Raw genomic sequence first — 144,179 nt, 5'->3', positions numbered from 1 at the left:
CAGAAATTCTAAAAATGATGGTTGTAGCAGCCAACACTTACTCTGCTGTCAAGTGAGTGCTGCTATTGTACTATTTATAGATGGAGAATCAGAGACAACACAAGGCCTGATGCCTGCTGTGAGACCACACACTAGGACATGGGGGAGCCATGGTTGACACTGGCTTGAATGCTAGGAGAAGTCTTTGCTCTGTCCTATAGGTGTGGGAGTCATTGATGGTTATTGGTTACTCTAAACTGTGCCTAAGAAAACACACCCTAGGCCCATACTAGAGAGAAGGAAGGACTAGAGCATCTCTAGGTCCCTTCTAATGCTGAGATAAGTGCTTCTCTCTTGCTTAGACCCAACATGCAGAGGCAGGACACAGCAACCCCTCATAAAGCTTGTGGTGCTCAGAAAAATGCTAAGGCCTGAATCCCTTCTCCTTCAGGCCAGCTTCCACCACTGGCTTGGCCTCACAGACCCTGTCACCATCTTTATGGATCTTGTAATGATCCTTATTGATTTGAACATGTTGGGAGTTCTCATTTTCACTTGATATTGCCCTTCTAAGTGGTTATCTTAATCTCCCAAAGGAGGCCACGTTTGGCTGCCTACAAGGGAGTGCCTCTTGGGCTTGTGAGCTAGAGGTATCCTGATTCAGGTCAAGATGTTGCCCCAACATCCAAGGCTGGCCCTGATATGCTGTGGTCTATCCCTCAGTGCCATTTTCCAGAACCAGAATTGGGCAATTTTTCATTTGTCCATGTTGCTGGTTGCCTGTGCTAGCCATTGGCTCCTCAGAACTAGTCCTGTGCTCTGACAGGCTACACCAAGATCAACTGGTATGCTGTGGATTAAATCCCTGACACCCAAAAATGTTGACAAACTGTCAGTCATGATTTGAAAATGTCAGAAAACCCACTGGAATAAATAAAAAGGGGGAAATTCTTGACTCAAGTAACTGAAAAGCCAAGGGCAGCCATCTGGGATAAATGAAAGTAATGGGGGTGGTTCTGGTTGTTTTAATGACTAGGGAAACTTCTTTCATTTTGCTGGTGGGAACTGGGGATGGTGAACATCTTACAATGTGTAGAATTTCATGCCCAAAATACCAATCATATATCCATTAAGAAACTAGTTTAGGTATATTTTACTTCAGGTACAACTGGATCCAGGTTCTCATATGCTGTTCTTGGGTATCTCTTGGCTTTCTTGTCCTCCATGTTTGCTCCCTTCTCAGCAGGCTCTCTCTACACCACCCTCAGGTTTGGGATTACTAATACCTTAGCCACTCTTGCAGAAAGAGAGCTTCTTATTCTCAGTGGCCCCAGACAAAATCCTGGGATTGACCCCACAGGTTCATTGTGGGCCCATGCTTATCTCCCTGACTCAGCCATTGTGAACAGAGGGCAGGAATTTGCTAACTGATGGGACCTAAGATAAAGGCTGTCCCTGAACTCTCACCCAGCCAAACCCCATGGATTAAAGATGGAGGCAAGACACCCCTATAGTGCTGCTGGCAAAATTGAAGGAGATTGTGACTGGCCAACCCAAACCAGCAAGTGCCCACTCCACAGGGTTACATCTCTCCCAACCCCCAGGACACTGGCCCTAGAAACAGCCCAGCAAAATCTGAGAAAATGGACCATCAGAGGGCACCATATTCCTGAAGGTGAGATGTAAATACCAGATCTCAAGAAAGTACAATAGGAAATATCAACAGAGTTGGACATAAGTATGGACCAAAATTCTTAGTTTAGAGGAAGTCACATCCTTCAATGCCCTAAAAAGTAGAACCAGATGCAGAAAGGAAGTGTCATGGAGGAAGTTCATCCATCTGTGTACCTTTGCTGGTTCCAGTCTTCATCCATCCATTCACTGGGACATGCATGTCAATGGAGCACTCACAGGTGTCAGGCTGCACCTCCAGCCTGAGGAAGGGTATATAAAGGATGGAGTTTACAACCTGGAGAGGAAGGCCAGCATTGAGGGAGTGACTAGAAACATGTAAATCCCTGTGCCTGAGAACAGGCATTGTTAGCACATGTCAGAGGGATCCAGCACACTCAAGGACGAGATTCAAGCTGCCTCCTGTCTGCAGATTCTTGGCAAGAATGAGCAACGCCAAGATAGCCAGGAGGGAGCTCCCTCCTGCCTGTAAAGGGGGTAAGCACATTTCTGCCAACAGAAATCTGAGGATGTGGCCCATTTTGTCACAGCCATTTCAGGACATTTGCTCTACATATGTGCCCCTACTCTCCATCCCTCCCACTTGTACTCATTTTTTCAATGGCTGTTTCCTAAGATTCCTTGTGCTAGGCACCAGCATCACAGAGAAGAATGGAGGCAAGACAATCCTGCGCAAGATGCCAAGCGTCCCTGGAATTTCTGCCTGGTGGAGCCCTGGTGCGTCAGTCAGAAAATACTGTTTGGTACTATGGAAACAGTGAACAAACTCATGATGCCTGTGTTAATTTGCTAGGGCTGCCATACAGAGTACTGCAGAGGGGTGGCTTACACATTTCCTTACTATTCTGGAGGCTGGAGGCTGGAGGTCTTAGGTGTCAGCAGGGTGGTTTCTCCTATGACCTCTCTCCTTGGCTTGTAGATGGCCACCTTCTCCCTGTGCCTTCACATGGTCTTCTTCTGTGTGTGTGTATGTCCAAATTTCCTCTTTTTATAAGGACACAGTCATATTGGAGTATGGCCCACCCTCACAAACTCATTTTAACTTAATTACCTCTTTAAGGATTCTCTCTTCCATATGAATTTGGGAGGGGGGACACAACTCAGCCTGTAACAGTGCCTATGCTCATGGAGATCATGATGTTATGAAATAGTCAAAATTAAACAATTAGGCAATAGACAAAAAATTATAAGTAAGCTCTGTACAAAGTACAGAGGGATCACAAGGAGAAGTGCATCTAGTTGCAGGGGGAGCAGCATGGCAGGTGTCTTTTAGAGAGAGGGAAGACTGTTCTGGTGGATGGCCAGCATATACAAGTACCCAGAGGTGCAAGAAAGAGCTTAGCTAAGCTGTGGGGAGGGGAGGAGAGAGAGGAGTGAGGCAGGAGAGAGGAGAGGAGTGGGGGGCAGAGGAGGGACTGAGATGAGAATGGGCAGGCAAGCAGAGGTGAGCCTTCTAGGCCAAAGGCAAGATTACCCCCTTTCAAGAGTTGTAAGGAGTGTGGCACAATCATATCTGTGCTTTAAAGCTCCCTCTGTGGGCAAGGTAGTGAGTGGATCATATGAATGTGGGGAAGGCAGGGAAGAAGCTACAGCAAAGTTCCAGGAAAGAGGTGGTGGTGTCCTTGCGTAGGGTGGAGGCAATGACATAGAAAGAAATGGGCAAACCAGAAGGGCCTCTTGAATAAGCCGAGCCATGGTGGAGGCCGAGGAGGAAGGAGGCTGTCCATATATTCCAGAAGGAGACCATTCTGAGGTAACTCTTCTATTTGCAGTTATTTCTTTACAAGACTGTGAAGAAAACCAGTGGAGGTGGCAGGGGTGGGGGATGGTGGGGAGAGAAGGGAGGATGCCTGGGAAGCTTCCCAACTAATGGGCCTATGTATTAGTCAAAGAAACAAAGCCAGCAGGGTATATATAGACATATAAGGGGAGGTTTATTACAGGAATTGGCTCACACAATTATGGAGGCTGAGAAGTCCTGTGATCTGCTGTCTGCAAGTTGGAAAACCAGGAAAGTCTGTGGTGTAATTCAGCCTGAGTCTGAGGGCCTGAGAACTAGGAGCTCCAGTGTCTGAGGGCAAGAGAAGATAAATGTCCAGGTCAAGAAGAAAGAGAATTCACGCTTTCTTTGCCTCTTTGTTCTCTTCAATCTCAACAGATTGGATGACACCCACCCACACTGGTGAGAGTACATCTACTTTACTCATCTACTGATTCAAATGCTAATCTCTTCCAGAAACACTCTCACAGACACACCCAGAAATAAGATTTTATCAGCTATTTGGGCATCCTTTCACCTGGTCGAGGTGACACATGACAATCATCCCAGCTATCATAGTCCATCAGTATCCCCTGGTTAGCAGCCCCAAGGGACCCAAACACCGGGGAGGGCGTTTGCTGAAATGAGAGGCCAGACTCCATCCTGCAGCCTCTGCCTCTCACCTGCGCCTCATCTGGGTCATGCTTTGGCTCAGATGCCGATGGTGATCCGAGGCTTCATTGCTATTCCTGGCCAGGACAGAGGCTCTGACTTCCCACAGCCCCTTCTGAACAAAGCAGCTAGCAAAGCGTACACAGTGGTCGCACTGCTGCGTGCCATGTGACACCTCTCACCAACCCAACCCCAGCCCGTCTGACCAGGAGCTGGGCCCTTCTGGCAATAGCAGGGGCCAAAGTTCTGTCCACAGACAAGCCAAGCAGGTGCTCAATACTTGCAAACCACCAAGAAGTTTCCCTCCGGGGGACACTGAATGCAAGACAGAGGGAGATAGTGGCCGTCAGGGAAGCACACAAGAACAAAGGTGGAGAAAGGTTTGACGCAGCGGTGTGGACACCTGGATCCTAGAATTCTGTGTCCTCGTCCGTGGTGACAGTGAGTGCATATGAAGTACAAGTGCTTGCTCAGCTGGGCCCACACGTAGTGCTTTAGACACATTTTCTCATTTTTGTCCCATCAGCCTTATGTGGCAGAAACTTTTACATGACCATTTCACAGATGGGAAAACTGAGGCAGAGAGCAATCAAACAACTCTGTTGAGGCTGTGGCAAAGCAGTGCTGCTGTGGTTCAAACCCGGGCAGTCTGGCTCCAAAGACCACATTCTAAACCCAGGGAGACCTGGCTGAGTGGCAGTTGGCAGCCTCCCCATCTGACTTCCCATGTACTGTAACAACACACAGGCATTAACTGGAGACCTTCACATGTGTCTCTTTGCTCCCTGAAGCCTGACTCGGGGCTGGAGAATGATGTCCCCAACAGCCACAGTGGGCTTTCAGCTGTCCCTCTGCGGTCTCTGGTGTCAGAGCCCCAAATGACCCATGGGTCATGGGCCCCCACTTGGGTGGCAATGAAAATCCCTCCCCACTGCAGGTGTGCCTCTGTTCAGGCCCACAGGCTGGTGCTTAGTGGCCTGGGAGTGGTATCCTTACAACCAGCCTGAGAGAAACCGCTCCCCATGCCTAAAGAAGTTCAGGCCAGCCACCGCTCTGCTGGGGCTCAGGACTGACACAAGGCTAAGGCACCCACATGGAAGTAGGGCCCTAGGGGAGAGAAGACAGAAGTGAGGAAGCCTGGGGGTCAGGGGCCCAGTTCTAGACCCACATCTGCCCCCACTGGCTTTGTGACTCTGGGTGAGGCTGGGGCCAGGACTCCTCATTGGCTGTTTGTCTTTTGTCGAATTGACCAAACCTCCTAATTGCCAGTTTGTATGTGGATGCCTGCTTCCCTTCGCCTCAGATAAGGAGAGTGGCCAGAGAGATTCGTATATGCTGGAAGAATGCCCTGCTCACAGCATTTCTGCCCTACTGTCAGGCTAGCACAAGGCACAGTTAGCCCATCATCGCCTTGGAGACCAGAGTGAGGCCCTGGAGGTGAGCAGCTGTCTGCAGAGATGGGCCCTCCACCCTCCTCCAAGAAGCCCACCCTGCTTTCTTCCATCAAAGAGCCTGGAGGACTCCTGTTGGCTCCTACTTCATACTTGTACCCTGTCACTCCATCGGATGCCCTGAAGGAGCACTGGGCTCCAGCTGCTCTTCAGAGCACACTCTTCAGAGCACACAGCCCACATGGACACTGGCTGTCCATCTGCATGTCAGTACTCTGTCTAGAAAGCAGGACCACATCCCAAGTCAGTCAGACCAGCTAAGGGGTGACACGGGAGAGAGAAGCAGAGATTGAACCCTCATCCCCTTAGGTCTTGGCTTTCCACGCAGAGGTCTTGTGACCACTTGTGCCATAGAACACTAGGTAGGAGGTTCCCCGAGGCTTCCAGGGAAGGCCTTGCTGAGGGCATAGGTCAGATTCTGGGTCTCCAGGTGCCAAGGGCAAAAGAAGAAGTAGGCCTATTCTAGGCAACACAGCCTCAGTCTGAGGCTGATTTATGAACTAGTGCCCATGGCCACTTTGGCCTTACTGCTGCCAAGCCCTGCAGAAACAGAGAGGATGCCTTCTGCGCATCCCCACCTCCTGGCTGTGTGAGAGCCCGTGCCCACCCTGTGCCTCCAGAAAGCCCCATATCCTATGATAATAAAGTGGGGTGATGTGAGTCTCAACATACGGACCGGTTCTAGGTGGAGTTGCCCTGCTTTCCTTCAGTCTGCTCTGCTCATTTGGCTCTGCAAGGTGCCCCCCTTGTTCTGGAAACTCTCTCTCCCTTTGGCTCTGGCTGTGAAACTCTCTGCCAAGGGTCCCTGGGTTCCCCTGGCTCCTCTCTCCCTGTTGTATTCATCATGGCCTTGTGTGCTTTTGCTATCTGAAGGGCTTCTGTGACTAAGGGGCTCTCACATTTGTCCCCTCTTCTGAGCCTCACTGCAGGATCTGACTGCTGGCGGGACATGTCCTCTCTCCATGGCACAGGCACCCTGCACAACCCAGTCTCAGGTAGTGGGGTCAAGGCAGGGTCCAGGGGCTGCCCTCCACACATCCTTCCTCCTCTTCCTAAAATCCAGCCAATCTCCACGTTCTGCTGGCACTTATGTCTTCTAACCCACAGCCGCCACTCCCACCAGGCATACACAGCATGGTGCGGGGTCAGGGCACTGTGCCTGGTCTCTAAGGATTTTTCGTATCACCCCTGCACAGTCTCTCTCCTGGTCTGTTACAATCACCCTACCAGGTCTCCTTATCCTCTGCTGTGTGTCTCTTTATCTCCACGTCAAGTGTTTTCAGAGAATCCTTGACTGTAGGGCTGTGCTGAGGTGAGGCAGGAGTAGGTGTGCTGGGCCATGTGTGAGTATGCGGAGGTCGATTGAGAGATATTGAGGAGCCAGCCCTGCAGGAAGTGGTGAGCAAGGTGGACACCTAGGGATCCTTCAGGCCCACAGTCTCTGACTCTCCAGCTCCCAAGGTGTGCCACTCTCTGAGGACATGTACCCATGGATGCCCCTGAGACCCACCTATTGACAAGACCCCTGCCCGTCCCACCCTTGTCTCTTTTCCTCAGCAACCAGGGTGGCTGTCCGCTTCTTGAAAGCTAAATAGTCCTCTGGGCCTCACCTTGCATCCTCTAGGTCTACCACTTACTGCAGCCATTGCCATGGCAACCAGCTTTGGTGATGCCACCAGGATGTGCCTCCCATTGGCTACACCTCTGTGTCCAGAAGTTTTTCTGTCACCCCAGTAAGGGAGCCTAGAGGCCACTTAATGCACAGAAAACTAGAGGTGGAAGGGGATATTTGGACAGATGTCCCATGGAAACTCCCTTTCTGGGAGACGCTTCTGAGACATCCCTCCTCCCCTGGCCGGCTGTCCGTGTCTTCCACTCTTCCCTTGAGTTACTGCCCAAAAGAAAGCAGTAACTTTCTTACACCATTGCCCCATCTCAGAACGAAGCCTTGTTTTGTTTACATCTGCCCAACACACACACACACACACACACACACACAGCCCTATCTCCTTTCATCACTCCTGTATTAGATGAAGATTAGCAGAAAGAGGATCATGTAGTGGGAGGAGAGGCAGTGCAACCATGGAGGTTGTAGTCTGTGCCCCTCCCCTGCCCAGGGCCAACCCAGAGCTGCAAAGGATGTGGTTGGAGGTATAGGGAAGGAGACATCGTTAGCAGATCAAGCCTGTACTCACAGCCCATCCTGTGGTCACTTCCTCCCCACCCCGGGTGCCCAAGGATGCCTGGATGCTGGCAGCCCATCTGAGGCCCTGGCAGCCTCAGGGCTGGTGGGCCTGCCTATCCCAGGATATCTTTGTCCCCTCTTCAGAGTTCTAAGCTCTACCTGGAAAAAGAACAAGAAAAGGGCCTTCAAATAGACATGTCCCCATGTCCCTCAGGAAGGCAGCCAGCCCGGTTTCTGTCTCCTCCATCAAATACTTTCAGGGCTCTGAGATTTGGTTTGAAACTTAAACTCTGCATCAAGCTCCCTGGGCTAGATTCTGAGCTTATGTAACTCCCTGGGAATTCCCATGTGTTGGGCTGGCTCTTCCTAGAATCTTATTATGATTCATAACTTGGTTCCGGATGCAGAGTCTCAATGCAGCTCTGAGCTGGTAAGTACGGAGCATCTGCCTTGGACTCAGAGAGTCATGTTATAAAGCACCGACCAGAGCTATTAAGAAGAGGTAGCTCTGGGGGTGTCAGCTGCCCACAGCCGCCCATCCATCCCTGCCACCCCCAATTTCAGTGAATTAAGACTTGAAAACAGCTCTGACCTCCTTGGTGAAAGGCCAACACTCAGGGAACTATAATGATTACGTTCAGGACAAATGCCTATGTCTGGAGACCAGCCTGTATCCAGGCCAGCCAGGTAGCTGGGGGGGGGGGGAAGGTGCAGGTCACAGGGCCTGTCCTTCAAGGTGGGCCTTTCCCCATGATGTACAGCTCCCTCTACCCACAGGACTTGGACATTGAACATACTTCATACTTCCCATCCAGGCCCAGAATCTGCACTCCCAGCCAGAGTGGACAAGCATGGGCATCCCACAGTGGACTTGTGCATGGTCACAGCAGGACTGTCACTTTCTTCCCCACACTTTCCACTTCTGGTCACCATGGGACTGATTGGCATCCAGAAGTCCTCTTGCAATTTTGCTGCATTGTGTGAAGTTGCAATGCAGGCCATGGGCCTGTGGGAGGAGGAGGTCTACTCCCACCCTGAGCCCTAGGCAGCCTGAACCTGGCTGCTTGCAGAAATGCTGCTGTAACCTCCTCAGCTGGCCTCCTCCTCTCCAGTCTTGTGACAAGGCACCATCTTTCCTCCCCAGTTCCCACTCCCCCTCCCTCTTACATACACCTTCTCCCAGAGAGACCCAGGATGTAGATCTGACCACTTCTGGGCAGTTCCCGCACCCAGTGCTCTGCCTGGTGGCAGAATGTGAGTCCAAGGATGACGTGCACCCTGTAAATCACCTGTAGCCTCCAAGACTGAATGCCTGTGCCCCTGGGCTAGGATCTGTGCTCAGCCTTGGCATTTGGCTCAGTGTGATGGCTTGAGGCAGATGTTCTCTAAGCTTAGGAAGCAGCCTTAATGGAAACTCGGCAGCATCTACCAGCCAGTGACTGTGAGCTTGGCACAACCTGTGACCCCATACTGTATGCCTCAGACCATTTAAATGTAGAATTAAATATTTGGAGGCAGCGGCTGAGAGAAGGGGGCTGATGCAGTCAGCAGGCACAGGGACAATGCTGGGGCCTCCTCCGTGGGTGTGGAGTGGGGATTCACACTGCCCACTGCTAACTGCCTGCACTTGGTGAGCTGCCACGCCCTCGCCAGCAAGCCCAAGTGGAGATGACCACTCCCGGGATGACAGGAGCAACTAGCAGCATGGCACAGCCTTCCCATCCTCTCCCGCAGTGCTGATCTCATGCCCACATCCTCACTGTGGGACTTGGGAAGGCTGGAGTCCCCCAAGAGGCCCACATTTCCAGCACCTCCATGTGGCCATTGGCAGCAGAGACGTCCCTACTCAGGGCAAGGTATACTTTGGTTAATCCACCTGTTCATGCTCCACACCCTCAGCTCCAAGGTCTCTAGCTGAATGGAATAATTCTGATTTACAGACCTCCCCTAAGGCTCACAGACGTGGGAGCAATCATCTGAGCCAGGACGCAGGTGGCCTCCCTGCTTCCCACTGGACACCTCCTCCTCCCCTGCAGAGGGTGACAAGCATCTTGGGATGCAGACTCTGGGCCACAGGCCCTGGAGCCTCTGAGGCCCCCAGGCTGCTGATCCCACTTGGCCTCCCAGCATCCCTATCATGCAGGGGCTCCCAACCTGCATGGTCTGGCCTTCAGAGCTCACTTCACAGGTGTTTCCTAGGTTAGAAAGAGTGAGGTTCAAGTGCTGAGTCCCTACTGACAATGAGATCTCAGGTCATAGATTGTTCATCTAGAAAACATGGATACGGCAGATACAGCAGACCTATTCTTAGCTTTAAGGATGAAGTGGAACAATCTTTGCAAAGTGCCTCATGCAGGAGAGGCCTCCCAGGCCCTTCTGATTCTTCTCAGAACAAGGACCATGGAACCCCCAGTTGGGGCTGAACAGAAATTCAGGTCTAGAACAGAAACTCATCAGATGTGAAGAATTAGGCTCACAGGCTCTGGCCGCTGTGTGCACAGAGACCCTGGCCCCTCCTTAGGAGAGAAGATGCCTGATGTCTGCATCTGGGGGTGGCAGCCTGCAGCTTGTATCTACTGCTTGGTCGCCCCGGGACCCGCCCCCAAGACAGCTCAAGGATAAGGCTTTCGTTACTCACCACATCAAGGCAGCAGAAATGAGGCGAAGCTGTCCTGCAAGTGAAAACCATGGCTGGCCCCTACAGGAGCCCCCAAGCTTCGAAAGAGGGCAGGGAGTATGAGGCACAGCTAACAGCAGTGCAAGAGCTGGCTCGCAGCTCACCAGTAAATATTGCAAATTTCCTTGTCTCCTGCCTTCAGATGAAGATCTCCTCAACAATGGTTGCATTTTCCAAAACAGTCCAATTATTTTCCCATAACTTTTTGCAGTGCAAAAAATAGTTCACCATTTCTCCTCTTCAGTCAAAATGGATGCTGGTTGCTATGGGTGGTGTGGGCAGCATGCCCACCCCCCACCTCCAAGTGTTTGGCCTCGACTTAATGAGTGGAAGCCTGGCCCCTGACATTCATGTTTCAGTGAACGGTGGTGGCAGACATCACTGAGCTGACTTCCCCAGCAAGGACCTTCCAGGAATGCCAGCCCTACCTCTGGCCTCTCAGGCCCAGATCCAGCCAGAATCACTTTGCCTTGCTTTGGAAAGGGTGACTGACCCTCATATGCAAAGAGCTGCAGAGGCGCCAATGATCCCACCCTTCCTCTGGAAGCTGGTGCCCCTGCAGCCCACCTCCCCTGCCCAGGCTTACCCAGTCCACCCTGCCCCAGAAGTTATCTGTGTCCCCTTTTGTTTCTCTGCCTGCCACCCTCTTCAGCAAGGGAACACCCAGTGCCTGGAATGTAGTTCATGCTTAGTAAAAGCTTGATAGGCTCACTGATTATCAATAGGTTGATCTGAGGCCTTGTAGGGACCTCTGCTGGAATATTTTTCCTCACATCTTCAGCGTTACCTCAACAAGGAAGGCCAGACAAGTCAATGGAAACTGAAAACCCACAGGTTTGGTGCCCACAATGTGGAGGTTCTGGCCATTTGCTCTTTTGAAGTGCATTAGAGGGTTTGGAGGAGGCAGGCTTCGACAGGTCTGTGGCCCTACTCCTTCTCCAGCCCCACCTGTGGGCTGTAAGGGAGGTGTGATCCACAGTGCCCTTGGGACCTGGGACCTGTCTGCTCACTCACTGATTTTGCACCATGCCATACACTGGAATCACATGGAAGCTTCCCAAGGTCCCAACACTGGGTCCTTGCCTGAGCTTCTAAAACAAGGGGTCTGAGGTGGAAGCATCCCAGATGACCTAATGTGCAACTCAGGTTGACACTCACTGCATACATACAGCAGCTCCAGGGACACATTCACAAATGCTCCACACAAATTGTGCCACGTCTGGAGTGAACTCATGGGGCAGGTCTCAGATTCTTTGGGGCAGTTGCATGGTTGCAGCTCCACAATCTGTGAATGCTGGCTGAGCATGTATATATCTCCTAAGGGAAGTTGAGGAAGACTGGATCAAAGAACACTGGCACCGGGTCTCATGCTATAACTTCAGAGAGGCAAATGCAGTTAAAAATGGAGTGGACTGATGCACTGAGGTCCTGCTGCCAAGGGGCTGCTCCACTGAGCTGTGCCTGGTCTATGACCATGTTCTCAACCCAACAGTTTGTGTCTCTAATTGGCCTCATCAGAGTCCCTAACAAATAACCCTCAGGATAGAAAAAAATGTGGCAGTGTGGAGGTTCCTCAAAAAATTAAAAATAGACCTACCCTATGACCCAGCAATAGCACTGCTAGAAATTTACCCAAGAAATACAGGAGTACTGATGCATAGGGGCACTTGTACCCCAATGTTTATAGCAGCACTCTCAACAATAGCCAAATTATGGAAAGAGCCTAAATGTCCATCAACTGATGAATGCATAAATTGTGGTTTATATACACAATGGAGTACTACATGACAATGAGAAAGAATGAAATATGGCCCTTTGTAGCAACGTGGATGGAACTGGAGAGTGTTATGCTAAGTGAAATAAGCCATACAGAGAAAGACAGATACCATATGTGTTCACTCTTATGTGGATCCTGAGAAACTTAACAGAAACCCATGGGTGAGGGAAAGGAAAAAAAAAAGAGGAGAGAGCCAAAGCATAAGAGACTCTTAAAAACTGAGGGTTGATGGGGGGGGGAGGGAGGGGAGGGTGGGTGTTGGGTATTGAGGAGGGCACCTTTTGGGATGAGCACTGGGTGTTGTATGGAAACCAATTTGACAATAAACTTCATATACTGAAAAAAAAAGAAAAAATATGGCAATTGTGTTATTTTTCTAGTTTCAATCTAGTACATATCTGTTTCTAACCCTGATACAAGAACTGCATACAAAGCTATTTCTCCTGATAAATAATATAACCCTAGAGGGAGGCGAGCATTTACTATCCTCCCCTTTTTAGCATTACACATGATCTTAGCTGTCAATGACTGAGCACTGAGCATATTACCAGTGATCTCATTTAATTTTATTAGCTCCCTGCACACAAGCACTCTTGTACTATTTTACTGATGGGAAAGTGGAGGAGCAGGGAGGCCAGGCACCTTCTCAGATGCCTCACAATCAATGGTCAGCTGAGCTGAGAGTCAGACCCTCTGTGTGGCCTCTGGAACCCATGCATTCAGACCCACAATCCTACAGAATGCATCTGTAGTTTGTCCACTCTGAGAGGAAAGGCATCTGCTTTAAGAGTCATCACTGTATGATTTCTGATGGGCATTCTCATGATTAACATTAGTAAGTGAAATTGTATGTCAAGCAAATATGAATACACTGAATTTAAATCTCCCTCTGAACTTTGCTTACATTTAAAAAATGCATTCTTAGGATGCCTGGGTGTCTCGGTTAAGCATCCAACTTCCACTCAAGTCTCATGATCTCACGGTTCACAAGTTTGAGCCCAAACCCGGCTCTCTGCTGTCAGCACAGAGTCTGCTTCGGATCCTCTGTCTCCCTCTTTCTCTGCCCTTCCCCTGTGCTCTCCCTCTCTCTATCTCTCAAAAATAAAAATAAAACATTAAAGGGGTGCCTGTGTGGCTCAGTCTGCTGAATGTCTGGCTTTGGCTCAGGTCATGATCTCGCGGTTTGTGAGTATGAGTCCCGCATCAGGCTCTGTGCTGACAGCTCAGAGCCTGGAGCCTACTTCGGATTCTGTGTCTCCCTCTCTCTCTCTGCCCCTCCCCTGCTCATGCTCTGTCTCTCTTTATTTAATGTTAAATAAACATTAAAAAATTAAAAAAGTAAAAATAAACATAAAAAATGAAAAAATAAAACATTAAAAAAATTAAAAAGGACTCTCACAGAGAGTGTTTTGTGTTCCAGTACATATATGTTACTCCACAATTCACCCAAACTTTTATTTGATCACTGACACATGCATTATTCCTACTGTTAAAAGAACAATCCAGGCACAAGGGAGGGCCCAGGGCAGGAGACACCTCCCTAAGTTCCTCCACAGCTCAGCACCAAATGAGGCCCTCCAGTGGTTGGGGAGATTGCACTAGTCTCCAAGATCACTTTTGATCCCAAAATGCTATATTTGTACCCCTTTCTAAAAAAGAACAGATATGCCTTTCTCCTCCAGCCATTCAAGATGCTGAAAGAAAAGAAGGCTAAGGGGAAGAAGGTGGCCATGGGCCCTGCCGTCATGAAGAAGCAGGAGGCCAAAAAGGTGGTTGGTTAACCCCTTGTATGACAAAAGACCCAAGAATTTTAGCATCGATGGGGGAACTCCAGCCTAAAAGGGACCTGACCTGCCTTGTCACATGGCCCACTACATTCGGCTGTTCGGCCAAGGGCTATTCTGTATAAATGTCTAAAAGTGCCTCTCATGATTAACCAGTTCATCCAGGCCCTGAACCTCCAGACAGTTACTCAACTGCTTCAGCTGGCCCATAGATACAGACCAGAGACAAAGCAAGGGAAGAAGCAGAGATTGTTGGCCCAGGCTGAGAAGAAAGCTGGCAAAGAGGATGTCCCCACTAAGCACCTGTCCTTCAAGCAAGGGTTAATACTGTCACCACTTTGATGGAAAATAGAAAGGCTCAGCTTCCTAGGTAGTGATTACACATGATGTGGATCCCATTGAGTTGGCTGTCTTCCTGCATGCCCTCTGTGGTAATATAGGAGTCCCTACTGCATTATCAAAGGGAAGGCCAGGCTGTGCATCTGGTCCACAGGAAGACCTACACCACTGTCACCTTCACACAGGCTAACTCAGAAGACAAGGGAGTTCTGGCTAAGCTGGTGGAAGCTTAGAACCAATTACAAGGACACACATGATGAGATCTGCCATCACTGGGGAGGCAACGTCCTGGGTCCAAATTGGTGGCTCACATCACCAAGTTAGAAAAGGCATGGGCTAAAGAACTGGCCACCAAACTGGGCTAAGTGGAAGCTGTTGAATTTTCTATACATAAAAGTAATATAAAGTTCTCCTACAGCTAGTGCCAAATATAAAACAACAGAAATGTATTAAAAATGTATTTATCACATTTTCATGGATGTCACCCAGTGAGTTATTTCATTGACGGTTGTCCCAGAACCCTGATAGGCAGAAAGCAACCAGATGTTCTGCACATTTTTGTTGAAGGTACAGGAGTGTTGCTCTCTTACTGCTGCTGTCTGCTTCAGTAGCCCAGGCCAGGGCACTAATTGTGCAACTTAATTCTAATAGATGGTCCAAGTCTGCAGGTGAGAGGAGGGGATGGGCCTGTCTCCAAGCCCAGCAAGACCAGGCGTGGGAAATTGGATGGTACAGAGTATCCAGGGAAGTTCCGTCCCTCTGTCCTTCATCTAGAGGCCCCTTTTGAAAACCAGGTTCCACTGACCTGAAGGGGAAAGGGAAGTAGTCTAGTGTAGGAGCTGAATTCCTCCACATGCCTGGGGTTTCAAAGTACATTGAAATACTTGGGTGAGGACATGGGAAATTTGGATTCCAGGACCCCCTGGGCTTAGGAAGAGCCCTACATTTAGGTTCTCTGTGTTGGGTGGCTTGGAGTTGGGGCCTTGAGACTCAAGGTATCATCTCAGACCAGCAGGCGGTGGCTGGTGGCTGTCCCATGGGGAGAGAGGGGATGGCTGGCAGCAGCCTGGGACAGAGCCAATCTGTGGCACAGGAGGGAGAAGAGAGCAGGATGGGACAGTTCCCCCTTGAGGGCATCATTTGCTTCTCACAGAAGAGTCTCTAAATGTCTTCTTTCCCAAGACAAGTCAAACGTTGTCACATTATTATAATATTAGTTATAGTTAGTTATGAAATTAGACATCAGTTAGTCAAGGAACACATCTCTCTGCTTTCTGACTGCTCATAAGGACAAAATCTTTCTGAATGAGACTGGAGAAGCACATTTGAAAGCAAGTCAGAGACAATGCCTTCTGCAGCTGCGGGCGCATGAGAACCCACAGCCCATGGAGAAGCGGGGCTGGGAAGGGACTCCAGCCCTGCACTTGCGTCAGCTTCCTGGGTCAGCAGTCCTCATTGGGAACGTTTGTGGGACCTGTCTGCTGCTGTTATCAGGCCATCGGGCAGGCCAGAGGTGGATGACTCACTTGCACCTGGCTAATGTGGCAGGTGTTCTCTCTGCCTCCAGTTCCAAGAAGAGAGGGTGTGTCAGAGCACCCACGGTCCTATCTCCCATTGTCTCACACTGATGAGGGAAGACATTCCTGCTCCAGCTTCCTGTGGGGTCTTTCCCCAGTTCAATCTGTCACCAGCAAGATCTGCCCCGGGTGAGCCGCTGGGGGAGGCAGGCCCACGGACCCTGAAACCAGACCCATGTCTACATGGATGGACCTACAAGGACAGCTATGACAGGGCACCTGACACCTGTCCTGGGGGCCTTTGCAGTCCTGGTGGGAAACTGGGAGGTGAAGGTCATGTGGCATGGTATCCCTTCTTTCAGGGAGGATGGAGATGGCATAAGAAGGGCAACACGAGGGGTACCTGGGTTGAGCATCTGACTTTGGCTCAGGTCACAATCTCATGTTTTGTGGGTTCAAGCCCCATGGCAGGCTCTGTGCTGACAGCTCAGAGCCTGGAGCCTGCTTCGGATTCTGTCTCCCTTTCCACCCCTCCCCCACAAGTGCTCTGTCTCTCTCTCTCTTTCTGTCTCTCCCTCTGTCAAAAATAAATAAAAAAGAAGAGCAATATGAGTGACAAGCTGGCCATGTGGGGCTCAGAGAGTGGAGTGTGCTGCTCTGGACACACTGAGTGAAGAAGGCTGGCCAAGGAGAATGAGCCCATCAGGTGTCTTAGCAGCCCTGTGTGCAAATCTGGCCCCTATGCCTTTCACCAGGGCAGTTCCCTCAGTGCTGAGTCTGTCTCTTCTCATCTATAGAATGAAGACAGAAACAATGTGTGTGCTGTGCCCAGCACAGGGTGGATGGCACCAAATATCACCATCCATGGAGTTTCCCTGTGAACACTTATCAAGAGCTGCCAGTGCCACAGGCACAAGCCACCGAGGCTTTCCAGCTGAGGAGAGACATGATCAGGCCAGAATGGACAGGATTCCTTTGAATTTGTAACTGAGGAGGCTTCCAGGGTATCCAGGGATGAGGAAGAGGTTCCTGTCCCCCCAGCAGGATGTCCCCACCACCCCAGGGTTCCCAGCCTCATTTACCCACCCAGACGGTCCCCCTGTGCATCCATGCCTGGGTCCGTGGTCCCACAATGTTTCTGGGGGTAGAGACACATTTATTAATCTTTCTCAGCCCTGCCCCAGTGCCGTCACAGAGTAGGCTCAGTAACCCTGCACTGCTCTAGGAAGGCCAGCCCGGCAGGCAGATGAAAAGGTGCTACAATGGGCCCGCCCCTGAGGATGGGCAGCCTCACAGGGAGAAAACCCATTCAGGTGAAAACAAGGTTTTCTAGAGGAGAGGACACCCATGGGAATCAGGGAGGAGGTGTTCTCCAGACCTCAGAGGTGGCCTACAGTTCCAGTGTCCCAGTGCACACCCTTGTTTTAGGGACCCTGAGAGCCAGGCACCTATAAGACAGCCCTGAGCAGAACCAAGAAATCAGACGGGGATCCTTTGGAAGTGCCCAATGGGACTCACATCTGGGGAAGGAGGCAAAGGCTGGCTTGCTGCATAACTGGGGGTGGAGCTCCTGCCACAGTTTCAGTCCTCTCAGCAAGGCTATGGGAAAAAAGGGGTAAGGGACAGGCTGGCCCAGCCATTGGGACCACCATGGGCTCACAGCCTGGCTGGAACTCTGGTGTCATCCTGACTCTGGTATGGATTGTGACACAGGGCTGGGTGGGGCAGGCTAAAGAGGCTGGGAAGAGGTAGGGTCTGATCCTGCAGGTGGAGGAAATGAGCATAGCATGGGAGCCACTGCAAAAGGCAACTGGCAGCAGGGAAGGTGGAGACAGACAAAAGCCTCAAGCAAAGTGAAGTTAAGGAAGCTCATTAAGAATCATTTTGTTGGTGTTGTGGTGGTGGTGGTGGTGGTGGTTGGTGGTTTTGTGTGTGTTTAAAATTTCTTTTATGTTTATTATTTTTGAGAGAGAGACAGAGTGTGAACAGGGGCGGGGCAGAGAGAGGGAGACTCAGAATCCAAAGCATGCTCCAGGCTCTGAGCTGTCAGCACAGAGACAGACTCTGGGCTCAAGCCAAAGTCCAATGCTCAATCTAGTGAGCCACCCAGGCACCCCTGTTTTTTTGTTTGTTTGTTTGTTTGTTTAAGGAGGAGAAGAGAGATAGCCAGCAAAGGAGTTATATCTCAAATACATAAAGAAATCTCAACACTCAAGAATGAGAAACAAAAAATTCAATTAGAAAATGGTCAAAAGGATAGGTATTAACTCTTCTTTAAATGTCTGATAGAATTCCCCAGGGAAGCCATCTGATTTAGGACTGTTATTTGTTAGGAAATTTTTGATAACTGATTCAATTTCTTCACTAGTTATGGGTCTGTTCAAATTTTCTATTTCTTCTCGCTTGAGTTTTGGTAGGGCATGGGTGTTTAAGAATTTGTTCATTTCTTCCAGGTTGTCCAGTTTGCTGGCATATAATTTTTCATAGTATTCCCTGATAATTGCTTGTATTTCTAAGGGATTGGTTGTAATAAAGCCATTTTCATTCATGATTTATCTATTTGGGTCCTCTCTCTTTTCTTTTTGAGAAGCCTGGTTAGAGGTTTATCATTTTTATTTTTTCCAAAAACCAAATCTTAGTTTCATTGATCTGTTTTACTGTTCTTTTTTGTTTTTGTTTTTGTTTTTGTTTTTTGTTTTAGATCCTGTATTGTTTATTTCTGCTCTGATCTTTATTATTTCTCTTCTGCTGGGTTTGGGTTTCTTTGCTATTCTGCTTCTAGTTCCTTTAGGTGTGCTATTAGATTTTGTATTTGGGATTTTTCTTGTTTCTTGAGATAGGCCTGGATGGCAATGTATTTTCCTCTTAGGACTGTCTTTGCTGCATCCCAAAGGGTTTGTATTGTTGTGTTTTCATTTTCATTTGTTTCCATATATTTTTAAATTTCTTCTTTAATTGCCTGGTAGATGCTGGTGAGGATGTGGAAAAAAGGGAACCCTCTTGCACTGTTGGTGGGAATGCAAACTGGTGCAGCCACTCTGGAAAACAGTGTGGAGCTTCCTCAAAAAATTAAAAATAGAACTACCCTATGACCCAGCAATAGCACTACTAGGAATTTACCCAAAGGATACAGGAGTTCTGATGCATAGGGGCACATGTACCCCAATGTTTATAGCAATGATTTCAACAATAGCCAAATTATGGAAAGAGCCTAAATGTCCATCAACTGATTAATGGATAAAGAACATGTGGCTTATATATACAATGGAATACTACTTGGCAATGAGAAATAATGAAATCTTGCCATTTGCAGCAATGTGGATGGAACTTAAGGGTATTATGCTAAGTGAAATAAGTTAGAGAAAGATAGATACCATATGATTTCACTCATATGTGGATCTTGAGAAACGTAACAGAAGATCATGGGGGAGGTGAAGGGGGAAAAAGTTCCAAACAGAGAGGGAGGGAGGCAAACCATAAGAGACTCTTAAATACAGAGAAGAGGGGCATCTGGGTGGCTCAGACGGTTGAGCGTCCAACTTCAGCTCAGGTCACGATCTCGCGGTCCGTGAGTTCGAGCCCCGCGTCAGGCTCTGGGCTGATGGCTCAGAGCCTGGAGCCTGCTTCCGATTCTGTGTCTCCCTCTCTCTCTGCCCCTCCCCCGTTCATGCTCTGTCTCTCTCTGTCTCAAAAATAAATAAATGTTAAAAAAAATAAAAAAAAATACAGAGAAGAAACTGAGGGTTGATAGGGTGTGGGGGAGAGGGACAGGTGGGTGATAGGCATTGAGGACAGCACTTGTTGGGATGAGCACTTGGTGTTGTATGGAAGCCAATTTGACAATAAATTGTATTTAAAAAAAGAGACAATGGTCAAAAGGCATGAAGAGATATTTCACCAAGGAGGATATATGAATGGCACATAAGCACATGAAAAGATGTTCAGTATCATTAGCCATGGGGAAATGCAAATTAAAACCACAAGATACCACTACATAGCTAATAAATACCTGGCTAAAAGAAAAACTAGTAACAACAGCAAATGCTGGTGAGGATGTGGGGAAACTAAGACTGAGTCTTTCATACATTGCTGGTGGGAATGGAAAATGGTATGACTGCTCTAATAAATGGTAATTTCTTAAAACATTAAACATGCAACTGCCATATGACCTACACGTTACACATTCTTATGCATTTATCCTGGGAAAATACAAACTTATGTTCACACACACAAAACCTGACACTAATGTTCATAGAAGCTTCATTCATAATAGCCCCAAACTGCAAAAGACCCAAATTTTATTCAATGGGTAAGTGGTAACCAGACTGTGATATATCCATTCTATGGAATATCAGTCAACAGTAAAAAGCAAACTATTGATTGCTATAGGCAACAACCTGAATGGATCTCAAGGCATTATGCTGATTGAAAAAAAAAAAGGCAAATTCAAAAGGTCATATAATGTATGATTCCATTTATATAACAGTTACAAAATCATAAAATTATAGAGATGCATAACAGATTGGTGGCTGCAAGGGGGTGGGGGAACGGGAGAGAGACTGGAGTGGCTACAAATGGTAGGGGTGATCCTCATGGGGATGGGTCGGTCTGTATCTTGATGATGGTCATGAGTGTACACATGAGATAAGGTTGCATAGAATTAACTGCACGTGTACACATACACACACACACACACACACACACACCAGTGCCAATAAAAAGCGTGAAATCTGAATAATAGGTTGTACCAATATCAAGTTCCTGACTGTGATATGGTACTACAGTGTTGCAAGATGCCACGACCGGGGGAAGTTTGGTAAGGGGTATATGGAATCTGTCTATATTACTCCTCAAAATTGTATGTGAATCCACAGTTATCTCAAAATAAAAAGTGTTTTAAAACCTGGGGAGGAGTTGGAACTGAGTTTAGAGTAAAAAGGTGAGGAAAGTGGGTGGAGGATAAGAGCCCTGCTGAAAAATTGTGATGTTAAAGATCACACATTATGGGGCACCTGGGTAGCTCAGTTGGTTAAGCATCAGACTCTTGATTTCTGCTCAGGTCATGATCTTACAGCTGTTTTGTGAGTTTGGGCCCTGTATCAGGCTCTGTGCTGACAGTGTGGAGCCTGCTTGGGATTCTGTCTCCCTCTCCCCTGCTTGCTCTCTATATCACTCTCAAAATTAAATAAATAAAATTCTTTTAAAAAGATGACACATTAAATGTAGGCTGGGGCTCTCAACACCCGCATCCCAACTTCACGCTGTCCTCTCCTTCAAGGAGAATGAACATCAGATGAGGAGAGGGGGACAATGGAGGAAGGTGCCAACCAAGGGGCTAGCTGTGCAGCACTGTGCTGGGTGTGATGATGGTTAGGTCCACCATGCTTGCCTGCTCACCAGCTGTCCTACAAGTCTGCTACACTGGCTCAGTCTCCCCAGTGTGGCTGAGAACATGCTTGGGAAAGTCCAGGATTTCCTAAGCCTCTTTGTCAGTGTGATCCAATCAGGGTATGGCTGCTGGGTGGTCAGGACACTCCTCATGCTTAGAAGTGTCCGAGCAGAGCTAGATATGCTGCATGCTGGAATTAATGACAATGACAGTGCTGAGTCAGCCTTCAGGGCATGCATACTACCAGTTTAGCTCTCACTTAAGTCTCCTCTATTCTACTCTATTCTACTCTATTCTCTAGAGTAGAATATTCTCTACTCTATTCTACTGTTCCATGCGTTTCCACCCCTTTATTTGAGTCCTGATGTTTTTGACAATCAAAAGAAATTGCAGACTGGGTCACCTGGAACAGCCCTTCTAACAGAAAGGAGGCTTGCATCCACAGTAAAAGGTAGTTCCCTTTAGTGGACCTGGCTGCTAGCTTAGCTCCTTGGGGGCTCCTGCTGTTAGCACTTTTAATACTGATTAAATTGACTCATTACCTAAGAACTGTTATAGTAGGTGTTAACTGAGGGTGACTTTTCTGCAGGGACAGGGCAGTGTTCATAGTTGTTGCTCTGCCTGTTGATGAACCAGGCTCCAGATCTACAGTCCCAGCACCGCTGACTCAGTTCTGCTCAGCTGGCCATCCATCACTCCAAGATGGCAGCATTCTACTCATAATGTTCAACGTTTTAACAGAAATTTTCTTCAAAATTTAATTTTAAAAAATAAACTGCTAGGGTGCCTGGGTGGCTTAGTCAGTTAAGTATCCAACTCTTGGTTTTGGCTCAGGTCATGATCTCATGGTTTGTGAGTTGAAGCCCCACATCAGGCTCCATGCCTACGGCATTGAGCCTGCTTAGGATTCTGTCTCCCTCTCTCTCTGCCCCTCCCCTGCTTCTTCTCTACCTCTCTCAAGAATAAATTTAAAAAAAAACTGCTAAATGAGACATGCTTAGTATAAATTGAGTCTTCTACCAGTTGAGATCAGTAAAAAGTTAGCAAAGTCAGTTTTCAGGGGGCATCTTTGTTTCTTTTGTTTCTCCAAGTCTATATCTGTGGTCCTTGGCACCAGCTGCATATGAGCATCCCTGGGAAAAAGTACCAGTGTTCAGCCCCACTCTACCAATTATGATCCAGTGGGCCTGGGGTCAGTCCAGGTGCCAGCATCTTCTACAACTTCCAGGGATGTTAACATGCTGCCAAGATTAAAAACCCAGAAGACACTTTGCCTTCATTTCAGGGAACAACTTGGCCATCAGTGGTACCTGCACCTGAGTTGCTAACATACAACAGTCAGGCTCATGAGAATGATGGAGAGGAGTGTGTTCAAATAGATTAGACAGAGCTGCAGCAATTCCACTTCCATTTATGAGTTATAGATTGCCCAAACTAGAATAAGTACTAAAAGGACCAAATACACATGGATATATAAATAAGCTATCACTAAATTTCCTGTTGTAATGGATCTACACCCCTCAGACATTTGCTTGTTTAACGCCCTCGCCCTCCCACTGACAGTTTGCTTGGGTCATTTTCATGATTGCTGATTCCTTCTCCCTCAGTCTCTATTTTTCACAAAGTTTTATTGAGCACCTTTTCTGGACACAGCTCTGGGGACACACAATATGTAAAATGCTATCTGTCCCCTAAAGTGGACTGGGTCCTCTCTCTGGCTCTGAGTGCTGACCCTCTTGTCATCTGGAGTGTCAGGCCATGCAGTTCCTGAACATCTCACTGGACCCTGTCTTGAAAGGGACAGGCCCTTGCTGTCTAAGACCACCGGGGGAGGCCTGTCTTTTGAGGGACTCCCATGTACCATGCAGGACTCTAGCTAGGGTCTCCGAGACACCTGAGACAGGTGGCTTGAGCCAACAAAGATGGCTCTGTGACAGGCAGGAGCTCCCCAAAAGGCTGGCCAAGGACTCAGAAATTTCACCTTTTAAGGAGTGGCTTTAGAGTGCAGCAAAATGTACAAAAAAACCTTGAGATGTTCATACTTTTTGGCCTTTGGGGAAATCTAACAAAAGAAATAATCAGAGATGTGCACAAAAAAACTATGTCAAAGAATATTTGCTGAAGCATTATCCATAATAATGAAAACATGATAAAGAACTTAAATGCTCAACCACAGGAAATTGTTTGACTCATCTGTGATATACAAGAGTATCAGGCAGCTGCCAAACACTGTGTCTGTGGGGCCAGGTTCAAGATATAATAATAGATGAACAGGTAGGTAAACTCTGTGACAGGCTGATAGAAAAAAAATACACTTAGAATAAACTACATGGAAGACAAACATCAAAATACCCTCATCTTGGGGGTCACTTGTGGTTTTCATTTTCTTCTTGATTCTTTTTCCTTATTCTCCATATCTGATTTAGAAACCCTTAATAATTTTAAAAGGTAAAAGGCATCTTCACCTACTATAACAGTGATATGTGTGGCCACTAGCCATGCCTGCTCAGGCTAGCATGGTTAGCTAGCGAGGAATTTTGCACGTGGATAATCTTCAGGCAACCACAGGCAAGTCAGAAATGTTATTTTATTTCTTGCTATAAGGAGTGTTGTTCATCCTCACAGTAGTGGCCAGTCACTCAGCCCCCAGGACCCACCCAGGAGGGTGCAGTCCCTCCCACCCAGCTTGGGGCTTGCCTAAGAAAACTACAACCAATGTCATGCAAGCAGAGATTGAAAAAATCTTGCTTCTTAAGGTTTACCTTCTCTTTCTGCTGGCACATCTGCCCCCTGGTGAAAACCCTGCTAGGGCCACACTGCCCAGCTGACAACTGCACGGGGAACCCCAGGAGCCACCAGGATAATTACCCTGCTGAGTCCAGCCCAAACTGCAGCTTCGAGGGCAGATAAGCCGTGCGTGTTTGTAGCCATTGCTAAACTAAAATAGTTGATACTACTACTACTTCTGTCTCCCACAACTAAAGTAGTTGATCAAATCCCACCACTTTCTAGGATGGGTGTGAGGCTTCACTAGCTGAACCCATGCACAGTGTAGGGGTACAGAAGCCCAGGAGATGGGGCAGGTGCACATGGAACAGCCCCAGCTCTTGTCTCACTGCAAAGGCAGGAGCCAGCCCACATCCCTGGAGGGTGGAGATCTATGTTGTCCCCCTCTCCTCCATGCAGGTCAGCAGCTGTGATGAAAACAGCAGCCCTTGGGAGGGCTGTGTGCCGCAGCTATTTACAGGCGCTGGCTCAGTAAAAACTGCTGCAATTAGAGTAGAAAAGCAAGGCCATGAGGCACAAATAGAAAAAACTGAAATAGGACAAATCTCCAGCTGAATGGTGGCCATGTCCCAGTCCCTGAGGCATTACCCACAATGGTGCCATCAATACTTGCTGGGAACATGCTCAGGCAGCTCAGGGAGGCTGGGAGGCAGCTTCCCAAGGCTTCCAGGCCCCTGGGTCAGGATGGGTGCTGGGGAGGACAGGAGGCTACATGGAAGAGGCAGCTGTGGTTTCCACCATACAGGTCATTCTAAAGAGTGAATATGCTGACAATTGTAAGGTACCTGCCATGGAGTAAGCACTGAATAAGAGAAGTCAACAGCACAGCTTTCATCTACATGGCACATCTCCCGAGGAGACCACCTGTGCATGGCCTGGTTGGTGTGGTCTTGTCCTTGAGGTTGGGGCAGTGGGTGCCACTCTGTGGACCAGGTCCCCTGCTAAGACAGGCTCTGCACCCACTGGTCCCACAGGACCCATCAAGCTATACAAGGGCCACATTGTGGGGCTAGGGCGCCCTCGTTCCCATCCACATTCCCTCTGGGACGTGATCCTTGGCACTTTACCTCAGAGCTCTGCTGTGCTGCCTGCTTCCCTTGTCCCTACTTACCCCCAGCACCTCTCAGAAGGCCTTTTCTGACCAGGATGTATAGAAGTGCCCACCTCCTGGTGCTGAGTGCAGCATCTCAGTAGCCCCAGGCCATGTCCCAGCCAGAGGGAGGGGGACCTCCAGGCCACACTGGATAGATCCACCTGTGGCATCCTCACAGCTACATCAGGATTGTCTGCTCAGTCTCTCCCACCTTCCTATGCTGGCTCTACAGATCCCTGGTGTCCTCACAAATAGTCAATGGCAACTCCTGGCCATTTGGATCCTCCAGCCTGGACATTTCCCCCAGGGCTTTCCTGAGACCCACAAGTGGGATACCAAAATCTTTCTGTACCAGTTGGTCACCTCCATCTACATGTTGGCCTCAGTCATTTACTGAATTTGCAGCCCTTCTACTCCCAGTTCTGGGTCGTCTGGGGCCACCTTTGGCCAGTCCTGAGAAATGCCCTTTTAAGAAAAAGGCAGAGTAACATCAATCAATGACCCCATTTTCTCCTGCCAGGATAGTCACATGCTGCAAGAAGGCAGCTTGTGCACATTTGAAGGCCCTCAATTCTAGGGGTTCTCTGGCAGGTATCTTCTCTGACCACCACCTAAGCTCTCTGGGTAAGTAAGGGAGTGTCTTCAGCTCCCCTCAGCTGATTCTCTCCACTTATCCTCATGCCACCCATCCCGGCCTTACACAAACATGTGAAACTAACCGTCTTCAATGCTCAATTGTCTTCTGGAAGCAGCGTATGTGAGTCAGGTCTTGCGAGAGCAACAGGTGTACACTGGTGGAATGGTTGCTGGACCAGTGACATGGGCCCCCCAACATGCCAGGTTCCCAAAGAGACATAGTGTTCTTGGCATTCAGGGCACATCATCTCCTGTAGTCAGAAGGATAGAAAGTCCCTTGGTGGCTCCTAGGTCACCTGTCAGAGTAGCTCAGGACAGCCTGCTTAAGGGCCCATTTGTCATAAAATGCCAGGGAGAAAGGTCACATGACTGACCATTGCTCTTATTATAAAAATTGGGATCCATTTCTTTTTTTTTTCAACGTTTTTTTTTTTTTTTAATTTATTTTTGGGACAGAGAGAGACAGAGCATGAACGGGGCAGGGGCAGAGAGAGAGGGAGACACAGAATCGGAAACAGGCTCCAGGCTCCGAGCCATCAGCCCAGAGCCTGACGCGGGGCTCGAACTCACGGACCGCGAGATCGTGACCTGGCTGAAGTCGGACGCTTAACCGACTGCGCCACCCAGGCGCCCCTGGGATCCATTTCTAAGAATGCTTTTCCTCCTCCACCATCTTGCCTGCTTGATGCATGTCTGAGTGCTCAGGACCACAGCTGCATGTCTGGGTTACTGCCTCCACTTTCCCTTCTCGACTCAGTTATCTGGGGTCTCACTGGTCTTACTATTTGTCATCTGAAGCAGATGCTGCCATTGTTAATTCTCCCAGTTCAATCAGATGCCTTGGTGTAATCTCTAAAACAACAATGTGGGGCACCTAAGTGTGCAGGGAGGAGGCCATGCGCATGCTTCTCCCTGTGTCCACACCCTGGTCACAGGGCATAGGTCTTGGTTACAGGGCCATGAGTATTTAGCAGTGAGGACCTGCCACACACAGCCTCTGAACCCCCACTGCCAATTAAGATTGAGCTTTAGGCTCGAGTCAGGAAACTGGAGGAAGTGAGTACAAAATTAAGATTTATTATATATTTTTACAGATTAGATATCCCTTCTTTCACTTCTCATGAAGTCTTCATCTGCCATCTTCTGAGACCTCAAATTCAAAGTACAGGCTTCCTTCTCTTGAATTTAGACCTCAGAGCTCCCTCCTGCTGGCGTTGTGGACTGGGAAAGGTCACCTCTCTGTATTATTTTTGTATTATTTTTTTCAGCTTTTTTGCAAATCTAAAATGATCTCAAAATAAAAGATTTGTTTGTTTAAAGAAAATAAAAAGATGTGGCTAGCAGGTTGCTAATCTTAAGTTTGCTTTGTAATTAATTCTTTTTTAAGGACTTCAAGCTGTCGTCAGAGTCACCTGGGACTGAAGCCACTTTCCCAGCTCCATAGAGAGAACTGAGTGGACATAAATGACTGAGACACCCTTGGAGAGGGCAGAAAGCCAGGGAAAATTGGGGGTGGAAGCTAAGAGCAGGAGAGAAGACTGGGAGGTGTCCCAAGTGGACTAGTGGATGGTCTGTTGGTCTGGGCTGATGGTCAATTTGATGAGAAGGGCTCAGAGAGTTTGGACCCCTCTGGGCTCTGAGCATCACCATCTTTAAGGATGACTCTAGCTAACTAAAGGATGCACATGGCATAAGGGTTCTAAGAAGGGCAGGAATTTCCAGAAACTGGAATGTAGGGAGGGGAAGATGGGTCAGTGAGAAAGGCTATGCTGAGAGAGACAAACTTGAGATGGAAGAAAAGGATTTGACAGTTGTGACAAGTAAGTGATGGGTCTGGGTGAACAGGAATTCTCTGGGTTGCTGGAGATCCAGGCAGAGGCTGAGGTCATGGGAGCAGAGCAAGAAAGTCCATCAGCACCGACAGGCTCTGAACGCTTTCTTCTGGAGAAATCCTAGAGGATGTACCAAGGTGGCAACCTGACCACAGAACAGGGAAGTTCATCAGCTGTAGAGTGCACAGCTGGGGAGGTTGAGGCTGGAGCTGGGTCTGCTGCAGCTAGGTACAGGTTGAGCCCAACAGGGCTTCTGTGAGGGCATATTTGTTGACAGCATGTCACCAGCAAAAATTTTAGCTGTTCAGTGGTGTGCAAAATAGATGTCCTGCCCTCCCTCCAGTCTCACCCTGCTCCATCCAGCATGCATATGCCATCCCAAATGCTGTACTGTCTCCCGCTGGGAGGGAGCAAGCACTACTCTAGGAATTACCCATAAAAACACAGAGCAAGCACTACTCTAGGAATTACCCAAAAAAACATACATGCTGAGTGGGTGAAAGTTTGCCATTTTAGGCTATGTCAGTCCGCAGAACTGGAGCCAGATTTCCAAGAGCCTAGCAAGACTGACCAGTCACAGGGTTCAGCCTGGAAGAGACAGGGGAGGATATATGGTTTAGAAAAAGAGATTATGGATAACAAAATATGAGAATAGATCCAGGAGGGCTTGTGGTGAAGCTCCTGCAATGCACAGGGCAGAAGGAACAGGAAGCAAAAGCGGTGACTGGGAGGGTAGCAAGGAGGGGCCAGTGCCAAACATCCTTTAGATGAAGCAGAACCATCACTCCCAAGGCGTCCTAATCCCAGGAACCTGTGAAAATGTTGTATTCTATGACAGAGGATTTAAGATTGCTAACCAGCTGACCTTCAGAGGGGAAAATCTTCTCGGTTTATCTAGGCGGGCCCAGTGTAACCACAAGTACCCTTGAAGGTGGACATGGGAGGCAGAAGAGTGAGTGTCAGAGAAATGCCATGGAAGAAGGATTCGACCTGCCATTGCTGGTTTTGAAGATGGAGGAAGGGGCCATGAGCCAGCAAATGCAAGGGGACTTCTACCAGCTGGAAGAGGCAAGGAAACAGATTGCCCCTAGAGCTTCTGGAAGGAACAGAGACCTGCTGACACCTTGATTTTAGTCCAGTGAGACCTATTTTGGACTTCTGACTGCAAGAACTGCAGAACAATAAATTCGTGTTACCACCACTAAATTTGTGATGATTTACTACTGCAGTCACAGGAAACAGAGACAGTGGCCATCACTGTGTTCATTCACAGGTTCAGCCAGTGACCCTGGAGTTAACTGCAGGCTGATGAGCGCCACTCCTCCAACTCATGCCACGTCCCGTTTGACCTCAGAGAATCTTGGAGTCCCTGAAGGGCCTGGAGGGCTGTGTGGCCTGGCCTGCCTCTTGGGATGGATGGAGGTGGGTTTGTTTGAACACGGTCAGGATGAGGGGTCAGCCAGGCAAAGGCAGATGGCCAGCCAAATCTGGTGCCAAGCATGCAGAGGCAGAGGGCTCCTGACTGGACTCCGGCAGCATCCCTGGAGGCATGGAGAAAGCTGCTGAGAAGTTTCCAGGGAGACGGGCAGGTGGGGCTGGGGAGACAGAGGACAGAACAGAGCCACGGTCCCCACAGAGGAGGTGACCACTGTGTGTGGGTTGAGAAGAGACAGCCACAAGGAGTTTTGGTTTTGGACTGAGTGTAAGAGACCCTGACCAGTGAGGAGTGGGACGTGGATGCGGCATGCAGATGGCATGTGGGGAAATTCCGCAGTGGCCAGAGTTGAATATGGGCAATAGCTGCAGAGGGCCACAGGGACTGGGTTGTGTTTGCTTTCTTTTTGTGGGACAGGGTAAAACTGTGTGTGCTCAGAAACAGGGAGGTGTTGAAGGTGTCATGGAGGGCCGTTCATGGATGGGTAAGCAGCAGAAGGAGGGATGGACCCTGGATGTTTTACTCTGTCACCACACCCATCACACCCCTAGGGCTTTACCTCAGGAGCAGGATTGGACAGGTTCCTTTCAGGGACCCACCAGCCCCCAGGCTGTGGTCCCCACCCTCCAGTCCCCACTTCCCCCAACCTGGTGAAACTTCTTGCCCTTTGGGGCATGGAAACTTCTCTTAAATCATCACACATTCTTCCCCACTCTACTGTTTATGGAATAAATCTCATGTTTTCTGTCCTTCCAGTTCTCAGCCTTCTGGCAATAAAAATGACTCTTTTCTTTAAAAAAAAAAAAAAAGAAAAGAAAAATAAACACCCCTTGCCTTGACGTTCGAGACTGATGCTTCTGCTTTGGGTCTGAAAAGTGCAATGAACAGAGAGTTTCCAGAAAATAAATACAAATGGCCTTCACCATATGAAAAGATGTTCAGCCTCACTTATAACCAGAGAAATGAAAATTCAAAAACCACAGTGAGACAGCACTGCCCATCAGACTGGTGGACATCCACAGATGCCCCACACACTACACTAGCGATCTGCAGGGAGCTGGCACCCTCCTACCGGCTAGTGTGCAGGCAGACAGCAAGCACCAGGGCGGGGAATGAGCTACATGGACACTCTCATGCACCAAGAATGACATATGGAACAGGGCATTCATTGCAGCCTTGTGACATCAAACAACACAAAGCAGCCAAGGATGTACCAGCCAGGGACTAGGTGAACACACATGGCACATTCCTGCCAGGGAGCTCAAGTGGCTGCAAATCAGACAAAGATGTGAGCAAACCTTGGCAAATGTATCCGCACAGTTTGTTAAATGAAGGAAGTGAGATGTAGAACAATAAACAGCGTGTATCTTTTTGTAGAAATGTACATTTTAAAGTAGAAGTGTATATATAAAATGTATATATATGTATGTATATGTATATATACTTATACATATACATATATATTCTTTGTATTTGCTTGTTTTTGCATAAGAAATACTAATAATACTGATGATAAACACAAATCTAATAAAAATGGTGAAGGAATAGAAGGAAATGGGACTGAGACAGCAGAGGTGGGCACGAGATAGTTCTAGGTATACTTTTTTATATGGTGTTTACTTTTACCATATAAATATCTTAGGTCCTCAAAACAATTTTCAACTTAATTGGGAGTCTGAGCTGAACACTGACTGCCTGTTTCTCTGGCTAGTTGATGGGGTTCACTGTGCTCCAGTGTTCACCCCAGCCCAAGACATGTGGGAGGAATGACATGGCTTGTCAGAAAATGAAGAAAGATTTTGCAAGAAAGAATTTAGAGCCCTCCCCAACCAAGGCTAGTGCCTCCATGTCCTTTCCCATTCCACACCCCAGGCCCAGTTGAACCTCTTCCAATCCAGGGAACATGCAAATAGAGGGAGCAAGCAGGACACACAGGGATCTTTGAGGATTTGGCACAAGTACTTCTATCTTTGGTCTCAGAGTTTGTCCCTTGGATATCAATGCTGTCAGAAGGTTTTTCTCCCTCGCCTCTTCTTTTTATGTTCAAAGCCCCAATCCTGACACTTGGTTTCTGATGTGAAAACATCCTACTCTCTAGACTGGTTCCGTGTTTGATGTTGGCCCTTTCAAATGTTCAAGACGTGCTTTGCAGAAATGCAGACTCTGCCAGCTTCCCTCTTGTCCATTTCTCTCTGTTCAGTTCTCAGCTGCTGTGGGACTGAGCACTTATAAAAATAAGGAGGGGGCTCACCCTACACTGTTGCTGAGTTATTAAAGTCATGGCAAATCCAACACATTAACCTGAACTCAGACCTTTAATGTGACTCTTAAATATGCATCACAGCCCTAATAAATGTAAATCAGTCTGGGAATGACTTCTCAGCTGTTTATCTGGAGCATCACTGATTTATATTTTTTTCAATTAACTCATCAAAGGGCCTAGATTTTAATCAAAGACTTCAGAATCTTCTGTGGGGCCAAGTCATATCACTGTCAATGTGAAGGGAAGTCTCCAGTGGCATACCACAGGGCTCTACCCAGTAGAGCATTCCATAATTTAGATGAAGGCATCAAGAAATAAATATCACATCTATCAATTACCCAAAGTCCAGTGGGATAGGTAGATATAACAGATGGCAGAATCAAGGTCACAGTTACCTTAAGAGAAGAAATTAATGCACCAACCTGAATAATTATAAAACCTTGTGTATAGAAACCAGCAACTCATTGTACTTGATCAAAGATCATTTACAGAGTGACTGAAGTTTCTCCAAAAGGATAATATGACATAAGTAAATGCAAAACTGCCTGTATGGGTGGATGCAGAGGGCCATCCCATTGCACTCTGGAGTAGCCATCTGCCCCACTGAGAATCCACCAAGGTGGCTGCCATGCTGTAGGGGCATGTGGGGAACCACCAAAGATGTGCAGCTGTAGAGCCTGGAGAAGGGCTAGTAGTAACACAGCACTGCTCTGAAAGCTCAGGGGTTGTAATGGCCTCTGATTGTTGTGAGGTACTCCCAGGATGAACAGGCAGAATTTGCAAGGGAGGTAAGTTCCTCTTCAATCATAGACACATTTTCCAGGTATTGGGATGATCTATTAATACAAATCTTCAAATTGCATCAAGCAAGCAAATTATAAATGAACTACTCTATATTTTAAAAATCTTAGAAACTTTTGTTTAAATGAAATCTCACCTGGAAGCCTAACATTACAAGCCAGATGAAAGTGGGTTTATTCTTCTTAAAACAGAGGTGGAGCCCATAACCCCATTTTTATGGATGTCCCCCACAACCCAGAACACTTGTAAAGGTCTTCTGTAGAAAATCCCCAAATCCCGGTGATAAAGAGGCCACGAACCATGTGTGCTCTTGACTCCTTTTATTTCTCCCTGGCAAATATAACATTTCTGTAATCTAACATTTTGGCTACAACTGACAAGCTGTCAGTTGTGTTGGGGCGTGATGTTCTAACATACTGCTAGAGGAGCTTGTAAGGATGTGTAGACTTAAAAATATGATCTGGAATTGATATCACAAAGTTAAGTTAAACAGTTCAGCTATCAAATTTTATATTCAGTATACACTATATTCCCAGAGTCCCCCAGGATTTGGTTTGGTGCCAGATCTCTCAGGTTTGCTTATTCCTCATCTCTTCTTAGTATCAGGCACGAGACCATTGTCAAAGAACATCTCTGTATAGCCTCTTCCCAGCCACTAGTGAAGTTCAAATGCAAAATCCCAAATAAACCATCACTTCCTGAAACATCACCGGTCACTTCCTGAAATGCCCAGATATGTTGATACTGCCTGGTGTACAGGGTTTTGTGAGGGTAAGTTCACTCTTTCATCTCATTTAGAAAGCTTCTTCTCATCTCTTACCAAATACAAAAGTCTCATTGGTATGGCATAGACTTCTACCATTCTCCCTTTCTTCCATAGAAATATAAATTTTATCTGAGTACAAGATAGCCTCCCTAAATGCTTTCCCAGGCTGCCCTGCAAAAAGGCCTGGCCATGAGCATGGTAGATATGGAAAGCTGTACACATGCCTTGTTTCTCTCCCTCTTTCGGGAACAGGAGCATGGATATGTAGAAAGACATCTGTGGCCATGAGGGCAGGAGCAAAATCCACAGGCAGCAGAAAAGCAAGAAGCAGAGATCTCTGACTCCATCAAGCTGCCATGGATGGCCTGCTCAAGGTATTGAGTGAGAGAGAAATAAATTTTATCTATTTAAGCCCCTTTAACTTTGAGTTTCTTATTTTAATAGTCTAGACTTTTTTCCTCTTACAGCTATGTTTTAAAGTCTCTGCTAGTCTTCTTTCTAATCTGACATTCTATGAATTGTCATTTCTTCTTGGATCACAACTAAAGCTGGAGCAGATGTTACTGAGTGACTAAAGCTAGTTCTGACTTCTGCTTATGGACATGACAGAAAGACAGGAATTGGATTTACTTTCCAGCTTACATACCTAGAAAATCAAACAGAATATAGAACTTTATAACAGAAACATAGAACAGTGATTGTTGAGAGAAGGGAACAAGATGAAGTGCATTAGTTTGCTGAGGCTGCCATAGCAAAGTACCACAGGCTGGGGGGTGGGACTCACCCAACAGAAATTTATTTTCTCACAGTTCTGGAGCATAGAAGTCTGACATCAAAGTGTGAGCAGCATTAGTTTCTTTTGAGGCCTCTCTCTTTGGCTTGATAAGGCCGTTCTCTCCTTGGGTCCTCACATGGCCTCCCTCTGTGAGTCTGTATCTTAACCTCCTCTTCATATCAGGACACCAACGATACTGTATTACGGCCTACCCTCATGACTTCATTCAACCTTACTTACGTCTTTAAAGGTCCTACACCTAATGCAGTCACATTCTGAGGTACTGGGGGTTTAGGACTTCAACATATGTATGGGAAGTGGGGAGACAACTCAGCCCATAACACAGAGTGTGCCTAATGAATGCCTAGGTCTATCCTAGAGAGTTTCTAGGCTTAGGTACAAGGAAAGGTAACACAAAGAGAGCCAGCTGAGTTGTAGAGACAGAGGCCAAAGTAAGCAGAATTTGTGGGAGAGAGTACCAAAAAGGAGGGGCTGTACAGAGTGAGCAAGCTCTTGAGGTCTACAAAGAAACCCCTCAAGTCTTTACTTGAGTACCAATCCACGTGAAGGAATTATGCAAGCTGGGGAATGAACCACCATGAGGGAGTAGGCAAAGCAATCCCCAGAACTGACTCGGGACCAGTGGCTTGTGCTCCCACCAGTAGTGAGCAGGAAGAAACCTCCTCATACAAGAAGCCATGAGATCACTCAGAAGTGTGTAATCTCAGTAATGTGACCAAATTCGTTCCAGAATAAAGCTGTTTGGATAAAGTGCAAACATGAGCCTCATACAGATTAAACTGATTCCAAGGAATTTAACCACTTCTAGGACAAAGCCAAAACTATATGAAGGAATACAACAAACTCCAGCACTCCAGCAATAATGTAAATTTCACAATATCTGGCATCCAAAAAAGAATCACCAATCATACAAATAAAAGTAGTAAAATATGATTCTCAATGTTTTTAAAAAAGTCATCAGTAGAAATAGACACAGAAAAGTCACAGCTTATAGATTTAGTAGACAAAAACATAAAAAAACTCCTATTATAACTATAGTCCATAAGTTTAAAAAGGTAAAGGAAAGCACGAAAATGATGGAAAGAGAAATGATAGATTTATAAAAGACATAAATTTAATATATAGAGATGAAAAATACAACATCTGGAATGAAAAATATACTTAATCTCCTAACAGATTAGATGATTCATGAGAAATATCAATGAACTTGAAGACCCAGCAGTTGAAATGATCGAAAATGAACATAGAGGTAAGACAGAATACTAAGAGAACATCAGTGAACTGTGGGACAATATCAGTTGGCTTAACACACATGTAATTGAAACCCTAAAATATAAGGAAGGTGGGCAAAAAAGACTTTGAAGACCCTATGAACAAAAACTTTCCAATTTGACAAAAACTGTAAATGCACAGATAAAAGAGGCCCAGTGAGCCCTAAGTAGAAAGAATATGAAAACACACATGCCACCCTCACACACCACACATACATAAATCATAATCAAACTCCAGAAAACCAGTGACAGAGAGAAAAGTTAAAAGCAGTTAGAGGGAAAAAGCACATTATATAGAGACGAACTAAGTTAAGAATGAGGGAGACATCTCATCAAAAACAATACAAGCCATAATACAATGACAACTTTTAAATACTGAATGAAAAAAAATGTCAACCTGGAATTCCACGTTGGAGGAAGTATCTTTCAAAAACAAAAGCAAAAGAAAGACATTGAAACAAACAAATGCTTAAAAAATGTATTGCTGGCATTCTTGGATTACAAGAAATGTTGAAGTTTTTCTGGCAGAAGGAAAACAATACCTGAAGGAAATTCAAATCTAGACAATGGTAATTCAAATTTGGAAATGGTAAATATGTAACATAAAAAACTGTTTTTCTCTTGTTAAAAAACATTTTATAAGATAATCAATTGTTCAAAAAAACGTCAAATGCATTGTGGACTTTATAACATATATGGAAGTAAAATACATGAAAACAATAACACAATGGCTGAAAGGGTAAAATGGAAGCACACTGTAATAAAATGCTTAGAAAATGTGTGAAGTGGTATATTGTGAAATGGAAGCATACTATGACAAGGTGCTAACAAAATATGTGAATTGGTACAATATTTATGTTTTATATCATGATAATTTAATAATTAATGATAATTAAAGATGTATATTGTAAACTCTAAAGAAATTACAAGATATTAAAACAAAGAAATATGCCTCTTAAGCCAAAAAAAAAAAAAAAGAAAAGAAAATGGCAACATAAAAAATACTAAATTACTCCAAAGGAGTCAGGAAGAAAAGGAGAAAAAAGAAACAATGAATGGATGAAACAAAAATAAAATTGCAAGATTGTATATTTAAATTCAATTACATTATTGTAAATGGCCTAAAACACTCCAATATTAACATGCAGAGGTCATCAGATTGGATTGAAAAGTAAGATTCAATTATATGCCATCTAATAAAACACGATTTTAAAAACATAGATATAGTTACATTAAAAGTAAAAGGGAAAAAGATATATTGTGAAAACATGAATGAAAAGAAAGCTGAAGTGGCTACATTAATGTAAAACAAAGCAGGTTCAGAATAAATAATTTTATCAGAGATGAATGGGGTCATTTCTTAATGATAAAGGGGCCAATTCATGAAAACTTATTGATCTTAAGTGTGTATGCACCTAATGACTGAGTTCCAAAGTATATGAACCAAAAAACTGATGGAACAAAAAAGAGACCTACAGGTCCCCTAGTCAGTAAAAGGGAAAATCTACTACTGTAATTTCAAAAATGTTCTTTCAGCAATTGATAGAACAAGTAAGCCAAACTCTATAAAGATACAGAAGAATGTGGTTCATATATACGATGAAATACTACTTGTCAATGAGAAAGAATGAAATCATGCCATTTGCAGCAACGTGGATGGAACTGGAAGGTATTATGCTGAGTGAGGTAAGTCAGTCAGAGGACACGTATCATGATTTCACTCATATGTGGACCTTGAGGAACTTAACAGAAGACCATGGGGGGAGGGAAGGGGAAAAAAACAGTTACAAACAGAGAGGGAGGGAGGCAAACCACAAGAGACTCGTAAATACAGAGAACAGTGCTCACTTCGGCAGCACATATACTAATATTAAATACAGAGAACAAACTGAGGGTTGATGGGATGTGAGAGAGAGGGGAAAGTGGGTGATAGGCATTGAGGAGGGCATTTGTTGGGATGAGCACTGGGTGCTGTATGGAAGCCAATTTGACAATAAATTATATTAAAAAAAAAAAAAAGAAATAGCCCAGTCAGAGAAAAACAAAGGAAAAAGAATGAAAAAGAGTGAAGAAAGCCCATGTAATCTATGACATTCCACCACAAGAGTAAATATTAAGAATAATATGGGTTCCACCAAGTTTTCTTCTCTAATTATGGTGACTTCACCCTTCTTTGTGTTAAGATGAGAAAGTATCTAACTTTTCTTATTTCCTTCTCTGTCACTCCTCTTTTACCAGTGTTGTTATTATGAACTGGAATCTTACATTCAGAATGTGTGATTAATAATGTGTCTTTCACCATATATTTTTCTCATAATATTGTTTTAGATGTTTTTTATATTTTATAGACACTTTAATGACTGTTAACCTATTTGTAATAGGTTGTTGAGTTATTTTATTTCACAACTTGTGAGTTTCTTATGTTGACTAGTTTTGTTTGTTTGTTTACCGAAGTATTTTAAACGTGTTTTTCGCTAGGAATGTGATAAACTCGTTGATATTTACAAATATCTTGTGCATGGCATTTTTAAGGGAGATTATAGTAATTTTATCAAAAGGAAGCTGGCAAGCTTTGTTTTGGCAAGGTTTGTTCTTAAAACTGAAATGATGATCAAGGATCAGTTTCAATACCATTTATACGAAATGTCCAGAATTGGCAAATCTGTAACAGAGAATAGATTAGTGGTTCCCTGGGGCTGTGGGATGGAAGAGATTAGGTGAGGCTATGTGATATTGTATGCAGCTTCTTTGGGGATAATGAAAATATTATAAAATGCATTGTGGTAATGGATGCATGACTTTATCAATATACCAAAAGTCATTGAATTATACACTTTGGGTTGATTCTGTGGTTTACAAATGACATCTCAATAAAGATATACAAAATGAATAAGATTATTTTTTAAAAAAAGAATCATATGGGTCCAGAAGGAGAAGTGAGGGAGAAGGAGAGATAAAGTGTATTTAAATAAATAATAGCTGATAACTTCCCAAACTGGCAGGAGACTTGGACATCAAATTTCAAAGAGCTAACAAATTGTCCTGTTATCTCAATGTAAAAAGACATTCTTCAAGACACTTTATAATGAAACTCTCATAAATAAAAGATTTTCAGAGTTCTGAAAAGCAGTCAGAAGGAAAAAAAAAAAGAGAGATTGCAACCCTACAAAGGAACCCCCATTAGGCTATCAGAAAATTTCTCAACAGAAACCCTATAGGCCAGAAAGAGTGGAATGATATATTCGAAGTTTTGAAAAATAATTGTCAGCCAAGAATACTCTATCCAGCAAGGTTATCCTTCAGATATGAAGAAAAGAAAAATACTCTCCCAGACAAACAAAAATTGAGGGAGTTTATCACCAGTAGACCTGCCTTGCAGGAAATGCTGGAAAGAAAACAATGATCAGTAACATGAAAGAATACAACACATGGGTAAAGGTAAATATATAGTCAGACTTAGAAAACTCTAATTCTGTAATAGGAAGGTATGTTAACCACTTAATTATAGTATAATAGTCAAAAGAAAAAGGTATTAAAAATAATTACAGCTACTGTAATTTGCTAACAAATATATAATATAAAAAGAGAAAAATAGTAACATCAAAAATGGGAAATGTGAAAGTTTTTTGTAGATGATTGAAGTTAAGTTCCTATCAATTTCAAATGTATTGTTTCATCTATTAGATTTACCACCACAAAGCAAAAACCTAGAGTAAGATTTAAAAGGAGGAAACAGAACATATCACCACAGAAAATTACCAATTTACAAATGTAGGCAGAAACAGAAAGAAACAACACAGAGCACAAAACAACCAGAAGACAATTAAGATGACATTAGGGGGTTGCCTGTGGGCGTCCGACTTCGGCTCAGGTCATGATCTCACAGCTCTTGAGGTCAAGCCCTGCGAAAGACTGTGCTCACCGTTCAGAGCCTGGAGCCTGCTTCAGATTCTGTGTGTGTGTGTGTCTCTCTCTGCCCCACCCCACTTGTGTTCTGTCTCTCTCTGTCTCTCAAATATGAATAAATGTTAAAAAAAAAAAAGATGGCATTAGGCAGTCCCTTATATAGCAAGAATAACTCTACATGTAAATGGATGGAATTCACCAATCAAAAGGAAAACGGTAGCTAAATGGATAAAAAATAAAAACAAGACCCAACTATATGTTGCCTACAAGAGACTAATTTCAGCTTTAAGTGCACTAGTAGGCTCAACATGAAGGGATAGAAAAAGATATTCCATGCAAGTGGAAACCAAAAGAGAGCAGGGGTAGCCATACTTATATTAGACAAACTAGACTTCACAAAAATGGTAACAAGAGACAAAGTGGTCATTATGTAAAGATAAAGGGGTCAATTCATGAAGAAGACCGTATCATAAATATCTATGCATCCAACACTGGAATACCTAAATATATTAAGCAAATATTTATAGATCTGCCAGGAGAAATAGACAACAATATAATAATAGTTGGGGACTCTAATACTCCACTTTCAGCAATGGATCCAGACAGAAAATCAACAAGGAAATGTTGGACTTGAACCATATATTAGAACATTCCATCCAACAGCAGTAGGATACACACTCTTCTCAAGTGCACACAGAACCTTCTCTAGGATAAATCACATGTTAGAGAACAGAACAAGTCTTAGCAAATTTAAGAAAATTGAAATCAAGAAAGGATGCTGCATTTTGTCAAATGCTTTTTCTGCATCTATTGACAGGATCATATGGTTCTTATCTTTTCTTTTATTAATGTGATGTATCACATTGATTGATTTGTGAATATTGAACCAGCCCTGCAGCCCAGGAATGAATCCTACTTGATTCATTTGGGAATCAAAGTAATGTTGTCTTCATAGAATGAGTCTGGAAGTTTTCCTTCCCTTTCTATTTTTTTGTAACAGCTTGAGAAGGATAGGTATTAACTCTGCTTTAAATGTCTGGTACCATGTATCCCCTCTGACCACAATGGTAAGAAACTAGAAATCAAAAGTATGAAATCTGGAAGATCTACAAATATGTGGGAACTAAACAACACACTCCTGAAAAATCAATGGGTTGAAGAAGAAATCAAAAGAGAAATTTAAAAAAATCTCAAAACAAATGAAAATGGAAACACAACATACCAAAACCTATGAAATGTCACAAAAGAAGCTCTGAGGGGGATATTCATAGGGATAAATGTATACAGTAAGGAAGTAGAAAGAATTCAAACAAACAAGCTAACTTTACCTCAAGGAACTAGAAAAAGAAGAACAAACAAAGCCCAAAGTTAGCATAAGAAAGAAAATAAAAAAGGTTAGAGTGGAAATGAATGAAATAGAGGCTAGAAAAATATAGAAAAAATCAGTGGAACTATTAGTAGGTTTTTTGATATGATAAACAAAATTGATAAACCTTTGCTTGACTAAGAAAAGAAGAGACAAGACTTAAATAAATAAAATTAGAAATATAAGAGACATTACATCTGATCATTCAGAAATACATAGGATCATAAGACATTACCATAAACAACAAACTGTTCAGCCGAGAAGAAATGGACAAATTCTTAAAAACACAGCCTGCCAATACTGTATCAGGAAGAAACAGAAAATCTGAATAGACCATTAATGAATAAGGAGATTGAATCAGTAATCAAAAACCTTCCAACACAGGAAATCCGAGGACCAGATGGCTTCACTGGTAAACTCTAGCAAACATTTAAAAAAGAACTAACACCAATCCTTCTCAAACTGTTCCCAAAATTGAAGAAGAAAGAAAACTTCCAAATTCATTTTACAAGGGCAGTATTACCCTGATACCAAAACCAGATAAGGACACTACAAGAGAAGAAAATTATAGATCTGATGAATATAGATGTAACATTTTTTTAACATTTATTTATTTTTGAGAGAGAGACAGAGCGCGAATGGGGGAGGGGCAGAGAGAGAGGGAGACACAGAATCTGAAGCAGCCCGGGGCTCCAAGCTGTCAGCACGGAGACCAACGCAGGGCTGGAACTCACAGACCATGAGATCATGACCTGAGCCAAAGTCGCCCGCTTAACCCACTGAGCCACCCAGGCCCCTAGATGTAAAAATTCTTGACAAAATGTTAGCAAACTGAATCCAACAGCACATTAAAAGGATTACATGCCATGACCAAATGCAATTTATCTCTGGGATACAACATATGCAAATTAATAACTGTGGAATACCACATTAATGGAATGAAAGATAAAAATCCTGTGATCACCTAAATGGGATGCAGATAAAGGATTTAGCAAAATACAACATCCTTTCATGATTAAAAACTCTCAACAAATTGGACACAGAAACATACTTCAACATAACAAAGGCCATGTATGACAAACCTACAGTAACATTATATTCAACAGTGAAGTGTTGAAAACTTTTTCCCTAAGATCAGGCGCAAGATAAGGGTGCCCACTCTCACCACTCCTATTCAGAGTAGTCTGGAGGTAGAGCTGGAAGTCCTCCAGAGCAATTAGACAGGGCAGAGATAAAAGACAACTAAACTGGAAAGGAAGAAGTAAAATTGTCATTATTTGTAAATGATATAATCTCATATGTAGAAAATTCTAAATATGCAACCAAAAAAGGAAACTGTTAGAACTAATCAACAAATTCAGTAAAAGTGTAGGAATTAAAATCATTATACAAAATTAGTTGTGTTTCTATGCACTGAAAATGACACTGAAAAAGATATAAAGAAAACTATCCCATTTGCACTAGTTTCAAAAAACCAAAATACTTAGGAATAAATTTAACCAAGAAAGTGAAAGAGAAAGAATTGGATAAAGGGGGTCAAAATGTACAAAGTTCTAGTTATGAGATAAACAATTACTGGGCGTGTAATGTATAGCATGATGAGTACAGTTAACACTGATGTACGGTGTTTTTGAAAGTTAAGAGTGAATCCTAAGGGTTCCCACCACAAGGGGGAGAGAGAAAAGCATTGTGTGTGTGTGTGTGTGTGTGTGTGTGTGTGTGTGTGTGTCTATGAGATGATAGATGTTAACTAAACTTATTGTGGTAATCACTCCACAATATATGAAGGTTAAATCATGATGCTGCTCACCTTAAACTTACACAGTGCTGTATGTCAGTTGTATCTCTGTAAAACTGGGGAAAAAGGGAAATATCTAAATAATGAAAACTACAAGACTTTGATGAAAGAAAGTGAAGATACAAATGAAATTTATCATGTGTTCATGGACTGCAATAATTAATATTGTTAAAATGTCCATACTATCTAAAGCCATCTATAGATTCAATAAAATCCCTACCAAAGTTCCAATGGCATTTTTCATGGAAACAGAAAAAACAATTCTAAAATTTGTGTGGAACCGCAGAAGACTCTAAGTAGCCAAAGCAGTCATGAGAAAGAATACAGCTGAGGCATCACGCTTCCTGACTTCAAACTATACTACAAAGCTATAGTAATTAAAATAGTAAAGTACTGGTACAAAAATAGACACAAAGACCAATGAAACAGAATACAGCGCTCAGAAACAAATCCCTGAATTTACTAACATATGACAAGAAGCCAAGAACATTCAGTGGGGAAAGGATACCTTTTTTGATAAATGGTGTTGAAAAACTGGATAACCACATGCCGAAAAATGAAATTGGACACCTATCTTTCCCCACTCAAAAAATTAACTCAAAACTGATTAAAGATTTAAACATAACACCTGAAACAATAAAACTCCTAGAAGAAAACATAAGGAAGAAGCTCCTTGAAATTGGTTTTGGCTGTTATATTTTAAGATATGACACCAAAAGCAAGGTAGCAACAGCAAAAACCAACCAGTGGGGCCACATCAAACTTTAAAACTTACACACAGCAAAAGAAACGATCAACAAAACGAAAAGTCAGCCTCTGGAATAGGAGAAAATATTTGCAAACCAAATATGGATAATATCCAAAGTATATAAGGAACTCCTACAACTCAATAACAAAAAATCAAAAAATACAATTAAAGATGGGCAATAGAAATAGATATTTTTCCAAAGAAGACCAAATGGCCAACCAACAGGTACATGAAAAAAATGTCAATATCACTAATCAGCAAGGAAATGCAAATCAAAACCACAATGAGATATCCCCTCACACCTGTTAAATGGCTACTTATCAAGAAAACAAGAGATCACAAGTGTTGGTGAAGGTGTGGCCATAAGGGAATCCTTGTACAGAATTGGGAATGTAAATTGGTTTCAGCCATTACAGAAAACATTATGGAGCTTCCTCAAATAGTTAAAAAGAGATCTACCATATGATCCAGCAAAAACAGAACTGTCATATGATCCAGCAATTCTATTTCTGGGTATACATTCACAGGAAATGAAAAGAGAATATTGAAGAGATATCTGCAATCCCATGTTCACTGCAGCATTATTCACAATAATCAAGATATGGAAATAGCTTAAGTACCAGTGGATGAATAGATAAGATGTGGTGTATGCATATATATAATGGGAATGTTATTCAGCCATGAGAAAGAAAGAAATCCTACCATTTGTGACAACATGAATGGACCTTGAGGGCATTATGCTAACTAAGTGAGATAAGTCAGAAAGAGAAAGACAAATAGTGTATGATATCACTTATATGTGGAATCTGAAAAAAGCTGTGACCTTCTAAAAACAGAAGGTAGAATGGTGGTTACCAGGGGCTAGGGACTAGGGGAACTGGGGAGATGTTGGTTTAAGATGCAAACATGCAACTAATAGATGAGTTAAGTCCTGGAGATCTAATGCACAGCATAGAGATTATTGAGAACATTACTGTATTATAAACTTCAAAGTTGCTAGAAGACTAGTCTTAATTGTTCCCACAAAAAAGAAATGATAATTATGTGATGTGACAGAGGTGTTAGGTAACACTACAGTGAGATTTATGTCACAGTGTATAAACATATCAGATCAATACATTGTATACCTTAAACAACTTACACTATGTCAATTATATCTCAATAAAAATACATTTAAAAACTAGGTTAAAAGGGGAAAAAATGATCATTTCAATAAAGAAAGCATTGAACAAAATCCAGCATCCATTCCTGATCAAAACAAAACAAGGCTAAACCAGCATCCTTTAGGCCTTTGGCCTTAGGCCTTTGAGGCCCCACCAAGTCCAAACTGGGCATGCCATTTACAATCTTCAGTAGCATCCTGAGCTTCCTCCATCAGAGTCCTCAAGCAACAGAGCTCTGAGCTCTACCTTCTGGCTGAGTCATCATGCCTCAAACTTCAGCCTGCTATGTGGCCTCAAAGGAGCTACACAGATATCTGGAAGCTGAATAAATGGATAAATTTATAGGCTAAGATTTACAAAACATTCCTTAAAGAAGAATAAAAAATAATTAGAAGACCTGTTTCTTACATGTGCTTATTTAAAATGTATGATCTACCAAATTCAAAAACAAAAAGAGATAGAATAAGATTCATAGTAAAAACACATACACATGTAAACATAGAAGTTAATTTTTTAAGCTGTTGGAAACCTTACAGTTAAAGCAGGGAGATAAGTGTACCAGGAATTAAGGACAAGCTTATTACTCCAATGAGGCACTACATTGAACTTTGAGCTCCCTAGTATCCAAAGCAAAAACAGGAATATATCAGAGGTGACTGTAGAATTCTCACTGGCTCATAAAGGAAGGCAGTGCCTGATGAGCAGCAGAAACAAGCTGCTTACAGAGATAAAAAGTTACTCAGGGAAGAATTGTATGATTGCCATGCCAACAATTGGGAACCTTTCAGATAGTAATACCTACAGATATATGCTTGCTAAATTGATCTGTGCATTCAGCAAGCCCCCCACTAGCATGACAAGAAGAGTTTGAGTTGCACAGCCATGGATACCCATAAGGAATGGGTAGAATGGGTAGAAGACTGTGTGGAATGTTGATTTTAAAATGGGCTCTGGAGGCCGATGGGAGAGACTTGATGTGTGGTCTGTTGACCACAGAAGATCCACTACCTAGACAAGGCAAGGCAGGGTTTGAGGAGCTGCCGTATTCCCCCAAGAGCAGCAGGTAGGATGGCCTCTGAACTGCATACAGTAGGGGTGCATCCCAGCTAGGTCAGGGAGCCACAGGTAGAGGAAGACCAAAGCACAAGAAACTTGTCTCATAGAGGAAGGATGTCAAGGATTAGGTCAGGTCAGTTCTTCTGAAAGTAAATAGGTAAATAACAACCTAGTTAATAGATCTTGTGTACTTACTGTTTAAATAATATATACTGTGCCAACTCTCAATATACTCTCTCTCAACTTCAAATTCGCCCTTCATCACCTACTCATGAAAATTAAGATGGGCCCTTTAAATATTTTTTCTTTGCCAGCTGGCACAATATTAAGTTTTGTCAGTTGAGAGCACTGGGAAAAGGCGTTCTCCTTCCAAGTTCCAGCAGGCTCCTACAGCACTTAGGTGTCTGTGTAATGGAGACACCTCCCTGAGAACAGCCTTCCTGGCCCCTCTAAGGTGGATTTCCAGCAGGTTTCCCATGGTGGCACCACAGAAACCATGCTGTGAGCCCTGCAAGGACTGTGGGCCCAGGGCGCTCCTTCTCAGCCCCAGCAGTAGTGGCTGCTCCTTGTAGCTGCTATTGCTATAGACTCTGGCATTTTCTCTGCTTCTTACTATCCAAATTATCTTTAATTCTATTACAGTTGGTAATTCTTCATATTAAAATTTCCCTATTCATTGTGTAGTTTCTCTCTCCTACTTCTGGCTGATATAGCATCTGTTAGAAACATTTTCTCCAGCTATTAAAAAAAGTCTTGTATGGAGCTCACAAACACCATTTTTAATGCCCACAGATTGACATCATCCATCCAGCTGACAGCTGAGTGGACTGTGTGCCAGACTCTGAAGGACACAGACCCTAACCTGAAGGATTTTGTGATGTAATGAAAAGCTCAAGCACATAAACCAACAATAAACCATCTAGGCACTCTGATGTAGGAATATATTTTGTGGGAGCTCCAAGAAGGGAGTCCTGTCAACATCAGGACCCTGCTGGTCCAGCTATTCTGTCTCTCCCCCAACCCCAGCCAGCACACCTGCTCAATGCCCAGCACTGTATACTTTGACCCCTGCATTGGGGGTCAGCCACCCCCTCTCCACAGGATGAGGAGAGCTCAGGCCCAACTGGCTCCCAGAACCTCTGCAAATCTCTGTCTTTGGTTCAATCTCCCAGGACAGCCCAGGTCCCTAGGAGTAAGCTGAGGGTTGGACAAGGAACATTTGTGTGTGCATGCAGAGGGGATGAGGGGCAAGTTGGGGCTGTTGGGCAAAAGATCCACAGTCCTGTGCATATAGGACCCTTGGTCTGAATAGAAACAGGAAGGCACTGGTGTCCATTTGTGCTCCTGCCAAAGGCACCAAATCATCCTGAGCCTCTCCCTAAATCCTTATACCCACAGCACTGACTGCTCTCACATCTCCCTGCCTTACATATGGTTGATATGTCCTGCCTCTGTCTCCCACCTGGGAAATTCTTCTCCCCTGCTCCACCTCCCTACCCCAGTAAGATATCAAATAAAAAAATTTAAAAAAACAAATACATGCTTAGTAAGGAAAGACTTTATTCCAAGGATTGTTGCAAGAACTGGAGATAGAGACTGTTGCAATAGGGAGAATGTTCTGTTCATGACATCTGTGTAGCTCAGGGTTAGGCAAAAAGGGCAACAACCCCAAGGACCAGGGAACCCATGTGGAAGCCTCTGGAGATAGGTTTGAGCAACTGGACAGATAGTGTTCCATCAGCCAGACAAGGGTACCCAGGAGGAGGAGTGGGAAGTGGACACGAGGAGGCCCATTTGGGACTGCTGAAAAGTTGGTACCTGTGGGCCACATAGGCAGTATTTCCAGCAGATGGTTAGAAATATGGGTCTGGTGCTTGGTTGAGAGATGAAGGCCACAATACAGATATGGCACCACCGACATGTGGCTGAAGTGAGCACACACAGGGGGACTGAGGAGGGGAAGGGGAAGGAAAGCTGAGGATAGAACACTGGTGACATCATCTTTCAAGTGATTAAGGGAGCAGGTCCAGTGCAGGAGTGGAAGAGAAATAGGTGAGAACAGGGCTTAATCTTCCGGACTTTGTCTCAGCATCTTGAGAGAGATGATAGAAACAACTACCTTTTGGAGCATTCTAAGGATCGATGAAACAATTATGGCAACATAATGCACCTGGATAGTGTCTCACACTTCATTACATTAAGTAACACACAGGTCCAAGGCTCAAGAAAAGCAGGGATTTCTGCTCATTCATTACTGTTACTCCTAAAGGCACTATATAGACAATAGAGCCTCAGGAAGATCTGAATGGATGGCTTCTTCCTTATCTGGATGTGGGCCTGGAGTAAACCATTTGGCAAACGGGTCACAGTCCTGTCATCCAAAAGGAGAGATGCTAATCTGTCCATCTTAAGTCATCAGAGAAAACTATCAAGATCAACAATTTATCTAAAGCTAGAGATTATTTTTATGGTTGGTCTGTCATTGCTTTTGCTTATGCACGCCAGGCACTATTTATTCATGTATTTATTTAAAGTTTATTTATTTTGAGGGGGAGGGGCAGAGAGAGAGAGAGAATCCCAAGCTGACAGCACAGAGCTCAACAGTAGGCTTGATCCCATGAACTGAACCGTGAGATAATGACCGGAGTCGAGATCAAGAGTTGGATGCTTAAACAATTAAGCCACTTAGCTAACCCCCACAAGGCACTGTTTAAGGTCATATGTGGCACTGAAGTATAAAGTAATCACACATCTTGTTTTTACCCAAATGATAGATTTCTAAAAGAGATGGAAAATTTTCCTTAAGTCAGTCATCTCTGAGAATATCCTATTATACTTAGGCACACTCTTTAAAACCTCCCAAGTATTTTCTGGACAGTCTCAAATGATTTGCTAGATCTTCACCTCTTTTAAGTTGTCATTACCTACTTTGACACTGGGTAACCCCTACCTTTATTCAGAAATTAGCACAAAACTATTGCTGCTCATTAAGAAGACAGCCATCCTAAGAGCATGACCAAGACACACCGCCACATGCAACTCACAGTGATTATTTAGCAGCACCTGCTGGTGGGAATCATAAACACCCTGGATTTGAAATGGAAATTTTTTTAGTTATGGCAAACTGTATATACTCTCACTAGGAACAATCTAGCACTGAAGGAAGATTTTATTTTTTGTTATTGTTGAATGTGGAGGGGCAAAAAAATGGCCCACGTTTAAATGGATGGTTCTATGATGGAAGGATCTGAAAACTCGATAGACCAATGTACACTGTGAAGTGTGTGCAAACGTGTGAACTGGGGTCCACAAAATGAATGGCAATACAGTGACCTATCCTATTTGTTATTGTGCTATTCTTCGTATCTTTAAAAGAAATATTAGACACATTTTTCCTCTTGGAAAATACAGTTGAGTTTTATTTGCATCTGCTAGTCAAAAACAGAAAAAACATCTATCTTCTAAAGCAGAAATTTTGATGTGGAAATATTGAAAATATTGATCAAACCATGTACCAAGGCTGTCCAATGGGATGAAATGGGTGTGACATAATGTCTGCATTCCAGTGATATTCTCCACTCAATGTCACATTCACTTATTTTTTTTTACAGAACAGCTTTAAAAACATTTTTTAAAAAGAAGCTCTTAGCAAATAGAAATTGATAAGTATTAGAGTGATACAGTGTCATAGGAACTATGAATTCACTAGATTCATGCAAACACAAGTTCTAACCCCTACCATAAAACACCCTTTACTATGACCAAATTAGAGAAAAGGAGATCCTGAGAGGAGCTTTCAAAAATTTCCCATGTACTGATATTCCTGAAATCCCATCAAACTTGTTCGAATCTTGAAGAGTTTTGTTCTTTATGCTTCTTTTTAAAGTTAATATTTTTGTCTATGTGGGGTAACACTGTTAAAACACTGAAATTAACAACTCTGCAATAAGAAACCAGGAATGAACAGAAATAAGTGAGGAATACAGTGTAAGCCCTGGAGAATATTACCTGGCTTTGGCAGGGGGAGATAATCTGCCCTCTTTCTTTAGGTGTCTAACCTAAGGGACATTATAAGTGGTTTTCAGTTTCCAGATGCCCAAAAATAAATTACCCTCAGCTCACTTCTTCCTGGAGACATTCTATTGACAAAGCTGTGTTGGTGTGTAAGACTGTCAGAGCCAAGTCTTGTGGGAAAGACTTAGAAATGCCTGTTGTTGTTGTTGTTGTTGTTGTTGTTGTTGTTTTGTGTTTTATCCTGGAGCAGACGCGTGTTACAGCAGGAGACAAGGAGGGTCAGTAACACCTTTCCACCTGCTTCCTTAGTCAAATAGGCATACAGACATTAGAGCAGTCTGAAAATTACTAAGTGCTTTAAAAGCAACTGAGAGCTCAGAGGGCACCAGAATAAGCAACTGTATGGACCAGTGCACTGAAATGTCTAGGACCAAAAGTTTCTTGTTTTTGTGTTTTACCTGATTGAAGTCAGGTGAGTTGGTAGTAGATATAATTCTGAAAAGACCTGCACACATCAGCACTGCTTGGGGTGGGGTGCGGAGGTGGTGATTCTCCCTAATTCTGGGATTCATTTAACAAGCTCATCTGGCTCTCACATTTAGTCTTTGTCAGCAATAAAGGTGACATTTTGGCCTCCAGCTGCCAGTTTTACTTTTCAATTTCTTTCAGAACTCAGGTGAGGAAAATGGGGGGCTATTTATCAGGCCTCAGAATGTGCTACTTTCCCTCCCTCCCTCCCTTCCTTCTAAACACTTGAAGTACTGCAGAAAGCGTACATATAAATGCACAGCCTGACAAATTTTCACAAAACAGTAGCACCCATGTAACAAACACCAAGATCAAGAAACTTACCAGGACCCTGGAATGTTCCCCCAGGCCCTCTCCCGTCACCATCCTTACCTGGAATAACCGCTATTTGGACTTCTAGCTACACAGATTCAATATAGGTGGGTGTTGTGGCTTGGTGTCTTGTGGGTTTGTTTAGCTGTGCACTTGGCTTTACACTTCTAGACTTGGCAGAATTTAAGATTTAGGGAGCCTGCTGCTTTTAATTTGTGGGTAACAGCTACTTGTAGCTAAGAGAGGCAGGAATTTCAGCAAGGGTCAGAAGTCTCACTTGGGTCTCATGGGGCTAAAATCAAAGAATTAAATCAAAATCAAAGCACAGCTGAGTTCCTCCTGAAGGCTCTAGGAGAGAATCCGTTTCCTTACTTTTCCCAGCTTCTGCAGGTGCCCTGTACTCCTTGGCTGTGACCCCTTCCTCTGTCATCAGAGCCAAGAGTGGCACTTCTCTCTGACCTGTTTCAGTGGTCACATCTCTCTCCGACTACAGCCAGGAAAGGCCCTCAGCTCTAAAGAACTAAGTGATTAGACTAGGCCCACCTAGTCTGGAGAATCCAGGACCATCACCGCAACTCAAGGTTGTACATCTATTGTCTCTTTTGCCAGCTCAGGCTACATATTCCCAGGTTTGGAACATTAGGGCACAGACATCATTGGTGGTGGGGTTGGGGGCGGGGGGGAGAGGGAAACACTGTTCTATTTACCACAGGGAGAGAAGTGAAAGAATGCTTTCCTCTTTAAATGTCTGGTAGGATTCTAGGGTGAAGCTATCTTGGCCTAAACTTCATGAAGATTTTAATTATGGATTATTTCTTATTATGAAATTTCCTATTAATTTTTTATCAGTAAGCTATTTTTAAAATGAATTTATCATTTCTTCTGTATTTTCAAATTTATTGATGACACTTTAATGCCTAACAGGATCTGTAGTGACATCTTCATTTCCATTGCTTTTGCCTTTAACTTTTTAAGAAAAAATATCAGGCTTATTGAGGTATATGGAATATTTCCACCACTCTAAGAGATTTCCTTGTGTGCATTTGAAGTCAATCTTCCTCCCTCAGCAGGCCCAGCAACCACAGCTGATTTCTGTCCCTATGGTTTTGCTTTGACAAAAATGTCACATAAATGTAGTCATATAGCCGTTTGTGTCTGGTTTGACTTAGCAAAGTACTTCTGGATTTATTCATGTATCTACATGTATCAGTGTGCCCCTTTTCATTGTATGATGAACTACAACTTGTTTATACATTTATCAGTTGATGGACATTTGAGTTGTTACAAGTTTGGTAGATTATGGAAAAAACTGCTATAAACATTTAAGTACAGGTCTTTGTATGGACAAATATTTTCATCTATCTTGAATACATTTTTTAGGACTGGAATTGCTGGGTTTTATGGCATGGCAGGTAGAACAATGTCCTCCTAGAGATCTGAATCCCCAGAACCTTTGAATGTTAGGTTGCATGGCAGAAGGAAACTAAGGTTGCTAGCCAGCAGATGGGTAAATGCTGCTAGTGGGCCCCATGTAATCACCAAAGTTTCTTAAGGTGGAAGAGGGAGGAAGAGAAAAAGGTCAGACTGAGGCCATGTGAGGATTCAACTCACCACTGCTGACTCTGAAGATGGGGGAAGCAATCATGAGCCAAGGAATATGGGCAGCTTCTAGAAGCAGGAAAAGGCAGAGGATTCTCCCCTAGGGCCTCCAGAAGGAACAGATCCCTGGCCACACCTTGATTTTAGCCCTGTGAACCCCATGTCAGCCTTCCAGCCTGCAAGAATGTAATACAGTGTTTTTTAAGTCAATAAGTTTGTGGCAATTTGTTAGAGCAGTTGTAGAAAACTAACACATATGGTGAGGGAACAGGAAGCTGGCCGACTTTCCAAAATGACTGAACCATTTTGCATTCCCACCAGCAATGCAGTGTTCTAGTCATTCCACAACTCCCCACCTTCATTTTCATAATGTCAGGTTTGTTGTTTTCAACTCTAGCCATTCCAAGCCTCTTTCCTTTCTTCTTGGTTGTTCTTCCCTTGGTTTTTTAATCTTAATATATCTTTTAAAAATATAAGAAATTTGGATTTTTTTTCTATTTCATTAATTCCTGTTTTCATCTTTATTATTTTGCTTTGGGTTTAATTTACTATTCTTTTCCTAACTTCTTGAGATGAATGTGTACAACATTGGTTTTCAGCCTTTTTTCCCTCCTAATACTAGCATTTAGGATTATAAGTTTTAGCCTTTTTTCTCTTCTAATGCTAGCATGGAGAATTATAAATTTTGAGCCTAAGCATAACTTTAGCTGTTTCTCACAAGTTATGATATAGGTTTTCATTATCATTCAGCTCAAAATATTTTTCAAATTTCCTTTTTGATTTCTTCTCTGACCCATGGGTTACTTAGAAGTTTATTTGCTAGTTTCCAAATATATGGGAATTTTTGTTACTACTGATTTCTATCTTAATTATATGATGATCAGTCTACATGTAACTCCTTCAGAAGGTACTCAGGCTCACTTTGTAGTCAAATGTCCTGGTCAGTTTTCATAAATCTTCCCAGTGGGCCTGAAAGCAGTGTGTGTTCTGTGATTTGGGGTATACTGCTCTATAATTAATTGTTCTCCAGGCCAATGTGGTTGAATGTTTTCTTCAAGGCTCCCATATTTGTACTAATATTGGTCCGCTTGGTCTATCATATACAAAAGGTGTAAAGAAATCTCCCAGAGTATGGATTTGCACACTTCTCCACATATTCTCATCAATTTTTGCTTTAAATATGCTCACAGAGGCTGTAAGGTACATACAAATTTGTTGTTATATATTCTTGTATTTGAAGGTCTATCTCCAACAATACCTTTGCATTAAAGTTTTTTTTTTTTTTTAATATATAGAAAATATAGCTACACATTAGCTTTCGGTTAGAGTCTGCATGATGTACCTTTTCCTATCTTCTGTCTATGAAGACAGAGAAAGTTTCAGGCCTCTCATAAAATGATTATAGCTGATTTTTAAAGACTTTGTCTAAAAAAATTACAGCATGTAATCAATGTGATAACATATTTACTTGGGTCTACATCTATCCCATTTTTAAATGTTTTCTGGTTGTCATACCTGTTTTATTTTCTTTGCTTTCTTTTGAATTATCATTTATTAGACTAGTGTTCCCTCTGCCAGTTTGAAAGTTACACACTTTACTGTGTTTACGTGCACTCTTATGAAGTCTCATGTTACTGGGCTGACTGGGACTCATTCTCCTCCCAGTTAATGGAAGAACCTTAGATGACTTGATTTATCCCACTCCCCCAATTTATATGCCACTCTAGTCTTGTGTTTTAGTTTTCTGTATATTTCCAACTCTTTAAGACATTATCATTGTTTTACAGTCATTATTCATTTAGATTTATCCATTTGGTTACCACTTCCATTACCATATATACCTTTCTGCATCCGTATTTTTTTAAACACTACTTATTTATTCTATTACACAAGAACTGCTCACCTGTTTTCAGTATGGAGGTTCCTCAAAAAATTAAAAATAGAATTACCCTATGACCCAGCAATTGTACTACTAGGTGTTTGCCCAAAGGATACAAAAATACTGATTCGAAGGGGCACATGCACCCCAACGTTTATAGCAGCATTATCAACAATAGCCAAATTATGGAAAGAGCCCAAATGTCCATCGACTGACGAATGGATAAAGAAGATATGGTATAGAATACTACTTGGTGATGAAAAGGAATGAAATCTTGCATTTGCAACAACATGGATGGAACTAGAGAGTATTATGCTATAAAAAATAAGTCAGTCAGAGAAAGACATACATTATTTCACTCATATGTGGAATTTGAGAAACTCAACAGATGAACACAGGGATAGGGAAGGAAAAAATAAGAAAAACAGAGGGAGGCAAACCATAAGAGATTCTTAATACAGAGAACAAACTGAGGGTTGCTGAAAGGGAGTTGGGTGGGAGGGAGGATGTGTTAAATGGGCTCTGGGCATTCAAGAGGGCACTTCTGGGATGAACACTGGATGTCATATTTAAGAGTTCAGGTTCTACTCCGGAAACCAAGACTACACTGTAGTCTTGAATTAAAAAAAAAAACTTTAATTAAAAAAAAAAAAAAAAAAAAAAAAAAAAAAAAGAACTGCTCACCTGGACTGCAGTCTCTCTACTGAGTCACCCTGCCCAAGCCAGTTCCAGCTCCTCCAATACATCTTTTCTGCTAACTCTGGAGGAATATCTGACCATGTGAGGTCAAATCTTTCTATGGCTCCTACTGCCTGTGGGATTGGGTTTATAAACTCTTTCTTGATCTGTCCCCTAATTCTAAAATTTCATCCTCACTCTTTTTCCACATCTCCCCTATACTCTCTACTCATAGTTAGCTATTTTCTAGAGTACACAGATATTATCAAAAACATGCTATTCCTTGTACCTGAATTATGGTTCTCCATTCACGTATCTAAAAAACTGCTTCCAATCCTTCAAGACCCAGTCACTTCCTTGAGTGCTTTCTTGTGTTCTGTGGGTGAGATAAAAGCCCTTCTGAGACTACTCTATGCGTAAATTTGCTCTCTTGTCTTGTTACTGTTCTGGTTGCTCCATTAGGGCATGGCTAGCCTTAACCATGTGTATGCCTATTTCCTAGCCCAATAGGAAAATGGGGCCTAAATTGAGTTCTTCTTCAAAAAGGGGATAATAGTCCCTGTAATGTTTTTTTCCCCCTTTGTGTTTTTCTGAAGCTGAAATCATAGTCTATGTGAAAAAGCTTTAAAGATCAGACAAGTATGTAAAGATTAATGGTTGATAATGAGGTAATTGTTTCACATGCTTTATGGAAAACAAATTACCAAAACATGTCTAGCTTTATTTTGTTCCCAGGGAATTTATTAATTCAAGCTTCATTGGATCATAACTCACTTTGTAACCCTGCACCTGGATAGTGAAGAATAAATCAGGTTTGTAAGAAGAACATGAACATTATAGTATATTTGTTCTCAAAACTTTTGAATCTCAAATGAATGAAATAAATTAAAGATCACATTGTCAGTTGAAGCACATGTGGTAAGTCTTGCTTACAGCAGAGTCAGTAGTAGTAATAAATGATTACCCTTCTGCTAAGTTCAGAGTCTTGGGCAGGTTTCCATAATCTTTTCAACTAGAAAATTGAGTAATTTTTTTTAACATTGCCAACAACCAATCTGGCATTTAAACTTACTTTATTAAAGTTGAGGATAGCTGTTTAATACATAGTTTGATATAATAAAACTACAGATGACCAGCACTCACATCACATAATTGAGTTTCCAGGATGACACTCCCCTCAGCTAACGCTCAGTGCTGTGGCAGTGGATGGGCTCTGTACGACAGGCTACCTGCCCTCAGGGACTCACGGGCTCTCCTGCTCTCACCTTCCAGCTGGGCTCTGTACACCAGGCTACCTGCCCTCATGGACTCAGAGGCTCTCTTGCTCCCACCTTCCAGAACTTGGGCATTACTGATCCTGAGAAGAAAGTTCAGAGCTTTTTCTGTGATACTTATAACTTACTTTACTAATGTTTTAAAAGGCTAAGAGACATTTGTGAATTTCAAATGCAAAACTGGAATTTAAGGTGTTTGTTCTGATAAATTATGCTATGAAATGAAAGGTTTTATTTGCAACTTATACAATTTCATGAAAATATACACTGCTCAGAATCTGACATAGGCTAAGTAAAACATTTTGTTTTCTGAAAAATACTGGTAATATACACCTCTGTCTTAAAATAATTCAAACACATGATTAAATGAACTAATTTTGACAAAATGTTTCTTTAAGATGACAGTTTGCAAAAAGAAAAGTTAAAGTAATTTTAAACCAATTTTAGTAAATACGTAGATATATTTTATTTGTCAAGAGGATATTTTATTTAGGATATTCAAGTACAAAAGTGAAAAATTATATACCTATGACTGTTAAGAAAAAGTTAGAAGGCATCCAATTGTTCTAAGAATACTATGAAGGCACTGAATTCAAATATCTCAATATATGAGTTATCTAAATTTTTATATCTTTAATATTCAGATGCTGACAGATATTTTCTTAAGAAGTATTTTTAATAAGACAATTCAACCTTATGATTTTTTTTTCCCTGGAAGACAGTTTTAAACATATAAAATATCCTAATGAAATAGAGTGGCAACACCCCAGATTCAAAGGTACTCATCACTAGAAAAGGGATTTATACCTGGATGTTATTACTTTCAAACATATCTTGCTCCATCACAACAATACTTCAACCACAATAAGGTATAGTGAAGCATAGAAGGCCATCATGTTACATAATTTCATACAAAAGCGTAGGATCATGTTATCAATTGGATAATGGTACAAAAATTAAAAACTTCTATAAAACTATTAAGAGATTAGAGCTTCAGGTATATAATATATTTTAAAACATATTTCCCAAATTTTACCTTTGGTATGTACAAAAAAGGAGTTCCTCTTGAAATATAAATGCAATCAGATAGCCATACAATGAATGAGTTCTGTATTTTCAATGTCATTGACACTTTGCTCCATGGTACAATGCATGTAAGTGACAATAACCGGGCAGCAGGAAAAATGATCTACATTCATCACAAACCAGCAACTTGAAAACCTCTAACAACAGTGAATATATAAGTGATATCATTCACTGTGGCTTATATATTAACTTTATACTTAAAAGCATTTAAGTGCCATTTGTGGCCATTTGCCAGATATAGAATAAGTGATACAGAAAATAAAAACAGCAAGAAAATCAGAGCATACTTCTAACATTTTAATAACTTTTGCTTGTGATGACCTTCTATGATCTGGAACCTTTGTTTTACATAAAATTGGAGCTGGAAAGAGAAAAAAAACCTTTTGATTGGTACAATAAAAAACTATATAGGAAATAAAAATTACTAAAATCATTAGTTTTACAAAGCTTTTACAGAAAGAGCAAATATACATCTAATATACTATAGGATATTTAGCTATGGGACTTTGGAAAAGAAAAAATAAAAATACCTCATCAAACTCTATTTTCTTGAATATTAATTCTTCTGAGCTCTCAAAAAACTATGGGCTTTGCCCTTACTTTATAAACAAGAACACATACTAATGGTTGTTAAGTGGAGCAGGGTGACAATTTTTACAAAGCAAATGTAAGCTGTCTTTCATACATGGAATAAACTTGGGGAATCCAATTTTAGTAACACTGGATTAAGATGAAAGGATGAGAAGGTAAAAGGTCCCTTAACTGTACAATTCAAAGCATATCTGAAAGCAGTAATAAACTATATTTATAGCTTATCTTTTGAAATTCAATTATTGAATAAAAATAGCTATTAAAAATCATACACATTTTTTTGACAAGTAATTGCATGCCCACTATATAGCAGGCACTGTTATAGGCTCTAGACATGGATGCATCAATGAACAAAACAAAGATCCATGCCCTTGTAAAGTTTATATGGAAGGATCACACATGAGAATTCCTTCCTTCTTTCTTTCTTCTCCCCAAACTATAAAATCCACAGGTCAGCTAAATCCACCAAAACCCTGTGGATTTACTTCTCCATAGTTTAAAAATTGGAAAGTCCCCATGGTCCAATGTTAGGTTTCCCTAATTATTTGAAGTAAGTCACAATATTCTGAAAATGCTGGGTTTGAAATAAGATATGATGATAAAATTAAATCAGAAATGTTGCTCTGTGAGGAACATAAGGAGAGCTGGATGCTGCCAAAACAGAGGCAGCTGGAATAAACTAAGGCAAAGAGTCACAGAGAAGCACTCTCAACAGAACAGGTTAATGATGAATTTCAAGAAGAGTCAACTAGGCAAAATGACAAGGGCATTTTAAGTAGGAGAAATAAAGGACATAAAATATAGAAAAGAAAAAAAAAAACAACTTATTTTCTAAAATGTTGGTAACTTTGATTTTAACACATACCCCAAACCTATAAGCCTTGAGATTATCATCCAAATGCTACTCATGGCCACCCCATTGTACAGGGGCCCTCTCTACCTTCCTCTGCATCTTTACGTCCACCATTGATTTCACAAGCTCTGACATCAAAGCACAGGAGTTCAAATCGATAGCCTGGATCCCTTATTAAAATAAAAATTCTCACAAAATCATTATCAGTAGAATTTATAAAATAAAAAAAGAGAACCTAAGAATTTGGTCTTTTATCAAGTATTACTTTACTTCTATGATTCCCCAACAAAGTATATACATGAAATTCAAAATAAATATAACCAACGGTAGGTAAGTCAGCAGTTATTAGAAATACAGGCTAGGTGACAAAATAAGAGCAACCATTCTTCCCCCCAGGTAGCTGACCCTTTCTACATTATGATACTTTTTTTTCACTCATTCATTTGCTCAGTTTGGCAAATATTTACTGAGCACCTAATATGTACCAGGTGCTATTCTAGATGCTGCAGAAACAGCAGTGAAGAAAAGGGATAGGTCTCTGCTCTCAAGGAGCTGATATTTTAATCACAAGAGGTTGACAAGGAATAAGGAAACTGGTAAGTTCAATGAAGATCAAACAGGGCAATGAGAAAGAAAGTAATGGAGGAATGGGGCCACCAGAGTCAGGGAGTTGGGGATGGCTTACTTCTTACGGTCTTTGTCCTTCTTCAGGTTGCTGCCTGATGCCATGTAGGACTGGTTCTGGTATATCTCTGAAGTAGCTTTCTTTTTTGAGAAAGCGATTATTTCTTCTTCCAAGAGTCTTCTCTTTTCTTCAAGCTTCATTCTCTCTTCTTGGTGAACTCTTTTAAGGTGCTCAAATTTAGCCTGTAGCTGTGAAAGAAAGGTGCAGTTCCCATCAACAACACATTGTGGCAGCACATGCACAGGAATGTTCTCCGGCTTAGCAACAATTTCTAACACTAACCTACACAGCAATCTACAAGTTTTCCTGATGTCTCGAAAGTTCATGCTTTAAGTAAAAATGTACATATGGAACTGCCTTGGTAACTTTAATTATAAATGAGTTCCCATGCAAAAGATGCATGAACAAAAACACATAATAAAAAAAATACAGTCTCATGTAAAATCCTGTTTTTTTTATTCTAATTTTATTTTTTCATTTTTTTTAAACATAATTGATTATCAATTTAGCTAACATACAGTGTATACAGTGTGTTCTTGGCTTCGGGAGTAGATTCCCATGTTTTTAAAACATTTGACCTTTTCTTAGAGTTTTCATTTTCTTGCTCTATATATTTCCCTGCAAAGCCTCTTCAAATAAAACTCTCTAAAATCCATGCTTAATAAAAGTGAGGGACACAAATTACAAAAGCAAGTTATTTTCCAAATAAAGTTACCAAATATAGTGAAACTGTTAAAAGTTCTATTGGTAATCTTGCTTGGAAAGTGTCAATTGTCAATTTAAATCAAGAACCTTAAAAATCTATTACATTTTCCCACAGTCATTCACCTTCTTGAAATCTAAGCTAAATCAAGAAATCCTAAATTGAGTAAGTTTTATTCATAAAAATAATCACTGTAGTTGAGTTTACAGCATAATGGAAAACATAGCCCACATCTAATAAAGTCAAAAAGTAAATTTGTGCTAAATACACTCAATGCAACCATTAAAATCAGTTTGTAAAAGTTTATAACATTATAACATGATATTTCCTTGGTTTGTTTATCTAGAAAAAAGAATCTAGGGACTTTAGTGGATCCTATATCAATCAGCCGCGTGTCTTGCCTGCCAAGAACACACGCACAGCATCCAAAATCTAGATAAAAAAGGTAACTTTTTGAATTCCCTGGTCTAGTTAGATAATGTTTAGTATTTTCAGTTCTGGGTAGCATTCATATAAAAAAGTAGGACTTGGTTTCTAGAAAAGATGGCATATAAGAAACTGAAGAGCTAAACTCTATCCTAATAAAAATTCACTGTTCCAAATATGGAAGAGGTTGTCTTGTGTGCCAGTAAATCCTGACAGGAGATGTATTTAAAAGGAGACAGAACAGGATTGAAACAAATTAAGTAAAATTCTTCTTCCCTAAAATGATTTTATTCCTGAGGATGGCATTTCAGAGAAGCATCAGTTCCTTAGTATTTGCTTATTTCATAGTTCCTGCTTTTACAAAAATTTATGTGTGTGTGTGCATGTGTATTTAAAAAGTGGGGTTCATCTAGTTGTCATTCAAATCAATGGTATACATAGAGTCACAACTGAGTATGTGTGTTTCTCCTATAAATGTGGGAGAGGAGCTGAGTAAAGCCTGGAAAGACAGGATACAGGAGTGGATTTAGATTATGTGTATAGGAGTAGATTTAGATGACATGTACAAAGACATCTCTGATTACTTAAATGTAGGCTGTATACTCTATATGCATAAATATCTTGAAAGGTTATAGACTACTTCATAGATCATTCATGAAGTTGACTAAAAATTGCAGAAATACTACAAAAAGAAAAGTGTTTTTAAAAGGGAGGCAGAGATAGGTATGACTATTATTTACATAATGTGGAATTCATAACTTTTGACAGCAGCAGTCTATTCCATGTACATAAAGCACTCACTTACGGTTCCACTATTTAATTCAAACATATTTCAAATACTCAGAAGCAGTGTTTACAAAAGATATAGCATATTGGTGATACTGTCTTAAGGGCATTGGTGAGAAGTTATCAACAGCACAAAAGGTCTCCTGTTTTCTTGACCCTGACTCTAAAGTATTAATGATACTGGCTTTACAGTATTAAAACTAGCCATGAAGTACCTTGTAACATTAATAAGAGAGGCCCAGAATCTACTGCCTATAATGCTATATAGTTAAAAATTTAGGGAGCACCTGGGTGGCTCAGTCAGTTAAGCATCCAACTTCAGCTCAGGTCATAATCTCATGGCTCTTGAGTTCAAACCCCGTGTGGGGTTCTGTGCTGACAGCTCAGAGCCTGGAGCCTGCTTCGAATTCTGTGTCTCCCTTTCTCTGTACCTCCCCCACTTACACTCTGTCTCTCTCTCAAAACTAAATCAACAGTATGGAGGTTCCTAAAAAAATTAAAAAATAGATATACCCTATGATCCAGCAATAGCACTGCTAGGAATTTACCCAAGGGGTACAGGAGTGCTGATGCATAGAGGCACATGTATCCCAATGTTTATAGCAGCACTTTCAACAACAGCCAAATTATGGAAAGAGCCTAAATGTCCATCAACTGATGAATGGATAAAGAAGATGTGGTTTATATATACAATGGAATTCTACTTGGCAATGAGAAAGAATGAATTCTTGCCATTTGCAGCAATGTGGATGGAACTGGAAGGTATTATGCTGAGTGAAATAAGTCAGAGAAGGACAGATATCCTATGTTTTCACTCATGTGGATCTTGAGAAACTTAACAGAAGTCCATCGGGGAGGGGAAGGGGAAAAAAAAAGTTACAGAGAGGGAGAGAGGCAAACCATAAGACACTTTTAAATACTGAGAACAAACTGAGGGTTGATGGGGGGGGGGGGGGAAAGTGGGTGATAGGCATGGAGGAGGGCACCTGTTGGGATGAACACTGGGTATTGCATGGAAACCAATATGACAATAAATTGTATTAAAAAAATAATAAATAAATAAATAAATAAACATTAAAAAATTAAAAATAAAAGTCTATAAAGGATCTACTGACAAACGGTCTTTCTCTTTTTCTTTCAACCATGTGATTTGAAATTCAACCCTGAATTTTCAATTTCCTTTTAAATAACACACATTTAAACAAGATAATCTTGTGTCAGATTTTAAAAATTAAAAACTCAACTATAGGGGCGCCTGGGTGGCTCAGTCAGCTAAGCATCCAACTCTTGATATCGGCTCAGGTCATGATCTCAGGGGTCATGAGACTGAGCGCCACGTCAATGTGGAGCCTTCTTAAGATTCTCTCTCTCCCTCTACCACTCATGCTCACTCTCTCTGTCTCTGTCTCTCTCTCTCTCTCTGAAAAAAAAAAAAAAAAGAAAAAGAAAGGAACAACTCAACTGTAAACCACTTCTACATCTTTTCTCCTCACTGGAAAAACTAAGAATCATGATATATGAGAATTAAACTCTTAAATAGTTTCACTCTACTTCTATCTTAAAGATGAATCTACTAATGAAAAAAAAGTCAGCATCCTCATTTCCTGCTCATTACAACTCTTTCTTCAATTTTTATACTTAAAAATAACTCAAAACTAGGGAACTATTCTTGGACAAAAGAGACTAAACAAACAGAATACCCGAATGTGATATGAGACCTACAACTGAATTCCAGTTCAAAAATAAAAAACTAAAAAATCTGTAAACAAATAAAAGAAAAAAAACAATAAAAGACCATCTTGGACAACTGGGGAAATGTGACTGTGGACAGGAGATCAGGTGAGATTATGGCATTCCCATTAATTTTCTTAGGTGTAATACTAGTACAATGGTTATGGAAGAAAATGTGCCTAACTTCAGAGATGCACACTGAAGTGCCTAGGGATAAAGTGTCATAATGTCTACAACCAGCTTTCAGATGACCAGGGAAAAATGGACACCCCTCTCTCCCAGATGCATACACACACACACACACATACATATATATGTATATATAAAATAAAGGTGGCAAAACACCCATTGCTAAATCTAGGTGTGGGGAGGGACATAGGTAGGTACCCTTACTTTCACTTTCCTGTTTGAACTTTTTCAAAATAAAAAGTTCAAATTCAAATTATAAACAAGATATATTAGACTATTAATTTTATAAAACTACTTACAAGTATACTTGAAAAAATAAATTTGTAAAATTATAAATAATTCAGAAAATCTTGTATTATCAAGTTCACTTGTATTAACATTTTTGTCTTAGAAATTCCTTTTTGAACTCATCCTTTTTGACTCTCATCTTGAATGTGGCCATTTACTTAAAAGTAGCCATTGTAGTTAGGTCTATAGAAAATAGTTTAACTCAAATAAAACTAGTTGCTTGAAGAACTAGAAGCAAACAAAACTATGGAAATAACTGCAATGTTTGTGTGTGCATGTGCACATGTGTGCCAAGGTTATCCAAAAGTGATTTGACCACCTGACTGGTCTAGAAAGCCTGAGTTCAAACTCAGAAGAGTTACTTAATTGTTTTCATAGTTACCTGTTTCATGGCATCAACCCCAACAGCTCTCAAGAACTCTCAAGAAAGGTTTTATTAAGCCACGGCTAAAACATTTCTGGTTCAAAGTTATTTATTCTATTAGACATTCTTTCCTGCTTTGCTGAAGATTAGTTGACCATAATTTTACTATTAGGTATTTACCCAAAGGATACAAAAATACTGATTCAAAGGGGTACATGTTCATAGCAGTGCTATCAACAACAGCCAAACTATGGAGAGAGCCCAAATGTCCATTGACTGATGAATGGATAAAGAAGCTGTGGTATGTGTATACACACACACACACACACACACACACACAGCCTCAAAAAGAATGAAATCTTGCCATTTGCAACAATGTGGATGGAACTAGAATGCATCTACTAAACAGCGAAATAAGTCAATGAGAGAAAGTCAAAAAGCATACCATATGATTTCACTCATAAGTAGAATTTAAGAAACAAAACAGATGAACATATGGGAAGGAGGGGGAAGAAAAAGAGCCGGAAACAAACAACAAGAAACTCCTAACGACAGAGAACAAACTAAGAGTTGATGGAAGTGGGTGGGAGATGGCTAGATGGGTGATGGGTATTAAGGAGGGGACTTGGTGTGATGAGCACTGGGTGTTGTATTTAAGTAATGAATCACTGAAATCTACTCCTAAACCAATAATTGCACTGTATATTAACTAAAGCATAAATAAATAAATAAATAAATAAATAACAAAGTTAAGATACTTAAAACACCTATTAGTGACCTAGTCCCCTTGGAGAACCATTTGTAATGGAAGACGATTTGCTCAAAAAGCCAAATTTTTATTTGATTTCAGATTTTTAAAAGTCTGTATCCAAAGACTATGTGTTAAAATAGCTACTTTTTAAAGAACAATAAGTACTCTCCAAAAGCATCTCAGCTAAATTCTTGAGATAAATCTCTCAAACAGGACACCTAAAAAACAAATGCAGATCACATCAAACCAGTGTACTTGCCTCTCTTTCAGCTTCTTTCAATATGGCTTCTTTCTCCTTTACTCGCTGCACAAACATCTGCTTCATTTCTTCTTCCTTCCTCTGACGTTCACCATAAAATTCATGTCTTTTGGCTTCATAGGTCTCTTGAAGACTACAAAGTTATTTGTGGTACTCTCATGTTAAAAAACAATGTAGGAAACTTTCAAACAGTCAAACATCTTGGATTAATCCTCATAAGTATACCATACTTTCCAATACCCTCTTATACACAGCAACCCAAAACATGATATTTCCTATAGCAATGAGACATAAAAAGCCACCAGTGACACAGCTAACAGAGAGTACTGGACTTCTGAAATCTCTGCTTTTTATAAGCCCTTTACAAGAAGTATTCTAATTTTACCCCAACTGAATTCCTCTTTCAGTCTTTGTTAATTGGCATCACTGTGTCTGAAAACCTTGAAGTCTTGAAGTCATCCTTGACTCTACCCTTACCTTATCTGATCACCAAAGTCTGGGAGTTCAGTCTGTGCTCCTGACATCATTTCATTCCAATCTTCTGATTTTTACAGATATCCTAGCTCAATTTTGGTCATTTTCTGCTTTCACTATTGCAATATCATAACTGATTTCTGGGCTTTTAGTTCCTCTTTCACTTTCTTCTTTCTTTTCACTCCTAAGATTTTCCAAAAAGTCCCACAAATCTCATCTTTTTTTCCATTGCACTAGTTCTGTTATCTACAGAATAAGGTCCCACCTCCTTTAAATAGCACTCAAGAAACTTCACAAGCTGGCCTAATTCTACCTTTCCAGATTCATTTCTTTTAAAACAAAAAAAACTTTATTTATTTATTTTGAGAGAGAGAGAGAAAGAGACAGAGACAGAAAAAGAGAGAGATGGGGGAAGGGAGAGAGAGAGAAAGGGAGAGAGAATCCCAAGCAGGTTCCCTGCTGTCAGCACAGAGCCAGACGAGGGGATTATGAGATCATGACCTGAGCTGAAATCAAGAGTTGGATGCTTAACCAATGGAGCCACCCCAGATGCCTCTCCAGATTTGTCTCTTAACAAACAAATCTAATGCCCTAAGGTTCCAGTCATAACAGCCTACTCATTGTTCCTAAAACACACCACAAATTTCATGCTTTAGCTTATGTGTCTCCTGTGCTTCCCATGTTATTGCCCACCTCTCAATCCTCATTCTACCCATCTAATCTTCTACTTCTCAAGGTCAAATTCAAATGCAACTTCCTCTCTAAAGCCTCCCCTAGTCTCCCCCATTGGAACTAACTGTGCCTTTGAAGCATTCTCATGGCACTTTGTACCTTTTCCTTGGCATTTATATCCTATCTGCCTCTCTCTTCCAATAGATCATTATCTTTGTAACGTGACTATACAGCAAAGCTCTCTAGACATTTCAGTCTCTTAATAAATGTTCATTTGGTGACAGAAATTGGCAGAAAGTAGAGCCAGATTTAACCAACCAGAGAAAGGACTGTATTGGAACACTATGCCTAGCTGCTCTTTCTTACTTATAGCATTTCAGATGTACTTCTTATACATCAGAAATGCCAAGCCCTTCCATTTCAACTCACTATGAGACTATCCTAAAGATTTAACAGGGAACACAAATGCACCTTCCAGCTGTGTTGCAGTTAGAAATTTCTGCTTACAAAAAAAAAACTTTACATCTAAATAGATATAAAATGTGATAAATTAAGGCATTTTACAATCTTAAATGTTGTAACTGGAGAAATAAATCTTCCAAGTATAGAATTTTAAAAGTTCATGAAGAAATAGAGTAAGAAATGTTGCATAACAGCTATTATGGCTTATTGTGTGTGGTATGCAAAGCAGGTGTTCTGAGGAGGAAAAGATCCTAAACACTTTCTTTAAAAGCAAAATGTACAAACTGCCCTAGATAGCACATAAATGTCCCAGATCTCAAGAACATTTTGCTTTTTACCAGGCTTTTTGCTTTTCTGTGGTTGTTCTCATCTTATTTTTGTTCTTTAAACATTTTTTTAATTTTTATTTATTTTTTTTAATTTACATCTAAGTTAGTTAGCATACAGTGCAACAATGATTTCAGGAGTAGGTTCCTTAATGCTCCTTACCCATTTAGCCCATCCCCTCCTCCCACAACCCCTCCAGCAACCCTCTGTTTGTTCTTCGTTTTTAAGAGCCTCTTATGTTTTTGTCCCCCTCCCTGTTTTTATATTATTTTTGCTTCCATTCTCTTATGTTCATCTGTTTCGTATCTTAAAGTCCTCATACGAGTGAAGTTGTTTGACATTTGTCTTTCTCTGACTAATTTCGCTTAGCATAATACCCTCTAGTTCTATCCACGTAGTTGCGAATGGCAAGATTTCATTCTTTACTCATTCATTACTCCTCATTACTTGCGGAATAATTAATGAATTATTCTTTATTATTTCATTACTCCGCATTACTTCTGGAGTAATACTCCACTGTACATATATACTCATTGTGGTTTTGATTTGTATTTCCCTGATGATGAGTGATGTTGAGCATTTTTTCATGTGTCGGTTGGCCATCTGGATGTCTTCTTTGGAGAAGGGTCTATTCATGTCTTTTGCCCATTTCTTCACGGGATTATTTGTTTTTGGGGTGTTCAGTTTGATAAGTTGTTTATAGATTTTGGATACTAACCCTTTATCTGATATGTCATTTGCAAATATCTTCCCCCATTCCATCAGTTGCCTTTTAGTTTTGCTGATTGTTTCCTTTGCTGTGCAGAAGCTTTTTATTTTGATGAGGTCCCAATAGTTCTTTTTTGCTTTTGTTTCCCTTGCCTCTGGAGTCATGTTGAGTAAGGAGTTGCTGTGGCCAACGTCAAAGAGGTTTTTGCCTGCTTTCTCCTCGAGGATTTTGATGGCTTCCTGTCTAACATTTAGCTCTTCATTCCATTTTGAGTTTATTTTTGTGGATGGTGTAAGAAAGTGGTCCAGGTTCATTTTTCTGCATGTTGCTGTCCAGTTTTCCGAGCACCACTTGCTGAAGAGACTGTCTTTATTCCATTGGATATTTTCCTGCTTTGTCAAAGACTAGTTGGCCATATGTTTGTGGGTCCATTTCTGGGTTCTCTATTCTGTTTCACTGATCTGAGTGTCTGTTCTTGTGCCAATACCATACTGTCTTGATGATTACAGCTTTGTAATACAACTTGAAGTCTGCGATTATGATGCCTCCTGCTTTAGTTTTCTTCTTCAAGATTACTTTGGCTATTTGGGGTCTTTTCTGGTTCCATTCAAATTTTTGGATTGTTTGTTCCAGCTCTGTGAAGACTGCTGGTGTTATTTTGATAGGTATTGCATTGAATATGTAGATTGCTTTGGGTAGTATTGACATTTTAACAATATTTGTTCTTCCTATCCAGGAGCATGGAATATTTTTCCATTTTTTGGTATCTTCTTCAATTCCTTTCATAAGCTTTCCATAGTTTTCAGTGTATAGACTTTTCACCTCTTTGGTTAGATTTCTTCCTGGGTATTTTATGGTTTTTGGTGCAATTGGGACTGATCCCTTGATTTCTCTTTCTGTTGCTTCATTGTTGGTGTATAGGAATGCAACTGATTTCTGTGCATTGATTTTATATCCTGCCACTTTGCTGAATTCATGGATCACTTCTAGCAGTTTTTTGGTGGAATCTTTTGGGTTTTCTGTATACAGTATCATGTCATCTGCGAAGAGTGAAAGTTTGACCTCATCCTGGCCGATTTGGATGCTTCTATTTCTTTGTGTTGTCTGATGGCTGAGGCTAAGACTTCCAATTCTATGTTGAATCACCGTGATGAGTGGATATCCCTGTTGTGTTCCTGACCTTAGGGGAAAAGCTCTCTGTTTTTCCCCATTGAGGATGATATTAGCGTTGGTCTTTCACATATGTCTCTTATGATCTCAAGGTATAATCCTTCTATCCCTACTTTCTTCAGAGTTTTTATCAAGAAAAGATGTTGTATTTTGTCAAAGGCTGTCTCTGCATCTATTGAGAGGATCATGTGGTTCTTGTTCTTTCTTTTATTGATGTGATAAATCACATTGTTTTGTGGATATTGAACCAGCCCTGCATCCCAGGTATAAATCCCACTTGGTTGTGGTGAATAATTTCTTTAATGTATTGTTGGATCCAGTTGGCTAACATCTTGTTGAGGATTTCTGCACCCATGTTCATGAGGGAAATTGGTCTATAGTTCTCCTTTTTAGTGGGGTCTCTGTCTGGTTCTGGAATCAAGGTAATGCTGGCTTCAGAGAATGAGTTTGGAAGTTTTCCTTTCATTTCTATTTTTTGGAACAGCTTCAAGAGAATAGGTGTTAACTCTTCCTTAAATGTTTGGTAGAATTCCCCCGGAGAGCCATCTGGCCCTAGACTCTTGTTTGGGGGGAGTGTTTTTATTACTAATTCAATTTCTTTACTGGTTTGGATCTGTTCAAATTTTTTATTTTTTCCTGTTTCGTTTTGGTAGTTTATATGTTTCTAGGAATTTGTCCATTTCTTCCAGATTGCCCATTTTGTTGGCATATAATTGCCCATAATATTCTCTTACTGTTTTTATTTCTGCTGTGTTGGTTGTGATCTTTCTTCTTTCATTCTTGATTTTATTTATTCGGGTCCTTTCCTTTTTCTTTTTGATCAAACTGGCTAGGGGCTTATCAATTTTGTTAATTCTTTCAAAGAACAAGCTTCTGGTTTCATCGATCTGTTCTACTGATTTTTTGGCTTCAATAGTATTGATTTCTGCTTTAATCTTTATTATTTCCTGTCTTCTTCTGGTTTGGGGCTTTAGTTGCTGTTTTTTTTCCAGCTCTTTAAGGTTTAAGGTTAGGTTGTGTATCTGAGACCTTTCTTCCTTCTTTAGGAAGGTCTGGATTGCTATATACTTCCCCCTTATGACCACCTTTGCTGCATCCCAGAGGTTTTGGGCTGTGGTGTTATCATTTTTATTGGCTTCCATGTACTTTTTAATTTCCTCTTTAACTTCTTGGTTAGCCCATTCATTCTTTAGTAGGATGTTCTTTAGTCTCCAAGTATTTGCTGTCTTTCCAAATTTTTTCTCGTGGTTGATTTTGAGTTTCAGTGTTATGATCTGAAAATATGATCTCAGTCTTTTTGTACTTGTTGAGGGCTCATTTGTGTCCCAGTATGTGATCTATTCTGGAGAACGTTCCATGTGCACTGGAGAAGAATATACATTCTGCTGATTTAGGATGAAATGTTCTGAATATATCTGTTAGGTCCATCTGGTCTAGTGTGTCATTCAAAGTCATTGCTTCCTTGTTGACTTTCTATTTAGATGATCTGTCCATTGCTGTAAGTGAAGTGTTGAAGTCCCCTACTATTATGGTATTATTATCAATGAGTTTCTTTATGTTTGTGATTAATTGATTTTTATATTTGGGTGCTCCCACATTTGCAGCATATATGTTTACAATTGTTAGGTCTTCTTGGTGGATAGACCCCTTAATTATGATATAATTCCCTTCTTCATCTCTTGTTACAGTCTTTATTTTGAAGTCTAGATTGTCTGATATAAGTATGGCTACTCCGGCTTTCTTTTGTTGACATTAGCTAGATGCTACTCCATCCCCTTATTTTCAATCTGAAGGTGTCTTTAGGTCTAAAGTGGGTCTCTTGTAAACAGCATACAGATGGATCTTGTTTTCTTATCCAGTCTGTTACCCTATGTCTTTTGATTGGAACATTTAGTCTATTGACATTTAGAGTGAGTACTGAAAGATACGAGTTTATTGCTATTGTGTTTCTTGTAGAGTTGGAGTTTCTGGTGGTGTTCTCTGGTCCTTTCTAATCTTTGTTGCTTCTGGTATTTTTTTTGTCTTTTCTCCCCTCAGAGAGTCCCCCTTAAAATTTCTTTCAGGGCTGGTTTAGTGATCACAAATTCCTTTAATTGTTGTTTGGGAAACTTTTAATCTTTCCTTCTATTTTGAATGACAGCCTTGCTGGATAAAGAATTTTTGGCTGCATATTTTTCCAATTCAGCACATTGAATATATTCTGCCACTCCTTTCTGGCCTGCCAAGTTTCTGTGGATAGGTCTGCTGCAAACCTGATCTGTCTTCCCTTGTAGGTTAAGGATTTTTTTCCCTTGATGCTTTCATGATCCTCTCCTTTCCTGAGTATTTTGTGAATTTGACTATGATATGCCTTGTTGATGGTCAGTTTTTGTTGAATCTGATGGGAGTCTTCTGTGCTTCCTGGGTTTTGATTTCTGTGTCTTTCCCCAGGTTAGCAAAGTTTTCCACTATGATTTGCTCACATAACCCTTCTACCCCTTTTTCTCTCTATATATATTCTGGGACCCCTATGATTCTGATGTTTTTCCTTTTTAATGAGTCACTGATTTCTCTCATTCTTAAATCGTGCTCATTGCCTTAGTCTCCCTCTTTTTTTCTGCTTCATCATTCTCCATAAGTTTGTCCTCTATATCACTGATTCGCTGTTCTGCCTCATCCATCCTTGCCACCATGGCATTCGAGATTGCAGCTCAGTTATGACATTTTTTTATTTCATCCTGACTAGTTTTTACTTCTTTTATCTCTTCAGGGAGGGATTCTAATCTATTTTTGACCCCAGCTAGTATTTTTACTATCGTGATTCTAAATTCTGGTTCAGACATCTTGCTTTTATCTGTGTTGATTAAGTCTCTGGCTGTTGTTTCTTTCTGCTCTTTCTTATGGGGTGAATTCCTGCTGAGTTCTGTGGCTCAGGTTGTGCAGATTGTTGTGTTAATCCTCCAATCAGTTTTCTAGGGGTGCAGGATGGTTTAGTGTTGATCTGGCTGTATTTCATGGATGTGAGATGCAAAAAGACTTCCATGCTGTTCCGTAATCTTGGCTCCTCCCTGTTTTGGTCTTATTTTAAAGAAGCCTCTAAATCTATCAGGCTACCTTCACCATTGTCAGAAACCTCACTACATTTCACCAGCCCCATATTGGATTTGATAGTCTTTGATGACAAACTTGATTTAAATAATATGTGGAATTTAAGTGAATTTTAAAATGTTTTCAAAAGTTCTCATTATCTGTTCATACATAAGCACTTGAGTTGCTTAGGAGGAAAATAAATCTACCTGGTAAAGAGAAAAGACCTAACATTTGTTGAATAGCTGCTAACAGCAAGGTAATTTTCTGGTAATTCCCGTATCTATCTAATTCCCATACCATCTGTGAAGATCAAGCACTAATACTCTGTTTTACAGATAAGAAAACTAAAGCTCAGAAAGGTAAAGTAATCTGCCCAAAGCAACATAGTTGGTAAGTAGAAAGTTGGAAATTGAACCAGGTCAGATTTTTGGGTTTTTTTAAAGGTAAAAATGTACTACTCCTGCATATTTTCCACCATGTCATATGGTTTTTCAACTTTGACAACCAAAAGCCAATTGTAAGTAAAGAAACCTGCACTATCTTTCAAAAAGTCATAAAGAAACTCTTAGAAAATCTGTAAGGGAATGATTTATTAGTTAGTGTTGTAAAACTAAGACAACCACTGTTTACTATCATGGATTTATTCATTAAATGAAAATGAAAAAATGGTTTTCTTGCTATTTTAATATAAAATTCTTGCTTTTTCTAATATAAAAGTAGCTTGCTGTGAATATTCAACGCAACATATTACTATACTTAAAGTATCACTGTTGAAAACCAAAGAAGAAAAAAAATTCTCAGAAATTCATTTTCATCAAGAAAATCACTGCAGTCCCTTCACTTGGGATTTCTTTGTGTTTCATATACAGTTCTAATAAACCTGCTGAACTTTCTCCATTTCTGCTGTAGACTAAATGCAAAAGTTATTTATTTCTTGAGAATTCCAAAGACACAAATTTTATAACACAAAAAAAATCACGCCAAACACTTAAGCAACTCTAAAATACTACAAAAATCTTCTTTTCAAAACTATAGGTCCCTCAAATCTATAGGTCCCTTCTATTCTCTAATGTTAAAGATGATTAATTTGGGGAATAAGAGTGGTTATGTTAATCTAAAATAACTTGGGGATTTAAGGAGCTTTATAAGCATGTCTGATCTAGCTTAAATAACTAAAGATCAGTTAATTAAGACTAGAGGAGAGTATAATGCCATTTACTGGGACCTCATGATAAGCACCTGAACAATGTTGGGAGATTAGGATGCTAACTATGACTCAGCATAACTGTTCACAATAAAATGTAAGTGGAAAACAAGCTGACGGTATGGCAGTGAAGAATAAAGGTCATCCTAACAGGTTCATAGAACTATTTTTTATTGATAGATATAATAGGGATGGATTTCATATGCCAACCAAATCACAATGACTATTTTTACATACACCCCAAATTAAATGGAAAACATTGCCCAGAAAATAGAATACAACGTCTTGAAGCTGTAAAACCTTCCTAAGACATCAGGCTATACTGAATTATAGAAGCTTTATCAGATAATTCATTCACAAATGAGAAAACACCAAGAGAAGAAACATCTGCCATGCCTGACTCAAGAAATCCAGTAAGAAATTTCTTCTCTCTTAAGGATGGCAGAGGACCCATGCAGGCAGAGGTCTTCCTTACACTGAGATCTAGTTCCCCATCTTTTCTTGCTTGTTCCCTATCCAATCTGAAATCTGGCATAAATTGAAGAACCTCCTTTGCCAATTTTCCATTCTTCTTCTGATTTGTGAGCGGATGTTTCCCAGACTGAAGATATGCTCAAAAAAAAAAAATAAAAAAAAAAAAAAAAAAAGATGTTCTAAGCACTCTTTGATTCCGACTGCCCACCATCTATCTATACCTCCTTTTGGTATTGTTACCTGATTACCTTTTGGAGAGCTACCTCTCCCCACTGGGGATATCGTATGATGGGACAATTAATTAGATTCATGCCCACTCTGGCCAAGACGAGGCAAGACGTCCTAAGGTAGGCCTTTGGACACTCTCTCCTGGGCTATAAATTGTCAAGCAGAGAATTAAAAGTCTGGAAATGGTTTCAATTCATTCACTCCACTTCCAGTATAGAATGAAACTGGTTTCTACCTGTTCTAAGCCTTCCCTTTGAATCTGTAAGTCTTGGCCAATGTAGTCTTCCAACTATTGCCCTTTTTGTTTTAGACGGAGTGGTTTTCATTTTCAAAGAGCTGTAAAGGAAGCAACTGGATTGTATTACACTGCTATACTTCTACAGCAAGAACTTGATCCTCAGCTTCAACACAGCTGACCTCTTCTTTCCTGAAACCCTCTTCATTTGGCTGCCAAGACATGACACTGCTGGCTTTCCTGCCCAAGCCTTCTCAATCTCTTCTATCTGCTTCTCTGGCTGAAAAATATTAGAGTGACTCAAGTCTGTTTCCAAGGTACCTTGCTTTCCAGATATACTTCTCTCTCCAGGCAATCTCATCCACACCCATACATTCAAATAAACATCTAAGTGCTGATAACTCTTAAGTTTATTCCTTTGGCCCAGCCCTCTCCTCTGAGCTCCAGAGAAGTACCCAAAGTGCCTATCAACATTGTTATTTGGATTTTTGAGGGGAAACTCATGTCAGCAGGTCCCAAACCAAGCTTTTGATCTCCATCATGGCCATCACTGCTGCTCCACAAAAAAAGCCAGTTCTTCCAGAGATAACTATCTCAATGAAAGCAACAATCATCTGCCTAGCCAATGAAACCATAATACTAGGAAACCAGAAGTCTTTTTTTTAGCATCTTCTGACATCTCTTGCTTCTTTACCTCATTACACCCAAACAATCACTAAGTTCTTTCAATTTCATCTTCTAGATATCTTGCAAGCACATCTAGTTCTATTTTCATTGCTTTTACTCTCCCACTGGTCTCTCCAAAGTAGCTTTGCACACCCCTTTAATACCTTCTTTGCATTATAGCTAAAAGTGATATTTCAAATGCAAATATGATATAACTCCTTGAATGGTTTTGCCTTTCCCTTGGGACAAAGCCCAAATCCTTACCAGGTCCTCCCCAGTTTGACTCCTATCTACCTCTTCTCTCAATCTTATACCCCCCAACTTGTCTGTTCTCCAGCTACACTGACCTTCCTACAGACTTCAAAATGTTATTCTCTCTGCTTACACAGTCTTTTCATGTCTTTCTCTTATTTCCCCAAATTATTAGCTCAAAACAGTAACTGCCTCAAGAAAGTCTCTAATTTTCCACATTAAATCAGGATACCCCCCCCCCAATATAACATCTCTCCCTTAGTGTGTATTTCACAACTGTGATTGTGGAATTAGTTATTGATTTTGGCCTCCCCTACAAGAATGTAAACTCCATGACAGCCATGTCTACAGGATCTTATTCAGTATTATATCCCCAGCACTTAGCCCAGAGCCTTGCAAAGAGTAAACACCTTTACAATATTTATGATTTTACATAATGTTATTCACTGTTGATTCCCAAATTATTATCTCAGCATTAACTTCTAAGCACTAGATTCATTTATGCAAGGACCTACTGAAACTCTTCACTGTAATATTTAATAAGCAATTTAAATTTAACCTGTCCCAAACCTCTCAATCATCAACCATAACTCCTAAATTGACCCTTTCCCCAGCCTTGCTCATATTAGTAAACATCACCACCATTCAGCCATTTCTCAGGTCAACCACACGGACTAGAGTTATCCTTGATTCCTCTGTCCTCTACATCCCATATCTGAAACATCAATGAGTCCTATTAACTTTACCTTCAAATTAGATGTCCTAAATGTGTTTCTGACTACCTCTACATTACCACCCTAATCCAAGCCTCTCTGGTCTCACCAGGACTACTACAGCAGTCATCCTGACTCTATTTTCCACACAGGGCCAGAATACCCTCCTCCCACCTCTACCCCAGAAACTCTGTAAGGCAGGGTTTCTGTTTAATCCCACAGTGCATACATATCCATTGACTAGCACTGTGTGGGGCAGATGGGAGACAAAGAGTAAATATCTACTAAATGACTGAATGATAGTTTTAACTTAAATGTAGATCCTTTGGCCCATCCCTGGAAATTCTGAACCTGTCTTTCTTAATCTTTCACAGATGCCTGATGACTGACCCACCAGACAACCTGAATCCCTCTTTTCAGAGTATTTCAATGCTGTCCCACTTTCTCTCACTCAGGATCCATGTCTTAGTAATGTACATTGAGACCTCTGAATTTTTTTCATGTTTATTTATGTACTTTGAGAGAGAGAGAGAGAGAGAGAATGTGTATGCAAGTGGGAGAGGGGCAAAGAAAGGGGGAGAGAAAGAATCCTAAGCAGGCTCCATGCTTAGCGAGGAGCCTGATGTGAGGCTTGATCTCACAACACTGAGATCATGATCTGAGCTGAAATCAAGAGTCAAATTTGACTGACTGAACCACCAGCTTGGTGACTGAACCACCCAGGCGCCCCAATGAGACCTCTGAATTGACCCTTAGACTTGAAAGAATAAGAAGTAAAGTCTCATCTGGGAAACAGTGGCAAAGCCAGATCTTCAATAGAGAAAATAATTTTATCAGAACTGACCCATAACCAGAAGCACAGCATGCCTGAAATTGGTGAGGAGGGGTTAAGTACATATAATTCTTAATTTATCATGCTACTAAAGCTAAAACAGTAATCCATAGATAGAAAAAAAATTGAAAATTTAACCTCATCTATTAAATCTTCCCAAAGGTCATATGCAATAGCAGCATTGATTTAACATTCTCCTCCTCCTTCCTTTTGTGTTTACTCTAGTGCAAATAGGAACAGCCAGGGAAATGACAGAAATGCAAATAATGAAATGAAAAAGGAATCCTTAGTCCCATAACAGAGTTTGAAAGAGTGTTTGTCTTAAAGATCTCATGCTTTCCTCCATGCAAAAACTGTTCTGGAATGCTACATCAAATCAAATTTGATGTAGTAGGTTAAGGATTAGAGTTTCATGTTTACATATCTTAATAAGAAAAAAAAAAGTGAGGAATGTGGCAGCATATAAAATTACCCAGCAAGTTTACTATAACATTGAATGCTATAATCACTGAGCAAGAAGGTCATCAGGCTCTAAAATTCTTATAACTATACTGAAATATTTTAAGAAACAAGTCTAATCTCTGACTTCCTGCAAGCACGTTTATTTTTCCTTTACAAGATAGTTCCCTAAGTTTAAGTCATTCCAAACTTTCATCAGGAGGAAAACCAAGTGGTTTTTTTTTTGTTTGTTTTACTATGATGCACATTCTAACTTTCTTTTAGAAGAAAGGATAAATATACTTTCATCTTTTTCAGAAAAATACAAACATAGAACCAAATAATGAGAGTTCTTTCCTTTAGTTATTCATTTCAGCATGTACTGAGATAGTGGGCTTTTGCCCCATGTTCTTTCTTAAACACTTCAAGTCAGATGAGGTCTTAGAGACCCTTCAAAAGCAAGAAGGCCTCAAGTAATCTGAGAAGCACAATAATTAATCATTAGGAAATGATTCTACTTCATGGTTTGCCTGATTTCTGAAAACCACATTCTCCAACATCCTGGATATATAACATAGTATAGTTCTAACTTCCTCTTTGGTTGGCTTCTCAGAGAAATCCCCCCCCTTACCTGAGCGGCTTATTCTCTGGACCCACATCTGTAAAGCCCATTTCCTCCAGTTTGCAACGCCTGTAAAGTTCATAATGCCTAGTATGGGTCTGTTCTCGCAGATCCTCCATGTTTGTACAAATAAGCATTTCTCGGAGCTTTACAAAGTCAGAGTGGTTTTCATTTTCCACTAGTCCGAAAAACAAGAAAATAGCAACACCAATTTTTAATTCCTGGCACACAGTTAGCATTTGTTGAATGAATGAATGTATAAAAACACATTTGAAATAACAGTAAAATGATCAGTTACCTACAACTATTTTATATAAATAACCAAGGAAGAAACTCTTGAAATATATACACTGAATTACAGGCATGTAAATTAGCAGACTGGGAGATTGCTTTAAATTTAGTAGGCAATAGATAAACAGGAAAGAAATACATTACGTTATGTTACCATATGCTCCAGTTATTTCACTAATATTTTGTTAGCAATTTACAAAACCATCCTCAGGACATTTCACAAAGTGCTTAAAAAGAGTCTGTAACATTATTATACTAAAACTTCAAAGTACTCAAGATACCACCTATACATGCTATAATTATCAAATTCTTTTTATACAATGTCACATTTATGATGCTATGTTTGACACGATACAGAATTAATGAATAAATACACTGAGTCCTCCTTACATGGTCCTTCATCTGTTTATAGTGGCTCAAAGACTACAAATAAATGTGTTACTGAAACGAATAGTTTTAAGTACAATTACTATTTGTATATTTTTTTACACATTAAAAATGTTAAGTTTTGTCAATATTTTTATTAATTACAAATTTGTCAATTTAAAAAAGCAGCAGCACTGGGAAATCAGTACTAGTAGAGGTAATCCATTCCCCATTAATTAGCACCACAAGTAAATGAACCAGATAGTACTAATTACTTATTCATTATAATGCTAGATAAATCCTAAAGTTTCTTAATTGCCTGACTCGTTTGTTTTAGAAATAGTAATACTTTGATGAGTGAAAATATGTAAATGTACAAGATGGTTTACTGTGCCTAGAATTACCTAGTAATTAGTTTATGTATCATGTTCAAACACTAGTGTTTACCCTCAAATTCTGTTCAAAGGACCTGACCAGTGCTTTCTACCATCTGAATGTCTTGGCACACCAGACACGAAATGTGTGTGGGATCATGCAGAAAATAGAGAAGCTCTGCCAGCCTCTACAGAGTTGGCTAAAATAAAACACATTCCACACTCCTGATAAACAAATCATAACCCAAAATAAATAATACCTCAGAATATACTGAATGCTACTTTCAGACTGTTAGGTGACATACATATTCCTAGTCATCATTCATCTCATTTACCTTGTACAACACCCCAAGGGTATTGGCGAGCTTTGACCATCTTATTTCCAATTTTTACCTCATCCATACTTCCTACAACAGCAAATGGCAAATGTCCCTGGAAAGGAACCATGATATCAATCATATCTCATATTACTGTGATAAATGCCTAACTAAAACAAGTTTTATAAAAATAACAGATTAGAGAAAATTTACTAAATAATGAAGTTATTAAAATCAAATGACCTGCTATGCCTCCAATTTTAAAACTTGGCAGTGAATATGTGCCAATTGTTCTCTAAGAGTAAATTTTAGGCCCTATAAAGAAAATTATTTATTGAGCATCCCCTACATGCAAGGTATTACGTAATAGGAATACAAAAAAAAATTCTAGTATTAGTATAATTTCCCTCAACATTATCTTGGTTCTAAAAAACAATGTTTAGGAAATTGCACAAGTACATATACTCACACACACACAAAATACATAACTAAAACATATGTCTATATTTAGTGTGTGCACAGATATATGATAATATGAAGCAATATTTAAGTCCAAAACTAATGCTAAATGCAATAAATGCTACATAAACTTAGAAGAGTGAGGGATTATTGTAAGCAAGAAGATACAACCTAAACCAGAGATGGATCAAGGAGAGTAAGAACTAACTTTGGCAAGGGGAAGATTTTGAACAAAGACATAAATAGTTAGATTTAGGAAACGGTGAATAGACTGGTCTATCTGAAACTGAGGATTAATACAGGGGAAAAGTCTAATATAAAACGTATTAAGTGTTTTGTTTAATATTTAATAACTGACAGTGTCTTAATTGGGCCTTTCTGGAAAATTATTCCAAGTGGGCACAAAAAATAAAATTGGATTGGAAGACAATATAACACATAGGTATTGAGATCACTTCATTTACATAGTCAGCTTTTTATATATTTAGAGTATCTGAATGAAAAATCAGAAAAGGAAAAGGAGAAATAGCCTGCAGGGTTACTGAATGTCAATGTGTTAGGCAGTGAACAAGGACTGTCTCCTCACAACAACACATACAATAGGTATTAACCCAATTTTGTAGGTAAGTTAACAGTCTCAGGGAGGTTAATAACTCCCAGAAGAACATATGGTTAAGTCTATATAACTCCAAAACCCATGACCCTTCAAAATATAACCAGATATGTAAGAAATTTAGTAGCTTGGAGAAAGTAACACAAAGAAATTAGCCATATTTGGTTATATTAAATTAAAAGTTATATGAATGTTTAATATGCACATGTAACACCGTAAGGGAGAATGAGCTTAAATACCAGATTAGAAACATATCATTAAAGGTTTTAAGATTCTAAAGCATTCCAAGGGAGAGTATAAAGACTTCACATGTTTTTAAAGACAGGATAGAAAGGCATCTTCCTAAGGCAATTAGGAAGTATAGTGCCACAAAAGGAGAACCCTAGCCTCGCTAATGTATCATTCTATTTAGGTAAAAGTAGAGGAAAGAAAATATGCTCAAAAATATATTCTCTTTATATTTTTCCCAACTCTAGAAAATAAAACATTTTTCTATACTGAACATTTGAAAATTCACCTTGTGTGAAGTCTTTTGAGAAGACGCAAGTGAAAGTGTGTTAGTAGGAATGTCATTTATACATTACTCTTTTCACATGTAAAACAGGATTAACATTCAACTAGGAGCTTACATTCATTGAAGCATTGATTTTAGCAATAGTTTCATCATCTGTTGGGAATTGGTATATCTGGACACCACTGCTAACCAATTCACTCATGAGCTTGATCTTAAACTTCTGTAATTCAGCTTTAGAAATTATATCTGCTTTGGCAATCACTGGTATAATGTTCACCTACCAACAATAAAGAAAAAACAAAATCTCACAATTGAGGATTTATTTTTTTAATTCTATGTTTTTTGCATTCAAAACCACTCAGTCTCGACAAACTTTTAACCTAAATCAGATGAACAAACTATGGTCCAGCTCATTGCCTGTTGATATAAATAAAGATTTACTGGAACACAGTCAGGCTCACTCATTTACATATTATCCATGACCACTTTCATGCTACAATAGCAGAAATGAGCAATTAACTCAGAGACCATATGGTCTGTAAAGCCTAAAATATTATTTACTACTTGGCCCTTCATAGAAAAAGCTTGCCAACTCCTAACCTAGAAAATCTCTGGCTTGTCATTGTCACCATATTCCCCTATACAATCATTCCTACAGATGCTGGCCTTAATAGTAACTCCTTTTAAAATGCAGAGTTCTTATAAGATTAATCTTACACCTGAATTTAGGGTTATAAATTTTACATTTTCTTTTTCAACGTCTCTTATAATTCTATCACATACAAAATGTAAGCAGGAAGCTGAGATCATCTGCTTAATTCACTAAGAATTTTTTATTTCTTAATAATCTAAGCACTAAATAATAAGAGTAATTGATCCCTTGGCAAAACTATGAAGCAGGTGAGTTTCTCCTTCTGCCCCTCATTTCAGCAGGTCCTCTCCCCAATCAATACATCCTATCTGAACCCTGTTGTTAGAGACTCCTACCTAGATGTTGAAGGAAGGAAATTTTATGAATATTAACTGAAAGTTTTCATGACTCAAAGGAATAACACTCTTAGCATTAAAGCCCTATCACTGGCCAAAGAGGAAGAAATCTGGGGTTGTGAAGACGGACTAACTTTACAACATTAGTCCCACAAAAGACTAATGTCTCCACAAATCTAAGGGTTTGTAGGGTTTTTGTTTTTTGGTTATTTAGTTGGTTTTAGAGAAAAACTTCAGGCTAACTAATCATATGTATCAAGAGAGTGAGATATCAATGTAATTTTCAGAATGAAAAGTAAAAGTCATAATTCGTACTCTATTCGTAAATTTCTTGCTCTTCTCCAATTTCACAGTGACTTACTATGTATATTCAGATTTATTAGTCTTAATATGCTCCACAGAAGATAAAGATTTTTTCATCTACCCATGAAAACTTTCCAGCAATTATGGGCAAACAGCTTTCATGCTAAATTAATCAAAGTACATAAAAATTTGATGCCAAGTTCTTGGTTTCAATATTGTATACTTAGATTGTCAATAAATTATGCCAAGTTAATAACTTATAATTGCTTCCACAGTAAATAGCAGAAGCATGCTCTAATGTAAGTGCCTAACGTTAAGCTTTTGATTGCCAAGATACTCATTTCAAAGACATCCATGTTGAATAAACATATTGCCAAGTGTATGACACAGCTACTAGCAAAACTGAATAAAGCACAAAGCCACCCCCACCCATGAAGCTCCCCTTTTAGAAAACCTGGGTGACTTACCCAGGTAACTGACCACTTGAGTGAGCCTACTTCTCCCTCCCCGTGCCCTAATTCCACTCTTATCCTTTAAATTTGCCAGGAGTGAACCCGCAAAACCCTAGACACCCGACCCTAAACCCTAATAAAAGCAGAGCCCAGGTTCACTGTCAACTTTATTGTGTGGCCCTCCTACATGTTGTGTACCCTCCAGGACCTGTGAGTAATAGATCTTGTTCTTCAAAGTTCCCTGATGGTATCTGGCTGAAGTGCATCCTGAAATCATAGTAAAAGAGCTATAAGGGCCGGCTCAGCCATGACACTGGTCCTGGGAAGGATATCTGTGGGGCATGCTATGAGTAATATAGTTGGGGGAGTACCTCAGACATCCCTAGCCAAGAATATCACTCTAATTAGACTGGGAGGGTATATCACAGACTGAATGCTACATATCCATTTATTTGTATGTCGCTGGGAGGGAAAGAGATTTTACACGGTTTGCATAAGATAACTTTCCATGTCAAGCTTAGGAATAAAAGACAAGATATCAGTTTAATTAACCCTCACATCTGTCCCTTGAGGTAGGTATTTTTCTCCTTAAATTTTTATTTTAGAGGTGAGGAAACTGAGACTCAGGGGGCTAAACAAACTTGCCAAAAACCACAAAGCTATTAAGGGACAGACCCAGTATTTAAAACCGGCCTCTACTGACACCAAATTCTATAATGTTTATACAGATTACATCACGTTGCTTCTGTCTAGCTAAGACAAACTAGCACATGCTTGATTTTATGAGTTTCCATATAATCAGACTCAACTATTAAAATACTGGGTAAATGGTTACAACATCTAATCAGATGAATAGACTATCATGTAAGCTTCATCAAATTTTTGCTAAATCCAGGGGACTGTGCAACTAGTCAAAAATCAATCAATCTATGTACCATGACCTCACTGGCAGCTTTATGCTTTCCACACGGATTTCTACATAGAGAGTAGTACTGGACAGAATGCCCTTTTCCCTGAATCCTATTTCATAAAATCATTAGGCAGGATAATGAAAACTGCATTTCTCACACCATCAAAGGTTATGGGAAAACTTTGGAGTTTTTTTAGAATAAGATAGTAGTCTTCAACCATCTTCTATGCAGATTAAAAAAAATGAATTAAAAAAACCCCAAAGTGAGTTAATTTGTGGATATTATTTTTATAGCTCCCTGAATTTATATACCACTTCTTTGCTCAGATGTTCAAAACTAGCTTTTCTTGGTATGGTTCAAATTAAAACATAATTACTATAACACATGATGAAACATTAGATCTCAACCTTTGTCAATGAACTTCTTCTCAATAGCATCATTAAGTAAAATCAGTGTCAAATTCTGGCATGCAATTTAATCACTAAAAAAAGGACTAAAGTTTTATGTTAACATATTTTTCTTTGCAGTTCATCTTCCAAATTGAATTTCCCTGGAAAATAACCTAAGATTGAAATTTATCAAATGTTTTTAAAATGCACAGAATAAAAGTTAAGATATATATACATATCACAAAGATATTTTAATAGTTCAAAATAAATATTAAAGCATAAGCTGATTCCTTTTCTAAGCCCACCTTGCTGTCAAGGCTCTTCATTGTTAAGAGATCCAGTGTCTTCAGAGAGTGACCTGTAGGTGAGATGAAGTAGAGGCACACATGGATGCGAGAATCGTGGTAATTAAAGAGAGAACGCTTGATCTTTAGCTCTTCTTGGAGATAGGCCTCAAACTGAGCATCTATGTAGTCAACTACTGGTTGGTAGCTGAAAAAATTAACATTTAAATATTTAATACAGCATATTCATGCTACCGTAATAAGATATTTATGTAATTCTCAAGTGTAAGATGTGTATTTTCACCAATTAATAAACAGCTACTATCTATGCTAAACAGAGAACTTTAGTAATAAAACAAATTGTGCAGAACATGCATATACAAAGGTAGTACTTTAAAACCATCAGTATACCCTGTGCTTTACAGAAATAGAATGAATATACAGACTCACTCTCACCTTCATTTGCACACTGCACGTCTGACAAGGATTCCCACACTTGCCAGACTGCTGAATGAGGACAGGCATCTAACTATAACCAAACTGGACATGACACATTATTTGACTGATAAAAGGTATGAGTACTAATACCTTAAAAGATATTTAAGTCAAATTCTATGATTTCTTCCTTCTTAAATAAGACCCATAAGGCATGAAGAATAGCAACATAATAAGGAGGAAATGCATATATAAAATGAACGTAACCAGTAATGCAGGCATAATTTTATTTTTAATTCTAAAAGCGCATCATACTCTATGCTGAGTCCTTGCCCAAATAAATTCTCCTCTAGCTATTTCATTCTATGCATCCTTCAAGATGCAAATCATATTATGTTGCATGTGCACCAGCATTCACATTAGTTTGTGACTGTTCCACTTCATTCTGATATGCTAAATCACTGTCTACTCAACTCAACTTTCTACTCTTAACCATTCTAGTTAAGTAAATCTGGGTTTCCAAGTGAAAATAACAGCAAATAGTTCCTCTGTCAAATTCCCTGGATACCTTATTAATTATCTTTGTAGCGCAAATGGAGTGGTACTTCATACAGCTGAGATACTCAATACATGTGCACAGAACTGAATTCTTCCATGAAGTTGCCTGACGTTTTTAGTCCTTTAGGATCATCACCTCTTTTAATCTCATAGAATACCTTGTTCTTCCCACACAGATGGTAAACAATGTGAGGACAGAGACAGTATCTTCTATGTTCTCCACAACACTTAGTACAATACTTTGAACATTATCAGAGAGACTACTAGGAACACCAGTATTCACTATCAGGAACACTACACTTGGAAAACTTGTCTAAATGTGACGCAACATGATTTCCTCCCCCAAATAATAAAATACTAAAAATTAATTTGTTAAATACATATTTAACATAAAAAAATCCAAAGCTTTTATTAATGACTTGAAGGAGATGAGTAATATGACCTATTTTATGCCCTAATAGCCATAAATGGTCCTCTACCTGACTGTGTTGCGTTATGCTTGTCAAAATGTAAACCAAAACATTTTCTGCTAAATAGTCTACCATTAGGTGTTCTTCCATAGTAATTTGCTTTAGGTTTCCATTTCCAATACACTGCATACTCATTCTTCCAGTGAAACAAAAGACAATGGCTTAAAATACAAAAATAACCTCCTTGAAAACTTCCAAATATTCATAAAATGGTAAGGAATTAACCAGGTCAAAATTGAAGAGAGTGGAACCTGAGAGAGGTGAGCAGAGGACTTAGAGGAGAGGTAGTAAATGGGCCAAGTCCAGACGATGCTTGTATATTATAAGTTTCACTGAAACACAGCCCTGTTCACTGGTATATGTAATGCCTATGGCTGCTTTTGTGTTACAGTGGCTGAGTTGAGTAGTTTGGACAGAGACCATATGTCCCGCAAAGTCTGGAATATTGACTATCTGGCACTTTGCAGAAAAATTTTACTAACCCCTGCACTAAAAGCATCAGTGCTAGTTTTGTCCTGAGGTCACTTGTCAATCTAGTTCTTGAGCTTTAGTTCTGAAGGACTCACAGGACAAGAAAGAAGAAATCAAAGCCCAGGACCCACACAAAGTGGCAATCTATTAAGAGACTGCCTCCCCACATTGAGCTGAGATCCTGAGAGCCTACACCCTCAGGGTTAAGAATGAACTAGAAGTTAACCTACAATTCCTCCTCTCCCCGCAAGTTGTTGCAGGGAAGGTTGCCCTGGCAGTAAATGAAGTAGGGAAAATAAAAGGAAAGAAGAAAAAAAGTCTTTGAGAACTTGAGGCCACAGGGTCTGCCCTCACATATATCCACAGCCCAGGTTCACAGCCTCTTTGATACTGAAAACCTCTAGCCATGAAACGGATTTAAGGATCCTCAGAGTATTAATGCCACAGGGGCATAACATAAGCAAATCTAAATCTGTTCAAAGGAAGGCATCTTCATCTTAGACCTCAAAGTATCTCTGCAAATAATTTTTCAAAGACCATGATACCTACAATAAAAAATAACCAAGCATATGAGAAAAAAAAAACACAATGAATAAGACCCAAAGTAAAAAAACAAACATCGGTAAAATAATTTATAATCTTAAGTATGCAAAATGGTATTTAAGATTTCAAGGCTAATTTACCAATGAAAAATCAGTTACTAAAATTCACCTTGCTACAGATTAAACAAGAGAAAGTAAATTCTTTTCTACAGAATGAATAAACAAAATAATATCTGATAATATTTATTCATGAGAAAAAAAAGCCCTTACCAGTAATACAATGAAACTTCCTTACTACAACTAAAATGTTTAAAAAAGCAGGGAAGCATAATACGTGGTAAAAATCAAGCTTTCCCTTTGCATCAGGACAAGGCAAAGATACCCACTAATACTACTGGCTATCCAATATAATACTGTACATTCTACCCAGTGCAGTCAGGTTTTAAAAATGGAAGAAAAAAAAATAAAAACTCTCTGCAGCCATGATGAAGTAACTGGGACTGGATTTACTCTCCCACCCTAAACAATTAGAAACTTGGATAAAATACACGAAAAAGGCTCTCAAGACATGGGACAACACACCGTATAAAACTGTGTTCATTCAGAAGGGAAATAAATGAGAAAAACTTTATAATTCCCTCAGCTTACTCCCTGGATATAAGTTTCCAGGGCACAGCACAAGAGAGCCAGAGCCTGGTGGACTCACCAAGTTGAGGAGACAGAAACAGGAGTTCAGGGAGGCCAAGGCAAATAAAATTTGTAGGCAAAAACACTAAACAGAAGACAGCTGCACCAACAAAAGTGCTAATGATCTGGACAGCAGTTACCTCCAGTCTTTGGTGAAGCACTAATCTGCATATATGTCTGAGGAAAGAACCCAAGACTATAGATATATCCTATATTATAGTCCTGGTGGTGGTTATGAAACCATGTATGTGTAAAAATTAACTGAATTGTACACTTAAAAAAATCAGTGCATTTTATTTATGCTATATAAATTATACATCAATAAAATTTATTTTAAAAGGAACAAAAAAAACTGAAAAAAAAGATATATAAATGTCATTATTTGGAGATTACACATTACATACATAGAAAATCTACACAAATTTAGAGATGAATTTTTGGAATTAATCAGAGAATTTACAAATGTCCCTATATGCAAAATCGATTATATTTCTATACACCAAATAGAAAGTGAAGTATTTCTAAAAGATACCATCTATGAAAGCATCAAAATGCCAAATATTTAAGAATAAATTTGAATAAAGCTGTATAAGATGTCTACATAGAAAATTATAAAAAAATTATGAAGATTTAAAGCAACATGTCACAGGCCTTTGACTCTACCACTAATCTTCTTCCTCTAGAAAACCCACATAAATGTGCTGATAGGCTAACATAAGTCACATAAAGGGAGCCAATTATGCAAAATATTTCTCCTCTCAAGCAAACTTTAGGAAACTAAAAAATTACCTCTAATAATGAAAATATATGCATTTTGAAAAGGAAAGAGAACAAAATGTTATTGCTTTACTCCAATCTATTTCCCTATTTCATACTTTAAATTTCATATAGATTCTATAATCATTCTTTATAGTATCATAGGAGAAATAATGATATCCTATAAAATATAAGTAATAATTTATTTATATCAGACCTTTCCTGCAATGCTTAATAATGTACCTGGCTGATTTGGTTAGAATTTCACACACAAAAAATTCAAGCACCATGGATTGGGCCATTATATATCTGCCACTGTATGTCTTGTTATTTTACCCTCAACAAAATAATTTCCTGCCTGAAAATTAGTACAAATCACTTATTATATACCAAATTGGCATATGAATAATTAAAATAATTTTTGCTGAAATACACATTTCAATAATGTGATTCAAATTATTCTAAAAAAATTAAACTGGATAGAAAATGTCAATTTGTTAAGAACAAAATATAGCTGAATTATTAAAAAAATTAAAGTCTGGGAGGAAGGGTTTGAATTTCCATAGTAGAAAACCAAATCATGGCACAAGACAAATGTCTTTTTTTTTAATGTTTTTACTAATTTTTAAGAGAGAAAGATAGAGCGTGAGTGGGGGAATGGCACAGAGAGAGGGAGACACAGAATCTGAAGCAGGCTCCAGGCACTCAGCTGTCAGCACAGAGCCTGACACAGGGCTTTAACTTGCAAACTGTGAGATTATGACCTGAGCCGAAGTCAGATGCTTAATGCACGCACCTCAGACAATTGTCTTAAAATAAGAAAAAACTTATTTCATTACAATAAGAAAACACATACCTTTCTTCTTTGTTTATTTGGTCACCAAATCCTACTGTATTCACAATGGTCAATTTCAATCGAACATTACTTTCATGGAGTTCATATGTCTGAGCTTTAAGTCTAACATGTGGGAAAAAATGTGAGGATTCATGGTCTGCAAAATTAGTATTAAACAGTGTGTCAATCAATGTTGATTTTCCAATTCCAGTTTCCCCTGAAAGAAACAAAGGTATATCTTCACAGGTGCATTAAGACAAATGAGAAAAAAATAGAACTCCCAGAGTGGTTTCAAGGGATCCCAAATATTTCAAACATTTCAAAGGCTGAGTTGTCTATGAAAGACATACATATAAAGGCTGGTCCACTGAGTCATTAGCAGAACATAAAAGTAAGTATGTATGCTAAGTTACTCAGAACTCTGAAGAAAGTACTGAAATATTTAAAGAACAAAAAAAATTTAAAGCAGAAAAGCTAAGAAAAAACTAATAGAATTTAAATAACTGAAAAAATCTGCGATCATGATATCAAATTAATGACATGAGCGTCATACTCTTTGCAAGAATGAAGAGAACACAAGGAATATAAAGGAATAATATAGAAGAAGAGTTTGGCCCTTACCCACACAGAGAATATTAAAACAGAAGCCTTGCTGAATGGATCTATTAACCAGCTGATCAGGCAAACTCTCAAAACCAACATGGCCAGACATAGTTAAAGAACGAGTATTTTCTCTTTTTTGCTGAAAGAAAACAAACACAATGGCAATAATTAAAAAAAAAAAAAAAAACCTTTTACTAAAATAGGATATAAGCACATTTCAAATGATAAATATAATTTATCAAAGAAACTAAAGATTTTATGATCATTATACCTTCACCAAGATATAAATGTGTTAAGCAAATTTGTGAGAAATCTGTGTCCAGACCCTCAAAACACATCTGCATTTCTTATTTTCTTCATACAATGAGAGTCCAGCATTGTTTATCATGAATATTTGATTTCCAAAAAATAGGAAAATAATCATGTAAACTATGGCATATTCATTCATAAAATGGAATGTTTAAAGTGATTAAATATGTTTATGATAAATATTTAGCAATTTAAATTTTAATTTAAATGTTACATGAATAAAGTACAATACAAAATTATACAGTTTTAGCTCCCAGCAATGGGACAGCAAACTTATGTCACACTAATGTTCCTACTAATTAACAATTATAATCAATTCTTCCAAGTTGCTGAAGTGCAACCAAAGGCCAATAGACACTAGAGGGAATGAGACTTTTGGGAACAGGAGACCATGTAGGGTGAGATGTACATTTTCTAGGTCTTTCCGAGGGCACAACCTAGTCACTGCTACACAAAGAAGATAGACCTCAAGATGGAAGTAGTAGTCTTACTGGGTTGAGTAGTCAGTTGGAAACAAGAGCAGGTAGATCAGCTGAAAATTGAAGAAGAAAATTCCAGAAAGGAAGAAGATTTTGGACTAAAATCTACAAATACACTCCTCTTAAAACTCAGGCTGACTGCTGAACTTGAGTATAAGGGGAGCACAAAGAGCCTAAAGGGGGGAAGGGGATGGAAATTGGAAGGAGCTATATAGAGTTTTCAAGAATGCCATCCTGGGGAGCATAAATTTTAAGTCTATAAGTTAAAGGGGCTCAGTAAACACTTCAGGCTTTCCATTGAAAAACTATATGGACTACATTTTAGGAGTAAGGATCACATCCCAGAAATCAGAAATGTTCCCTAATACACAGCTGAAATAGACCTGCCCTAAAAAAGCCTATAACCAAGGTTCAACATGAACAATGCAACAACCTAGCAATTTACTGCCTGCTAGAACAAAGGTCAACACTCTTCAGAAGAAGAAAACAAAATCCAACACCTCCACAATGTACTATCCACAGTATCTAACATATAATAAAAAATTACTAGAGGAAGAAGTAGAAAAATGTGATTCACAGTCAAGGGGGAAAAAAGCACAGAAAGAGATCCACAAATGAACCAGATGTTGAATCAGCTGATAAGAACTTTAAAATAACTATGATAAATATGCTGAAGAAGAAAACTATACTCTTTTTCTACAGGAAAAAGAGATGGATATAGTGGCTAACATGACAGAATTACAAGAGAGATATAGAAGCTCTCAACAACAAAAGTCAGCAAATGGAATTCCTGGAAGGAAAAATACAACATCTGAATAAAAAACTTATTGAACCATATTAACAGCAGATCAAACAATGGAAGGAAAGATTTCTTCAACAGTTATCATCCAAGCTAAATACCTTTATTTCTCCAAGCTAAAAGTCTCTCATAGAAAAGATAAAACTGCAATAGAGCTCCAAAAACTGTGGAATGATATCAAATGGTCTAACATACCTGTAACTGGAGTATCATATAGAACAGATGGGGAGAGACTGGAGGAGGATGGAAAGAAATATATTAGTAACAGTGACTGAAATTTTTCCAATATTCTAAACATGAACTCAGAGATCCAAGAATTTCAGCAAACTACAAACAGGAAAAATCCAGAGGAACCCACAACTAGCCATATCAGAACAAAATGTTTCAACAAGAGGATAAAGAAAAATTTTATGAACAACCAGATGTGGGGAGACATATTACACACAAATAATACATAAAATGACTACAGTTTTCTCACAAAAAAACAATGCAAAGCATAAGACCACAGAAAATAATCAATAAAATGACAAAAGAAAAAAATGACATGTAAATGTGTGTAAAATAACTTTTCGTTTTAATTTCTTGAAAATATTATCATTTAAAGCAACAACAATATATTGCAGAATTTGGAATCATGGAGAAATAGAATGTATGATAATGACAACAACAGAGGGAATGGACAGTTATGGTTGTAAGGTTTCTGTATTATACATGAAGTATTATAATATTGTTGGAAGATATGTGTAATAAATTAAAGCGTACATCAACTACTATTTAAAAAAAAATAAAAGACCAAAGAGGTATAGGTAAGAAGTCAATAGTAAAGATGAAATGCAATAAAAAAAACGAATCCAAAAAAAAGGCAGAAAAAGAAGAAAAATGAAAGAACAAATGGGACAAAGAGAAAACAAACAGCAGCAAATTGGCAGACTTAAACCTAGCTATACCTATAGTTAAATTAAATGTAAATGATCTAAACCAACGGTATCTGATAGAATGAACTTCCTGTAATGGTGGAAGTGTTCTGTATCTGATCTATGCAACAGGTAGCCACCAGCCACATGCAGATATTGAACACTTCAAATGGGACTAGTGCAACTGAGGAACTGGTTTTTACATTTTATTTAACTAATTTAAATTTAAATAGCCACATGTGGCTAGTGGCTACCATAATGGACAGTGAATATATAAACATTTCAGTTAAAAGAAGGAAATTGTCAGATTGGATAAAAGAATGACTCAACTCCATGCTGTCAATATAGTAACTGACAAGATCATTCTAAAATTTATATGGAAATGCAGATGATTTAGAATAGCTAAAACAATTATGGAAAAGAACAAAGCTAAAGGATTTATACTATCTAATCATAAAGTTACAATCACCAGGAAGTGTGGTATTGGGATAATCTTATTATTTATATTTTTCTACCTTATCAATATTAAAAACTTGTGATCATCAAGGAATATGTAAGTCACAGACTGGAAGAAAATATTATATATATGACATATACATATGACAAAGCACATACACTCAGAATACATATGATTCAATAATAACAATCTATTTTTTTAATGGGTAAAAGACATGAACAGAGATAACAAAATAGCCAATCAGTGAATGAAAGAGTACGCAACATTATCAGGCAAATGTGAATTAAAACTACAGTAAGATACCACTGAATAACCACTAAAATGTCTAAAATTTAGCAGGCATATAATGTCATGCATTAGAGATTCTGAAGAACAAATGGAACTCTGATAAATTTTCTGGTACAAAAGCAAAACAGTACAGCCACTTTGGATAACAGTTGAGTACTTTCTTATAAAGTTAAATACACATTACTATACATAACCAAAAATCCCTAACTGAAGGTATCCAAGATAAATAAAAACATGCATCCACACACATGAATGTTCATGGAAGCTTTGGTCCAAATAGTCAAAAACTAGAAACAACCCAAATATCCAACAATTGTTGAATGGGTAAATAAAATGTAGTATATCCATACAATGGAATACTAAACTACTGATACATGCCACAACATGGTTAAGTCTCAAAAACTAAGTGACTTTTTTTTTACTGTGATTTGACTAAGAAAAAAAAGTATTATTTTTTTCATATTTTCTCATATATATGAATATGGATGAAAATGTCCATGAGAGTGGTTATTACTGGAGAATGGATTTGCAGGTTGAGGGAGTGGTCTTGGAGGTGGAGGTGAGAAAGATTCACTTGTTACTGTATATGGTAGGTAGAATTCCAAGATGGACCCCAGGATTCATGGCCTCTGGTGTACTCACAACCTTCTATTTTTTCAACCCAACAGCAAACTATGTGCTGCTATGAAGGAATTTTGCAGATGTAATTAAGGTCCCAAATCAGTTAATCTAAGAAAGGGAGATTATCCTTGGTGGGTCTGAACTAATCAGGTGAGCCCTTAAAATGCACTGGGATCTTTCAGGTGAAAGGGATTTGAAACCTGATTTGACATTAGTTCTCCCCTGTTGTATGAATGACAGAGAAGCATATGGCAAGGACATAAGAATGTTCTCTAGGAGCTGACAGCAACCAGCCAGCAAGAAACTAAATTCTGCCAACAACCTGAAAGAGTCTGAAGGAGAGCTTCAAATAAGAACCCAGCCAGCCAACATCTTAAGTGAGACCCTGAGCAGAGAAGCAAGCTATGCCAACCTAGTCTTATAACCTACAGAACTATGAGCTAATAAATAGGTGTCGTTTTAAGAAGCTGAATTCACGGCAATTTGTTATGGGGCAATAGAAAACTAGTATACTATATTCTCATTTCTGCCCTTTAGATCCCTTTTAGTCACATAAGTATGTTATCTTTATCATTAAGAAAAAGAAAGTAAAGTGGCACCTGGGTGCCTCAGTCAGGTTAAGCGTCCGACTTCGGCTTAGGTCATGATCTTGCCATTCTTGAGTTCCAGCCCTGCATTGGGCTCTGTGCTAACAGCTCAGAGCTGGGAGCCTGCTTCGGATTCTGTGTCTCCCTCTCTCTGTGCCTCTCCCCTGCTCACACTCTGTCTCTCTCTCTCTCTTCCTCAAAAATAAATTTCACATTAAAAGAAATAATAAAATAAAAAAATAAAAACAAAAAGCTTTAAACTTTAAAAAATATATATAATTTTGATATGTCAATCATACTTCCTTAAAAAATATTTAAAATAAATAAATAGGGGCGCCTGGGTGGCGCAGTCGGTTAAGCGTCCGACTTCAGCCAGGTCACGATCTCGCGGTCCGTGAGTTCGAGCCCCGCGTCAGGCTCTGGGCTGATGGCTCGGAGCCTGGAGCCTGTTTCCGATTCTGTGTCTCCCTCTCTCTCTGCCCCTCCCCCGTTCATGCTCTGTCTCTCTCTGTCCCAAAAATAAATAAAAAACGTTGAAAAAAAATAAAAAATAAAAAATAAAATAAATAAATAAACATTAAAAAATTAAAAAAAAAAAGAGAAAGTGAAGAAACACTGTGCTTCCCAGTAATGAAAGTATTCAAGATTAGATACTTGTTAGAGTTTTTACTTGATTAGCACATGCTTATCAGATAAAACTTGAACTAAATGGCCTGTAGAATCCCTTCTCGTTCTACAGCTGTAAGACTGTTAGGTCATGAAAATAACAGAAGCTTCTCAAAAATGTGCCAGTGGTCACCATAATTTAACGAAGAACAGGGACCAGAGAAAATGAGGACTAAGCAATCCACTCAGTGCATTCATCACTAAAGGATTACTAGTGACTATTGACAGCAGTTTCAGCAAAGCAATGTGTTAGAAGGCAGATAAAGAGTAATTCTAAAAGTTTGCAAGTTGATAAAATAAAGATGGAGCAGACCATTATTACCAATGAGAGAAAAAAGATAAAAAGGATGGTAGTTTGGTGGTCAAACTATAATTTATCAAAACCATGGGGAACTTAGCATTTGTGAAGGAAGAGAGAAAAGCAAGAAGAGGCTTAATGGGCACAGAACTAAAGGAAATAATTTAATCTTACTGAATTACCTGTGCTTGTTTTTGCCATTTTCTATTTAAAAACTCATCAACTCACCTCTTTCACCAAGTTAAACATACTCCCTCTTTTTTAATATATATTTTAATATGAATTACTAAAGCACATCCCTCTTATGCAGGCACACTTTAGAAGAATGTTGGAAGCATTAAGAGCTTGATCTCACACTCAGGAAGGCATCTGCAGGTCCACCTGGAGACTTCCTACACCCTGTCATTAAAGGAGTTCTCTATACCCACCAAGTTCTGTAAGCATGCCCAGCAAAAGCAGTGCTAGTCCTCCTACTGAATGCTCTGGAAGCAGTCAAGAGTTTTAATTTGTTTCAAGTCCCATACATCAGTAAGAGACACTGAAAACATTCAACAATTATTCAATCTATTACTGATTTTCAATTTCAATCAACATAAAAGTTAATTTACATTCAAGGTACAAACAAAATGTCAGGTCTCTGAGCAGTTATTTTGAAATCCTATAGGTATGTGGAGTACAATATGGCTCTATTTGAAAGATATACTCACTTTCTGTTCATCATCAGATACTTGTGAGGATGGACAAGTTGTTTTTGTTGGCATGTGAGACTGAAAGAGCTAAAAAAAGAAAAAAATATATTAAAAAAAATATTACTCTAAAAAACCCTATATCTAAATAATATATCCATGTTAAAAAGGAATTTAAAAATTTTCATTATCATCAAGTTGTCACTTGTAATCTACACACTTGACTCATGTTTAAAACCATGGTTTCCTTGCTGGATAAATATATGCAATATATAATATATATTAAAACATTTACCCACATATGCAAAAATATTATAAAAGAGTAAACTCCCATTTACATCCAGGAAAACAAAGAACATTACTTTTACTTAAAAGACTTTACAGGATTAAAAAGGGAAAATAAGCTATTTCACTAAAAAAATACTCTAAGAGCCAAGGAGATATTCAAAATTAGGTACTTGCCACAGAAGCATGCCAGAGTAAATACAATTGTTAACGATCCAATTTTAGTACATTTAAGAAAGCAGTGATTTAAAAATCTGAACAAGTCCTGGGGCATCTGGGTGGCTCAGTCAATCATCCAACTTCGGCGCAGGTCATGATCTCACTGTTCATGGGCTCAAGCCCCACATTGGGCTCTGTGCTGATGGCTCAAAGCCTGGAGCCTGCTTTGGATTCTGTGTGTGTGTGTGTGTGTGTGTGTGTGTCTCTCTCTCTCTGCCCGTCCTCTGCTCGCACTATGTCACTCTCTCTCTCAAAAATAAATAAACATAAATGAATTAAAAAAAACTTAAACAAGTCCTTTAGTTATCCAACTAAAATAGAAATAATTATCATTTATAGAATTCCTATTATATGTCTATCACTATGCAGCTCATTAAGTATATTTTCTTATTTAACTATGTTTATTATTTTCTGAGCTATACATATTCAAGGCTTCTATAAAATTAAATAAATTACTCCAAATCATAAAAGCCAGTATGCTGTAGACATAGGTCTGATCTGCCTGCAAAGCAGATATTCCTTCTACTACTGTCCCAAGTTGTAAACCAAACACATATTCACTGTTTGCAACAGTGAGGAATGGGGGGAAAAAGGTACAAGAGAAGTTGTGGGAATTTCAAATCCATACTACCTCAAAAACTGCTATCCTACTTTTGACTACACAAGATACTAAGGAAATGTGGCATTTTTAAAAAAGCAGTAAAATGGATTATAGTAAGAAAAATGCAAACAGTGCCAATAAGAAAACTGCAAAATAAGTTCCCTTCCTACCCTTGACTTGCTAGTACTTCAGCAAACCTATGTATACTTCCAGAGACAGACCATACATGTATGAACATAAGTGAATATGCAGGTGTCTTTGTTTATATAAATGGTAGTGGTCTATTGCTCTGCATTGTGATTTTTTTTCCCTTAATCTCTCCTGAAAACTGCTTCTAGTATGTAGATCTACTACATTCATTCTGTGGTATAGTATTCTGTTTTGTATATGACAATATATGATGAAAGGGAGAAGAACCTTACCACTGTAGCAAGAAAATAGTGTTTCTGGCACCATGCACACCCATACACACACCCGCCCCCATACACACACACACTGGGATTGTGAATGCAATCTCACAGATAGACAGGTATATATCATAACTGGATTTTACAGAAAGCTAACAACAATCTACCTCTGTACATTCTGGGTAACAGAAGCTTTTGAAGGCTGGCCTTGTGACTTAACCACTACACATACAACTGAACACATTGTTCCAACATGAAATGACTCCTGTAAGTTGGAAGATGTCCTTATATAAAAGCACACAACAAAAGCTCTGTGATGAACACTTACAGATAATAGCCATATTTTCACAATTTAAAAAGTGAAAATTACATAATGATACAAAGCACATCAAATTGGCCTAAGGTTTTGTTTTTTAATTATATATATACTTCACCTTACTCCCTCCATCCAGCTGTCTCACCTCTGGTCATTGTGTGGCATGTAGGCAGTAGCTCATGTCCCTCTCCTATACCAGAACAGAAAAGTAAGAAAGAACTAAGGGAAAGAGCAATGGTAGTTACAGACATGTGGAGAAAGAGATCATTAAAGGCCAAAGCAGTTTTCAGAGAAGACAATAATATTGAAATGAGTCAGGAAAGTGGTATATATACCAAGAGAGAAGGTGGCATTTAGGGTAGAAAAAAATCCCTAAGCACTGGAGCGAGGTAAAATTTTGTATTTGGGGAAAGTAAATCATGAGTATAGTAGTTTGGTACAGGGAAAAAAAAAGTTCATTGTCTCCTTTTGCAATTATGAATGAGGTTATGAAGGAGGATGAGAAACAGATTAGAGACAAGAGATGAGTAGCTGACTGAGGAATTTTGAAGAGTCTATCTCAAGAGTCTCACTTGTTGGTAAAGGCAAAGAAGTACCACAGAACACAACTGTTTGGGGACCCTGTTGAGAGCCTTGCCTTAGATAAATCGAGTAAAAGTGTAGAACATCCCATGCTGACTGCTACTTCCTGATGTAAAAAAAAATATGGTAAGAAAGTAGCTTTAGGGTTTTAATGTAATGAATAGCATATTTTTGTTAAATGCTTGCTTAGTAAGCAATTCGGTTGATAAGTAAAATTTGCTTAAAAAAACAGGATAAGTTTTGTACTAGTTCATCATTAAATTCTGACTAATAAAACCTAGGTTATTTTTCTGTCATTTATGTAAGCTCATTTCAAAGATCTGCTTTTGATTATTCACTTCCTGTGTTTCTGAATACCTGCCAAAAAGTCTACTTAATATCTCTGTGGATAAAAGTTTTGATCAGGAAGTATGAATGAGTCACATAAAAATATTATAAATAGTTGTTTTTAATATTTTCCACTGCTGCTACCTGACTAGTCAAATTTCCAAAACAAGTTTTAGAATAAAAAGGTTTTAATAAATTAACAGGACATTATTGAAGGTAAAATAAGAAGGGGACAAGAGCTGACCAAGTCCTTCTAGTGGCAAAACCTAAATTAAAACAAAACAAAACAAAACAACAAACTGGAAGTGAAATTCCAGTCTGCAATATCAATGATCACTTACTATGTGTAAATCACTGTGCTGGGTACCAGGGTCTCAAGAGGAGTAAGACACAGCCCTGACCTTAAGAACTTACCTCTGAGAAACACAAACTCATGACAGGCAATCACAGTCTCATCCTAAGTTAGACTAATGAAACCACTACCTACACTTGATTATGCAGTTTGCTTTTACACTTTGTTTTAAATACATATATACATCATACATTCACAAACACATATATATTTAAATCTATACATACACTACCTAGAAGTAAAAAACATATAGTACCTTTAATTCCTGGCAAAGTCTAACACACTTTTTTTTAAGTTATAATATATAATGAATCATGGGGAAAAAAGTACCAAAACATTGAGATAGCTGAAGGAAATTTCTTCAAAATTTCACTTTGGGGAGTATCGGCAATACAACAGAGGTGGCACACAATTGTTCTGGGTCCCTAGGGAGACATATAGTAGATGACCTTTTTCCTATCAGCCAATTATGGGGAAACATTTGCTGATTCTTTCACAAAATACATTAGATAACAAGTTTCCTTACTTGTAAACATTGTTGAAACTTCCCCTTTCTCTAGGTATAACAATGAGCCTTAGAGGAAAAGAAATGTGACTTGGTTTTAATAGCTTCATTTTAATTTTATTTTCCCACAATTTTTATCTTTATAAAATTAATCAAAGTCTCAGGATACAAAATCAATGTACAGAAATTAGTTGCATTCTTATACACTAATAATGAAGCAACAGAAAGACAAATAAAGAAACTGATCCCATTCACAATTGCACCAAGAACCATAAAATACCTAGGAATTAACCTAACCAAAGATGTAAAAGATCTGTATGCTGAAAACTATAGAAAGCTTATGAAGGAAATTGAAGAAGCTATAAAGAAATGGAAAAACATTCTGTGCTCATGGATTGGGAGAACAAATATTGTTAAAATGTCAATACTACCCAAAGCAATCTACACATTTAATGCAATCCCAATCAAAATTGTACCAGCATTCTTCTCGAAGCTAGAACAAGCAATCCTAAAATTTGCATGGAACCACAAAAGGCCCCGAATAGCTAAAGTAATTTTGAAGAAGACCAAAGCAGGGGGCATCACAATCCCAGCCTTTAGCCTCTACTACAAAGCTGTAATCATCAAGATAGCATGGTATTGGCACAAAAACAGGCACATAGACCAAGGAATAGAATAGAGACTCCAGAATTGGACCCACAAAAGTATGGCCAGCTAATCTTTGACAAAGCAGGAAAGAAAATCCAATGGAAAAAAGACAGTCTCTTTAACAAATAGTGCTGGGAGAACTGGACAGCAACACGCAGAAGAATGAAACTAGACCATTTTCTTACACCATTCACAAAAATAAACTCAAAATGGATGAAGGACCTGAATGTGAGACAGGAAACCATCAAAACCCTAGAGGAGAAGCAGGAAAAAACATCTCTGACCTCAGCTGCAGCCATTTCTTACTTGACACATCCCCAAAGGCAAGGGAATTAAAAGCAAAAATGAACTATTAGGACCTCATGATGATAAAAAGCTTCTGCACTGCAAAGGAAACAATCAACAAAACTAAAAGGCAACCGCAGGAATGGGAAAAGATATTTGCAAATGACATTATCTGACAAAGGACTAGTATCCAAAATTTATAAAGAACTCACCAAACTCCGCACCCGAAAAAAAAAAAATTATCCAGTGAAGAAATGGGCAGAAGACATGAATAGACACTTCTCTAAAGAAAACATCCAGATGGCCAACAGGCACATGAAAAGATGCTCAACATCACTCCTCATCAGGGAAATACAAATCAAAACCACACTGAGATTACCACCTCGTGCTGGTCAGAGTGGCTAAAATGAACAAATCAGGAGACTATAGATGCTGGCGAGGATGTGGAGAAACGGGAACCCTCTTGCACTGTTGGTGGAAATGAAAACTGGTGCAGCTGCTCTAGAAAACACTGTGGAGGTTCCTCAAAAAATTAAAAATAGATCTACCCTATGACCCAGCAATAGCACTGCTAGGAATTTACCCAAGGGATACAGGAGTGCTGATGCATAGGGGCACTTGTACCCCAATGTTTACAGCAGCACTTTCAACAATAGCCAAATTATGGAAAGAGCCTAAATGTCCATCAACTGATGAATGGATAAAGGAATTGTGCTTTATATATACAATGGAATACTACGTGGCAATGAGAAAGAATGAAATATGGCCTTTTGTAGCAACATGGATGGAACTGGGGAGTGTTATGCTAAGTGAAATAAGCCATACAGAGAAAGACAGATACCATATGTTTTCACTCTTATGTGGATCCTGAGAAACTTACCAGAAACCCATGGGGGAGCGGAAGGAAAAAAAAAAAGGTTAGAGAGGGAGAGCCAAACCATAAGAGACTCTTAAAAACTGAGAACAATCTGAGGGTTGATGGGGGGTAGGAGGGAGGGGAGGGTGGGTGATGGGCATTGAGGAGGGCATCTTTTCGGATGAGCACTGGGTGTTGTATAGAAACCAATTTGACAATAAATTTCATATTAAAAAGAAATTAATCAAAGAACCAAAGTTTTCAAACTGTCCCCTGGTGTGTTTCTTGGAGTCCTTTAGGACCAAAAAAAAAAAAAAAAAAGTAAGAGACAACGAAAAGCAGAGAGTGGTCAAAATAATTACCTAGGCCTATTGTATGGCTTAGAGTTCTTTGAAAGATTCCACAGACTCATTGATTAAAATCATTTTATTAAATCTTCAGGTTAAGGAAACTTTAAAATAAACTTAAGAGTGTTGATCTAAAATTTTCCTAAAAACAAGTGCTAACATTACCTGATTCTAGAAGTGGATGCTAATTACACCCCAGGGGAAAAAGAAAGAATTCAACTGAAACCAGTGAGACTGGGCAGTGTAAGGCAAAGCAACACATTGGCCTCCTATGTGCACACCTGGATCTCCTCCAGGGCAGTCTCAGTTTAAGGCAGTTTGGGGTGGTCTAAATCCCATCAAAATATCACCTCAATTTTACCATCATCTCCAGTAAATATAAAAGTTAGAGGGTAAATACAAAGTCTAATATTCAGCCTCAAAAGATCAAGACATGTAAATTCTTGATAGTAGTTCATGTGATAAAAAATTAGGGGTATCAAGGTTAACAAAAGTTTACAGTAATACATGGCTGCTTAAAATAATAAATGTAATCTTATCTTGAAGTTACCTTCTTACTCTTAATTAGAAATGGGAGTACTTTATGTTTATTATAGGAAAAAATAGCATTTCTAATCATGTCATTTTAATAACACTGCAATGAACATCCATTTTGTGGTATAGTACTTACATCTCCCTTCCAGCAAGAACTAGCCCTTTGGCTACAAAGAATGCAGTTGGCTGATAGCTTCCAGCTTTAGAGCCTTCAGGATGCACAGTATTCCACCCAAGACCACTCCTTCCTGGCAGCCCCTAGCCCAGGACTGAGCACAAAGAGCGTGTCAGGGCCTGGCCCCTTCTGCACTAGGTGAGCCCCCCCTAACAGGCAGTCAGAGTGGTCTCCACTGGGTTGGCCCAGACTGCCAGACCTGAATATCCTCTGAGGCTCTCTCTGCCAAGTTCTGCTTCAGCTTCTTTCCTTTCACAGCTGTCAAAATCTGCATCAGAGCCTGAAGCCTTTTCCTTTCCAGTACTGCTTCCTCCCTGTCTCCTACAGGCATTACCTCCCCTCCCTGCTTCTCACTCCCAATCTATTTCTAACACTCTTAACTTCAGCATCTGCTTCCCAGAGGACCCAAGGGGACACACCTGTATAAACATCAATCATTTTGTACATCTGATAATTTCCTCATGATAAATTCCTAGTATCAAAGGTATGAACATATTGTCCTGATCAAAGGTATGAACATATTGTCAAACTCCTCCTCAAAAAGGCTATATACCTGCTCACATTTCCAAAATTAGTATGTTCAAAAAAAAAACCAAAAAATAAAATTTGTATGTTCATTTCACTATGAAGTCATCAATACAGTATATTAACACTTTTTAAGTGTTTGTCAAGTTCACAGGCAAACACTGACATCTTAATTTGACGTCCACTATTTTGAGTATTTTTTTCAGAATATTTTCATAAATCTTAAATTCATGTTTTCCCCCATTTGCCCATCGGGGTATCCCCTTTTTTGTTCCTCTTATTAACAAAAGCTGTTAGATATAACTGTGCTTCTCATGTGTATTACAAATATCTTTTCCTGATTTGTCACTGACTCTTTCAATTTTCATAGAGTCCAATCCATGTTTTCCTTTCTGGTTTCTTCCTTAAATGTGAAGCTTAAAAAATCTTTTCATACCCTGAGGTTCAAAAAAATCCATCTGAATTTTTTCCAAGTTCTTTAAGGGTTTCATGTCTTACACATAAGTTTTTAAGCCTTCTAAAAATTATTTTCTAGCACTGCGTGAGTCAAGGCAATCCGAATTTTTCCCAACATTCTTAGCCTATTGCTCTATCAAGGGATAGCAAAGTATATTCAAACATCTCTATAGTCTGTTTTAGGGAAATGAGTTCCCAAGGGAAAACTTAGGATGCATGAATGGACTAGAGAGGTCAATCTGACACAGTGAAGAGAAATTACTGAATGACTAGAGCTGCCTAGCAAGAGTGGAATGGGCTGTCCCCGTAAGGATTCAGTTAGTGGCCCGGGGGGAGGGGGGGCAGTTTAAACAGTGACACAGTCATCAACTGGACACACAGAGCCAATTCCTTCACTGAGTGAGAAGCAAAAATAATGAACTTCTAAGGTCTCTTTCAACTCAGATTTTATGACTGTATAACTATAAGCAAGCAGTGAGGAAAAAGTATGTGATATGGAGAATGAAGAATGAGCCATGGAAACTGCATGCTCAGACAAGGGGAAGTAAGGACAGGCATGACATAATTGCATCTAGTTGATGTGAAAAGGCTTTTTGGAACTAAATCTCAAAGGCTATTAAAATGAAATGTAGACAGCTTGAATTCCTGGGAGAGGGAGCATGTTCCATGTAGACTCATGAAAAAAAGCCAGTCAAATTTGAAAAGTAAATGGGAAAAACAAGCAAATGGGAAAAGGAGCTGAAGAAGGGGGGAAGGCAGAAGAAATTCATTAGAAGGACTTAGGGGCACCTGGGTGGCTCAGTTGGTTGACAGTATGACTCTTGATTTCAGTTCAGATCATGATTCCAGGGACATGAGACTGAGCCCCACGTCGGGCTCTGAGCTGAATGGGGAGCCTGCTTAAGATTCTCTTTCTTTCTCTTTTTGTCCCTCTCCTGGGCTTGTGTGCACTCTCTCTAAAAAGTAAAAAAATAGGGGTTCAGTCAGTTAAGTGTCTGACTTCAGCTAAGGTCATGATCTCAAGATTCGTGGGTTTGAGCCCAGCCACCCAAGCCTACAGCCTGTTTTGGATTCTGTGTCTCCCTCTCTCTCTGCCCCTCCTCCACTTGCATTCTGTCTCTCTCTCTAAAATAAATAGACATAAAAAAAATAAATTAAATTAAATTAAATTAAATTAAATTAAATTAAAAGACTTAAAATTGACATGGAATATCTGGGAAAAAAGAATACTGAGGAGTCAGTATGAAGACTATCAATATACTGCTTTTTATTTATTCCACAAATGTACACAATACTTACTAAAAGGTTTTCCATCTTCAGGACAGAATAACAAAGGTGAATAAGCCAATATCCTTGCAATTTAAATTTTAGTACTGTGGGGAGACATGCATTCAACTTATAAACACCACAGTAGCTCGGGGTATACTGAACCCTGCATGGTCAGAGAAGGTACTGCCAAGAAAAGCCTTGAGCAAAGACTTGAAGGAGAAATAGGAATATTCCTAGCAAATGGGAAAAGAAAGTAGAGGAATCAATGTGTGCAAAAGCATGCAAGTATACTAGGAAAGCTAGGAAAACTGCAGTAAGCTCATTATCATTCAAGCCTAAGGAGGCTTAAGGTTAAGTGCAAGGTGGACAGAAGAGGTAAGCCTGGACAAGGAAACAGGGGGCTGGACATCCACTCTGCCTTAGAGTGAAGCCATGCCCACCTTCAAAGGTGGTAATTTGGTAGATGTTACTGTGAGGCAGGAAAGAAAATGAGATAAATCAGCACTGGTTTGATGCAATTTTGGAAATACTGAGTTTAAGGTTTTCATGAGCGCTCTGGATCCCTCAAGGAGATTCTACATAACCACTGACGTCTTCAGTCAAGTGTATAATTAATCTAGGGTAACTTTTACATGATTATTAAAAATAAATACAGTGGTGGGACACCTGTGTAGCTCAGTCAGTTAAGCATCCAACTTTGGCTCAAGTCATGATCTTGCAGTTCGTTGAGTTCAAGCCCCACGTTGGGCTCTATGCTGACAGCTCAGAGCCTGGAGCCTGCTTCGGATTCTGTGACTCCCTCTCTCTCTGCTCCTCCCCCACTCATGTTCTCTCTCTGTCTCTCTCTCAAAAATAAACATTAACAATAAATAAATAAATAAATAAATAAATACAGTGATAATTCCCATTTCTCTTGAAGTTGCCACTGATTCCCTAAGACTGGAATTCATCCATATTGGTAATTCTTCCACATTTTAGAGCACTAAAAATTTAACCTAACTCACTAAGCCAGTCAGTCTTGATTTTTAGACTGAACATAGTTAATGCTATATATTACTAGTAACAGGCTGCAGTTTAGAAAGTATTATCCTATTTTTACAAGTCAGAAAAAGATAAATCTTTTTTAAAAAAAGGAAGAAGTTCCATATAAGTCTATGTTGAAATACTTTTTTTACAAAAAATTGGAAATGATAGTTATGAAAATTAAGGTTAATGACATGATGTGATATTAAGTAGCAAAATAAGAATATAAAACTGTATTGACACCATGGTTACAGATTATTTATGCATATGGACAAACACCTGGAGTCTGATTCTTAGAGGGAAGAGAATACTACCTTTTCTTCTTGATAACCATTAATATTATCATTTATGTGAATTTAACAGAGACTAATAGAATATAAGTATTTTTCAAATATCTATAAAAATGCATTTATTCAAAAGGTATGTATTGAATGACTACTATGTTCCAGGAACTATCCTAGGTATGGGGGAAGTATAACTGAGCAAAACAGAAAAAAGTCCTGGCCATCAGGGAGCTTCCATTCCAGTTAGGGAAAGACAGGCATAAAGCAGACACTGCTAATAAAAGAGAATAATAAACACAATAAAGAAAAATAAGACAAGAAAGGGGGACAGGAAATGTGGAGGTGGCATGAGTGAGGAGAGATCATTTTGGTTTTGTTTTTAAAGATTTTACTTTTTTTAAGTAATCTCTATACCCAACGTTGGCTCAAACTCGAAACCCTGAGATCAAGAGTTGCATGCTCTACTGACTGAGCCAGCCAGGTGCCCTGAGGTTAGAGAAGGCCTAACTGGAAAGGTGGTAAATACGTCCTGAAGACGTAGGAGTTAGGGGACCTGAAGGAGTTAAGGGAGGAGAGCAGATGAAGGGGCTATCTGGAGGAAGAGCATTCCAGGCAGAAGGAATTAAACCATTGCAAGGATCCTGAGGCAGATGTTGCTGTTGGTATGAGGAACATCAAGGAGGCCAATGTGGCTGGTGGCTGCAGGGGAGGAAGGGAGATGCAGAGGGGTCAGAGAGAAATGAGAGCCAAATTATGTAAGGACTGGCTTTGAAGAGTTTTTAGCATAAGAAAGACATGATTTCTCTTTGTATTAAATAGTTCGCTACAGCTACTATGTTGAGAGTAGACTAAAGAATGGCAAGGCAAATGGAACTAGAGTGTATTATGCTAAGTGAAGTAAGTCAGTCAGAGAAAGATAAATATATGATTTCACTCATATGTGGAATTTAAGAAACAAAACAGATGAACATAGGGGAAGGGAAGGAAAAATAAGATAAAAAGAGGGAGGCAAACTGTAGAGACTCTTAAATTCAGAGAACAAATTGAGGCTGGCTGGAGGGGTGTTGGGTAGGGGGAATGAGCTAAATGGGTGATGGGCACTAAGGAGAGTACTTGTTGGGATGAGGACTGGGTGTTATATGCAAGTGATAAATCACTAAATCCTACTCCTGAAATTAATATACTATATGTTAACTAACTTGGATTTAAATAAAATTTAAAAATTCAAAAAAATAATGGCAACACAGAAACAGACTGGTTAAGAAGCTACTATGTTAATTCAAGAAAAGAGATCATGGCAGAATGTGAATGATGTAAGAGGTAAGACATGGTTAAATTCTGGATCTACCTCAAAAGTAGAACTTGTTGAGAGGCACCTGGCTGGTCAGTAGGTTAAGACTTCGACTTTGGCTCAGGTTATGATCTCACCATTTGTGAATTCGAGCCCCACATTGGGATCTGTGCTGACAGCTCAGAGCCTGGAGCCTGGTTTGGATTCTGTGTGTGTGTCTCTCTCTGCTCCTCCCCAACGTGAGCTCTGTCTCAGTCTCTCTCAAAAATAAACAAACATTAAAAAAAAATTAGAACTTGTTGAATGTTCAATGTGGGATGTAAAGAGATATAGAGAATGGTTTCCAAGTTTTTTATTTGAGCAACATGGAGGAGGGAGCTTCCACTTACTGGAACTGGGAAGACAATAGAATGAGGACTGTGGAAGGTCAGGAGTTCTCTCTGAAACATATTAAATTGGAAATGCCTATTAGATGCTGAAGTGGAGGTACTAGGTAGGTAGCTGGATAGACAAGTTGAGAGTGAAGGATCTCTAGATCACAGGTGAAAATTCTGAAGTCATCAGTACATGGCAAGTAGTCAATGCTACAGGAAGAGATGAAATCACCCACGGAGTAAAAGGTATTTAGAAAAGAAAAGGGATCACAGAAGTGAACGCTGGGGGAACTCCAACATTTAAAGGCTGGGGAACTGAGGAGCAACCAGTCTAAGTGACTGAGAAAGATCAGCCAAAGAGGGTGAAAGAAATCCAGATATATGTGGAATCCTGGAAGACAGGTAAAGAAAGCCTTTGGGGGAGGAGAGAGTATGCCACTATCATTCCTTTACATATTGTGTGTGGTTGTTTTCAGGCCACAACAGAGTTGCATAGTTGTGAGAGACCATCTGGCTTACAACGCTGAAAATACTATTTGACCCTATAAAGAAAACCCTTAATCTAGAAGATCCTTAATCTAGAAGAATTAGAGGGCAAATAAATGAAGAAACTGTGGTACAATTTTCAGGCAGCACCAAGGCCTCCGGAGTCCAGTGGTCATGACTTAAGAGTGAGACCATTCAGCATGATTACCCTCAATCTTATTCAGCTGTGAGGCTGCATGAGCAGAGTCTGGAGATAGTACAATTTCACTGTGTGGCTTTTGCCAGTGGAGAATGATGAAGCAAGGAAGGGAACTGAGACACGCAAGGAAATGACTATAAATGTTATGAGGAAGGACTTACAACTGGGCAAAAAGGGGAAAGAGCATGGAAGACATGAAGGAAGGGAAAAGGTAGTAGGAACAACAGGTCAGGTCAAAGAATTGTGGGACTTGGTACCACAGGGAGTAAACAGAAAAGGTAGGAGGTGTGGCTGAGTGGACTGCCTGGAGGGGCCGCATTTACAGGGAATAACAAGGTCAAGATATTAACCACAAGAAGGCCAGGTGAAAGCAGGGAACAGAATACAAGACATTGAAGGAGAAGAGGCCAAAAACTGAAAGGCAGGGTACTGAAAGGATAATCCATGTGGATACTGAAATCCCATAGAATTACCAAAGATCTAATGTTGGAGAATCACAGGGAGCCAGTACCTACACCATCAAGCATGGAGGCAGATAAGTTTCAGAGATGAATGTTAACAGAGAGATAGTGAGTATACAGTGGGATAGCTGATTGAAAGTCAAGAGAGAATGTTTAGGGAGGAGAGGAGAATGATCTGGAAGTGGCAATGAGGAGTAAAGGGTCAACCAGGCCATCTCCAGGTTTTGTGCTACAAGAGGTATCCATTAGTGACAGGAATCCTTGAAACGTAGCTCTCGCAAATCTCCTCTGGGAAAAGTTTAGTCACATGTAAATTTAGTAAAACATTACTATATTCTGACTAAAATAACCAATACGTAAGGAAGGCTTAATCCATTTTAACCCAAGAAAAGCAGTGGGCAGAACTCTTTAGGGAGCTGTGAAACATGACACAGGTAATAAATAAATGAAATTTTTTATTGCCGCTCTTTTATACACTTTGGCAAAAAGGAGTATCGCAGTGTGATGATGCCCTGTTCCCTCTCTATGCCAATCCTTTTGTCCTAGACCATAGTCTCCTTTGGTACTATGGCCTCACTAAGGCCCTACAGGATTTGACCACCATCTATTTCTGCAGCTTCATGTTGTTTTTGATGACCCCTTTTGGCATGTTTTCAGACATGCCAAATTTCTACCCCAGCAATTATCATTACCTCTGCTTGGATACCCTTTCTATCCTTGGTCCCATACAAAACCTCCTCCTCTCAAGGAGCTTAATGAAGAGGAGGCAGTTAAACAAGAAAGCAAAGTGTGGTCAATATCATGAAGGAAAGAGAGTGATGTGAGCCAGAGCAGTCAAAGGAGAGGGGGAGGTAGATTTCCAACAAGGTGCAAATGCAATTCAATGTGGAAAGGATAGTGTTTTTTAAAAATGGTACCAGAGGGACGCCTGGGTGGCTCAGTTAGTTAAGCATCAGATTTGAGTTCAGGTCATGATATCGAAGTCCATGAATTCAAGCCCCACATCAGGCTCTGCACTGACAGCTCAGAGCCTGGAGTCTGCTTTGGATTCTCATTCTCTCTCTCTCTCTCTCTCTCTCTCTCTCTGCCCCTCGCTCACTTGCACTCTGTCTCTGTCTCTCAAAAAAAAATAAACATTTAAAAAAAAATTTTTAAATGGTGCCAGAATAATTAAGATTCCAATATCTCCCCCCAAAAAACAAAAACAAAAACGGAACCTGGTAACATATACAAAAATTAACTCAAAACAGATTGTATACATAAAACCTTGTGGCCTTAGGTTAGACAAAAACTTCTTAGCTACCACACCAAAAGCATGATCCATAAAAGAAAAAAATGATAAATTGAACCTAATAAACCAAAAAAGCTTCTGCTCTTCAAGACACTGTTAAGAGAATGAAAACTCAAGACACATACTTTGATTGATAAAACATTTGTAAATTATTTATATCATAAAGGAATATGAAAAACGTATCTTTTTAAAACTTGTACAACTCAATAATTATACAATAACTTAATTTTAAAAATGGGAAAATATTTGAACAGATACTTCACCAGGAACACAGAGATGGCAAATAAGCAAATGACAGTAGCTCAACATCATCACTCATTAGATAAAGCCAAATAAATTACAAGATATGACTATATACCTATAAAAATGACTTTTTAAAAAACTAACAATACTGGCAAAGATGCAGAGCAACAAGGGTTCTCAGTCATTAATGTTAGGAAGGCAAATTGGTACAAACATTTCGGAAAACAGTTTGACAGCTTCTTAAATACATACCTACCATTCTACTCAGCAATCTTACTCCTAGATATCAACCCAGATGAAATAAAAAACTTATATTCACATAAAAGCCTGTATGTGAATGTACACAGTGATTTTATTCAAAACTGTTAAAAACTGGAAACAGCCCAAGTATTCCTCAAATAAAGAATGAACAAACTCAACTGTGATACATCCATACAATGGAGTACTACTCAGCAATAAAAAGGAACATGCAACAACATGGACAAATCTCAAAAGTATTGCTTTCAGTGAAAGAAGCCAGCTCAAGGCTACAATAATTCCATATGTAGGACACTCTGGTAAAGGCAAAACAACAGGAGCAGAAAACTGATCAGTGATTGTCAGAGATGGAGGAGGACTACAAAGAAGCACAAAGGAATAACAGGGGATGGAAATGGTGATAGAAATGTTCTATATCTTTGATTATAGTTGTAGTTACACACAACTATATGTGTTCATCAAAACTCCTAAGACTTTATAATAAAAAAGGGTAAATTTCACTACACATAAATTATACCTCAATAAAAAAGCTTAATTTATGAAGATATAACAAAATTTTCTAACTAAACATAAGTAATCAATTCACGAGAAAGCAGAAGCTAACAAAAACTTAGAAGATGTGAGGATAAACTAGGTCATTGAGACAACAAATGATAATTTGTAAGCAGCAATAAAAAAGTAAATATACACCAAAATAAGCAAATGCAAAAGGAGATTAAAATATTTTCTCCAATTGCTCAAATTACAATTCAGTATGAAGTTCTTTTGGCTCTCAGAGTTAGGTGGAAACTGCAAATTAGATTTCTTTTCTATACAACAGAATCTCTGTTACCATATGACAAGCAGCCTGTCTTCTCCCAAAACAGAGATCCCCTAGAAATGATCTCAATGGCCCATGTCACAGTAGAGAAGAATTGACATGACATCAGTATAAATGTATGGCTTAAGAAGGCTGTTAGAATTAATTGCTTATGGTGGCAACAGACGCAAACTGTTGGAGCACTAAATAACTGCCAAAGCCATGTAGGAGGGCCTGGGACAAGGAGGTACAACAACAACATAAACAAAACAAGACTTCTCAGCAAAATTTGAGAAAGTTAAGCCTCATCCCTCCAAAATGAAAATAACAGTTCTGAGCTCCTAGGGTTGGGAAGATAAATGTGATATTACAACTAAAGTACTTGTCACAGTAAATGCACTTTAGCATTTGGTATTATCCAATTACCCCGGTGGATTTACTCAAAGCAGCAAAGGAGAAAACCATATAAAAATGTATCTTGAATACTTTAACTTTTGCAAAGATCTTTAAAGATTACTAGACCACTAAAAAAAGTAAAAGTATGTACAAAGAAATTGAAAATAATGGGTAAAGTTCGCTTTAGTTTTTAAAAAAAAAAAAACCTTAAAAAATTTTAAGTGAATTTTCTCTTGATTGGTAAATACAATTAAAAGGCATCTCATGTTCAGGCATCTGGGTGGCTTAGTTGGTTAAGCATCCAAGTCTTGATTTTGGCTCAGGTCATGATCTCACAGTTCGTGAGCCCTCCCTCGGGCTCCACACTGTCAGTGCAGAGCCTGCTTGGGATTCTTTCTCCCTCTCTCTCTGCCCCTCCCCCCACTCGCTCTCACTCTCTCTCAAAATAAATAAATAAACATTTAAAAAAAAACAAAGATATCTTTTTATTTTCAAAACTGATTCAATCATCTCTGGCTTAATCCGCAGTGCAAAGTAACATTCCAGCTAAAAGGTATACATTCAACTAAGGAAAATATTGCTGTGCACATTTTATATTCATCTATGAAAAAAACAGCATACAGATGACTCACAAAATACCTTTCTACACATATCATAATAAACAGAATAACAGGACTCTTTGCTGTCTCTATAAGCATAGCTCACACAGAAGGTAGGATAAACTTGACCTAGTTCTTAAGAGGAGAGGTAAAAGGAGATCAGAGAAGATGTCTCATGGTTCTCCCATCTTCTCTTTGGTAAATCCCTGGGTCATATGACAATAGGCTGTCTGAAACTAGTTTGAAGGGGCTAGAGCACCCATTACACCTGGCAAGGACCTGCAGGGCCAGATCATCCTCCTGGTCTTACCCCACATCCAAATCTCAAACACAATTAACTTTTCTTTCCCAATGGTAGCCCCTTCTTCTTCCTATGTATATATTACTTTGTTCAAAATATGGCATTATTTTAGTTTATTTTTCAATTTAATACATTACTCAAGTCTGATATTCCAGCAAATAATCCTGTGTCTCCTATCTAATTTCTACGTCTGGTCATAAGCATTTCTGGGACCTATCTTTTGTTAACTAAATGATGACTATGCAATCTCTAAAATACTGCCATATATTTACTTTTTTACATCTGTCAGTTGTCTCAGGTTTAGTATCAGATTATGTAGGATTCCTTAAATGGAAAAAGACCTGGGACAGCATTAAATGGAACTTGGCTGAGAGGGTATATCTTTATTCCTCTCCCCTAATAGAGGTTCTACAGCCTTAGCTCTCCCATGTTCCTATCACAGAAACTACCACTTCCTGTCACTTCAGTTTTCAAGCATCTTCCCCTATAAGAGAAAGACGTAGAAGTGAAATTCTAAAGCCTAGGGTCCTTCTCCTCAGCTTGTATCTCCCTTAGGATACATTTCAAAAATCTTTCACATGCTGTTTGCCTTTACCTTCCTTTCTAGCCTCAATACCCAGTTCACTTTTTAAAATTTGCCCCAACAATTTATTTACTCTGTAACTTAAAATGATCTAGTGTCTGAAAAAACAGACTGAAAGAAACTGAAAATTCTAGAATTCCCAATGTAATCAATTCATGGTTACTGAGAGAATATGGTAACCATGTTTCTTCAAACCAAGGTCTAAAGGGATCATGTACTAAGACACCTGGCACTGTTCCAGGACTCAAGACTTCTCTAGGTAAAACTGTAATCACACACCTTCATTTGTCTATGATAATATGGTTTATAGGGAGCCAAAGGGAAACCTGTACATCTGACGTAACATTATTTAAATTGAACAAAACAGAGAAGGAAAAGGGGGCTGCCAAAATATAATACTGAACAACTTTAAGACTGGCAAACAAGGGAGGGGTGCCTGAGTGGCTCAGTCAGTTGAGCATCCAACTCTTGATTTCGGCTGAGGTTGTGATCCCAGGGTCATGGGATATAGCCCTGACTGGGGCTCTGAGCTGAACATGGAGCCCACTTGAGATTCTCTCTCTCCCTCTGCCCCTCTCCCCAGCTCGTGCTTGCTCTCTCTCCCTCTCTCTCTCTCTCTAAAAAAAAAAAAAAGACTGGCAAACAAAATTCACCTTTAAAAGAAGCAATGGAATAATACTGGGCAATGAGAAAGAATGAAATATGGCCTCTTGTAGCAACATGGATGGAACTAGAGAGTGTTATGCTAAGTGAAATAAGTCATACAGAGAAAGACAGATACCATATGTTTTCACTCATATGTGGATCCTGAGAAACTTAACAGAAGACCATGGGGGAAGGGGAAGGAAAAAAAAAAAAGTTAGAAGGGAGGGAGCCAAACCATAAGAGACTCTTAAAAACTGAGAATAAACTGAGGGTTGATGGGGGGGTAGGAAGGAGGGGAAAGTGGGTGATGGGCATTGAGGAGGGCACCTGTTGGGATGAGCACTGGGTGTTGTATGGAAACCAATTTGACAATAAATTTCATATATAAAAATAAATAAATAAATAAATAAATAAATAAATAAATAAAATTTAAAACATAAGGAAATAATTTTTTTAAAAAAGAAAACAGAAAGAAAATCCTACAGTTACGACATCTTGAAGGGGGAGGAATTGTTTTAAAGAAGGGACCAGCAACAAGAAATTCTGAAATATTAAATAACTAATAAAATGTGTCCATTAAATTTAGCAATAAAGACGTCTTCCTAAGAAAAAAAAAGAAGAAGATGTTCTGGAATGAACTTTGAGTTCTACTATACTTAAACTATTTTAGCTAAATCCTCAATGAAAAATCTCTAGACTGGGGTACCTGGGTGGCTCATTCCATTAAGCGTTTGACTCTTGATTTTGGCTCAGGTCATGATCTTGCATTTTTGGGTTTAAGCCCCTCATCAGGCTCTGAGCTATCAATGTGGAGCCTGCTTGGGATCCTCCCCCTCTATCTCTGCCCCTCACCCACGCATGGCCCCCCTTTCTCAAAATAAAAAAAACTTAAAAAAAAAAGAAAAATCTCTATACTTGCTAAGAAATGCAAAAAAGAGCAGTTAATTTCAAATAAGTGTAACTGCCAAAGACAAATTTTCAAAAATGGGAAGAATATTAGAGCACAACATGCATATTTACTAAAGGTAATACTAACAAAATCTAAATGCTATATCCCAGTCTACTACATCATAATATTTATTTTAAAGGTATTTAAAATGAGCTTTTAATCTTTTATTTATGTTATTGAGACTATAAATGTGATTCCTACTTCCCTGATCTCCAAACCAGTAGTAGATACATATCTTACAAGGTGTTAAGTAAATTTTTAAAATACAGCACCATCTAAATCAAATTTCCTTCCAATAAATGACAAGAAATTGTAAAAATTAAAGTTCCCAGTCAAAGAGCTTTTAGAATCAGATATTTTATATTAGGAATACTTAAAATCTTAAGCAGAGAAAGCTATATTTAATATGATTAAAAATGAGGTCTGATACATATTCCTAAAGAGAGAAAATCTATTTGTAGTAAAATATAAAATTTTAAAAGCACCCTTCTTCTTCCTCCTCTTCCACACACTGAAATACATACATACATACCAGTACAAATAGGTATAGTCTGGGACTATGTTAGGATCAAAATCAGTCTGGAAATACCTAAAAGATATGACACTATCTGTGTCCAGCCTGGATGAAGGTGGAGCTTCATGAAAGCATAAATGTAGACTAAGAAATAGCTCCTGGCTACCTACAAGAATTCATAATTTAAGCATTTAACACTGAACAAGAATAAAATGATTCAAGGTGAACTTATTTTCCATATAAAATATAATCAACATCTGTCCTAAACAATATAAAATCATGGCTATGAAGGATACAAAGAATATTACAGGCTCTCTTCCTGAAGACAGATCATTTAATAGAGGGGGAAAATGCAAGGCTCATTAAAATTTAATTGATGCAAAAAGTTAAGTAACAATACAAACATAAGTTAGGAAGTATTACAAGGTAGCATGTGACTAAGTGGCAAACAAGTAGTATGACAGATTGTCGAGGATTAGAATTCTCTGGAAAAGTTTTAGAGAAGGTGAGAAAGGAACTTGGTCTTTCATTATCCCATAATGATTATAGGATATGGATCAGTAGGAAAGAAGTCTCTCCAGATGACGAAATGAAAATACATCAAGGCACTGAGGTGGTCATTAATTCCAAGACGTGAAAGTAAAGAATTAAGAATCACAACTTTGAAATGGAAAATAAAATGAGGGAAGCCTCTAAGATACAAACATCCTCACTGAAAGATAACTAAAAAAGAAACATAAGAGTTCTGAAGCATTGCAGCTGAAAGAGGAAATGACAAATACAGATAAGAACTGAAAAAATATGGATACCATTTAAAAGTTTTCGTAAGTGGGAATTTATAGGTGCTTTTCTCAGGAGAAAGGAAAAGGTAGTTAATGTTATTTCAAGATCTATTATCGCAGTCAGCAATATATAACTATATAGTCAAGATCTTTTGAAATAAAACTTATGCAATTACTAATAAGGGGCATCCTGGAGACTGGCAGAAACAATATGCCAAGAGCAGATCTCACCATCACCAGCTATGATTCCATCAGCAAAATACAAAACTTTCAGAGTCTTGATGTCCTCTTCTCTTAAAAAAAACAAAACAAAAAAAACCTGGAAACCTGAGTATCAAGCGAGATTTAATATAACTCTTTAAATAATAAAGGTAGAATAAAAATGAAAATAAAACATACCCAAATTTGTGGGACACAGCTAAAGCCATGCTGTGAGGAAAGTTCACACCATCAAGTCCATATATTAGAAACGAGGAAGTCTCAAATCAATGATCTGAGGTCTGCCGTAAAAACTTAGAAAAAGAGCAAAATAAACCGAAAACAAGCAAATGAAAGGAAATAAAGATCATAAATCAGTTATATTTAAAACAGAAAAACAAGGGCATCTGGGTGGCTCAGTTAAGCATCAGACTTCCGCTCAGGTTATGATCTAACGGTTTGTGATATCAAGCCCTGCATCAGGCACAGAGCCTGCTTCAGATCCTCTGTCTCCCTCTCTCTCTCTGCCCTCCCCTGCTCCTGCTCTCTCTCTCTCTCTCTCAAAATAAACTTTAAAATAAATGAATAAATAAATAAAATAGAAAAACAACAGAGAAAAATCAATGAAACAAAGCAGGTTCTTTGAAAAGATGAATGAAATTGACAAACTTCTAACAAGACTGACCAAGAAAGGCAGAAGACACAATATAACCCTATTAGGAATGGAACAGGGAGGGATGCCTGGGTGGCTCAGGTGGTTAAGTGTCTGACTTGGCTCAGGTCAAGACCTCACACTCTGAGTTCAGGCCCAGCATCCAGGCTCTCTGTTGACAGTGCAGAGCCAGCTTCAGATCCTCTGTCCCTACTCCACCCCCTTCTCTCTGCCCCTCCCCTCCACCCACATCCTTTCTCTCTCACACAAATAAAACATTAAAATTCAAAAAAAAAAAAGAAATGGAACAGGGAATATTATTACAGGCCCCAAAGACATCAATATAAGGGAATATTATTAACAACTTCATACACATAAAAATAACAACTTAGAAGGAATGGATCACAAAACCACCCACTACCACAACTCACCCAATATGAAATAATATTAATAGCCACATAACAACTAAGGAAATTAAATTTGTAATTTTAAAACTATAAAAAAGAAATCTCCACGCCCAGATGGTTTCACTAAAGAAGTCTATCAAACATTTAAGGAAGAATTAACACCAATACTATACATACAGTCTCTTCCAGAAAAAGGAGAGAACACTTCCCAATTAATTTATGAAACTATTATTACCCTGATACCAAACTAAATAAAGACAATACAAAAACCTACAGACCAAAATCCCTCGTGAATTTGATAGAACATCTACAAAAAAACCTACATCTGTGATAAAAGACTGAATGTTTTCCCCCCATCACAAACAAAGCAAGTATGTCTGTTCTCACCACTCTTATTCAAATAATGTTACAAGTCCTAACCAGCATAAATAAGGCAGCAAGAGGCAAACAGACTAGAAAGAAAGAAATAAAACTGTCTCTATGTGTAAATGACAAGATTTTCTATGAAGAAAATCCCAAGGAATCTAGGAGGAATCCCAGTTCCTAGAATAAATGAATTCAGTAAGGTCAAAGGATACAAGATAAACATACAAAAATCAACTGTATTTCCACATATTAACACTGAATATGTGGACAATAAAATTAAAAATGCAATACAATTTACAATTGCTTAAAAAATGAAATGGGTTTAAATCTAGTAAAACATACAGGACTTGTATGCTGAAAACTACATAATGCTGATGAAAGAAATGAAAGAAAATATAAAGAAATTGGAAGAGATACCATGTCTATAAATTGGAAGATTCAACATAGTAGAGACTTCAATTCTCCCTAAATTGATATACAGATTTAATACAATTCCTATCAAAATCCTACCAAAATTCTCTGTAGATATAGACAAGACTATTCTAAAACTTATAATGAAAGGCACAGTAACTAGAATAGCCAAAATAATTTCTGAAAAAATAAGAATAAAGTGAGAGGAATAAGTCTACTCTATTTCAAAACTTACATAGCTACAAGAATCAAGACTATGTGCTAGTGCTAATAGGGAACCCAGAAATAGATCCACACAGGTATGTTCAAATGGTTTTTTGGCAAAGGGCAAAAGCAATTCAATAGAGGATAGACAACATTTTCAATAAACGGTATTGGAGCATCCATAGGCCAAAAAGTTACACTTGATCTAAGTCTTATACCTTATACAAAAATTAACTCAAAATGGGTCATGGGCTTAAATGTAAAACACAAACCACAAAACTTTTAGGAGAAAAATAAGAAAACGTTTGAGATCTAGGGTTAGGCAATGAGATCTTAGACTTGACACCAAAAGTATAATCCATAGGAGGAAAAACATAAAATAGATTTAATCGAAATTGAAAATTTTTGCTCTGCAAAAGACTCTGTTAAGAGGATGAAACAACAACAACAACAACAACACAACAGACTGAGAAAACATTTGCAAACTATGTATCAAGAAAGGACTAGCATCCAGAACATATTTAAAAAGAAAACTCTAAAATCAACAGTAAACAAAATCCAATTCAAAAATGGGCTAAAGAAATGAAGAGACATTTCACTTGAGAATATGCAGATGACAAGCCCATGAAAAGATGCTAATATCATTAGCCACTAGGGAAATGCAAATTAAAACCACATACCTGTGATACATACATATATATATACCTATCAGAATGTCTAAATAAAAAATAGGAACACTAAATGCTGATGATCCCTCATAACATCTCTGGTGGGAATGGAAAACAGTACAGAAACTCTGGGAAACAGTTTAGCAGTTTCTCATTAAAACTAAACATGCAACTGCCATGTGACCCAGCAACTACATTCCTGGCAATTTATCCCAGAGGATTGAAGACTTATGTTTTCTTTTTTTATATATATACTAAATATAATTTATTGTCAAATTGGTTTCCATACAACACCCAGTGCTCATCCCAACAGGTGCCCTCCTCAATGCCCATCCCCTACTTTCCCCACTCAGCCCTCAGCTTGTTCTCAATATTTAAGAGTCTCTTATGGTTTGCCTCCCTCCCTCCCTCTAACTTTTTTTTTCCCCTTCCCCTCCCTCATGGTCTTCTGTTAAGTAGTGAAAACATATGGTATCTGTCTTTCTCTGCCTTACTTACTTCACTTAGCATAATACCCTCCAGTTCCATCCACTGAAGACTTATGTTTTCATTAGGTGACATTATATATTACTATACTGGAATGTTTATAGAAGCCTCCTTCATAGTAGCCCAACAATGGAACTACCAGATGTCCTTCAAACAAAGGTGGTATATCCATACCATGGAATACTACTCAGCAATTAAAAGGAGCAACTCAATGACACATCCAACAACCTGGATGAAAGCTCCAGAGAATTTTGCTCCATGAAAAAAAATCCAATTCCAAAAGGTTATATACTATGTGAGTCCATTATATAACAGTCTTGAAATGAGAAAATTATAGAAATAAAAAACAGATTAGTGGTTGTCACGGGTTAAGGAGGAAGTGAGGTGGAAATGAAGTGGATGTGGTATAAAAGGGAAACCTGTGGGATGCTGTGATGATGGAAATTTACCTTCACAGTATCAATGGCAACGTCCTGGTTGTGGTCTTGTACTATGGTTTTACAAGATGTTATTATTAAAAAAAAACTGGATAAATGGTACAGAGGATCTCATTATCTCTTAACTGCAAGACTGCACCTGAATCTTCAATTACTTCAAAATAAAAAGTTTAATTAGAAAATAAAAGTACACTTACTATTGCAAAATAAGTACAGCAGTTGACAAGCAATCCAACACCAATTAAATGAAGTGATCTCTTCAGCTCAAGTTTAATTCTGAAGATGACTGTGAATGAGTTTATAAAATATTTTCCTCACCCACACATGCACACAAAGCAACTGTAATGCAGTTCAGACAGAAAAACTGATATTTCTCTAAACATGTGACTAAAGTGTCCAGAGACCTGGGCTGAATCAGGGAGAAAAATCCTTGTCCAGGATGTATCAAAGAAACTGGCTGTGTAACTTTCCACACATCACCTAATCTCTCAGGCTACAATCTGAACTCTGTTTCTACAATCTAATTTAAGAGCTTAGACCAGTAATTCCCAAACTTTTTGGTCTCGGGCCCACATAGAGCTTTTGCTTACCTGGCTTACAACCATTAATATTTACAGTGTTATTAATTAAAACAGAAATTTCTTATTTTTTTAAGTTTATTTATTTTGAGAGAGAAACAAAAACAGCAAGCAGGGGAGGGGAAGAGAGAGACAGAATCCGAAGCAGGGTCCATGCTGTCAGTGCAGAGCCCAACACGGAAGGGGGGGTGGGGGTGGGGGCGGGCAACCATGAGATCATGACCTGAGATGAAACCAAGAGTCCCAGAGACTGAGCCACCCAGGCACCTCTAAACAAAATTTTTTTAAAGGACAAGTACACACATTAGCCCTCAGAATGGTGAGGTCATTCCACATCATGTAGCCTCTGGAAAACTCGTTTTACACTCATAACAGCAAGAGTGTGAAAAAGGCAAATAACAGCTTGGTATTGTTACAAAAATAATTGTGACCACACTTTGGGAACCACTGGCTTACTATATCAAGTGAGGTAAATATATAAGTGATTTTAAAAGTATAAAATATTGTGGGTGCCTGGGTGGCTCAGTGGTTGAGCATGCCACTCTTCCTCTCTGGTCATGATTCCAGGGTCCTGGAATCCAGTTCTACCTCGGGCCAGAGCTGAGCAGGGTGTCTGCGTAAGATTCTCTCTCCCTGCTCCTCTCCCCTGCTCTCTCTCCCTCTAAAGTAAAAAAAAAAGAAAAGAAAAGAAAGAAAAGTATAAAACATTGAACAAATTTGTCACATACATCATTTTAAGGTTCAAGGGTGCCAAAGCAAAAAACAAAAACAAAAAAAGGCTCAAATCGTAAAGACTAAGGGAAGAGTATACAGATGTAAAATATTACACTATTGCATTAATCTGTGCCTCCAAAACCGTTACAAAAATGATGGATCCACAACCGCTGTTTCAGATTTAACTTTTGGCTAGACAGAGAAGCTGTGCAAAAAACTCCCAGCCACTCCAGCAACGTGGGGTCGGGAGGCTGGGGAGTCCGCCCTGTGCCCCCGCTTCTGGCAGCGGGAACAGCCCCGCTCCCTGCCTCCCGCGCTAAGAGAGAATCCCTTCTCCCAGCAGGGTCGGATCATCCGACCTCGGGAGCCTGGGGATGACCGGCCGAGAGGGCAATGGGAGCTGAGGAGCGGCGCGGCTCACAATCCCGGCCACGACTGGACGGGGCCTGACTGTGTTAAGGGGCCCCAAGCTCCGGACTGAGGAAGTTACGCTGGGACCCTGGGAAAGGCGGGGCGGCGGCCCGGGGAGTCGGGCCCAGGGTGGAGGGGGCAGCGCTTGGCAGCGGAGGGGTCGTGAGGAGTCGACAGGGACTCACCAGATGCCGCGCCACCTCAGAGGTCATGGTCCCGAGCGGGAGCTGAGCGGAGGCTGGGGTCTCAGCGAAGTGGGGTTTCAGCCCGGGCCCCCGAGCGTAGCGTCCCGACCGCGAAGGGAGCAAAGGGGCGCCGGGAAGAGTTGAACGCGCGGGGCGCGGACCGGAGGCGGTGTAACGGGCGAGGCCAGCCTCCGCGGGAGAGGGGGGGTAGGGGTGTCGGGGAAAGGGGAGGGGCCAAGTCTAGTGGCCTCAGTGACGCGAGGGCAGAAAGCCAGAGGGCTAAGGCCCCGCCAGGCAGGGCGCGCGACATTAATTAACCGCGCCAAATAGTTGCGCGCGTGCGCGAAGAGAGCCTCTCTCAGGAGTACCCCCTCGACGTCTCAGAAGACGACAAACCAGAGCGGAGGGAGAGTGACTGGAAGAGATTCAGGACCTTAGGAGAAAGACGCGCGGAAAAATACTCAGCCAGCAGGCGGCGGGTGGGTGCAGTGATTGCCGGCCCGCGCTAAGGCCGGAAGTGGGCGGGCCATGGGACGGGGGGCGTGCCCGCCGACGGCCGGCCTGAAGCAGCGCTAGCGGCCAGCGCAGGGACCGGAAGTGGGCGGTCTGGGGGGGCGGGGTGAAGCCGTAGGGGCGGGGTTGTCGGGGGGGGGTGTTCCCCAGGGGCGCGGCCCCAGTGAGGCGGTGGCGGCGTCTCCTGACGAGGACGCTCTGGCAAGAATCCACTGGAGCCAGGCGATTGGACTCTACGTCCCTCAGAAGCCAGTGTTTTCAAGCGGGCCGCGATGGGGCCGGGTTGAGCCACCCGCCGCGGGAGGAGCAGGGCGGCCACGGATGGAGGGGCCCGTGGAGCTCAGCCCAGAGGCCGTGCTGCGTTTCCTCGCGGAGCGCGGGGGCCGGGCCCGACACGCCGAGCTGGTGCAGCACTTCAGAGGTTCTCTGGGCGGCGAGCCGGAGCAGCGCGCCCGCGCCCGCGCTCTCTTCAAGGAACTGGTCAATGCCGTGGCCACGGTGCGCACCGACCCTGCTGACGGCTCTAAGTACGTGCACCTTAAAAAGAGGTTCTGCGAGGGACCCCCCCAGTCAGAAGCTGCGCCCTCGCGTGACCTGCCCAGCATCTCGGTGACCGTAGAGCCAGAGTCCAGTAGCGGCGCCCCAAGGACGCCCGACGGCCGGGTCGAGACCCAGGAAGGCGGCTTGTGCCCAGAGGTGGCGTCTCCCGAGGCGTCCTCGGGTCCAGACTGCGAGCAGAGCCATGGGGAGACACCGGCTGCCGCGCTTGGGCCGCCAAGCCTGACTGGCGACACCCTGAGCGGGCCGCTACTGAGCGGCGGGGCCCGGAGGAAAAGCTCTCAGCGCGAGGTCCAGCCTTCCCCCCGGGGACCGGACCCCGGGCCCAGCGAGGACCTAGAGCCCCCACCCCATGGCTGCGAGGAGACGGACGCGGGCAGCTCCCTCGGCGGTGGCGTCACCACCCCAAAATCTACGCGCCAGAACCTTAGGGACCTTGTGATGGGCAGCTCACCGCAGCTGAAGAGGAGCGTCTGTCCTGGGGGCAGCAGCGCGGGGACCTCCTCTGGGGGAGGACGCGGCAAAGGCGGGGGCGACTCAGACAGCGCATCCGTCGCTTCGTCGTCGGCAGAGGAGGAGAGCAGCGGTGGCGGCTCCGTGACGCTGGACCCTCTGGAACACGCCTGGATGCTCTCAGCCTCTGACGGCAAGTGGGATAGCCTGGAAGGGTTGCTCACCTGTGAGCCCGGCCTGCTGGCCAAGAGGGACTTCATAACTGGCTTCACCTGCCTGCACTGGGCCGCCAAGCATGGCAGACAGGAGCTCCTGGCCATGCTGGTCAACTTCGCTAACAAACACCAGCTGCCAGTGAACATTAACGCCAGGACGAGCGGAGGTTACACTGCCCTGCACTTAGCTGCCATGCACGGGCACGTGGAGGTGGTGAAGTTGCTGGTGGGGGCTTACGACGCAGACGTGGACATTAGGGACTACAGTGGGAAAAAGGCCTCTCAATACCTGAGTCAGAGCATCGCTGAGGAGATCAAGAACCTGGTGGGAGCCCTGGATGAGGATGATGGAGAGAGTGCCACTGGCAGCGGGGGTGGGCGATGGAGGCTTTCAAAGGTGCTGCCTTCACACCTCATCACCTACAAACTCTCACATGTCTTAGAGGATGGAGGGGATCATCACCATCACCATCACCACCACCACCACCACTTGACTGAGGGATGGGCTGGAGGCAAAGCAAAGGATCCAGGTCGCAGGGCCTCCGGCAGCTCTAGTGGACGAATAAAACCCAGACTCAACAAAATCCGCTTCCGAACCCAGATCATCCACACTACACCCTCTTTCAGAGACCCAGAGCAGCTACTGGAGGAAGGAGAGGAGGAAGAGGAGGACCGGGCTCTTAAAAGCCACTCATCTTCATTCAAATTGAGACCGAAGTCCAATGTATTTGGGTAAAAAATAATTTCTTTTAGAAAATTCTAGGTTTATTTGTTTTCAGGAATAGAATACTAGGAGTAGGCAAGAAAGTAAGACCAGATAAGAGGTTAAATTCTGCATTCTGGCTTGGGAAGTTGGAATGGGTGGGAGGAATTACCATAACCTAGCATTCTGGGTGAAGTAAATTTCCAAGTGATTTCATCAAACCTTGCCCTAGGCCTCTTTTCCATATGCCACCCCTCTGCCCTGGAGTCCCTGTTTCTGAGGACTGGAAATGTATTTAAATTGGGTGTACAGAATTGATGATTAAGGGATCCTTTGATTTTACCATTACTGGATGCCATGCAAAGTAAGGAATGTTACACTTTTATGTTTCTGTTTTTAAAAGTGGTTACTCTTCCAAGAGTGACAAGAAATGCAAATTGTAATGAAATTTTAAGTGTGAACAAAACTACATACTGCCCTGATTTTTGTTTTTTGTTTTTTACTAATTGCATTTGCCTTTAGAGTAGATACAGTAGAGATACTACTGAAGGTCAGGTCAAAGTTGAAATACAAAAAGCTATTTACAGAATAATGTGAGTAAAAATGGTATCCTGTTTGTATTAGGTAGTGCTCAGCTATTTTTTAAATAGCAATTTCAACTTTAATTACTGAACTAAAGAAATAGGCAGCATTCACTTTTAAGTTAATCTGTACTCTGGTTTTCTTTTAACTGTCTCTAAGACCACTGCACTTAGTGTTAAGGTACATTATTAATAACTACACAAAATTTTATTTAAAGAAAACACTTGATGACCTATGGTACTTTTAAGTAAAATGTTGCCTCTGGTTCTGATTCTCAGTAATTTGTTTTGCTAGTCTAACAGTCTAAATTTGTCAGAGTTTTTATTCTGGGGATCATTTGTTCTATTTGACATGACCCTATTTGGTGGTGCTTAGAGTTGAATTGCCTACAGAAGCTGTTTCTGGTTTAGAGGACTAGCAAAAATTGGTATAAATGCTAGTCAGCTTATGCTTCTGTGAAGTAATTATTAAATCAACTTAATGATTCTCACATAAGGTACACTTTTTATTTTATTCATAAAATACATTCATAGTCTGTGCTTTGTAGCAATGTTTGCAAATATTTCTAATACTAAGGACTTTGAATTTTTCAGTGTTTCCTTGAATCTATTAGAGACATACAGTGAAGTTACTGAAAAGCTGGATAGTAAATCTACCCAGTTAAAAATAGCACTTTATAAAAGGGAAAAGAGAAGAGATGGAACTATATCTTTATTTAAATGCTGCTGGCTATTGAATTCCTTTGTATGTAAATGAAAAATGCCTTTCATTAAAATTAAGGGTGTAGTCCTTAATTACATTTCATTCAAATTTGTTAGAGTAAATGTCTTTATAATTATTATAAAATTTAACTCACAAGCATATTAAATCAATTTGTAACTAGATTCAAAACTATTTTGTGGGAGACTAATTCTAACAAGTCCTTCTCCCTTAGTCTTTTTGGTCTCATAATTGCTGAAACATAAGTACCTGCAGCCTCTAGAGATTAAGGAGTGAGTTAACAGCTTGCAGAGTGAGTGAACCAGTATATGAATCAAACTGAATTGCAGAGTTTAGAGAGTTCTTAGATCTTTACTTTCCCAAGTCAAAGAAATTTGTACCAAGTTTGTTACACCTCTCTAGATAGCAATTGAATTTGTTTAAAGGTGTATCAAAAATATTCACATAAAACATATAAACTATTATCCATTTGTGTGCCTGTTTTGTTTTAGGATTATGGAAATGGACTGTGTACATTTGACAAGCACTTTTATGCATACATGTGGGTAAAAACAGTCTAATTTTGTATAAATTAAAAGGGGGCTCTTTGAAGGTGAGAAGCAGCCATTTGTTCTGAATCATATACATATTACCTGTAGTTAGTGCCTCACAAGCTTTATAACTTCCCACTGAGGAATCTTACATTTCATTGACATGTGTAGTTAAAGTGAACTATAAAAAGTAGATACTTCAGAACCATCTAAATGTTCTATTGAAATCAGTATTAATCTTGAAATGTGTATGTTAGTAACTAATTGCACAAAATCTATAATTTACTGGATCTTTAGAGATTGAGTCAACACTTCATTTAACCTGATTTTCACACTAAGGATATTAGCTTCTCAATAAAATATACTTTAAATTTTCAAATTCATTCCTGAGGGGAACAACTTCTAGCATTCCTTGTCATGATGTGCTTGTGTGCCATAAGTATAACATTTTCAGCTACTTAACTATACATTCCTCTAATTTTTCAGTTTCCAAGTTGAGATTATTAAAAGCAAATTATTCATATAATTTGATTTTGTGGAGTTGTGTCTGCCATTAATGGAAATATATATGTCAATTACTTAGATATTTGTTAATAGGAAGCTGTGTGGTTAAAAAACCCAAGTTGCCCACGTGTCTTATAGGTACATTTGAAACTAGTGAATGCTTGTCACAATTCTCTTCACTTTTATGGTATGTAAAATGCAACTAGCTTATATAAATTGAAAATCTGGTACTGTTTTATTCATGCCTGAAATCTTGGGAGTCCAGGATGCCTCATCTCTTATATTTTAAATGAGTGAAACTTGGGAGTTTAGAGTGTATAATTTGTAAAAATTTGTTTTGTCAAAATAAAAGGTTCACACTAGACTTTTTCTCTGAATTGTCTAAATCTTTGTAGTCCTTTATAGTTCATACAATGCTTTTTGAAGTTCACATTTATTTGATCCCTTTCCTGTCCCTTAAAATTGAAAAGGGAATGAAAGCCAATGACTGTTCAGGGTCACGAAGTAAATAGCAGTTAGTAAGATTTTAAGATTCAGTGCTGTTCCACATTATATTTTCTGCACTTCCAATTGCCTAATTTTGGCAAAACTATTGTAGTTTGTCTTCAATGATAGAGGAATCCACTTGGACAGAAGGTAGTACTTTTACCACTACCTTAAAAAAAAACAACGCTATAGTTCATGCACACACCAGCTAACTATGAGCCCTTCCTACCCAGACCAGATCTTAGGAAAGATATGGGAATACCTTTTTCAATTTTCTTCAATATCCATTAATCTTTGGACATTAATGAGCCCATTTCCTCACCAAGGAAATACTTTGATCTTCATTTTAACGAAATTCACCTCTCTTCTGATGGCAAAGGGATGCATCAGAAACCTTGATGTAATTGTCAGCCATGGCTCACTTGGGAAGATCCCATTATGATTGGTTTTGGAGATTTTTGTTGTTGCTCTTGCTTTATGACAACTCATAAAATATTTTTCAGTGCCACTGAAGAACTGAAGTCTAGTTTCTGTTTCTAGAATGACTTCTTTCCTTAGAAATAGGCATCTTAAAAGGATTCATTGAATAGTCCACTTGAAGATCTCTGTAATTAATCCTGGTGAAAACCTTTTTTTTTAAATTTTGCTAAAGGAAGGCAATTATTTGGAGTTTCTTAGAATTTATTCCTAAAAATAAATACTCTGGGAATTTTCTGCAAAGCATTGTTCCTTCAGTGATTAGCCAGATTTTCGTGAAATAACATTAGAAGTTAAGCAGGAAGATGACAGTTTGTGAACTCATTTTTCAAAATTCAGCAGTAGAGTTGTTTGCATCTTTTTCAATTATTTTTCTCTGTAGAGTATCACTTTCATGTTATACTTAAAAAAATTTTTTTAAATGTTTATTTATCTTTAAGAGACAGAGAGAGACAGAGCACAAGCAGGGGAGGGGCAGAGCAAGAGGGAGACACAAAATCTGAAGCAGGCTCCAGGCTCTGAGGTGTCAGCACAGAGCCCAACGTGGGGCCCGAGCCCACGAACCGCGAGACCATGACCTGAGCAGAAGCCGGACGGCCAACTGACTGAGCCACCCTGGCGCCCCTCATGTTATACTTTTTTCTCCTTAATCTTCTCTTTAAATCTCATTTTCATCTCAGGAGAGGCTTCCCCATTCAGTTAAAAAAGGTGTCTATTTTTCCACATTTATTGGTGAGGAATATGAGACAAGTTCCAACTCTTGCACAATACCTAGTATATTGAAGATGATAAGTGGGTTTTTTAAAAATAGAAAACGCTAAAGAAATATTTCATAATGTTGCGTCATATGGATAAGTTCAGAGATATGCCCTTCTGCCAAATGAATAAAGGTAAGTATTTTTCATAGGATCTGGCTCCTAAATACCAGTCAACTACCTCATTTGCAGACCAGCCAAAAGAACAGTATTCCGACCCAGGAGGTAAAATAGGCTTTAATAGGATTTTACTTTGTGAGCAACTTAGAAGATTTTCATGAGTAAATTTCATTATAAGAAAGTTTTACATTACAAGTTGATCCAAGTACATAATCCCTAGGAGAATCTACTTTAACTGGCTTTAAATATTCTAAGTATTAATTATGTATACAAATGACTACTTTGTGAAACCCCAAAAAGCAAAAGAATAGAGATGAAATTTAGTTTAGCTTAGAGAAATTTCTAATAGTCACTTTAAACATGATGTGGACTGTCTTAGGAGGTAGAACATAGCCCTTGGAAATAATTGATCAGAGGTTACATGAGCACCTGAGAAGTTAAAATAGATTTAAGGCATCCTTGTGCCTGATTCTGTCTTGATAAACCTTGCTCTAGGCCATATCTATTCTGACCAAAGGTTTAGCCAAAACTGACCTGACTTTGAATGAAGTAAGTTATCCAGCAAAGTAGCACTATATAATTTTTTAACCCAAATTTATGGTGCTCTAATGAAAGAACCTGGAAGTACCTGTTAGAATACTCTTACAGGTCTCTCAGAAGCTTTGGATTTAATTTCTATAAATATAATTGAGTATTCCTGAGATCTGTCCAGAAGTTTCCAATATTAATAAACGTGATCTTTGAGTTTTGTTTTAGTCCATGCAGGCTGCTATAACAGAATACCATAGATTGGGTGGTTTATAACAGACATTTATTTTTCATAGTTATGGAGGCTGGGAAGTTCAAGACCAAGGCACTGGCAGATTCCATGTCTGGTGAGAACTTGTTTCCTGGTCATAGACAGTAGTCTATTCCATGTGCCCTCACATAACAAAAGAGCAAGGGAGCTCTCTGGGGTTTCTTTTACAAGGGCATTAATTCCATTCATGAGGGATCTATCTTTATGACCGAATCATCTCCCAAAGGCCTTACCTCCTAATACCATCACACTGGGGATTAGGTTTCAACATACGAATTTGGGGAGGACACAAACATTGAGTCCATAACAAGTATGCATTCAAGAGGCAATGATTTGGTTTTGGTCAGCAGTTCAATCCTATGGTTGCATGCTGAGTCTGCACTGAGGAGATTCCAAACCCAGCTAAGGGTTCTCTTTGGCTGTATGAAAACAGTTAATACTTCCAGGAAGCTTACTGTGCATGCCAGGCAAGGTTTTAAGCACTTTATAAAAAGTAAGCTGCTGGGGCGACTGGATGGCTCGCTCACTCGGTTAAGTGGCTGACTTTTGATTTCGGCTTAGGTCATGATCATGATCTCACAGTTCGTGAGTTGGAGCCCATGTGGGGGTCTGCACTGGCAGTGTGGAGCCTACTTGGGATTCTCTCTTTCACCCTCTCTCTGTCCCTCTCCTGCTTGTGCATGTCTCTCCCTCCCTCTCTCTCTCTCTCTCTCTCAAAATAAATAAATAAACTTAAGAAAAACGTAAGCTGTTTAATTCTCCCATCTCCCTCCCCATTCGGTTCCAGTCTCTCCATTTCACTGATGAGGAACTGAAGGGCAGAAACTGGCTATTTGTCCAAGTTCACAAAGCTAGTTGGTAGTAGACCTGGGCCTAGGGTTTGTGGTAAGCAACAGACTATATGAGACCCTAGGCCTGGACTTAGGGTTTGTGGTAAGCAACAGACTATACTACTTCTCAGGGAACAGAAGTTATAGTCAACTGGCCATAAGTTCACAAGGCTACCACCTAGTGATGTAGAAATGATGTAGAAAATTCATAGTCCCTGTGTAAAAGACCAAACAAAAATCACAACCACGCACTGATGATTGAGACAAATACTGACATTAATACCCTAATATTACTACACAGGAATAAGATTAAAACTAGATTTTTAGGTGTTTAGATTTTTCTGTCTCACCTAGGATAAAATTCATTTGGGTTGGGAAAGAACATTTTCTTAGCTCAGAATGGTGGAGTTCCTAAAAGTATAGGGTGTGGTTATATTTCTTTGGTCAGCCTCCCCTCCCCTCTTCCTAGTCTCTCCTCCCTCCTTGTCTGAGCACTAAGCTTTAATGAAAGGATTTGGGCCACTTATACACAATCTTAAGATTGATGATCAACCTGGAAGAAAACCAACAATACATCATCCATTTTCCTTGACATAAATTTAACCAATAAATCTGAACTTTGATAACCCATTTTGGAATAGGCAGACACTTGCCTTTGCTGTATTGAAAAGGGTGACAGTTGAGTGTTTTAAAGAAGAGAATCTTTAAAGATGCACCTGGTTTGCAAACTGCTCTTAACAATGAATCGTTTTTCAAAAAAGAAAAGAGAGAGAGACAGAGAAAGTGGGAGGCAAACAATAAGAAACTCCTATCCATAGAGAATAAACTGAGAGTTACTAGAAGGGTAAGTGGGCAGGGGATGGGCTAAATGAATGATGGACATTAAGGAGGGTACTTGTGATAAGCATTGGGTGTTTTATGTAAGTGATGAATCAATAAATTCCACTCCTGAAACTATTACACTGTATGTTAACTTTCATTTTTATTGAAATTAACTTAGTTAACATACAGCGTAGTCTTGGCTTCAGGAGTAGAACCTAGTGTTTCATCTCTTAAACATTACACTCAGTGCTCATCCCAACCAGTGCCCTCTTTAATGCCCAACACCCATTTAGCCCATCCCCTACCCAACTCCCCTACAGCAACCCTCAGTTTGTTCTCTGTATTTAAGTCTCTTATTGTTTGCTTCCCTCTCTGTTTTTATCTTATTTTTTCTTCCCTTCCCCTATGTTCATCTGTTGTGTTTCTCAAATTCCGCATATGAGTGAAACCATATGATATCTGTCTTTCTCTGACTGACTTATTTCGCTTAGCATAATACATTCTAGTTCCATCCACGTTGTTGCAAATGACAAGATTTTATTCTTTTTCATCACCAAGTAGTATTCCATTGTGTATATCTAAACTTCTTTATCCATTCATCAATCAATGGGCATTTGGGCTCTTTCCATAATTTGCCTATTGTTTATAGCAATGCTATAAACATTGGGGTACATGTTCTCCTTCGAAACAGCACTCCCGTATGTATCCTTTGGATAAATACCTAGTTGTGCAATAACTGGGTCATAGGGTAGTTCTACTTTTAAGTTTCTGAGGAACCTCCATACTGTTTTCCAGAGTGGCTGCACCAGTTTGCATTCCCACCAACAGTGCAAAAGCCTTCTTTTTCTGCATCCTTGCCAATATCTGTTGTTTCCTCAGATGTTAATTTTAGCCATTCTGACAGGCGTGAAGTGATATATTATTGTGGTTTTGATTTATATTTCCCTGATGATGAGTGATGTTGAGGATGTCTTCCTTGGAAAAATGCCTTTTCATGTCTTCTGTCCATTTCTTCACCGGATTATTTGTTTTTTGGGTATTCACTTTGATAAGTTCTTTAAAGATTTTGTATACTAACCCTTTATGTGATGTCATTTGCAAATATCTTCTCTCATTCCGTCTGTTGCCTTTAGTTTTGTTGATTGTTTCCTTCACCGTGCAGAAGTTTTGTTGTTGTTGTTGTTTTTCTCTTGATGAGGTCCCAATACTTCATTTTTGCTTTTATTTTCCTTGCCTCCAGAGACATGTCAAGTAAGAAGTTGCTGTGGCCTAGTTAAATTCTAGTTAAATTCTGACTAGAATTTAAATAAAAACTTGAAACCAAAAAAAAAAAAAAGTCATTTCCTAAAACTTTGATACCCAATTAACTACATATATACTTCAAATGAATAAAAATGTCTTGCTTTAGGAAAGAATATCCAATGGAAAAAAAAAACAGCCTCTTCAACAAATGGTGTTGGGAAAACTGGACAGCAACATGCAGAAGAATGAAATTGGACCACTTTGATACACCATACAAAAAAATAAATTTAAAATGGATGAAACACCTAAATGTGAGACAGGAAACCATCAAAATTCTAGAAGAGAACACAGGCAGCAATCTCTTTGACCTCAGCTGGAACAACTTCTTAGTAGACACGTTGTTGGAAGCAAGGGAAATAAAAGCAAAAATGAACTATTAGGACTTCATCAAGATAAAAAGCTTCTGCACAGCCATGGAGACATTTGACAATATTAAGAGAAAGCCTACAGAATGGGAGAAGATATTTACAAATGACATACCTGATAAAGGGTTAGTACCCAAAATCTTTAAAGAACTTACCAAAATCAATACCCAAAAAACAAATAATCCAGTAAAGAAATGGGCAGAAGACATGAATAGGCATTTTTCCAAAGAAGACATCCAGATGGCTAACAGACACATGAAAAGATGCTCAACATCACTCATGATCAGGGAAATACAAATCAAACCACAACAATATACCACTTCACACCTGTCAGGCTAAAATGAACAACTCAGGCAATGACAGATATTAGCGAGGATGCAGAGAAGGGAACACTTTTGCTCTGCTGGTGGGAATGCAAACTGGTACAGTATGGAGGGTCCTCAAAAACTTAAAAATAGAACTACCCTACAACCCAGAAATAGCACTGCTAAGTATTTACCCAAAGGATACAAAAATATGGATTCAGAGAGGTACATGCATCTTGATGTTTATAACAGCATTAACAATAGCCAAACTATGCAAAGCACTCAAATGTCCACCGACTAATGAATAGATAAAGAAGATGTAGATATACGGGGTGCCTGGGTGGCTCAGTCAGTTGAGCATCCGACTTTGGCTCAGGTCATGATCTCATGGTTCATGAGTTCAAGCCCCACGTTGGGCTCTGTGCTGACAGCTCAGGGCCTGGAGCCTGCTTCAGATTCTGTGTCTCCCTCTCTCTCTGCTCCTCACCTGCTCACACTCTGTCTCTCTCTCAAAAATAAGTAAAGATTAAAAAAAAATTTTAAAGAAGATGTAGATATAGAAGATGTGTGTGTATACATATATATATATATATATATACACAATAGAATATTACTCAGTCATCAAAAAGAATAAAATTTTGCCATTTGCAACAATGTGGATGAAGCTAGAGTGTATTTATGCTAAATGAAATAAGTCAATCAGAGAAAGACAAATATCATATTATTTAATATGATTCCACTCATATGTGGAATTTAATAAACAAAACAGATGAACATACCGGAAGGAAAAAAGAGAAAGAGGGGGAAGCAAACATGAGACTCTGAATGACAGAAATTAAACTGAGGGTTGATGGAGAGAGGTAGGTAGGGGTGGGCTACATGGGTGATGGGCATTAATGAGGGCAATGGTTGGGATGAGACCTGGGTGTTATACGTAAGTGATGATTCATTAAATTCTACTTCTGAAACCAATACTACATTACTTGTTAGCTACCTTGAATTTAAATGAAAATTTGAAAAAAATGCCTTGCTTTAATTTATTAATGATTTTTATATAAAAAATGTGATGTGTGCTCATGGATTTCAACAAATGACAAGATAGAAGCAGATAGGGCAAAAAGTATTCATTTTTCCTATTTACATTCCCCAGAATAACTCCAACTTAGTGGTTCCTTCTATACTTTAAGATATTTGACTTTTCTTTAATTCAGACTGGAATCTCTCCTTGGTTTAAAATAATTTATTCAGGGGGCACCTGGGTGGCTCAGTTGGTTGAGTGACCGACTTTGGCTCAGGTCATGATCTCATGGTTTGTGAGTTTGAGCGCCGCGTCAGGCTTTGTGCTGCCAGCTCAGAGCCTGGAGTCTGCTTTGGATTCTGTGTCTCCCTCTCTCTCTACCCCTCCCCCACTCATGCTCTGTCTCTGTCTGTTTCAGAAATAAATAAAAACATTAAAAAATAAATAAAATAATTTATTCAGTTTTTATTGGATTATACCTAATACAGATATTGAAGGAGTGAAAAAAGCTATTGTTTTAAAAAGTAGCTTCACACTCAGTGGGGAGCCCAGTGTGGGACTTGAACTCAACTCTGAGATCAAGACCTGAGCTGAGAACAAGAGTCCCATGCGCAACTGACAGCGACCCAGGTGCCCTCCCAAAAGCTAATATTCAGACTCTCACCGTGGACACCTTAACTACAAGGCTTCTGGGACGACAATAGGACTTGTTACTGTTTGGGTATCACAGGAAGTTTCATTCAGGGACTTGTTCCAGCTCCTCTGCCAGTCCAAGGCACCCTTTCCAAAGGGAGATTTGCAAATGAACATCTGACCATGCCATCCCTGGCTTTGGACTTACAAGGGTTTTACAATCTCCCAGAGTCTACTTTCAACTTTATGTCTTCATCTTCTGCTACTCCCCTCACTGCCTCTCCACCTCACCATGATAATATGCTTTCATCCACTTTGCCAGTTTTATAAACATTATTTACAAATATTTCAAATTTACAGTCTCTTAGACTGTTACTTCAGGTGTCCATCTGAAGTTAGCTGCAAGTTGCCTGGGGAATGTTACTTGAGGTCTGCTCTTCTTTTCTTTGCCTTCTGGGGAGGGGAGTTAATGAGTATAGTCTAGATATGTATAATTCTTATGCTGACTGCTCAGATTAGCTCTCTCCCTGTGTTCTTCCATACATCTCTCACTGTCTCTTGGGCATACACAGAAAATCTTTTCATATTTAGGCTGCATTGAAATTAAGCTCTTAGCTAATTATGAAGTCATATTTTTGTAAGCAAATAGAATAAAGGAGTATTTAAGGGAAAGATTGCTAGGTGAAGACTATAAACCACCATCATGTGTGCCTTTCATTTGAGGCTAATACTACCATTAGTGTAGGATATTGAAGAGAGAATTCTTGCAATGAGTAGAAAGTTGGACAGGATAAACTTTGAGAACATTTTAACCAAAAGATTCTGTGATTACAGATGCTTATTCTCATGCCTCAGCATAGAGGCAGGTCACTCCCAGCATTCATTAACACTGGGAACTATGTTGAAGCAGAAATTTTTCAGCCTAGTTTGATTTTATAAATAGAAATTAATTTCACTTATGACATCTTAAAATTCATATTTTTCATCAATTCATGTTGATCTGACCCCCAATCAGTATTGTTTATCGTACTATAAAATATTTATTTAGATATAATTTTTTATATGTTTAGTAACCAATGTGTTTTAAGTTTACTTATTTATTTTGAGAGAGAGAAAGAGCAGGGGAGGGGCAGAGAGAGAGAGAGAGAGAAACCCAAGCAGGCTCTGCGCCAGCAGTGCAGAACCTGATGCAGCGCTCGATCTCATGAAATGTGAGATCATGCACTGAGCCAAAATCAGGAGCCGGGCACTTAACCGACTGAGCCACCCAAGTGCCCTGGAAGTGACCACTATTCATTTAAGAAACCAAACAAATGAGGAAAAGAGAGACAGACAAACCAAGAAACAGACTCCTACTGATGGTTACTTTAGAAAGAAGATGGGTGGGGAGATGGGTGAAATAGGAGATGGGGATTAAGGAGTACACTTATGATGAGCACTGGGTGTTGTATGGAAGTATTGAATCAGTATATCGTACACCCAAAACTAACATAATACTGTATATTAGCTAACTGGAATTAAAATTTAAAAAAATAAATCAATCAGTATTTCTTGGTCACTAGAAAATTTATCTGCCACTTATGTGCCATTTAAACTCAGGCAAGCACTGTATTTTGAGTTTCAGTAATCTTCATCTATAAATTGGAGATGATATATCATATAACATATCACACATAGTTGTTTTGAGATTCAAATGATATATCATGTGGATTGCTTCAAATCTGTAAAGTATTGAACACATAACATGTGGAATTAAAGAAGTCCAGTATCAAGGTTCCTTTTTCCTCTTCTCTCACTGAATCAGGCAGTTCCCTCATTTATTAAAGTTTAATTATTGGGGCGCCTGGGTGGCTCAGTTGGTTGAGCCTCCAACTTCGGCTCAGTGCATGATCTCACAGTTTGTGGGTTCAAGCCCCACATCGGGCTCTGTGCTGACAATCCAGAGCCTAGAGCCTGCTTCAGATTCTGTGTCTCCTTCTCTCTCCGCCCTTCCCCCACTCATGCTCTGTCTCTATCAAAAAATGAATAAACGTTAAAAAAAACTTTTTAAAAGCTTATTTACTTTGAGAGAGAGAGAGAGAGAGAAGGGTGAGGGACAGAGAGAGAGGGAGAGAGAGAATCCCAAGTAGGCTTCAAGCTGTCAGCATGAGCCTGTTGCAGGCTTGATCTCAAGAACCTCAAGATCATGACCTGAGCTGAAATCAAGAGTTGATGGCCTAACCAAACTGAACTACCCAGGCACCTTGGATGTTTCTTTAAAATCATGATTATATACTCAAAGCTTCCCCTGAGTAAAGTTAAAAGTATGCAGATTTCAAAGAGAAAGTGATAAATTAGAGCAAAATATTTAAAATGCCTTTCAGAGACTGAGAGTTCATGCATCCCAAATGCTAGAAATGATGTAGAATATATGAATAACTACTTAATATATTTATAAATGAACACTGTGCCTAACAAATGGTAGGTATGTATCTGTGTGTACTATGGACACAGAAAATTTTACAAGCATTGATCATTTACAAGTCACAAAAGGAAGTTACAACAAATTGTTTTTAAGTTTATTTTTTGAGAGGAAGAGAGAGCATGAGTGGGGGAGGGGCAGAGAAAGAAAATCCCAAGCAGACTCCACACTGTTAGTGTGGAGCCGGATGAGGGGCTCAGTCCCATGAACTGTGAGATCATGGTCTGAGCCAAAATCAAGCATTGGACACTTAACTGGCTGAGCCAGCCAGGTGCCCGGCAACAAATTTTAAAGAATCAATATCACACAAACCAATTCACTTACCACAGTGCAATTAAATTACCTCAACAATAATCATTTTATAAATAATTTCTTTGGAAACCTAAAATTATGTTCCTAAAATTCTAATGAGTTTAAAAAAATTGCATCTGAAATGACAATATATTGGGCCTAGAAGTGAACTACATTGAAAGTACTATTGATATATCAAGATTTGTATGATGCATCTAATGGGATATTTGAGCCAAGTTTATAGCCTTAAAGAAATTCATTTAGAAAAAGATTGAAACTAGGTCAATCACTCAAATCAAACTAGAAATACATTAAACTTAAAGATGATGGTATGAAATTATTCAAAAACAATGTAGTAACTTTATGGTAACAATTTGAGAAATAATATTAAATAGGTCATGTTTTAGGGGAAGAAGTCTTAAAAAGCAATAGAAAATTCTTTAAAAAACAAATAAGCATTCAATAAATTTAGTTATTAATTAAAAGTCATCTTTCCCCAAACACTGTAATCTCTTAAAACAAATAAAATGTATCAACAGCAGATACTTCCTGTCATATATTGTTTCAGATAATGTAAAAAGAAATGCTCTATGAATTTAATGTAATCTTGTTACCAAAATCAGACTGGTAGATTACAAGAAAAGAAAATTATAGCTCAATTTCACTTATTAACTTAGATTTAAAACTCCTTAATAATAACTTATCAAATTCATCAAATTCAAGTAAGGTCCTCCCTTCAGCAGTGAAAAGCTGGTTCCAAATGAGAAAACCTGTTTGATATAACATACCACAATCAGGTGTGGAGAAAAACTGTATAATCATCGAAACAACTTTATATTCTTATAATACCAAGTGTTAGTTAAAATGTAGAGCAAAGGGAACTGGAGAGTAATTTGGAAAAATGTAATGAAGTTGAAGATACATATACCCGTTAAGCCAATAATTCCACTTCTGAATACATACCTTACTCAGCAGGTGGCCTTCGGACCAACAGCATCAGTATCACTTTGGAGCTTATTAGAAATCCAGAACCTCAGGCCCCACCCAAGACTTCCTGAATCAGAATTCGCATTTTAACAAGATCCCAGGAATTGGCAAGCATAAGTTCTAGGGATTTCAAGCAGGGGTACATGTATGTTTGCTGTAGCATTGTTTCTAATAACAACCAAAAAAGGAACAACCCAAATTTCCAACACAAGGAGAACAGATACATTGTAGTACTGCCATATAATGACATATTATAAAGTAGTTAAAAATAAATGAAGTAAAACCATATATAACAACATGGATTAAATTCAAAATTGTAGTGTTAAGTGAACAAAAAAAGCAAATTGCAGACTGAAATGTAGAGTATGATATACTTTATATGATATGAATATAAAATAATATTCTGTTTCATTTGTGGTACAAAAAGAAGCATGGGATGATATATACCAAATTCAATATGGTTGTTATGTCTGCATGAGAAGGAGAATGAAGTGGATAAATAACTATATCCATGGTGTTCTTTTTCTTAAAAGAAACTCAGAATCAAACATAGCAAGATGTTTAAATATGGTACAGCTTGTTGATAGGTATATATTTGTTTACCATTTTTAAAAGATGTTTGAGATAGATATTGCACGAGGAAAAAAAGTACAAAAAAAAAAAGACTTTGGTCTCCTGTCACAACTTTTCCATTCTTCCTTATTTTGTTGATTATCTGAACTCATTCACAATATAAAGGATAAAATATAGTTTCTGAGAAAGAGTGTCAAGCTGTTAACAGACTAGGCAGAATTAAACTAAAGAGGGAAATATCAAAGACATCAGCTAGTGGATGGGAAAGTGAGACTGATTTGCAGACTGGTCACACAACTCTATTCCAGCCCTCTGTCCTTGCCTCACTCTGAAAACTGGCACATTTCAGACTTGCAGCTATACCTCTTAGACCCTCAAATTTGAGAATTTTTATTTAGACTGGTTTCCATCAAATTGCTGCCTTGCAGATTAGGAAGGTCAAGGTGAGATGCAGGAGCTTCTATGTCTGTCATTCCACAGACAAGCTGGGGATGGAGATCCTTCCTGGGAGTAGAGGCCTAGTTTGGTCCTTAGATTCATGAAAGTCTAGAGCAGTGTGAAGGCATCCAATTTGCTGGTGTGCACTGGGGCTTTGGGGGCCTAGGTCCATAGTTGAGGCAGTGGCTTAAAAAAGTATTTTATGGAAGTATATAAAATATTCCATAGATTAATTTTGACTTTGTATAAAAATGGAACTATACAGTATGTACTCTTTGTTCTGACTTTTTTTTTTTTTTTGCTGAACAGTGTTAGTAAGATTCGTCCATATTATTGATTGCAGATTGGTTGTTTATTCTCATTGCTATATAGTTGTGTGACTATAACACAATTTATGTCTTCTGTTGATGGTCAATTGAGTAGTTTCACTTTGAAGCTATTATGAATGTACTATGAACATCCTAATGAAAGGATTTTGGTAAGCATAGCTGGGTGGCACAGCATACAAATGTTTAAATGTGGTCTATCTGGAACAGTGACTTGCTTCTCTATCTTCCAGATAGAAACAGAGGTGGCAGCTCCAGTAGTCCTCTTCTGTGGTGGTGTTCTGGGAAGGTATTAGAAGCCCAGCTGATAGCCTCTCTCTAACTCTTACAAAGATGTTCCAGACACCTAAGAGACTGCAATAAATCCTCCTTTCCTGGTTTCTGTTATGAACAACTGATCATGACCATTAAAGAATATATTTCCCATTATTCCCATTATAGCCACATTCAGTTTACTAGGGTAGACCCCTCTCCTCCATATGCTTATTTATATTCTCATGCTTTTTAGGTGGATGCATTTTTCTGCTTCCAAAGCTGTCTGCTTGTTTTATATATTTTAAAATCTATCCACATTTCATTTCAAGGCATTTCACCAATATGATGACCTTTTCAAGGCAACTCATCTCAGGTAGTACATTTAATGGGTTTATTTTATTTATTTTATTTATTTATTTTTTAATTTTTTAGAGAAAGAGAGCATGAGCAGAGGAGAGGGCCAGAGGGAGAGAGAAAGAGAATCTTTAGAAGGCTCTACTCTTGGTGTAAATGCCAACATGGGGCTCCATCCCTCAACCCTGGGATTATGACCTGAGCCAAAATCAGACTCAAATGTTCAACCAACTGAGCCATCCAGGCAACCCTTTTTATTTTATTTTTTTATGTTTATTTATTTTTGAGAGAGAGAGAGACAGACAGACAGAGTGTGACTAGGGAGGGGCAGAGAGAGAGGAAGACACAGAATCCAAAGCAGACTCCAGGGTCTGAGCTGTCAGCACAGAGCCCCAAGTGAGGCTTGAGCTCATGGACCATGAGATCATGACCTGAGCCGAAGTCAGATGCTTAACTGACTGAGCCACCCAGGCGCCCCATAGGCAGCCTTTTAAAAAAGTATCTATCTATCTATATCTATTTATCTATCTATCTATCTATCTATCTATCTATTATTTGTTTTTCAATGTTTATTTATTTTGAAAGAGAGAGAGACAGAGTGAGCAGAGGAGGGGCAGAAAGAGAGAGGGAGAGAGAGAATCCCAAGCAGGCTCTACACCGTTAGCACTGAGCCCAATGTGGGGCTCAATCTCAGCAACCGTGAGATCATGACCTGAGCTGAAATCAGGAGTTAAGGCACTTAACCTTTATTTTTTTAATTTTTTTTAGAGACAGTATGCAAGCTGCGAGGCAGAGCAGAGGGAGAGAGAAAAAGAATAATTTACACTTAAATGGCAGATTTTGTTAACCTTACAAAAGTACTTATGTAGTTCTGGGTGTTATCCCCCCCCCCTTTTTTTTCTTTTGAAGAAACTCATGTTTTTGGCAAATACACTGGCAATCATTTAATTGTAAGCATCTGGCTAAATAAAAAATACTACCAAACGGATAAATACTACTGAATAGCCACCAGCAAAGTACAACTATTACTTGGCCTAAAAGTAGTTTTTTCTTTAATAAATTATAGTGATTTTTCATTTTGGGGGGACTTAATTCCACAAACTTGAAAAATGAGAGATCTCTACCTTAATATAAAAATTAGCTTTATAAATATTTGCTAAATTAAGAATTGATTTTTAAATCTCAATTACCATAACTAATGGTAGAAAGTTTCTAAGTTTAAAGCTTGAAAAATATGTACTAAAAATATTGTAAGAGTGTTAGTTATTTGAAGCTTAAATACACATGATGCCATCATTGTGTGAACTGGCAGTTGACTTGTGGCAGGCCTACGATGGCAGATGCCATCTTGTCCAGCTCTTGGTGTTATATCGAGTGCAGCAGAGATAAGGCAAGAGTAACATTGTGGCTGAGCTAGGACTTGAATCTAAGCCTACAGAGTCTCAGTACTATTGCCTTCACTTAGACTATTTTCTATGGTTTAGGTGAATTATATGTTCTTAAAATAGGATATTTTGAAAATAAGTCTTATTCATAGTCCCAAATCTTTTTGGAAATTGAGCTAAGTATGTAGATATCAATTCATAAGTTTAATGACAACATCTGTCATAACTTGCCAAATCCTTAATTTGGGAAACTCTAGTTGTAAATAACGTTTAAACCTAAGTTATATGCTGATTTTTGTCCTTCGTCCCTTCTCAATACTAATATGAAGCTCGAAAATCCTGTGCTCTGGGAAAGCTACCAGTTCATTAAGCCATCTTATGATCATTGTGTATAATAAAGAATGTTTCCGGTCTTTGTCTTAGATTCCTGGCAAGGAGACTCTAAAATGTCTTGGAATTTCCTGATAGCTGTATCTTTGTTATGCTAATGATTGACTCAAGATAGGTCCCTAGATAGCTTCAGGATGGGGGCTGGTCACCAAAAAAGCCAACATGCATTTAGAGGGTTGGGACTTTAAACTATACCTTTGGGGAGGGACATGGGACTGGAAGTTGAGTTCAGTTATGTGGCCAGTGATTTAATCAGCCATGCCCATGTAATGAAGTCCCAGTAGTGACATACCCTGATTCCACAGGGAGAAGGCACAGAAATTCTGCATTTGGGACCCTCCCAGATCTTGCCCTATGTGTAACTTTTACAATAAAACTATACTCTTAAGTATAGCATTTTCCTGACTTCTGTTTGTTGTTCTAGTGAAGTATCAAACCCAAGGGGGTCATGAGAAACCCTGAATTGTAGCGAACCAGTGAGAAGTGCAGGTGGCCTGGGGACCCTCTGAGGTTTAGGGCTGCCATCTAAAGTGAGGGCAGCCTGTAGAGGACTCTACCCTCAACCTGTGGGTCTGCACTAACTTCAGGTCGTTAGTGTTGGAATTGAATTACAGTGTACCCAATTGGTGTCAGATCAGTTTTGGTGGAAACAATTCCATATTATCTATTCAATACTTGATGTCCAAGATGAAATGCACAATTATCATGTGACATTTCTTTCCCTTTGAATTCCTTTTTGCCTCCAAAATCTTATACATTACCATAAATGTTGTTACTCCCCTTTTCCTGTGCTCATGCTGTATGAGAAATGATTTTGGGAAACTGTATTAGGCAGAGTGATGATGGGAAACAAAAGGCATGTTCAGCTGGAATTTTTAAAAAGACATTTGAATGAAGGAACTCTCAACAAAAATTCTTGGAATGCAAAGATTTGGTCAGAGGGAAGAGGAAGATTTATCGCCATGCAGTTTACAAACTGGGGAGACACAGCCTCTGTTACAAACCAAAAATATGCTTCAAGAGGGAAAGTTTAGGCCCAGAGTTAAATCAGTGAAAACTGGAAGTTCTGTGCCCTTTATCGAAATTGGTCAGAGTCAAGGTGCCAAACTGCACACTTTCAGAGCAGAGTGGACCAGAAGGATACAGCTTGTGATTTCTGGTAGCAGTTTCAGGATGTGGCAGAAGTCTCTAAAGAGCATGATAAGATATGTTGCAGTGGTCTTCCTGCAAATTTGATGAATTTTGTGCAAGCCTGTCACCTTAGCGCTGTTTTTTTTTTTAATGTTTATTTACTTTTGAGAGAGAGAGAGCGCAAGCGGGGAAAGGGCAGAGAGACAGGGAGACACAGAATCCAAAGCAGTCTCCAGGCTCCTAGTTGTCAGCACAGAGCCCAAACCAGGCTCAAACTCACAGACTGTGAGATCATGATCTGAGCGGAAGTCTGAAGCTTAACCAGCTGAGTCATCCAGGTGCCGCAGTGGTGACTAATTTTGTTTCTTATAGCTGTTCAGCCCGATTAAAATTTTATTTTTTTCTCTTGACATGAGGGAACTCATCTTGTCTGTTAGCTGTTGCTGTCTAATTATTGGGGTGTCTTGTTCTTAGAAAAATTTTATTTTTTTTAATGTTTATTTATTTTTGATAGAGAGAGAGAGAGAGAGTGCAAGCTGGGGAGGGGCAGAGAGGGAGAGGGAGACAGAGGTCTAAAGCAGACTCCACACTGTCAGCATAGAGCCCAATGCAGGGCTCAAGCTCACAAACAGTGAGATCATGACTGGAGTCAAAGTCAGATGTTTAACCAACTGAGCCACCCAGGCACCCTCTCAAAACAATTTAAAAAAGAAAAGACAGGATTAAGGAACCAGCTGGGAGGGCTGAGGCACCCAGGAAGCTGTTACCACCTTCAAGCCTGAGATGTTACCAGCACCTGTTGAGAGAGCTGGAGAAAGGGGCTGTCCAGCAAGTCCTGTCATCCTGGGAAGGATGCGGCCACTGCTAAACCACAGCCAAGGGCAAGGAGTGAGTCAGTCCCCCTCTTCCAGTGCTTGTCAGCAGTTGGATAGAACTGAAACAAAATTAAACCTAGATGATCTGTCCCCCAGGTAGAGAATTAATCTAGGGTTGAAAGGATGATATTGAGCACAGAAAATGAGTGTAGGAATCAAAATAAGAGATTGCTAGATTCCAGGACTGTTACAGATTGGTTGATTTTCAAAAAGTCAGTGGATATTTGTTTTCTCTGGTAGCATGGAATTGATTCTATTTAATTCTGTTAAAATCTAACTTATGCAACAGTTGGTATCATGTGAATGTTGTTGCTCAAGACAAATATGGATTAACTGGTAACTTCACTTGCAATTCATAGTTAGTCATTTTCTTCAAGAAACCTTTGACAAGTTGATACATTTACATGTTGTGTGCTCCCTGTTGCACTTTCTCTTATGATGTTGTAATTTAGTTTTTCTACCTAACTATTACCCATACTATGTGGTGAGCTTTTTCAGGGCATGGATTTTTTTCTTATTCCTTTCTGAACGCTCAGTACAAAAATGTGAGCAGCTAATGAGAGACTATAAGTTCAATAAGCTTATTTGAAAAAAACTAAACAAAATTTTATAAATAAAATGTATAGTAATTTAAATTTAAAATAAAAAAAACTTAGTGGATAGCCTTACACCACATTAGACATTTCAGAGGAAGAAAAAAAATCAACTGGAAGATACATTTGAAGAAATTATCTAGATGGAACTCAGACAGATTTTTTTAATAGAAAAAAAGAAGTTAAGACACATAAAGAATAGGATGAGACCCAACATACATGCATTTAGTAGGAGATAATGAAATAACGGTGAAATTTTCCCCAACTGATGAAAAATACCAATCATTGATCAGGAAGTCTAACAAATCATAAGCAGAATATATATTATAGTTAGACTGAAGAACACCAAGTACAAAGAGAGGACATTAAAATAAACCAGAGAGAAAAGGCACATTATCTCTCAAAAATGGACAGCTAGGCTGAGGGCCAATCTCTCAATAGCAATAAGAGCCACAAGGCCAGGGGTATGATGGCTTCTATGCACTGGCAAAAATAATAGTCAGCTATAATTGAAGATGAAGCTAAGAGGTCTTTGAAGACTGAGGGCACAATAAAGATATTTTCAGATAAGTAAAAATTGAGAGACTTTGCTGCCAACATAATTTCTCATTAAAGAACTATATTCAGAAAAAGCTAAAGTAATCCTAGATGGAAGTTCTGAGACATATGTGGTTATGTGTACATTAATGTGCATATGTGGGCAAATCAAAAGTCTAGTGACTGCATAATACAATAATGACAATCACTTGCAGTGTTAAAAATTAAGAGAGAACTAACATAGGAAGGAATTTAGATCTGCATACAAAAAAAGATCAATGTTGGCGATAATACTAATTTGCATATAATATGAAGTCAAACCCAAATGAGTATCTATGAAAATATTAAAGCCTGGTAAACAATTATGATCTTCTTTTTCTAATTAAATATCCCATTGCTGACATGTTTACTTATTTCATCTGCCAGCAACCACTAACACATAGGCTATGGCAAGAGCCTAAATGCTGAGTGTTAACACCAATTTATGGGGAAACCTGAAATTGATGATACTAACATTTTCTGTAAATTGCAAAAAGAAAAGTTTCTGAGTGTGAAATTCCAGTGTTTAGCAGAAGTGAGAGAATTACTTGGCATATTATATTTTAAACATGTTTTATTTAGTGATCCAATATTCTCAAACATTGAAGTGAGTGGCATTTTTTTTTTTTACCACTCTGAGCTCCCAAGGGGAGGCATATATCATGTCTAAGAGGGAGCTGTATCCAAACTGGGCTACTGTCTGACTCTGTCTAAATTGAGGTAGAAGCCAAGGTTGAGGAGATACAGAGCAGAAACCAAGAGTAAAGA

General features: G+C 39.6%; 2 protein-coding genes across 6 annotated transcripts; one reads left to right on the top strand and one right to left on the bottom strand.

The window, feature by feature from the left end:
• Nucleotides 1–55,004: 55,004 nt before the first annotated feature.
• SEPTIN10 (septin 10) lies at nt 55,005–120,518 on the bottom strand. Of its 5 annotated transcripts, none has more exons than XM_049650153.1 (12): nt 120,087–120,518; nt 94,224–94,292; nt 88,117–88,237; nt 87,517–87,712; nt 82,763–82,949; nt 79,531–79,692; nt 77,848–77,944; nt 76,491–76,659; nt 63,935–64,067; nt 58,438–58,625; nt 57,840–57,922; nt 55,874–56,669 (listed from the first exon to the last, which is right to left on the bottom strand). In XM_049650153.1, exons 1-12 carry the CDS (start codon nt 120,111–120,113, stop codon nt 56,506–56,508), a joined length of 1,596 nt encoding a protein of 531 aa, XP_049506110.1. In that variant the 5' UTR covers nt 120,114–120,518; the 3' UTR covers nt 55,874–56,505. The 5 variants fall into 5 exon arrangements, with proteins under 5 accessions (XP_049506111.1, XP_049506110.1, XP_049506112.1 ...); XM_049650155.1 differs by having other exon boundaries at nt 56,585–56,669; nt 57,765–57,922; nt 120,087–120,513; XM_049650154.1 differs by lacking the exons at nt 55,874–56,669; nt 57,840–57,922 and adding an exon at nt 55,005–55,305 and having other exon boundaries at nt 120,087–120,513.
• A 245-nt stretch (nt 120,519–120,763) lies between these two features.
• On the top strand, nt 120,764–125,228 carry SOWAHC (sosondowah ankyrin repeat domain family member C). Its single transcript, XM_049650152.1, has one exon. It carries the CDS (start codon nt 120,921–120,923, stop codon nt 122,559–122,561), a length of 1,641 nt encoding a protein of 546 aa, XP_049506109.1. The 5' UTR covers nt 120,764–120,920; the 3' UTR covers nt 122,562–125,228.
• Nucleotides 125,229–144,179: the final 18,951 nt, after the last annotated feature.

Source organism: Panthera uncia (assembly GCF_023721935.1).
Source record: "Panthera uncia isolate 11264 chromosome A3 unlocalized genomic scaffold, Puncia_PCG_1.0 HiC_scaffold_11, whole genome shotgun sequence".
Taxonomy (NCBI): domain Eukaryota; kingdom Metazoa; phylum Chordata; class Mammalia; order Carnivora; family Felidae; genus Panthera; species Panthera uncia.
Note: the sequence above shows the minus strand (reverse complement) of the source record. Positions and strands in the feature narration are given on the sequence as shown.

Coding starts and splice junctions, on each gene's coding strand:
- SEPTIN10 (XM_049650153.1), bottom strand. CDS start 120,113: ATGACCTCTGAGGTGGCGCGGCATCTG. Junction 88,238..94,223: donor TATCTGATGATGAACAGAAA/GTGAGTATATCT, acceptor GTTTTCTTTCAG/CAAAAAAGAGAAAATACTCG. Junction 56,670..57,839: donor ACGTAAAGATGCAGAGGAAG/GTAGAGAGGGCC, acceptor TTCTCTTTCCAG/CTCCAATTTTATGTAAAACA.
- SOWAHC (XM_049650152.1), top strand. CDS start 120,921: ATGGAGGGGCCCGTGGAGCTCAGCCCAGAGGCCGTGCTGCGTTTCCTC.